This window comes from Hypanus sabinus, chromosome 13 (assembly GCF_030144855.1).
Source record: "Hypanus sabinus isolate sHypSab1 chromosome 13, sHypSab1.hap1, whole genome shotgun sequence".
NCBI classification, from domain to species: Eukaryota; Metazoa; Chordata; class Chondrichthyes; order Myliobatiformes; family Dasyatidae; genus Hypanus; species Hypanus sabinus.
In genome coordinates this window covers 103,538,640-103,682,818 of record NC_082718.1, presented here as the reverse complement: position 1 = coordinate 103,682,818, position 144,179 = coordinate 103,538,640, and the positions used below count along the sequence as shown (strand labels likewise).

Genomic DNA, 144,179 nt, shown 5'->3' with positions numbered 1-144,179 from the left:
ATGAATTCCAGGAATGAAGAGGTTAACATGAGGAGGGTTTGGCAGCTTTGGGCCTGTTACTCACTGGAATTTAGAAGAATGTGTGGGGATCTCATTGAAACTACCGGATGTTGAAATGACTAGATATGGTGGATGTGGAGAATTTGTTTCCTTTGGTTGGGGGTATCCAGAACTAGAGGGTACAGCTTCAAAATTGAGGGATGACCTTTTAGAATAGATGTAAGGAGGAATATTTTTAGTCAAAGAGGGGTGAATCTGTGGAATGCTGTGCCACAGACTGAGCTGGAGGCCAAGTCTGTGGGTATGTATATTCAAAGTGGAAGTTGATAGTTTGCAGATTGGTCGGGGTATCGGGTATGGGGTTGAGTGGGATCCAGGATCAGCCATGATGAAATGACTAGCAGACTCGATGGGCTTAATGGCCTAATTCTGCTCTGCTCCTATGGGCGGGGAACATCATAATGGACCCCTTCCATCCTGCACACGGACTGTTTGAACTGCTTCCGTCTGGTAGGCACTTCAGATCCCTCCAGACTAAGACTAATAGGCACTGGAGAAGTTTTTTCCCTACTGCGGTCACTTTGCTGAACAGTTAACTGTCGGCTAACTATTACTTGGATTGCACTACTTGTATGTATAATCTATATTTTTGGTTATCATTATTATTGTTATAAGCAGAGAGACAACATCTGCCGGAAGTAAATTCCTTGTATGTGCACAGGTACTTGGCAATTAAAGTCTGATTCTGATGTTTTATGGTCTTGCAGTCTAATTAAGGGACCTTTAAAAAATAGAAGGTTGCCTACTCATCAGAGATGAAATTTTTTTTTATTGGGTGCTGAGAAAATGTGAGAAGAATTAATGAGTGCCTTGGTGAGCCAGTTAGAACAGTCTTCTTCCAAAATTGTCAACCTAAGTTGTACACAGTTTTCCCACTGAACCGTATTGACTGCTGGGCATGTGATTGTTTGACTTGACTTTATAAAATTGTAAAGGAAAAAAAAATGTAAAGAAAATCCCCAATTATTTCTTGATGAAACTTAGTTCTGTGAAAAAGACAAAAGCGTACACTTCAAATCCCATTTCCTTTTTCACATTGTTGTCACTGCAGGACTTTTCTTTATTCTGGTTTTTATTTTCAGTGCAGGAAGTGACACATAAGTGGAAATAAAGGTGGGATTTTTCAATAACTGAGTTGTCTGAACTGCTGAGCCCGCTTACTGACTGGTTCCTCCATCCCCAATCTCCAGCTCCCAGCTCAGTACAAAGTTCAGTCGGGTTGACTGTGTGCTTTCCTCTTGGGAGGATAATGTCTTTTGAAAGCAACGTTAAATCCAGGTCCCATCAGCCCTCTGATGGACATAAAAAGAATCTCAGGGCATAAAGACAGCAGCAGATTTCTCCTCGGCATAATTGTTATTATTTAATATCAACTAAAGTAGATAATTTTGTTATTACATTGCTTATGAAAAAATGCTGTGCACAAAATTGCTGTGTCGGAACTGAAAACTGCATTTCAGAAATGTATCACTAGCTCTGAAGTTCTTTGTGGAACACTGAGGTTTCTTTGTCTATATTGAGTTCTGTATTTTACTATTAATTGTGTTACCTTTTCATCCAACTACATGGTGTTGAAATTAAGTGAATCTACAAGTGAGCAGATTTATTTATAAATATTACCAGTTGAAAGTATCTAGATCCATGCACTAAATTCCACTAATAAATCTGCTGGACTTTTAAATCGGTGGAAACCCCTTCCTCTACCTCACAGGGCAAATTCTGCCTGAGGATAACAAGATTAATTTAGCCTGCTTCTGCTGATCTTTAAGTGATTAATCTATATCAGAGATTTATGGTTTTCTGTCAATGTCGTGGAGGAAGTGGTACCCATCTTAAAATAGAGGTCTGAAACGATGCAGTGGTTTCATTTCTGACTATGATAGTAGGGTGCCATGGTAGTGTCACAGTTAGTGGGACTTTATTACAGTCCAGGTGCTGGAGTTAAGAACTTAATTCCAATGTCATCAGTAGTCCTTCCAACGGAATGCGTGGGTTTTCTCTGCTTGCTCAGATTTCCTCCCACAGTCCAAAGATGTACTGGTTAGTAGCTTAAATACTACTCATAAATTGTCCCGTGATTAGGCTAGAGTTAAACTGCGTTTGCTGAGTTATGTGATTCAAAGGGCCAGCAGGGCCTATTCCATGCTGTTTCTCAATGAGTAAATAAACCGTCTTTTCAAAATTTACGTTCTTGACTTTGGCTAAAACATAAGTTGCATGTTAGTTACAATGACTGGTCTTCTCTTTTTCTATGTTACTATCACCTGATTAATTTCTGCGCTTGCCTTTTTATTCGATTATTGCTCGATACTAGATATTTTCTTCCAATTCATTTGCCTTTAGTCCTGCTTGATCTATAGTCAATAATGGGCGAGCTGGAGTAGGTAGATGGTGTCTCTGAGTAATGGTGAAGGGGAAGTTTTATCTATCGGACCCATTGCCTGTACTTGAGATGAGTTTCATGAAGGGGTCTTGAGAAAGGTTTCCCAACAGGGACTATCCAGTTGACACAAAACTGACAAAGTGAAAGTACTTTGGATGTGCAAGGCAACTGTGGGACAAAACTTCAAGGGAGACTTGTAGAATTCAGCAAAACCTTTTTTATAATCTGATAACAGTTTTGCTTTTGATAGGAAACTTCCTCTTCAAATTGTCTAATTACAGGATGCTGACAACATGGTTAATACGTGGAAACTCTAAAGGGGAAGAACATTTGAGTGGACACACTAGTGACGCAAGATGTGGTTTTTTGGGTCAAATTAAAATATTTCTGGAGGAACTCTCACAGGCCAGGCAGCATCTGAGAAGTACAGTGATTGGCTTCCACAGATACTGCCTGACCTGATGAGTTCCTCCAGAGATGTATTTGTTTTTGGTTCTGGGTTGTGATCAAGACTCTATTAAGCTGGTAAATTGAGGTTACTGATGAACACAGTGTAGGTCCTGATGGTCTCCACCATCCTGCTTTCAGCTCTTTGTTTTCTCCTCAAGAATATTTGAATGACTTCTTAAGTCATCAGTAAAATGAAGTGTGAATATGTATGATTCATATTTGTGGCATTTTCTTGTGAATACCAAGGGAACATGGGGCCCCTCTTGATGGACGCTCTGAAGTTCAGTGGAGACATCTTGGCCCAGTTATATGGGAGCCAGATGAGATGATGTCTGCAATGTTGTTCACATCTGGAAGGATGGAGCTGCATACAGCAGTGGTCCATCAGTCTGATTCTAGAGATGGCAGTTTTATTGTATGAAGGGCATGTGGGCTGGGCTTATGATGTGTGTAGAAGATTGAGAGATGGCTGCATTCGAAAGTTCAATATTTTTACAGGGTTTGACTGAGTAGATGCAGGGGGATATTTCCCTTGGGACAGCTGTTTTGAATCAAGGGTCAGGACTGGAATGAAAGTGATTGAACTAGCATTAAGGGCTGAAATGAAAAGACATTCCTTCACAGAAAAATAAGTTGATATTTGGAATTCTCCATCAGTAGAGGTTGAGCAGACTCATTCTCATTATATTCAGGGGAATACCCTGTTTATATATTAAGAGGATCAGGGAATATGGAGTGATTACAGGAAAATGCTGCTACAGTTAAAGGTCAGTCATGATTTTATTGAACAGTAAAACATGCAAGGAGGGCCCATTCCTGCTTCCACTTCTTAGACAATTCATTACTGTTTATTTCATTGAACAAAGAATGGGAATAAAGGGAGCCTTTTCTGGTTGGCCACTGGTGATGTTCCACAGGGGTCCGTGGTGGGACTGCTTCTTTTTACATTGTATGTTAATGATTTGAATGATGGAGTTGATGGCTTTGTGACTACGTTTGCAGATGATACGTAGCTAGGTGGAGGGGTAGGTAACTTTGAGGAAGGAGAGAGGCTACTGAAGACTCAGACTGATTAGGAAAATTGGCAAAGAAGTGGCAGATAGAATACAGTGTCAGGGAATGTATGGTCGTGGACTTTGGTAGAAGAAATAAAAGGGTAGACTATTTTCTAACTGGAGAGAAAATTCAAGAATCTGAAGTGCAAAGGGACTTGGGAATCCTTGTGCAGGGTTCCCTAAAGGTTAATTTGCAGGTTGAGTCTGTGGTGAGGAAGGTGACTGTGATGTTAATATTCATTTCGAGAGGACTGGAATATAAAAGCTAGGATGTAATGTTGAGGCTTTATAAAGCACTGGTGAGACCTCACTTGGAGTATTGTGAGCAGTTTTGGAACCCTTATCTTAGAAAGGATGTGCTGACTTTGGAGAGGCTTCAAAGGAGGTTCAGGAAAATGATTCCAGGATTGAAAGGCTTGTTAAATGAAGAGTGTTTGATGGCTCTGGGCCTGTATTCACTGGAATTCAGAAAAATGAGGGGTGACCGCATTGAAACCTACAAAATGTTGAAAGGCCTTGAGAAAGTGGATGTGGAGAGGATGTTTCCTATGGTAGGGGAACCTCACAGCCTCAGAATAGAGGGGCACTCTTTTAGAACAGAGATGAGGAGGAATTTCATTAGCCAGAGAATGGTGAATCATTGCTACGGGCTGTGGAGGGCAAGTCACTAGTTATTTCTAAGGCAGAGGTTGATAGATTCTTGATTAGTCAGTCCATTAAGGGATACAGGGAGAAAGCAGGAGATTGGGGCTGGATCAGCCATGGTGAAATGAAGGAGCAGACTTGATGGGCCAAAATTGCCTAATTCTACTATCTTATGGACACAACAGATAGATCACTACACCATATGTGATATCTCAAAACGTCCACCCTCATGCTGCCTCTGATAAACAGCAGCAGGGCAGACACCATTAAAATGCTGGGGTTTGACCAGCTCTGCATATAAACCGTGTATGCAGAGCAGGTCAAACCTCAGCAGTTTAATGCTTAGTGTAGTTGAAATCATTGACTGGGTTGCTTTGGGATGAAGTGCAGGATAGGGCTTCTGACTTCTTCTCAACCGCTACCAACATCTCCAGAAGGAACTGTTTCTAGTTCCTCCTTTGGTTTTGTAAGGTCCTTCAGCCTTACTGAGCTCGGAGTTCTTTCTGCATTTCCAAATCTGTCACAGTGCTAGTGGCACAGTGGTGTTGCTCGTTGAGCTACTGCCTGACAGTTTCAATGACCAAAGTTCAAACCTGACTTCTGGGGCTTTCTGTGTGCAGTTTGCATGCTCTCCCTGTAACCACGTCATTTCCCCTTTCCGCCCACATCCCCACAATCTTAAAGATGTACTGGTTGGTAGGTTAATTGGTTGTAAATTGTCCCTCACCTGTGTGTTAGAATCTGTAGAGAGTTGTGAACATGGGGAAAACAACATGGGATAGATGTAAGTGGGAATTAGGTGGACCAAAGGACCCATTTCTACACCACATCATTAATTCTTTGGTGTTATCATATCAGAGGACCTGTCCTAGGACCAGCATGTAGGTGGCATCACAGTTAAGACACAATAGCACCTTGGCTTTCTTGGGGGTTTGCATATATTCGGTATGTCACCTCAAATTTTGACCAGCTTCTAATGATGCACAATAGAGTATCCTAACTGATTGCATCACAGCCTGGTGTGGAAACACGAATGCCTCAGAATGGGAATGCCTCAGAGGGTACAGTCTAGTCCATCACAGCAGAAGCCCTCCCCACCTCTGGGCACATAAATAGAGCACTGCCTAACAAGAAAGCAGCATCCATCATCAAGGAACCCCACTATCCAGCCCATGCTCTCTTCTCGCTTCTACCCTCAGGCAGGAGATACAGGAGCCTTGGGTCCCACACAGCCAGCTTCAAGAACAGTTAATACCCTTCAACCATCAGGCTCCTGAATTGCATGGAGAGAGTCACTCTGAACAGATCCCATAGCCTACAGTCTCACTTTCATGGACATGACAACTCATGGTCTCAATGTGTTTTATTTGCACAGTTTGTCCTCTTTGTCACATTAGTTGACAAAAGTCATAAACAGTTGTTTATGTATAGTTCTCATAAATAATATTTTTAAATCTTCCTGTAAAATATCTGCATAAAAATTAATCTAATTTTTTTAACATCTCTGCAGTCCAAGCATTGTCTGACCAGGAGATTTTTACAGGGTCTGAAAAGTACACAGCACTTTAATTTTAAAATTATATTAACATTAAATAAAAGAAGATTCCAGCTGTGGGAGCATTTAGGTTACTGCATGGCCATACTCTGACACAGCTTAGAGGGAACAGTGATCTCAGGATTATATATGTAAATTAGATAGTACATGCTAACGTATATGTAATTTAATAATACATTTAATTTGACTCTGACTTTAACGCCAGTGTAACTCCTGTTTAAGCAACCCCATCACTGGTGGTTGCATATTTAGGTAGCCAGGTCTAGGCACTCAAATGCCCTCCCTAACCCCCTCTGTCAAAGACAAAGGAGCAGAAGTTGGCCATTCAGCCCATCGAGCCTGCTCTGCCATTTCATCATGAGATGATCTGTTCTCCCATTTAGCCCCACTCACCTGCCTTCTCACCATAACCCTTGATGCCCTGGTTACTCAGATACCTATCAATCTCTGCCTTAAATACACCCAATGAGTTGACCTCCACTGCTTGGCAACAAATTCCACAGATTCTCCACCCTCTGGCTAAAAAAATTTCTTTGCGTCTCTGTTCTGAACGGGCGACCTTCAATTCGTAAGTCATGCCCTCTCGTAGTAGACTCCCCCATCATGGGAAACAACTTTGCCACATCCACTCTGTCCATGCCTTTTAACATTTGAAATGTTTCTATGAGGATCCCCCCCCCCCCCATTCTTCTAAACTCCAAGGAGTACAGTCCAGAGCAGTCAAACGTTCCTCATATGTTAACCCTCTCATTCCCGGAATCATTCTAGTGAATCTTCTCTGAACCCTCTCCAATGTCAGCACATCCTTTCTTAAATAAGGAGCCCAAAACTGCACACACTACTCCAAGTGAGGTCTTACCAGTGCCTTATAAAGCCTCGACAGCACATCCCTGCTCCTATACTCTATTCCTTTAGAAATGAATGCCAAAGGTCTCAAAGGACCCTCTGTAAAATCTCTGGAAATACTTAAACAATCAGCAGATCAGGCGGCATGTGTGGAAAAAGAAGCAGAGGCAATACTTCCGTTCAGTGATCCTTCTAATTTTGTACAATACTCTGGTCAGATTTTGGTTAAAGTTTTGTCAAAGGGCCTTCTACCTCAGGTGTTTACTATCACTCTCTAACTGAAAATGCTACCTGACTTGTTCAGTTTTTCCAGTACTTCAGATTATTCTTGAGATTTCCAGTACCTGCAGTTTTAAAATTTTCATTAAAACACATCCATCTTAATATCTGCTTATGTGACTCTATACATGTTAGCTGTCTTGGTCCACAGAAATTAGTTAACTTTATGAGCATTTCAATGACTGTGGGCCACTTTAGTTTATCTTGTGGTCATGAAAGGCTCTGAGCAAATGTAAATCTGTCTTCCAATTCACAGCCTACGATGAAAGAATATGCAGATTCCATCACATCCAACACCAGCTCAGCTTATTCAGTCACAAGCTGACTGTGCTCTTTACATTCTGCACATTTTCAGCATCTCAGAAGCAGATATCCACCCACCGTGGAGTTAAAATGTGTCATATTTCAACACTTTTGCACCATCCTTGGCATTATCCCTGCTTAAGAATTATTCAATCAATAATAACAAAGAAATCCATAAAGCTGGAAAAGACAATCACGGGATTTGGTCTATTGGTTTCTGGATAAACTTTTGAGAGGTAAGGATATTTTGTGGCACCTTGCTCTGAAGCACAGAGCAGAGGAATATATAAGGTAGGATTCTCTCAAAAGCTCCTATTAAAATTTACATAGTGGTATAAATAGCTATTGATTGAAAAGGAAGCAGCAAGTTCATGGCCAGCGATGGAGTAAAGAGTTAACAGTAACTTTCCATCTAGAAGAAATTTGGAATCATAAAGTTTAGGGTCACATTGACATCAGTCAGCAGCCACTTTTCTGCAAATCAAATATTAGTTTTCTTTTGATGTTCGAGAGAGCTGCGCTACCTCATAAGCAGCAGGGCATCCACTCTCCAAGCAGCAGAGGATTATATAGTGATGTAAGAGGGAATATTACTTAACCCCGCAAGGCAGTGAAATGTCAGTAGTATTTATAGTGATCAAGGGACAGTTGGCCTAAACTGCTTCTTCAGAAAGGGATGCTGTCATAAGTATATTAGTTCCTTTTCCTGACTTCCTGATTTAGATTTCATGCACGTCTGCCCTTACCCCATCTGCCCGCCACCCCACCAGGGATAGGCTTCCTCTTGTCCTCACCTGCCTCAAGTTCCTCCAGCATTTTGTGTGTATTACTTTGATTTCCCGCGTCTGCAGATTTTCTCTTGTTTCTGTTTTTGATTAATTCATTTTAAAATGTCAGCAGGGGGAACTTGGCCTGATCTGTCTCTACTTGTGCTTGCACTGTAGAAAGAGAGGTCTGACTTCCATGTGTCTGTGCTGAGAGCAACAGCAGGAATGATGAGTGAAGACCTAGCGAGCAGTCAGACTTCATACAGGTAGAATTAAAAAAGAGAAATTGACTTCAGGCTGCTCTGGTATTTGTCCAATAGGTCCTAAAGGATTAGGTGAGATAGTTGAATCTATAAATGCAGAGATAGATCGGAGTGTGATTTTAGTTGAAGAATTTAACTTATTGAGATTTAAGGATTAACTTTTATCTGTCACATATAATAGGATCTGTTTCTGCTCCTCGGTGACTCAAGCTCCATCTGCAGATTAAAAGGCACTGAAACGCCAACTCAGAAGAAAGGGACAACATTAAACTGAAAGAAAGAGTGCACAACTGTTTCAAACTATCAGAGATCTTGGCAAGTGTGATAGCTACCACAAAAATAACAATTTAATAAAACTAATGAATTGAAAAAGGGTTTCAGTGTCCTAAACATGTGCTCCATTTAGTGCTGATACCAGATGAGATTCTTTTGCTAAAAACTGGGAAATTGGTAAAAATTCCATTCTAGTTGACTTGATATTTTACATATAGTCATCTGCTAAATTGAGATCTGTGTGGCTTCCAACCTCAACCATATGTAACTTAACTTGTTATTGACACACTGACTGCTAGGAAGCAATTCAACACCTCCCTATGTCAGCCAGAATGCACAGTAGAGCTGAAATGAAGGTGACCTGCATGAGAAATGAGTTGGATCCCCAACAATTTGCCTACTGCCACAACAGGTCAACATCAGACGCCATTTCATTGGCTCTTCACTCAGCTCTGTAACACCTGGACAGTGAAGATACACATTTACATCAAGATGCTCTTCATTGACTGCAGCTCTGTATTCAACAATCATCCCCTGAAAACTAATTAATGCGCTCCCTCAATACCTTGTTGTGCAATTGGATCTGAGATTTCCTCACTTGAGGACACCAGCCAGTTCGCGTTGGCAAAAACATCTCCTCGACAATCACCATCAGCACAAGTCATCACCACAGCAGGAAGTAAGAGAAGTGCTGCCACAAGAAATCAGGATCAATTAACAATGACTCCCACCTCAAACGTAATGCTCTATTCTCAATGCTGCCACCAGGAAGCAAGTACAGGAACCCTAGGTCCCACACCACCAGGTTCAGGAACAGCTGTTATACTTCAACCATCAAGGCCCTGAAGCAGTGTGGAACTCAACACTGAACTGATTCCATGGCAGTATGGACTTACTTTCAAAGTCTCTATGACTCATGTTCTCACTATTCTTCTTTCTTATTTGTTTGTTTATTTATTTATTATCATTATTAGTTTTTCTTTTGCACAGTTTGCTTTTTGTGTATTGGTTGAATGTCTGTCTTTGTATATAGTTTTTCATTGATCCCATTGCAATTCTTTGTATCTACTGTCAATGCCCGCAAGAAAATGAATCTCAGGATAGTATATTGTATCATACAGTTTATGTACTTAAATACTTTGATAATAAATTTATTTTGCACATTGAAGGACATAGGTGAGGTAAAAAACATGATGAAGTGAACTCGTGTGAGTGTGTGCACCCTCCATACCAACACTCCTTCATCCCATTGATTCCTGCTGCTGGAAATGGCCCCAACCCTCTACGAGTTCTGGGTGATGAAAGGGAAAGGTGGCAGTAGCTCATTCACCTCTGCCACCGCCCAATATCTGAAGTGCAACTCAGAATGGAACAGTAACTTAGAATCCGCTGCCTTCAACAGGGGGCCGATGCTTAGATGTTTGGTACTTGAGGCAGAGAATGACAAACATTTGGATGATGGGAAAGCAAGGGGTTAAAGGGCAGATGTTAATGTCAATCCTGCAGTTGAAAGGGAAGGTGCTGAAGAAAATGGTCAGTGGAGATGAATGGTTCACTCCACAACATCTTGGCCCACTCTTCCCTCTCTGTCTACCTTCTGTTATACCCTGGAGTATATTTTGCCAGCTACCCCACTGGCATTTAGGGCAGCAATGAAGGTCTTCCATCTATGGTGGTGTTCAGGGCTTCCTTCATCATGTCAGTAGCTTCCTCTCAGTTTCCACCACTGCCAGTCATGCAATTTCCGAGTGGAGACTCAGGAGTACCTTCGCAATTAGATGTGGAAGGATTCTTCATTCCTGTTTCTGTAACAATATTGTCTTGCCCGTCAAAGTTGTTAATCCTGAGCTGATCCTCTGAACCTAGAGTACTGGTGGACCACTCTTAATCTGGCCTCTACCCTTTGACCTGTTTGTCATGGGTGACCATACAAAGCCCTGCCGCCAGCCAACATAGCTCTCCTGGTCATTGAGGCACACAAGCTTTCAAACCACGACAAGGCTGTGGTCCTCTTGGAGGGTGTCCTGGAGCATGAAGGAGAGTAATGAATAAGAGGTGTTAATGAGTGGAGAATGAGGGCTTGAGTGACTGGCCCTGGTTTCTTTAGGATCAGGAGCCTTTTCTGATTTTCCCATGATGCCTGCTCTCAGATCAGCTTCTCTGTTTCGTTCTGTCCATTCTTCATCCGATTCTGCAGCATCTTGATAACTATTAGGAACAAGCTGATAACCAGTGTCAGTTAACAAATTTTTTTGCTGCCTGTTATCTTTTATGACATCAGGATGCTGTTGATTGAATACATCTCAATATCTAGTACAATTATTCCTACAGTTCTGATCAAAGGGTTCTGATCCAGAGCCTAGTCCTTAGTACCTCCCTCTGCAACTGGATCCTGGACTTCCTAAATGGAAGACCTCAATCTGTGCAGATCGGAAATAACACCTCCACCTCGCTGATGACCAATACTGGCGCACCTCAAGGGTATGTTCTTATCCCACTGTTCTACTCTTTTCTACACCCATGAATGTGTGGCTAGGCACAGGTCAAATGCCATCTATAAATTTGCTGACATTGCAACTATTGTTGCCAGAATTTCAGATGGTGACAAGAGGGCGTACAGGAGCAAGATATACCAGTTAGTTCAGTGATGTCTCAGTAACAAGCTTTCATTAAATGTCAGTAAGATCAAAGAACTGATTGTGGACTTCAGAAAAAGCAAGATGAGGGAACTCACAACAGTCCTCTTGTGGGATCAGAAATGGAAAAATGAGCAATTTCAAGTTCTTGGGTGTCAATATCTTTGAGGATCTATCCTGGACCCAACATATTGATGCAGCTGCAAAAAAGGCGCAACAGCAGCTATATTTCATGCAGGGTTTGAGGAGCTTTGGTACATCACCAAGACACTGGCAAATTTCTACAGATGTACCATGGAGATCATTCTAACTGGATGCATCACTGTCTGTTGTGTGTGTGAGTGTGGGGGGGAAGGGGTCACTGCACAGGATCTAAATAAGCTGCAGCATGTTGTAAACTCAGTCAGCTCCATCATGGGCACTAACCTCCAGGACATCTTCAAGGAGCGATGCCTCAAAAAGGTGACATCCATCATTAAGGACCCCCATCACCCATGTCATGCCTTTTTCTCACTGCTACCATCAGGGAGAAGGTACAGAAGCCTGAAAGCACACACTCAATGATTCTGAAACATCTGTCATCCAATTTCTGAATGAACCCTGAATCCATTAACACTACCTCATTCCTTTTTTTGCACTGCTTATTTAATTTAACTAGTTTATATATATATATATATATTTACTGTAATGAATTTTGTGTGTGTTTTTTTCTAACATTATGTTTTGCATTGTACGGCTGCTGCAAAGACAAGACACTTCATGATACATGCCGGTTATTTTAAACCTGATTCAGAAATCAATAATTCAGATGCAAAAGGACAAATAAATCTTCAAATAATTATGATTTAAATGAAAAAGGAACTGAATTTGGCAGTAAAATTTCAGAAACTGAAACCAAATAGTTCAAGTTCAGGTTTAAGATCAAGTTTATTGTCATTCAGCCAAATAAAACACCCCTCCACATGCACCTCATGTCTCTGGGACCACAGAAATGGCTGTATACTCTCTGTGAATAATCCCATTTTGCCTTCCTAGAAGTGTAGGAAGTGCAGCTGACCTGAAAGCTGTCCTGTCCCCCGATCTGAAGGCTGCATCCCAATCTCTCAGCCATGCCCAGACCTCTACTGTCAATCATGGCTTCGGATTTGCTCTCACATAGGTGTGTTTAATAATGGTGACATTCCTAATGCACAAAAAAATGTAAAGCATTAGATTAAAATTTAATTAAGATGAAGTATTTTTCCATTTGTTTGGCCACTTATCACCTTCCTTCTCTCTGATGGCATGCACAACCAGTAGCAATCAGGGATTTAGCCCTCCAGGAATACCTGTTAAGAACACATGAATGTAATACTGGTTAATGCTCCCTTGTGAAATTAATCACACTTAAATTCCTACACTAGAGCCTATTGTACGTAAACCATCTCACCTAGAAGAGTCTTTTATTTCCTTTGATGAATAACCGGCTTTTCCTGTGGTGTTGGGATGGGCAGTTTAATTCCACTGTAAGAATATTGTGAAATAAATGTCAGAATGCTGTTCATTAACTATAACTCTGTGTTTTACAGCATCATTCCTACAGACCTGATTGATAAGCTACAGAACCTGGGCCTCTGTACTTCCCTCTGCAATTGGATCTTCAGCTTCCAAAATGGAAGACCACATAATATCTATTGTTTGCTGACGATCAACACTGGCATTTCCTCAACTGTATGTGCTGTATTCTTTCTATGTCTATGACTGGGTGGCTAGGTATAGCTCAAACACCACCTGCAAATTTGCTGATGATGAAACCATTGTAGGTAGCATGTCAGATGGAAATGAGAGGGCGTACATGAGTGAGATATACCAGCTAGTTGAGTGGTGTCGCAGCAACAATCTTACACTCAGCATCAGTAAGACAAAAGAACTGATTGTGGACTTCAGAAGGGCTAAGACAAGGGAACATCAACCAATCCTTATAGAGGGATCAGAAGTGGAGAGAATAAGCAGTTTCTGAGAATCTAACCTGGTCCCAACATATCAATGCAGCTATAATGAAGACAAGACAACAGCTATATTTCATTAAGAGTTTGAAGAGATCTGATTTGTCAACTAAATCACTTGAAAACTTCTACAGATGTACTGTGCAGAGCATTCTGTCAGGCTGTATCACTGTCTGGTATGGGGGTGTGACAGCACAGGACCGAAAGAAACTACAGGAAGTTGTAAAATTGGACAGCTCCATCCAGGGTACTAGCCTCCATAGTATCCAAGGCATCTTCAAGGATCGCTGCCTCCGAATGGTGGTATCTATTATTAAAGATGCCCATCATCCAGGACATGTCCTCTTCTCATTGTTATCATCAGGAAAGAGGTATAGAAGCTGAAGACACACACTCAGTGATTCAGGAACAGCCTTTTCCCCTCTGCCATCCGATTCCTAAAAGGACATTGAGCCCATGAACACTACCTCACTTTTTATATTATCTCTATTTTTGCACTAACTTAAATCTATTTAATATACATATATATATTTACTGTATTGATCTACTTATATTTTTTCTTTCTGTATTATCATGTACTGCATTGTACTGCTGCTACTAAATTAACAAATATCACAACACATGCCAGTGATAATTATTCTGATTCTGATAAAAGCAAACAATGCTTGTCAGGCCAGAATTAATGTTTGCAGTGAGGCACTGGCAATGAATGACTTGTAAAGAATGTATGAGGAAGATGAAAAAGGGCAGGAATAGTGTAGAGTTGCAAATGGGTGGCACACATGGTATTATAACGTTACAGAAGGAAAGAGATTACAGCAAAATAATTAGGCAAATGTAGAAATGAAAGATGGTTAAAAGAAGTAAATAGTTACAGTGGATTATAAGTGGGCGAGAAACATGGGAGTAAGAAGCAAGAACAGATGTTCCCATGGCCTGGAGGATGAAAGAAGAAACTCACTAATAAAATCAATAAGATCATTGTTGACAATGTCCAAGAGTGAGAGGTCTCCCTGTTCACTAAGCAATTTGATGCATGCTACTGGTTGAACATTTATTTGGTATGCTTTTGGATGGTTATTAATGTGATAATTACCGCATCAGGCCTTCATTAGGGTGAACTCATGAAAGCATCTGGTCCAGATGGGGTACCTGGCCAAATACTAAAGACCTGTGCTGATCAACAAGTTAGAGTATTCACTGGGATCCTTAACCTCTTGCTTCGGCAGGCTGAGATACCCACCTGCTTCAAGCAGGCCTCAATTACACCAGTGCCTAAGAAGAACACAGTGATCTGCCTCAGTGACTATCATCCAGTAACACTTAATTCCACAGTGATGAAATGTTTTGAGAGCTTGGTGATGAAACCTATTAACTCCTGTCTGAGAAATGACTCGCATCTGCTCCACTTTGCCTATTGGAGCAATAGGTCCATAGCAGATGCCATCTAATTGGTTCTTCACTCAACCCTGGAACATCTGGACAGCAAAGATACATACATCAGGATGCTGTTTATCAACTGCAGCTCACCATTCAATTTATCATCCTCTCACAACTAATCAATAAGCTCCAAGACCTTGGCCTCATTACCTCCTTGTGTAATTGGATTCTTCTTTCCTCACTTGCAGATCCTAGTTGGTTCAGTTTACTGAGGAACAGTAAGGGCAAAAGGACCCAAATGGGTGTTGTCTACAGGCCACCAAACAGTAGCATGGATATTGGGTGCAAGTTGAATAGGGAGTTAACATTGGCATGTGGCAAAGGTAATGTCGCAGTAGTTATGGGGGATTTCAACATGCAGGTGAACTGGGAGAATCAGGTTGGTGCTGGACCACAGGATAGGTAGTTTGCAGAGTGCCTACGAGATGCATTCTTGGAACAGCTTGTACGAGAGCTGACCAGGGACAAGACTATTCTGGATTTAGTGTTATGTAATGAACAGGATTTGAAAAGCGATCTTGCAGTAAAGGAGCCATTAGGAGGTAGTGATCATAATATGATAAGCTTTTATCTGCAATTTGAGAAGGATAAGGGCAGATTGGAGGTGTCAGTGTTGCACATGAACAGGGGCAACTATGGAGCCATGAGGGAGGAGCTGGCCAAAGTTGACTGGACGGATAGCCTAGCAGAAAAGACAGTGGAACAGCAATGGCAGGTATTCTTGGGAATAATGCACAAGGTGCAAAATCAGTTCATCCCCCAGAGAAGGAAGGATTCAAAGGGGGGGGAAGGGGCCACAATGGTTGACAAAAGAAGTCAGAGATTGCATAGTATTAAAAAAAAGGAAATATGACAGAGCTAAGGTGAGTGGGAGGACAGATGATTGGAAAATATTTAAGGAACAACAGAACTTAACTAAAAAAGCAATACGGGGAGAAAAAATGAGGTATGAACGCAAGCTAGCCAGGAATATAAAGGAAGATAGCAAAAGCTTTTTTAGGTATGTGAAGAAAAAGAAGATAGTTAAGAACAATGTTGGGCCCTTGAAGAATGAATTGGGTGAAATTGTTATGGGAAACAGAGAAATGGCAGAAGAATTTAATGAGTATTTTAGATCTGTTTTCACTAAGGAAGACACAAGCAATCTCCCAGATGTATGGATGGGCCAAGGACATAGGGTAACAGAGGAAATGAAACAGATTGACATTCGGAAGGAAACGGTGATGAGAAGACTGATGGGACTGAAGGCTGACAAATCCCCAGGTCCAGATGGTCTGCATCCTAGGGTACTAAAGGAGGTGGCCCTGGAAATTGTGGATGCATTGGTAATCATTTTCCAATGTTCCTTAGATTCAGGATCAGTTCCTGAGGATTGGAGAATGGCTAATGTTATCCCACTTTTTAAGAAAGGAGGGAGGGAGAAAACCGAGAACTATCGACCTGTCAGCCTGACATCGGTGGTGGGAAAGATGCTAGAGTCCATTATTAAGGATGAAATAGTGGCATATCTAGATAACAGTAATAGGATTGGGCCAAGCCAGCATGGATTTACCAAGGGTAAATCATGCTTGACTAATCTGTTGGAGTTTTTCAAGGATGTAACCAGGAAGTTAGATGGGGGAGATCCAGTCGATGTAGTGTACCTCGATTTTCAGAAGGCATTTGATAAGGTCCCACATAGAAGATTGGGGGGTAAAATCAAAGCTCAGGGCATCGGGGGGAAGACATTGACATGGATAGAAAACTGGTTGGCAGATAGAAAGCAAAGGGTAGCGGTGAATGGGTGTTTCTCGGAATGGCAGGTGATGACTAGTGGGGTGCCACAGGGCTTGGTATTGGGACCACAGCTGTTTACAATTTACGTTAACGATTTGGATGAAGGCATAGAGAATAACATCAGCAAATTTGCTGATGATACTAAGCTGGGTGACAGTGTGACATTTGATGAGGATGTTAGGAGAATTCCGGGTGACTTGGATAGGCTGGGTGAGTGGGCAGATACTTGGCAGATGGCGTTTAATGTGAATAAGTGTGAGGTTATCCACTTTGGGAGTAAGAACAGGAAGGCAGATTATTATCTGAACGGTGTAGGGTTGGGTAAGGGAGAAATACAAAGAGATCTCGGAGTCCTTGTTCATCAGTCACTGAAGGTGAATGAACAAGTGCAGCAGGCAGTGAAGAAGGCTAATGGAATGTTGGCCTTTATTACAAAGGGAATTGAGTACAAGAGCAAGGAAATCCTCTTGCATTTGTACAGAGCCCTGGTGAGACCACACCTGGAGTATTGTGTACAGTTTTGGTCTCCAGGGTTAAGGAAGGACATCCTGGCTGTAGAGGAAGTGCAGCGTAGATTCACGAGGTTAATTCCTGGGATGTCTGGACTGTCTTACGCAGGGAGGTTAGAGAGACTGGGCTTGTACACGCTGGAATTAAGGAGATTGAGAGGGGATCTGATTGAAACATATAAGATTATTAAGGGATTGGACAAGATAGAGGCAGGAAATATGTTCCAGATGCTGGGAGAGTCCAGTACCAGAGGGCATGTTTTGAGAATAAGGGGTAGGTAGGTCATTTAGGACAGAGTTAAGGAAAAACTTCTTCTCCCAGAGAGTTATGGGTGTCTGGAATGCACTGCCTCAGAAGGTAGTGGAGGCCAATTTTCTGGATGCTTTCAAGAAGGAGCTAGATAGGTATCTTATGGATAGGGCAATCAAGGGATATGGGGACAAGGCAGGAACCGGGTATTGATGGTAATTGATCAGCCATGATCTCAAAATGGCGGTGCAGGCTCGAAGGGCCAAATGGTCTACTTCTGTACCTATTGTCTATTGTCTATAATATCCCTGAAAAGGTACCAGCTATTGGGACGGCTCAGTTAGAGTTAGAGAAGTTGAGGCTGGACGCGGAACTGTGGAAGAGGGAGCAAGAAATTAGGTTAAAAGGGCTGGAAGCAGCTGAAAAGGAGAAGGAGTTAGAGCTAACAAGGGAGAAGGAAAGAGCTGAAAAGGAGAAGGAGCATGAAAATAGGTTAAAAGAGCTGGAAGCAGCAGAAAAGGAGAAGGAAAGAGCTGAAAAGTAGAGGGAGCATGAAAGAGCTGAAAGTGAGAAGAAGAAACAGAGGCAGCATGAGCTGGACATGGAGAAGTTAAGGCAAGAGCAAAGAGCTCAAGGGCCAGACCGAGAGGAGAGATTTAATGTTAGTAGGGAGTTTACGTTAGCACCTCCGTTCGAGGAGACGGATGTTGATAGTTATTTCTTGCATTTTGAAAAGGTGGCAGTGAATCAGAACTGGCCCAGAGATCAGTGGGTGGCGTTGTTACAAAGTGTGTTAAAAGGGAAGGCACAACGGGCAAATGTGGTGTTGTCTGTGGAGGAGGAGGAGTATGAGAATTACGAGGAAGTAAAACAGGCCATTCTTTGGGCCTACGAATTGGTACCTGAGGCATATAGACAAAACTTCAGAGATTTAAGGAAGTGTGGAATCAGACATATGCAGAGTTTGCCTATGAGAAGGGTGTGGTGTTGGTGTGCGGCAGAAAGGGTGGAAGAGGATTTTCGGCATTTCAGGGAGTTAATTCTGATTGAGGAATTTAAAGGTTGTGTTTCGGATGATATCCAGATGTATTTGAACGAGAAGCTGAATAAGTCCATATCTGAATTTGCCAGGTTTGCAGATGAATATGCCCTAACCCACAAGACAAAGTTTTCCTCAAATAAGAGTTACCAGAAAGACCGTAGGAATGGTAGAGAAAGCACGCCGGCTGAGGCAGAAATTCAGCTGGGAGCTAGTGGTAAAAGTAAGGAGGAAGAAAGGCAGGCGAGCAGGAGGGTTCCTGGCTTGACCTGTTTTAATTGTGGAAAGATGGGTCATATTGCATCTAAGTGCTTTGCTCCGAGGAAGGAGACAGGAAAAGGGAACGCAGCAGTCTCTACAGGGTGTATTGTGTCGATCAGCAAATCGACGAGAAAGCCCCAGGTGGATAAAATACAAGAGGGGCGTGAGAAATTTATTTCAGAAGGGACTGTGTCGGTGAAAGAGGGAGAAACACCAGTTCCAGTGCAGATCTGGAGAGATACTGGAGCTGAGCAGTCATTGATTCTTGGTAAGGTACTAGATTTTGGTCCTGAGACGGGAAAGGTAGTTTTGAGAGGGATAGGAAAAGGGACAGAAGCTGTACCTTTGCATAGGATCATTATAAATTGTGATCTGGTATCTGGACCAGTTGAAATAGGAGTGCGATCAGAATTCCCAAGAGAAGGTGTGGACGTCCTTCTTGGTAACGATTTAGCAGGTGGTGAGGTTTGGTCAGCAATGAAGCTGACGAGCAAGCCTGTAAGTGTTGAGGACCCGCCCCTAGGTTCCAAAGTCTATCCCGCATGCGCAATCACTCACAGCATGTCGAGAAAGGCAGCTGAGAAAGAGACCAGTTTAAATGAGTCCTGTATCAATTTGGCTGAGACGTTTTTACCAACCCTGTACCAAGAGGGGTTAGAGGGTGGTAAAACGGAGAATAGGGAGGTGAAAGAGAGTAAAGGAGAGGAGGTAGACCTACCCTTAGCCAGGCATGGAGTAAAAATGAGAAACAGATAAGGCTGTTAGAAGGTCCAGGGTTGGACATGGATGATCTGTCTGGCTTGACAGAACTGTTTGAATGAGTTGAAGAATTTAAATGTGTTCCCGATAATGAAATAAGGGCATTCCTAGATGGAAAGGATGCCATTACCTTGAAGGAGTCTGCTGGGTTGGCAGATGAGGTTGTTTTAACCCACAGGGTTGAGTTTACTCCTGAAGGGAGTTGCCCAGAGAGTAACTGGGAGGATCAGGGGAACTTGGAATTTGAAAAGGGGATGGGTATTGAAAGCCTGGAAGAGGCAGATGTCCGGTTTGAGTGTGTTCAAGATGTGGATGCACATGGTACTGAACCTAGTAATGAAACTCAGGAAAAGTCTGAGGTATCTGATTCAATTAAAAAGGAATGCAGTCTTTTTGGGTCAGATGGACTTGGTTCAGTGAAGAAAGGGTTAACCTTGGTAGTAGTGGGAAGTGAGAATTCCCAGTTGTTCGTGTTTGAAGGTGTGTTTAAAGTTAGTGAGGAGATAACACAATACTCCAGGTGTGGTCTCACCAGGGCTCTGTACAAATGCAAGAGGATTTCCTTGCTCTTGTACTCAATTCCCTTTGTAATAAAGGCCAACATTCCATTAGCCTTCTTCACTGCCTGCATTCACCTTCAGTGACTGATGAACAAGGACTCCTAGATCTCTTTGTATTTCTCCCTTACCTAACTCCAATACCTCAGCTGAAAACACATTCTTCTCAATATAATACTGAGTTATGGCCCTCCACACCTCCCACTTTTTCATTGACAGCCTCACTTCTGCGAGATTTAGTCCTTTCGCAATATTTACCAAGTCCAACTTTGTGGCCCCATTCTAGCGCCTTCAAAGTCAGGTTTTGTGTAAATTCGTCTATGTCCATCTTTGCTGGTTTCTTGTCTGGTTACCCGCGCAACCAGATCCAAGTCTGGACTTAAAAGCCTGATTTACTGGCCCTCCAATTTGGTATCAAATCCCGGATGAGCCCCCAAGTTGTTACGAACCCCGTAACTGGGTGTCTTACCAGCAAAGATAGGAGTATCCGTTGAAGTCTGATGATACTATTTTAACAGTATTTATTAGTAAAAATACACAAAAATAATATCAACGCAAATAGACAAATAATATACGTCATCAATACTAAACCTAAAAGTGCGGGTATAATAATTATCAATAAGAAATAAGCTCTATTGTTATCTAGGGGATAATGAATTGTCCAATGGAAATATAAAGTTCAGTTCTGTTCATACAGGCTGCAGTCGTTGTTGATCACTGTGTTGCAATTGTTGGGGAGAGAGAGAGAGAGAGAGAGAGAGAGAGAGAGAGAGAGAGAGAGAGAGAGAGAGAGAGAGAGAGAGAGAGAGAGAGAGAGAGAGAGAGAGAGAGAGAGAAACTTGCCGACTTTCCTTTTATGATCTTGATCTGTATCCGTCCTTTAGCTAGACCATTCCATGGAAGACTTGTCATCCAGGCAAGGGTGGACACACACACAAAGCCCCCACCGGTCTCGTAGCATCTCTCCTGGTGCATCTGAGGGGTGTTCCCCAGATCCCTACTTTTATCCCCACTCACAGGGTCTCCGATGTCAATCAGGTTGGGATGATGCAATCCCTCAACCAGACCACTCTGGTTGCCCCCTGAGTGGTTTAAATGAATAGCACAGTACTCAATGCACAATTCCTTCTCCAAGAGACAATAGCAGTAATCTCTCTCTTTGTCAATAGGAGACATTCCACCTTTGTGTATCCCGTGTTGTCTCTCTCTTATTACTGACATGCTGTGTATCTCTCTCATTTCCTGGGTATCAGACCCAAAATAATAGCGAGTTTGCGATTCTCAAAAAGGTGGAGACGGGCATTGGCGATTCTGTACCCTTCTGCCCATTAGAGTTGCTCCTCATTCGTAACCACACAGAGAGTGGTGAATCTGTGGAATTCTCTGCCACAGGAAACAGTTGGGGCCAGTTCATTGGCGATATTTAAGAGGAAGTTAAGTATGGCCCTTGTGGCTAAAGGGATCAGGGGTATGGAGAGAAAGCAGGTACAGGGTTCTGAGATGGATGATAATAATCAGCCATGACCATACTGAATGGCGGTGCAGGCTCAAAGGGCCGAATGGCCTACTCCGGCACCTATTTTCTATGCTTCTATATAGATGATGCCTGGCACAAATCGTCTGCAATTAACATTCCCATTTTGCCACTAATTGTCTCACTCTTCTCTGCAAGTTCCCTGTATTCCCTGCTAGAAACATTTGGATCACCTCAGTATATCTTCCCACCACTCTAGCAATGTGCAAAACCTCCTGAATTTATGCCAGAATTTAATAGGTTGTAATCTTATGACTAATTCTTCAGGTTTGCCTTGACCCAAGGCTGTATTTCTAGTGATTTATTGTGATTTTTTTAAATGATTTATTTAAAAAATTTCCTCTCAGAGTGAGACACTTATTGTATTCTCTTCAATTTTGATTGTATCATTACTGCGCCACCATCACTTTCAATAGAAAGTGCAAAACCTAATTACATTTGCATTTTGTTAAATACGTCATGCAAAATGGCTATGAATGGCTCAAAGTAAACACAAGCCAATCTATTGCCTTTAATGTTCCTAGTGACCCCAGTGCCAGGTCTCCTGATCCTGAATTGCAAGGTTGCGGGCTTAAGTCCTACTTCAGAGGTTCCAGTATACAGTATAACATTGGCTTCCACTCCATCACAGCACTAAGGGAGGACTACACTGTGGTGCTGCTTTTCAGACAACGCAATGCTAAGCCTGCTCTCCCTTGAGAATATAAAAGAACACACAAGCCTGAAGAAGGGCTGAGGTGTTCTCTGCTGTATCCTGGTTTTCAAAGTCAAAGTCGAGTTCATTTTCTTGTGCATGAAAACCTTAGTAACAGGTGCATGAAAACCTTGGTAACAGTTCACAGGCAAACACTGTCTGATGCTCAATATTCACACAAAAAACTTAAATACACATAAATTACATTGGGACAACATTTTTTTCAAAAGTATTGTTTCTTCAGAATTGTTTTTTTGTTTATGATAGACCACTTGAAGCTGAACACATACAATTTCAGACTTCTTCTATCACATAGGAACTTGGAGAAGCAAGATATCGAATTTAATGCATTTAATTGTATAACAGTGCTGACACTTTTCAATAGTTCAACTAAGCTAAAATATTTTGTTGAAGATTTTCAATTGTACTCAGTGTGAGAGGCTTCTCACTTAAGTGTCAAACCATAATCACGTAGCACTGATAGATTCCAGTTGGCGCATGGCCTAGTGGATAAAGCATTGGGTTTAGTGATCTGAAGGTCACTGGTTTGAGCCTCAGCTGAGGCAGCACGTTGTGTCCTTGGGAAAGGCACTTAACAACACATTGCTCTGTGACAACACCAGTGCCAAGCTTGGGTCCTAGTGCCCTTCCCTTGGACAACATCGGTAGCGTGGAGAGGGGAAAGTTTGCATCATGGGCAACCTCCGGTCTCCCATACAACCCTGCCCAGGCCTGCACCCTGGAAACCTTCCAAGGCACAAATCCATGGTTTCATGAGACTAACGGAAGCCAATATAGATAGATTCCAGTTGCTATGATACCATTTCTCTATGGCCACAATGTCCTGCTGAAGCCTTTCAGCATGCTCATCACTGACAGTGCCAAGATTTGCAGGGAAGAAGTCTAAATAGGAATGAAGGAAATGAATCTTTAGTGACATGTTGCTCTTCATGGTTTTGAATGCTAGAAGCATGTTGTCAACCTTTGGTTTGGTGCTCTGTAGTTGCCAAGAAAATTTTCCACAACATCCTTAGTTGATGTCCATGTGATTTTCTCTGGTCCCAGAAGAAGTTCTTCAAATTGCCTGTCATTGGTGACCTGTTCGATCTGTGGACCAACAGAAATGCCTTCCTTAATCTTGCCATCAGTTATTCTGACTTGAATTATGGATGGAAACAACAAATATAGGGAAATTTTGTGGTAATTTTCATGATCATCATCCCAAGATCCACAAAGTACACCCAAATGTATTCAGGAAGCAATATTTTCGTTGCCCAGCATTACCTAAGAAAAAAACACAATTAGAATAAAAAAAGACAAAGTCCATTGCTCAGTCAACATTACAAATACAGATTGTTTAGAGTTTGTTGTATCATAAGTAGCAGGTACGTTTCATAAATTTATAGAAATTTATTGCACGGAAGTAGCCCCTTAAGGTTATCTTGTCCATGCTACCCTCTTCCAAGATTTTGGCCCATATCCTACCATTTCTGACATCATAAAGTCAACTTTTGTTAAGTCAGGAGGATTTAACTGGAGGGAAGAGCCTTAAGGCATCCTGAGGTTATGAGAGACAGAACACAAATACATGGCATTTCTGTCAAACTATTGACATTAGTCAATACTGAGTACAAAATACATCCCAACGGCAGAACCCAATTTTCATATTAAGTCTTCCCTCCCCTATACCAGAGGGCATCAAGGTCACTGGAGCAGTTCTTCATTCCGTAAGCTAAAGTATTGTTTGCACGTTGGTACAGCCACTGCCTTGCAGGACCAGAGACCCAAGTTCAATCCTGAATTTTGCACGTTCTCCCTATGTCCTCATGAGGTTCCTCTGCATGCTCCAGATACTTCCTACATCCCAAAAATATGTGGGTAGCAAAATTAAGTGGCTATGCTAAATTTCCCCTAGTGTGTAGATGAGGGGTGGAATCTGGGGAGTGAAGTGTTGGAGCAAATATAGGGAGAATAAAAAATATGTTGTATAAAGTGGATGATACTGATCAGTACAGACTTAATGGGCCAAAGGGCCTCTTTCTATGCTTTATCTCGCTATAACCCTATCAACTTAGCAACAACTAGGATGTAACTGAGTCGCCTACTTCTTCATGTTGATAACAGAACACGTGATGCCTTTATCAAGCAGGCTTCCATTCTCTTCTGACAGTTTGCTAAAATCGGTAAGGAAGTTCTTTACAGGATGTGGATTTCAACATTTCACATTTACAATGTGGTTACATATCTTAAATTTCAGTGTTCCACCGTTAAAACTTGTGTTGCTTCTCTGTTTATCGGGCCACAAGAAGTCAAAAATTTTGGTTCCTGAATGTGGGTTTTCCAAGACTTTCAGGAAGTGATATCATTACATCAGAATGTTTGCAATTGATGTCTAACAGCAGTAAGTTGAACTTCGATCAACAGTGGGCACTAGGTACGATGGGCTGATGATATGAAATAAACTCTTCCAAAGAACAGCCATGAAATAAGATCATTTAAAGCTATCACGATAACTACACTCATTCTACCTCTGCTGCTCCCGCAACCAAGGGTCTCACTTTAAGGGTTCTTTATCTTGTTGTTTCAGGCTCGTTATTCATTGCTATCTATTTATATCTGCATTTGCACATTGATCCTGTTTACAGTTGCTGTTCTATAGATTTGCTAAGTATGTCTGGGGAAAAAGAATCTCAGGGTTGTATGTAGTGACATGTATGTACTCTGGTAATAAATTTTACTTTGAACTTAGTAATTATGGATGTGGGAATTGAGATGGAGTTTACATCCAATTCAAAGTAAATGTATTATCAAACTATATACATGTTTCCACATACTACATTGAGATTCATTTTCTTGCAGGCATTAATAGGAAGATAAAGAAATACAATAGAATTTATGAAGAACTAAACATAATAAAGACTGATAAATTACCAATTCCCAAGAGTCGATAAATTGTGCCAATAATACAAAAAGTAAATAAATGATACTGAGAACGTGACTTGCAAAGTCCTTGAAAGTGAGTCCATTGGTTATGGAATCAGTTTAACATTGAGGTGAATGATGCTATCCAGGTTCATAAGCCTGATAGTTATAGGGCATTATCTGTTCCTGAACAGCTGGCTGGTGGTGTACATCTGCATCAGACTTCGAGGCCAGTGGTCCTGGGTTTGAATCCATCTGGGTCCTCACACACTTTCCATCCATGCTGGCTTGAGCGTCGAGCTAGCAACTCGGCCTTGTAAAAAACAGCCAAATGCTAGAGAAGCTGCAAGCCTGTCGCCCATTGCACTGCAAGGCGAGGGGCAAAACACCAACAACTGTTCCGGAACCTGGTGGTGCAGGCCCTGATCGTAGCAGTGAGAAAGAGTGTGGCCTGGATGGTAGGTGTCCTTGGTGGTGAATGCTACTTTCTTGCGGCAGTGCTCTTTGTTCAATGGTGGGGATGGCTTTCCCTGTGATGGGCTGAAGCCACCATTCTCTGTTGACTTTTCCATTTCTGGGCATTAATCTTTCCACTTTGGGTCAGGAAACAGGGACAGTTTTCCAAAAGCAATGGGCAATGAACCTCGGTGCAGACTCATTGTCGTGGGCTGCTCTTTCTCGGAATGCAATATGTCATAGGAGGGAAGCAATGTTATGTCCAGCAGCTTCACATTACAAGTCGACAGGGTTTCTCGGAGTCTTTTGCTCTGCACTACATGAAAAACATCTAACAAATAGCTATTGCCATTGCCACAGGATGTTACTGAGCTGCATTTCCTTAGGACGAGGGCACAAGATGGGAGGCCCAATCAAAGCAGTGGAAAGTTGTCATTCATGGTGTCCTTATTGCTCGTGTCAATGCCAAAATGGTAAAAAAAAACTGTGTTTATCCCTGATAACTTATTCATGCCTTTCTGCAGGGCAGGGTGTTCTGCCTAGTTACAATATAGATCAAGGTCAGAAGTGCCGTGCAGCTCGGCACAGTTTTTTGACATGACCTTTCTTCTGGCTTCAAACCATTCCAATCCCGTATGCCCTCTGATTGGCTCTGGCTAATTTGTTTAACAATATGATTCTGATGGAAAGTTTGAGAAATATGACTGAAGTGATATTTGGCACCAGTTCATGTCACAAAGTCAACATGCAGCATCAACTTCGGCCATGGCACCTGCATGAACTCACACGTTGGTTCAAAGTAATACCGAGTTGCTTTCTGCTTTGAAAGTTGTGTGGTTCATTGCCCTTGGTGTCATAGCACTTTTCTGCACGGATGAAGTCAGATGCAGGTTCAATGCACAGTCTGGGCAGAGTTAGCTAACTGTAAGCATATAATACATGATAAATAGGGGAAGTCTGCAGGTGCTGGAATTCCAAAGCAACACACACAAAATACTGGAGGAGCTCAGCAGGTCAGGCAGACCTTTCTTTAGGACTGAGAAGGAAGGGGAAGATGCTAGAATATTAAGGTTGTGGGGGAGAAGGAGGCTCGCTGGAAGATGGTAGCTGAAGCCAGGTGGGTGGGAAAGGTCAAAAGCTGGAAAAGAAGAAATCTGATAGGACAGGAGACTGAACCATAGGAGAAAGGGAAGGAGAATAGTACACAGGGACAAATAATAGGTCGGTGAAAAGAGGTATGAGCTGTTCTATTGATCCTGGAAAGCAGCAAATGTGTTCAAGGGATTCAAAAAACCTGACACTGAGCCTACAAAAAAGTCTCATTTCAATAAGTGGCTTCATCTTTCAATAGCAAATTACCTTTGAATACTACCTTTAATGTGATTGAATGTTTCACCTTCAAAAGACTGTTACATCTTACTTAAAAGAATTAACATACAGGATTATTGGGACAGATAATTTAAGATTTGGTCAAAACATTGAGTTTCAGCAGTGACCTAGATGGCACAGGAGGCATCTCATTGAAACCTACTGAATTTTGAAAAGCCTGGGTAGAATGGCTGTGGAGAGGATGTTTTCAATACTGGAAGTGTCTAGGACCAGAGGGCACAGCCTCAGAATAGAAGAATGTCCCCTTAGAACAAAGCTAAAGAAGAATTATTTTTTCCAGAGGGTGATGAATCTGAGGAATTCATTCCCACAGACTGCCATGAAAGACAAACCATTGGATATATTTAAAGTGGGGGGTTGTTAGGTACTTAATTAGTAAAGGCATCAACGGTTACAGGGAGATTAAAGGAGAATGGGGTTCAAAGGGAAAATAAATCAGCCATGATTGAATGGCAAAGCAGACTAAATGGACTGAATGGCAATAATTCTGTTCCTGTGTCTTATCGTCTTATTCCAGTGCTTCGGGTCATGAGAATTGAAGGTATGGGCACCAATACTGAAAGTCAGGGGTCAAAGAAGCCAGAATCAGAATTAGGTTTAATATTGTCGGCATATCTTGTGAAACTTGCTAACTTTGCAGCAGCAGATTAATGCAATACGTGATAATATAGAAAAAAACTGCATTAAGGTAAGTATATATGTGTATATTAAAAGTTAAGTTAAATAAGTAGTGCGAAAACAAAATAAATAAAAGAAGCAGTGATGTAGTGTTCATGGGCTCAGTGGTCTATTTAGAAATTGGATGGCAGAGAGGAAGAACTGTTCCTGAATCATTGAGTCTGTGCCTCCAGGCTTCTATTCCTCTTTCCTGAAGGTAGCAATGAAAAGAAGGCATGTCCTGGGTGGTGGGGGTCCTTAATGATGGACGGCAACTTTTTAAGGCACCGCTCCTTGAAAATGTCTTGGATACTGTTGAGGCTCGTACCCATGATGGAGCGGACTGATTTTTCCAACTCTCTGCAACTTATTTCGAACCCATGCAGTAGCTACCCCCACCAGCACCCCCATACCAGATGGTGATGCAGCCAGTCAGAAAGCTGTCCATGGTACATTGTCCCACAACTGTGGAAACTGGAAGAATGGGAGGCCTGGGGAAACCACACAGAAAAGAAGGACAGGAAGTAAAAGTAGGTCAGAGTGAAAATTCTAGAAGCTGCTTTTCCTTCAGGCTGAAGGTATATTCTCCATTTTTATCAACATAGTAAATTAAACAGTCTGGAGCCAGGGGTCTTGACACTGACCAAGTTAGAGTAGAAGAGAGTGCTATTTAAATTCTGAAATAAAAATACTGTGTCAGAAGGATGTCCTGTGCTGTGGATGATTGTAGTGCAATATACAGTAATGGGTAATAGAAGTCAAGTACTATGGGTAATAAGAGGCCAGTGCTCGAGCTCTAATAGGAGTCAAGAACAATGGATAGCAGAATATTGTACTGTGGATAACGGGAACACAGGATATTAGAGAATTGGAGTTCACTGTAGTGTATAATAGGAGACCAGTACTATGGACAATAAGAGACCAGTGCTCTAGATAATAGACTACTGCAATACTCTGCATTAATAGGAGACACGCACTGGGGATCATAGATGTCCTGAAGTGAAGATAAAAGCAGTCTGTGCATTGGGCAACTAGAATCAGTTACTGTGGCTTGGAGTGTTAAGTAGTTGGCATTTGTAACCGTGTATTTCTTTAACTTAATTCAGTTAGAGCAGAGGGTTTTGAATGCTTATCAGGTGACACAGTTTGACCAAATACTCACCCACCCATGCAATGCAATATCAAGTTCTCCTTTTCTGCAGAATGTTTTTTTAAAGTGCTGGAGAAGGATGTGCATTATTTATTATACCACGGGCTCCGTGGGATTGCAAGCCCCACTTTAAAAAAATATTGGGTTAGAGATTTCTTACTGTTGCAGTTCTGAATATGTTGTTAAATGAGGCCTTATCTACAGTTTCAAATAAATGCAAATAATCCCACAGAACCCAATCATTCTGGCTTCCTGCCGGGAATTAGTCCTTTGGGCAAAACCTCCAATGCAGTGTATCTCATTCTCTATCACAAACCTGTCAGAGTGAAAACTGGAGATGAAGAGAACGGTGACCATAATTTTATATTTTTCATTGACTGCAAATTGCTTTAGAATATCCGAAGTGTGTGAAAGGCATCATGCAAAATTTAAATGTTTCATTTTTGGGGAATACATAAAATATTCTTGTTTTATGAAATAAAGAGTCCTGATGAAATGTCTGAAATGAAATGAAATGAAACGAAAAGCCTGAAATGCTGACTGTTAGATGCAAAAGCTGATTGTGGACTTCAGGAAGGGTGAGATGAAGGAACACACACCAGTCCTCATAGAGGGATCAGAAATGGAGAGAGTGAGCAGCTTCAAGTTCCTGGGTGTCAAGATCTCTAAGGAGCTAACCTGGTCCCAACATATTGATGCAGCTATAAAGAAGGCAAGACAGTGGCTGTATTTCATTAGGAGTTTGAAGAGATATGGTATGTCAACTAAAACACTTAAAAACTTATATAGATGTACTGTGGAGAGCATTCTGAGAGGCTGCATCACTGTCTGGTATGGGGGGGTGGGGGGGAGGGATGTTACTGCACAGGACCGAAAGAAGCTGCAGAAGGATGTAAATCTAGTCGTCTCCATCTTGGGTACTAGCCTAGAAAGTACCAAGGGCACCTTCAAAGAGCGGTGTCTCAGAAAGGCAGCGTCCATTATTAAGGACCTCCAGCACCCAGGGCATGCCCTTTTCTCACTGTTACCATCAGGTAGGAGGTACAGAAGTCTGAAGGCACACACTCAGTGATTCAGGAACAGCTTCTTCCCCTCTGCCATCCGATTCCTAAATGAACATTGAACCCTTGGGCACTGCCTCACTTTTTTAACATATATTATTTCTGTTTTTGCAGAATTCTTAATCTATTCGATATACATATACTGTAATTGATTTACTTTACTTTTTTTCCTCTACACTATGTATTGCATTGAACTGCTGCTGCTAAATTAACAAATTTCATGACACCTGCTGGTGAGAATAAACTTGATTCTGATTCTGTTTATTCGTCTCCATAGATGTTTGCTGACCTGCTGAATTCCTCCTGCATTTTGTGTGTGTTACTGTGAATTTCCAACTTCTGCAGAATCTCTTTCGTTTAAAATGCTCTTCTTTATTTTTTTTAAAGAATTTAAATTTGTTGATCTGCAGATGTTTTGATTAAGGATTTATCTACAATGCGATCAGTATACTAATCATTTTGGCTCCATCCAAAACTAGATGTTCAAAGTTCAAAGAGGACAACTCTGCTAATCAGATCGTTGTGTAAACAAGAAGGGAGTCACATTTTGTAAGGCATTGAGATGCAGGTGTGATGTGGCTGCCCATATCAGGTAAACTTTCCATTCCAAAATGTTGGTCCATGGCCTTCTGTACTGCCATAATGAGGCCTGTGAAGGAGCAGGATAAGCATAAACCTGGGAGAGCAGGTAAAGGTGAGAAAAAAGGGGTTTTATTTACCCAAAATATTTACAAACTCAGCAGAACTTTTCTGGAGTCCCAACTTGAATCAGCTAAACAGAACAGAACTTCGTTTCTACAACAACATAGTAAATACTCCTCAAGCCAAGTGTCACCACTCATCTCCTGACTGCGGGTTTATATTCATCACCTACAAACAAGCTGAATGAACTCTGCAGGTCAGGCAGCATCCGTTGAAAAATTCATTATATTCAATGCTGGCCAGTCCATAGTAAGTTGCAGGGGAGAGAAAATATTCCTCTCCTTAAAAAGATACGGCATAAATGAAGCAGGTCCAGAGAACACCTCTCTGGCTGTAGCAGAATGGCACTATCCAGCCCCATCTACGGCTGGTGTAATGCAACAGCTCAGTCGTTGGCCAGATTATCAGGAGGATGGTCGGCTACAGGACACTTTAATATGCCCGGTTGATGGTGTGGCTGGTAATTGCAGCCGCCACACATTCCCCTCCTTCTGGTATCACACTCTAAGAGCACGATAAAAAGTCTGAAGTGGTGCTATTTTGCCTGGGAATGTGCTGAATGGTGAAACGATACGGCTGCATTGCCAAATACCAGCAGGTGATACGGCTATTAGCACCCTTCATCCCTTCCATCCACCTCAGGGCTTTATGGTCAGTTTCCAGGATGAACTCTCTTCCCAGGAGACGATACTTGAGGGAGTCCAAAGCCCATTTCACTGCCAAGCATTCTTTCTCCACAGTGGAATAACGAGTCTCCCTCGGGAACAACTTCCTGCTGATGTTAGCTACTGGGTGACGATCATTGGGCTCCCTGCAAAAGCACCGCTCCCAAACCTTGCTCTGAAGTATCCGTCTGCAACACAAAATTTTTAGTAAAGTCAGGACTACACAACACAGAATGGAGGAGTAACATCTCATAATCTGCCTGGGTAGCCTCCTAGACATCAGTTTCTCTACCTTTCAGTAATTTCTCTCCCCCCCCCTTCTCTTTTTTTCATTCCCCATTCTGGATCCTCTCTCATCCCTTCCCTTCTCTTCACCTGCCCTCTTCTTTGGCTGTCCATCGATTTTTGATGACGACTGAGGCCTGGGCAGGGTTGTATGGAAGACCTGCAGTTGCCCAAGCTGCAAGTCTCCCCTCTCCACACCACCGATGTTCCCAAGGGAAGGGCATTAGGACCCATACAGCTTGGCACCGGTGTCGTTGCAGAGCAACGTGTGGTTAAGTGCCTTGCTCAAGTACACAACACGTTGTCTCAGCTAAGGCTTGAACTAGCAACCTTCAGATCACTAGACTGATACCTTGACCACTTGGCCACGTGTTCACCTGGTTTATATTAAACCAGGGCATATTCACCTGGGCATATTAAAGTGTTCACCATCACTGCTCTCTAGTTCTCCTTCTCCTTCCTTGGTCCACTGTTGTTTCCTATCAAATTCTGTCTTCTTCAGCCTTTTAGCTTTTCCACCTATCACCTCCCAGCATCTCATTGCCTGCACCTCTCCAACCCAGTCACCTTCCCACTCACCTGGTCTCACTTATCTCCTGGGTGCTTGTATTCCTTCCCTTCCCCCATCTTCTTCTTCTGTTTTTTTCACCCTCCCCTATCCGGTCCCGATGAAGGGTTTCAGCTCAAAATACTATTTATTTACCTCCATAGATGCTGCCTTACTTGCTGAGTTCCTCCAGCACTTTGTGTTTTGTTCAATGTTTCCAGCATCTGTGGAATCTCTTGTGTTTATGTGAGCCACTAATGTGACCAGATTGCTATGATGATTGGCTCGGGCAATCTGGAGTTAAACAAAGCTGATGTAGCTAAATCCATATTAGCAAAAATGTTTTAGAAAGTCTAGAATTAGCTATCATTCAATGTTCACTCATGCTTCATTACTATGAAATCGGCACTGATTAGAAGCCGCTGGTGAATGTTGTGCACAGAATTGGATGCACGCCACAAAGCTGTTGTTTTTGTTTGAATTTCACATCTTTATCAAAGTCGTTGGATGCCAATTTTAATAAGAAGTGCAAATGAAAGAATAAATAGAGATAGGGAAGAGTGAAGCTGTGCAGATGTACTCACACTAAACTGGGCTTTGACTTTCCCTTTATCACTTTCTTCAGTATATAATGAAAATGACCTTCACTGTGCCATAGCACCAAGGACAATGCAACCATGTGGTGTCTCTAAAGATCAGCTAGAGGGCTGTAGCAAATCTTTCTGAAATTTGGCAGCCTTCAAAGATACATTCCCACTCTACATCTGCCATGATGTGGCATGCAGACTGATTCTAACCAATGGCTCCACCATGGGTTCAATCTAATGTGGACAGGAATTACCATTTCAACATTTTTGTTTCCATGCAATTGCACCACACAACGTAGCCAGCCATGGGATAACTGATCCTAGGGACAAATGGAAATCAATTCAATATTGAAGGCTTCTGCTCCAGAATCAAGGTCTCCTAACATCAGGCATTGAGCTTACCCACATATTCTGAGATCTAGATCTATGCCATCACCTGTTCATTGAAGTTTACCATAGAGTCTTTCTCCAGGCATTTGCAAAATTCCCTATCAAATTGCTGCTGCTGTACAACACTGCCTCACCAAGATAACTGCCCATGATGACCGCGTTGAAAAGATGAACCATTTGAAATAACTTGTGTGTCATCCCTCAGTGGAGGCATCACTGTCAGTGCAGCAACGCGGCCTTTGTCCATCTGTGATCAAGGACGTTTAAAGTTCTCAATGATTCCCACCTTGTATATGCTTCAGAGAACCTAGACTTTCTACAATGAGCTACCAGTGTTGCTGTCTCTGCAAAGACCTGCTGAGTTCCTCCAGGGCATTGTGAGTGTTCCTCAACACCGACTGGTAGGGATAGCAAACCTACACCAACTCTGCTCCCAGGTCCATGTCCCTTGGAAATGGGAATCTTTTTTTTGATTGTTACGGTTTTGCAAATTTTCCCCTCCGGGAATCTAACATATTCCAGAGATTTAACTGGATAGTGTAACTTGAGTAAGTTTCCAGGAAAAGCTAAGGATCAACAATAGCTTCCCCACTCCCATCAGGTTCATCAGCTGATCCAAAAGAACTAACTTTACCTCGGACAGTATTTCTTTTCTCCCTGTCCTTGCACTAACACCATTAAGTTTAGTTTAGTTTAGTTTAGTTTGTTATGTAAGTTATGCCATGTATAATACATGTCTAAGTTATATTAAGTTGTGGGGAGTCAAGGTATCTTACCAGATAGAGTAACACAATTATTGTGTCAGGGTCAATTCCTACCCACTATCTGTAAGGATGTTTGTACATTCTCCCCATGGCCACGTGGGTTTCCTCTAGGTGCTCCAGTTTCCTCACACACTCAAAAGAAGTTGTATGGTTTGGTAGGTTAATTGGTTACATTGATGTAATTGGGTGGCCTGGGCTTTTTGGGATAGATGAGTGCTGGATCTTGAAATAAGATTTAATAAAGTTAAATCTATAACTTATGTTTGCAATGAACTATGCCGATGCTACAAAAAAAATATTTTCATTGCATTTATACCCTGGACATACCTTATATGCCTTTGACAATGAAATTGAACTTGCACTGTACTTCAGCAATCCAAAGTTGCTTATGTTTGATTCCCTTCCCATCCATATTAAGTAAACATGCTGTTTAAAATGGGGGGAAACCTTAAATGCAAGATATTGTTGCAATATTTTGATGCAGAGGCAAGAATGCTCCAACTCAGCTGAATTTGGGAAGCTTCCAGTACCATGATAGATCAGCACACTCTTAATTCCTTTAAGAGGGTATTGGTTCACACCCTAACCAACTGATAACATTCAGGATTTGTATCGCATATACTTTAAATTGTAAATAATTGCCAAGTGGGTGCCTCACACAGAAACCACAAATGCAGTTAAAATTAAAGGCTGGAACACAATCAACAGGATATGCAAAAGTTTATTTAATATGATCATTGCAGTTTATTGCAGAGGCACAGAAAAGCTGGTAGCTTAAAAAGTAGTTAGAATGAAATATGTAAGAGGGAATTAATGTTCCTTAAAGCTCCAGACAATGGCTAGACTGGTTTTAGGCTTTGAGGGTAGTCTCTATGAGAAGTGCTCGTGAGTGCTGTTGAGTGGAATTTTTCATCCATCATTAAGGACCTTCCAAGACACACCTTCCTCCCATTACTGCCATCAGAAAGGAGGAACAGGAGCCTGAAGACACACACTTGATGTCTTATAACTTCTCCCTCTCCCCCATCAGATTTCTGAACATTTAATGAAGCCATGAGCACTAGCTCACTAATTTTACTCTTAATGCACTACTTAATTTTTATATATTTTTTTGATCCAAGATGGCGGCGCGACGCAGCTTGCAGCGGCCACTCCGGAACCGATTATCTGTTATTTGTGAAGTGGGGTGCCGTGCGCAATCATAATCGATTGCAAACCGACGTGGAAGCACAGAGAAACATCGGGAAATTCCAGGAAGACCTTCTTCGTTGCTGCTGCTGCTGTGAAGTCCGGGACTTTGCAGGGAAGAACAGGCCCCCAGTCCTCGGGGTCGCGTTGCCGATGGCCATTGGCGGGGCCGTCTTAATATGCTCGGCAGAGGATGGTGCTCGGAGAAGCTGTGCTGGAGGGGATGGTTGTCGGCTCGGAGGTTCGACGGACTCAGGTCACTTTCGGTGTGTGCTGCGTCTGCGAGGCTGGGTCGGCCGGCACCATGGAAGTCCATAGTGGGGATATTCCATTCTGTTACCAGCATGGGATGGTGAGTCTGTCAGGACCCTGGGGACTTGTGGAAACTGTAATGATTTCTTTTGAACTTACAGTCCTTTAACATCTTGGACTACTTTTACTGTGCCCATGGTCTTTTTTTTAATCAATTATGCTATTGTTTGCACTGTTGTAACTATATGTTGTAACTATGTGGTTTTGTGCAGGTCTTGTAGCTTTAGTTTTTGGTCTTGTTTGTCTGGTGGATTTGGAGCTCCTTTCCGGGGAACGCGCTGGACGGTAGCGTGATATTAATACGTAGCAGCCTCTCCGGACTCTGGATTGGGGATTGCCAAACGTTATGTGGATTTTCTAGTGTAGCCTGTTTTGTCATATGCTGTTGTGATATCATTCTGGGGGAACGTTGTCTCATTTTTTAACTGCATTGTATTTGTGGTTTCTAAATGACAATAAACTGAATCTGTTATATTTTGTTTTGTAATCTATTATATATTGTATATATTGTGCTGAACTGCGGCTACAAAACAACAAGTTTCATGACTTGTGTCAGTGATAATAAACTGGTTCTGGTTTCTATGCACGAGTTCTATCCGTGCTGAGGGACACACTGAATCTCGGCACAGTGACTGCAAAGGTTCTATGGGGAAGCTCCACGTTTTAGGGTTCTGCTGCCTCTGGACAACAAGAGCCCAGGTCCTGTGTAAAGGTCTTTCCTTCCTGGATGCTTTGTTAAAAAGTGCAACATTGGCACATTGTAAGTGATTGTATTCAACTAATGATGCAATGAATCACTACCACTTCCACCAATCATCTCCTTCCACTACAATGAGATGTAATACTTCACCATTTAATTCTTCCTCTCTCACCATCCGGAGAGCAAACAGTCCTTCTGCATGAAACAATAATGCACTTGCACTTCACCCTGTCTAACTACCTGCATTCAGTGCTCCTGGCGTTGTATCCTCTCGTAGAAGCTGACTGCAGATTGGGTGACTCCCACTCTGATTTGGCCTTGCAATGATGCCCCAGTTTCAAGAATAGTACCATGGCTTCCTTCTGGGTACACAAAAGCCCAGAAGACATCACTTAACTCAATTATTTCAAACAACTAAATTTTGTTCTGGAACTGACAAAAGTCAGAAGTGTAGGTTTGGGGCAGTTCTGATGTAGGATATCAACCCAAAATATCAGTCATTAGTTTTCCCTCTTAGATGCTACGCGACCCACTGTGTTCCTCCAGCAGCCTGTTCTTCGCTAAATTCTGTGCTTTCTGTAGATGTTGCTGAATATTTCAGTTTCAATAATTCCTTTCTTTCTTTCTTTCCTCTGTCTCTATTTGGCTATAATTGTCAGCTTTGGCCTCCGCTGTCTCACAGCCATTCCCTCTGTTATCTCCATTTCTTCACCTCTCTGCAACTTCAAACACTGGTCCATGGCCTTCTCTTGTGCCAAGATGAGGCCACTCTCAGGTTGGAGGAGCAATGTTGTGTATTCTGTCTGGGTAGCCTCCAATCTGAAGGCATGAATATCGATTTCTCCTACTGGTAATTTTTATTACCTCTCCCTCCCTCTTCTATTCACCACTCAAGCCTCTTACCTCTTCTCATATGCCTATCACCTTGCCCTGGGTCCACTCCTCCTTCCCTTTCTCCTATGGTCCACTTTCCTCTCCTATCAGATTCCTTCTTCTCCAGCCCTTGACCTTTCCTACTCACCTGGCTTCAACCTATCACCTTCCAGCCAGCCTTCTTCCCCTCCCCCCACTTTTTTATTTAGTGCCCTCCCCCTTCCTTTCCAGTCCTGAAGAACTGTCCTTGCCTGAAAAGTCAACTGTTTATTCCTCTCCATAGATGCTGCCTGACCTGCTGAATTCCTTGGGCATTTTGCGTATATTGCAGATAGCGTAGTATATGCTGCATATTATTACACTCCACCAAATCTTCTATCCTGTGTCTCAGTTGATAGAAAGGTGCAAAAGCACTAAAATCATTCTATGAGAGACCAATAGCATTAAACAACTTGACAAAAATTCTCCATGCTACTTTATCAAAACTCTTCCCATGTTGAAAACAAATAGTCTGTTACCTCCCTTTAAACAGCAACAGGACCAAACATGTTTGAAACTGCATGCTGGTGTTCTGTTGTGTATTTAATACTGTGCTGCTGTGTTGTTTATCAGCTGGAATGGCCTATCATGGTTTCTGCTTTCACAATTTGAGGTGAAATGCCAAGAAGTTCGTTAAGTCACAGCTGCTTATTTGACTCCAGCTGTCCTATTTTAACCCCACTTTCTTCATCTTCGGTCGATCAGTATAGAGGGGGACAGGGAGGGAGGAGGATGTCCTAGTTAACCTGCTCCTGGGGCTGGCTAAAACAGCCAGTTGGGTCCTGGAGACAGGCCGCAGGATGTTCCATCATGGCTGACTGCCTAGCAATGTTAAGGGGGGGGGGTGTCCATGCCCATGTGGCTATGGGTAAAGAACACAAGGCATCTATGGGTAATTTAGAGGTGTTTTGAGACTGTTGGACAACACAGGAGATAAATACCATCCTCGATGAAGATGAGAGTGTGTTAATTTAGTTTGTGTTTGTCAGGATTTGTCTGTTGTTTTACTTGTAACGTGATTGCATAACAGTACGATGGTGGTTTGAATTTATGATGTATATTTGCAAAGAAGTAAAGACTCCAATGTATTGATTGACTTCTTTCTTCCTTTCATCCCTTTTATTGTTTGCTTGGAAGGGTAATGGTGGGAGGAAGATAGGCCCCAATCTCTGACAGAAGAAGCTTGAGTTATACCCGTGAAGAAAAATTCAAAGTCAATATTGGAAAGAAGACAGTAGTCAATAGAGGCAAGAAGGAACAAAGAAAATCTATATACTGTTGAGCTAAATGTCAGGTTTCTTCAGTACAGTATTTACTAGAACATTTACCAAACAGTGGTAAGGATGTGGCCTACAAATTACGATGGGATTTAAAAGTACATGCCGAAAGGGCAATGTTACAATAGTCATGGAGGACTTCATTACGCGGGCAGATTGGGAAGATCAAGTTGGTGCTGAATTACAGGAGCTGGAATTTCTAGAGTGCCTGTGAGATGGCTTTTTAGAGCAGCTTGTAGTCGAGCCCACCAGATGATCAGCTATTCTCGTTTGGGTGCTGTGCAGTGAACCAGAAGGGATTGAAAAGCTTAAGGTAAAAACACCCCAAGGGGAACTGCTGATAGTATGATTAATTCACCCTGAAACTTGAGAAGAAGAAGCTAAAATTAGATGTATCAGCATTACAATGGAGTAAAGGGAATTACAGAGGCATAGGACAGGAATTGGACAGAACTGATTGGAAAGGAACACTGGCAGAGATGGTGGCAGAGCAGCAATAGCTGGAATTTCTGGAACCAATTTGAACTCACAAGATATATATATCCAAAAGAATAAGATGAAGTATTCTAAAGGAAAGACGACACAAACATGGCTGACAAGCGAAGTCAAAGCTAACACAGAAGCCAAAGAGAGGGCATATAACAGAGCAAAGATTAGTAGGAAGGTAGAGGATTGGGAAGCTTTTAAAAACCAACAGAAGGGAACTAAAAGAAGGCCTGAAGTGTGTGAAGTTACCATAACTAGAGAGAAGGCTCTTGAGAAACTGAAAGGTCTGAAGGTAGTTAAGTCACCTAGACCAGATGGTGTACACCCCAGGGTTTTGAAAGAGGCGGCCAAAGAGATCATGGAGGTATTAATAATGATCTTTCAAGAATTACTAGATTCTGGAATGGTTCCTGAACACTGGAAAATTGTGTGTGTCACTCACTCCACTCTTCAGGAAGGGAGAGAGGCAGAAGAAAAGACACTATAAACCAGTTAGTCTGTCCTCAGTGGTTGGGAAGATGGTGGAGTCAATTGTTAATGATGAGGTTTCAAGTACTTGGAGGCACATGATAAAACAGGCAGTAGTCAGCAACGTTTTCTCAAGGGAAAATCTTGCCTGACAAATCTGTTGGAATTCTTCAAAAAAGTAATAAGCAAGATAGACAAAGGAGAAATGATTGATGTTGTGTACTTGGATTTTCAGAAGCCTTTGACAAGGTGCCACACACAAGGCTTCTTAATAAGCTATGAGACTATGGTATTCCAAGAAAGATTCTAGCATGGATAAAAGAGTGGCTGATTGCTAGGAGACAAAGAGTGGGAATAACGGGAACCTTTTTTGACTGGCTGCCAGTGACTAGTGGTGCTCCAAACGGATTTGTATTAGGACCAATTCTTTTTATGTTATATGTTAATGATTTGGATGATGGAATTGATGACTCCATTGCAAAGTTACCAAACGATATGAAGATAGGTGGAGGGACAGGTTGTTTTGAGGAAATAGGCTACAGAAGGACTTTGGCAGATTAGGAGAAAGGGCAAAGAAGTGTTGGGAAGTTTATAGCCATGCACTTTGATAGAAGAAATGAAAAGATTGACTATTTTCTAAATGGAGAGAAAATACTAAAAAACTGGGATGCAAACAGACTTGAGAGTCCTTGTGTAGGATTCCATGAAGGTTAATTTGCAGGTAGAGTCAATGGTGAGGAAGGCAAATGCAATGTTAGCATTCATTTCAAGAGGACTAGAAAGCAAGAGTGTAATGTTATATCTTTATAAGGCACGGTGAGGCCTCACTTGGTGTATTGTGAGCAGGTTTGGGTGCCTTTTCTTAGAAAAGGATGTTTGGAAACTGGAGAGGATTCAAAGGAGCTTCACAAAAGTAATTCCAGGATTGAATGGCTTGTCATATGAAGAGCATTTGATGGCTCTGGGCCTGTATTCACTAGAATTCAGAAGAATGAAGGGGGACCTCATTGAAACCTATTGAACGGTGAAAGACCTAGTTAAAGTGGATGTGGAGAAGGTGGTTTTGATGGTAGAAGAGTCTAAGACCAGAGGACACAGCCTCAGAATAGGGTGGGGGGGCATCCTTTTAGAACAGAGATGAGGAGGAATTTCTTTAGCTGGAGGATGTTGAATCTGTGGAATCCTTTGCCACAGGCAGCTGTGGAGGTCAAGTCTTCATGTATATTTTTAGACAGAGGTTGATAGATTCTTGATTGATCTGGGCATCAAGGGATACAGGGAGAAGGCAGGAGATTTGGGCTGAGAGAAAAATTAGATCAGCCATGATGAAATGGCGGAGCATACTTGATGGGCCAAATGGCCTAATTCTGCTTCTATATCTTATGGTCTTATAACTAGAGTAAGCCGAGGATAATGACATGATACTGACTCACTGACCACTTTATTAGGTACACCTGTATACTGGCTCATTAATGCAAAGAGTTCAATAGTTCCAATTAATATCAGAGAACGTATACAATATATAATCTGAAGTTATTGTTCTTTACAGAGATATATTTAATCAGCCGATCATGTGACAGCAATCAATGCATAAAAGTATGCAGACATGTTTAAGAGGTTCAGTTGTTGTTCAGCCCAAACATCAGAATGGGGAAGAAATGTGATCTAAAGGACTTTGTAGTATGATCATTGATGGCAGATGGCATGATTTGAGTATCTCAGAAACTACTGATCTCCTGAGATTTTCACACACAGCAGTCTCTTGAGTTTATAGGAAATGGTGCAAAAATCAAAAAAAAAATCCAGTGAGTGGCAGTCCAGTGGGCAAAATCGCCTTGTTACTGCGAGAGGTCAGAGGAGAATGGGCAGACTGGTTTAGGCTGATAGGAAGGCGACAGTAACTCGAATAACTGTAGATTATAACATTACAGCAGAAGAGCATCTCAACGCACAACACAGTGAACCTTGAAGTGGATGGGCTACAGCAGCAGAAACCACAAATAACACTCAGTGTCCTCTTTATAAAGTACAGGAGGTACATAATAAAATGGCCACTGTGTGAAAATAATTGTCCGTAAAATTCATCTGCAGTATTGTAGTATATCAAGATGTTCAAGTTTATTGCCATCTGACTGTACATACATATATCACATATAGAACGTAATACACACACACACACACACACACCATAGAAAACAAAATATTACCACAAATAGGTTAACAAAGTGCATGTGAAGTGCGCAGCCCAGGTAAACAGTAAACAATAAACAATTTGTTGCTAAGACCTTAGAGGTGGTAGGGTATTCATTAGTCTCACAGCCTCTGGGAAAGACGTTTCAAATGTACATTTATCGTCAGAGAAATGTATACAATATACATCCTGAAATGCTTTTCTTCGCAACCATCCACAAAAAACAGAGGAGTGTCCCCGCAGAATGAATGACAGTTAGAACACCAAATATCCCCCAGCTTCTCTCCCTCCTGCACGTAAGCGGCAGCAAGCAACGATCCCCCCTTCCCCACAGTGGCAAAAAAAAGCATCGGAACTCGCCACTGAGCACTCAAGCATGAGCAAGCAACAGTCTGGCAGTCCAAGTCCTGAAGCTCCTGTATCTTCTTCCTGATGGTGTGGGTCAAAGAGATTGTTGGATGGGTGGTAGGGATTCTTAACAATGTTTCGGACACTTCTGGTAAATGTCCCAGATAGAGAAAGGGAGACCCTGGTTATCCTCTTGGCAGATTTTACTATCTACTGTAGGGTCTTGTAGTTCGAGGGCTTGCAGCCTCTACACCACAAAATGATGCAACCAGACAGGACACTCTCGACTGAGTTCCTGCAGAAGGTTGTTCGAGTGGAGGTGGGGAGACTTGCACTCCTCAACCTTCTCAGAAAGTGTAGATGCTGCTGTGCCTTCTTGACTAATAAGGAGGTGTGGTGGGTCCTAGTTAGATCGTCCATTATATGCACACTAAAGTAATTCGTGCTCTTGACTCTCTCCATGGCAGAGCCAGTGGACAGTGGTTAATGTGGGCTTACGAAAGGTCCGCGATCATCTCTTTTGTCTTGTCCACATTGAGAAACAATAATTACAAAATATACTGGACAATTGGACAATAGTTATTGACCAGTAAGTTCAACCCCATTTTTTAATGCTTCAAAATTCTTTTGCGTGAAATCAACAAGTTACAATCTGGCGACAACATGAGAAGAACTCAGGATACTATCTATCCACTTGGTGCTAGCAACCAGAGATGAACTTTGAGGCGTATTTGTATTAATTCAGTCTTAGTCATTTAAAGATATGATTGCTGAAAGATTTACCTGCTCACTCTATTGAAGTATCACTATATTTGGCTACATTAAGTACTTTGAAAGCTGAGAGACTCTTCAGTTCCTGAAGAGCCATGATCTACAAATGGTTTGAGTAGTCTAAGAATGAAAGTGTAGAAGAGGCTTCTGATGAATTCTCTGAAAAGAATTTTGTGGTCTGCACCTGATGACTATACTCTCAAGCTGTGAATGTGGCAATAAGCTGAAGTGGGTCTATGTATGTTTGAATAATCTGCCTGGATACATATGGAAATACCTTAGTGGCCTGCTTGAGTGGTTGTACTGAAGGATTCATATCAAAATGAGTGGCCGTTAATACTGTTTGCTCTTCATTACCACTAATTTCTGATGTGGTATAATAGAAGCAGGGCCCACAGAATTAAGCACATGTTTTAATTCTTCGACCACTTGCAACACCCATTAAACTCAGCATTTCATACACTCACAGATTACAGAGGAAACTACAATCACACAATGACAGAGAGAGATGACAGTTTCAATCGGAGAGTGTTTTTTGGTTGTTAGCAGTCTGGTACCAAGAGTATTTCATGTTTCAGAACCTTTCATTCTCATAATTTGATGATAAGAACATCAAAGTATTGCAATATATTTGCATTGCCGCAGAGTCTGTAATATAACACCTGCTGCACTTCTTATTTTACCACAATTAACATTCTGAGTCATAAAGGCACTTAAAGGATAAAGAAGATAACGCTGCTTATTAAGTGAAGTTTAAAACCAGTTGGGCTGAATAACCATTCTCCATTTGGAAGTCTGGTTCATTGCCAAGCTTGGCAAAATGTTTGCAGATGTTTTGGCTCCAATCGAGAAACCATCATCAGTGCGCAGTTGAAACGTCTGCAAACACTTTGCCAAGCTTGGTGAAAAACCAAACTTCCAAAGAGCCAACTCGAGCTACCAATATTCTTCAATATTTCAAACCATTCTTCATGTTGTTGACTCTTATAAAATACATTTTTGTGAGATGTGGACAGTGCAGGCAAGGCAGTCATTTATTTCCCACACCGAATTGTCCTTGGGTGGCGGAGTGAAGATTCTTCCCTAATAAAGGAGGTGTATAGCACTCTTTCCCACTGCTAGCCTGCAGGTCACTTGGGCATGGCATATCACCTGCTTAGCCCCCCGAAACAGGGTCACATGAAGCCACGGGGGCAGGTGGTGGGTGGCCGCTCGATCAGCTGGGTTATATCACAAATACTGGTTATGCGATATTGGACACCAGGCAGACAATCTCTGAAGAGTATTGATAATGGCTGGTGTCACTCATCTTGTTAAGGCACTGCCCAGAAGAAGGCAATGGCAAACTACTTCTGTAGAAAAATTTCCCAAAAACAGTTATGGTCATGGTGTTCTTGGCAAGTAAGACGGCACATAAAGACAATGATGTGTTACCCTGCAAAGGTAATGGGCTGCATTCTTGAATGACCTCTGCTGTATTGAAAAAGTCAACTCCAACACTGTTCAGCAAAGAGTTCCAGGATTTAGATGCAGAATCAACACATTTCAAAATTCAAAGTAAATTTATTATCAAAGTAAATGTCACCATATACTAACTTGAGATTAATTTTCTTGCAGGCATTCACAGCAGAGCAAAGAAGTATAACAGAATCGATGAAAAATTACACACAAAAGCAACCAATGTGCAAAAGATAAACTGTACGATTTAAAGATACATAAATAAATAATGAGATCATGAGTGAAAGAGTCCTTGAAAGTGAGTCAACAGGTTGTGGATTGAGTTTGGAGTTGAGGTGAGTGAAGTTATCCACGCTGGTTCAAGAGCCTGATTGTTGAAGGGTAATAACTGTTCCTGAACCTGGTGGTGTGGGACCCTGGGCCTCCTGCCCAATGTGCATGGCTTGGACAGTGGGTGTCCTTGATGATGAATGCTGCTTTCATGTGGTAACACTCCTTTAGATGTGTGCAGTGGTGGGGAGGGCTATTCCTGCGATGGACTGGGCTGTATCCATTACATTTTATAGACCTTATCATTCTTGGGTGTTAGTGTTTCTGTGACTGCTGCCACTTTACAATGAGTCAGCAATGCCACAGACAACTGAGTTGGACTTTTGTTCGAAGAATTAGAAGTTACTCATTCGATTGCAACAAAAACTGTGGGGGAAGTACAGTGGTGTAGCTGGTAGAACTGCTGCCTTGGAGCTCCTTTGAGGACGTCTGGAACACGATTCCCCGTGACTGCATGGGATTCCCACCTCCTGCTCTGGCTTCCTCCCTCATCCAAAAGATGTGTGGGTTGGTAGTTTAATTGGCCACTATAAACTACCTCTGGTGTTGGTGAGTGGCAGGATCCAGGAGGAGTTGACAGGAACACCCTCTCCTCATGACTACTGCCAGGGAGGAGATGCAGGAGCCTGAAGACCCACCCCTCCACCTCACCAGTTTATCTTCCATCCACTGTTAGATTTCTGAATGGGCCATGAGTCTCAAGAGCACAATCTTGCTATGCCTCTTTTGCACTATTTCTGTGTAAATTATAGTAATTTTTATGTCTTCCACTACACAGTTGCCATAAAGCGATAATTTTAATGATGAAAATCAGTGATGATAAATCTGATTCTGCATTGATAGCAAGAAGAGGGTTGTGCAGTGTCAATGGGTGACTGATGGTTAGCACAGACTAAATAGTCCCAAGGGCCTGTTTCCAGGCTGCATGTCTCGAAATGCACTGTGATGCTAAATGGAAATACGTTGAATACTGTATATTTAATAGGCTGAATGGCTTCGTTCTGTTTTGTAAATTTTTAGGCTTCTCAAGGGTGCAATATTAGGATAATTAGGCTTGAATGAAACAATTGCATTTACAAAGGACTCAGTGGTCATACTACTGGAACCCGGTGTGGTTTTCTGCTGCTGTAGCCCATCCACCTCAAACTTTGGTATGTTGTCAGTTCAGGGATACTCTTCTGCACACCACAGATGAAACGTGTGGTTATTTGAGTTACTGTTGCCTTCCTGTCAGCTTGAATCAGTCTTGCCATTCTCCTCTGACCTCACTCACTAACAAGGCATTTTCACCCGCAGAATTGTTGTTCACTGGATTTTTTTTATTTGTGCACCCTTCTCTAAACTCCACAGACTGTTGTGCCTGAAAATCACACGTCATCAGTCGCTGAGATACTCAAGCTACCCTGTCTGGCACCAACAATCATTCCATGGTTCAAGTTACTTAGATCATGATTTTTCCCCATTCTGATGTTTGGTGTGAACTACAACTGAACTTCTTGACCATGTCTGCATGCTTTTATGCAGTGAGTTGCTGCCACATGAGTGGCTGATTAGATATTTGCATTAACAAGGTGGTATGGGGGTACCTAATAAAGCAGCCAGCACAGTTTTTCTGCCTACATCCCTGCTTGTTGTGTTGATTGCTGAGAGGTTCTGAAATTCCAATACCACAGCACAGTGACAGTGCTTAGTGTCAGCTCTTAACTGTGTTAGCAGATTATTACAAAAGACTTGGGAGGATGGGAACTCCCTACCAGATATCCCCATAGCTAAACTCAGCTGTAATTTCTCAACTTTTCCCCTTTTCCCAAAGGTTTCACAAATGAGCCCACAGCCCACTAATGACAGAAGAGACATTTCAAGCTTTGTGATTTCATTATGTGTACCACAGTCTTGGAATTTCCAGGTGAATCCTGATCCTTGTTCCCGTTAATGCAAGCAATTAAAGTTGCTGAACCGAGCAGCAACTACGGATTTCCCAAGGACCGTGCAATTCAAACAGGACAAACCAATAAACAGGGATACATAGACTGAGTTTCCAGTCCTTGAGGGTTGGCCACAAGTAACTGTGAACCTCCATGTGGCCTGCAGAGTAATTTATTAGCTTATACATCTGCTGGCTGAGCAGAAATATTTAAAAGTGTTTTAAAACTGAATACCTAGCACTATATTGCTTCTATTGCAAGAAACTGCATATTAAATGTGATTACATTCAGCCGTGTAAAACTGATTTGTCAGCAATATGACATTTCAGGGAAAATGTCACCTCATTAGTAGCACCATGTCTCAGCACATCACAGAAACCAGTCTCCCCTCTATGGACACGGCTGACACTTCTTGCTGCCTCAGTAACACAGCCAGCAGAATCAAAGATCCCCATCTACCATGAACATCTTCTCTTATCCCTAAGGACAGTTTTTACCCTGCCATTATAACTGAATGGTTCCCTACACTGCACTTTCTCTGTAGCCGTTACACTTTAATTCTGCGTTGTTATTGTTTTACCATTTTCTTCCTCAGTGCACAGTGTAATGATCTGATCTGTATGAACAGTATGCAAGACAAGCTTTTCACTGTATCTCAGTACATGTGACAGTAATTCAAATTCTCATTCCAAAATGACTGCATTCCTCGAATTCATTTCCAGATTGTATCACCAGAGAGGGATTAATTTCCAGAATGCCGGTCAGCAGAAGTTGCAGCTACAATCGCAAAAAGGGTGAGGTCATTGGATACAAGGCTTTTGGATGATATGCAAAGCTCACATAACAGATCTGGCAAATGCGTTATGAAATAAAACAGAAAGTGCTGGATGTACTCAGTAGGTCAGGCAGCATCTGTGGAGACAGGGACAGAATCAATATTGCAAGTTAAATCCCTTCATCATAATCTTTTATTTTGGAATTTCAGATCTCCAGTGACAGCAGCATTTTGCTTTCTCTTCGAAATGGAGGCAACCAGAATGGTAATAGAACAACCTTTCACCTTACTAGTTTATGTACAGCTCTTACTCGGAGTAACTGGAGAGAGGGAGGGATAAGGAAGTGAGGTAGATGAAAGAGAAAGTGTGTGTGTGTGTGTGTGAGAGAGAGAGAGAGAGGGAGAGAGTGCAAGGTGGGGATAGGAAAATCTGAGGTGTGAATTGCCCAATTTATTTACTTTTAAGTTTCTTTGGTTAAAATTTAAGGAACAATGTCATAATTAATTCTGATACCATCTGTAATGAGTCTGCATGTCCTTCCTGTGAGTCTGTGGGTTTCCTCTGGGTGCTCCAGTTTCCACCCACATTCCACATTGCCGTTGTAAACCATCCTATGATTGGTTAGGGTTGACTAGGTCGGTTGCTGGGTGGTACGGCTCATTGGACTGAAAGCACCTGTTCTGTGCTGTGTCACACGACTTTGTACGGAGCAAGCTGTGACTTACTAACTTGATTGATATCTTTGACAAGGTGATGAGAGTGATTGATGAAGATAGAGCTGTGGATATTGCCTACACAGACTTTAGTGATGTTTTGTAGAGGTCCCTCATGGGAGGCTAAGGTGCATGGGATCCATGGCGAATTGTCCATTTAGATTCTGAACTGGATTGCCCAAGGAAGACAGGCGGTGGTGGTCGAAGGGACTGATTCTAGCTGGAGGTCTGTGATTAGTGGTGTTCCATAGGGATCTGTACTGGAATCTCTGCTGCTTGTGATGTGTATAAATAAACAGGATGAAAATGTACGTGGGTGAGTTTATAAGTTTGTAGATGGCACAAAGATTGGTGATGTTGTGAATAGCATAGAAGACTGACAAAGAATACAGTGTGATATAGATCAGTTGCAAATATGAAGGAGGAATGGCAGATAAGAGTTTAACCCGGCCAATGTGAAGTGTAGGTCAAATCAAAAGCAACCCTTAACAGTTTTTATGAGCAGTGGGACCTCAGGGTCCAAGTTCTTAGCTCCCTGAACGTGTCTACACAGGTTGATAGGGTTGTTCAGAATGCATATGGCATGCTTGCCTTCATTAGACAAGGCACTGAGTTCAAAAGTCAGGAAGTTACGTTGGAGCTTTGTAAAACTCTCATCAGGCTGCATCTGGAATTGTGCGTACAGTTTTGGTCGCCCCATTATAGGATGGTTATGGAAACTTCATAGAGGCTGCAGAAGAGCTTTACCAGGGGGGCTGCCTGGATTAGAGAGCATGCACTATAACGAGAGGGTGGGCACAGCTGTGTTGCTTTCTGTGGAGGCGGAGGCTGAGGGGAGATGTGATCGAGGTCGATGAGATTACGAGAAGCATAGATAGAGTGGACAGTTAAAATGGGTTAAAATGTCACATGCCAGAGGTGAAGGGGGGTAATTTCAAAGGAGATATGAGGGGCAAGTATTTTACAGAGAGAATGGTGGGTGCCTGGGATGCATTCCCCGGGTGGTGGTAGAGGCAGATACATCTGGGATTTTGAAGCATCATTTGGATAAGCACATGAATGTGAGAAAAATGGAAGGATGTGTACATTGTGTAGGCAGAAGAGATGAATTTAGTCGGCCATTTGATGACTAATTTAAATGCTGCAGCACAGCATTGTGCTCTGAAGGGCTTGTTCCTGAGCTGTACCATTCTATGTTCTGTACTCTATCCGTCAGGAATAACTAACAGTGGAAAGTTTGCTTACTTAACCATGGCTGTCATTAACTGCAAGAAAGCCATGTGTTAAATTCTGGTCAGTCCACTGAGTGACAACAGCATGACCAAAGGCTAATCAGTAATAGCTGAAAACCCATTAATTTTGGACCCTCAATTACCAGTAGATACTTCCCAGAAAACAAGAAATAATGTCTTGAACACAGAGGTCAACAGAAATCATGTTGATTAATTGCAGGATTAATGTCAAGTGAGATGGTAGTAGTCAAGGAGAGTTTAAAGCTTTCTTAAAAATGAGATTAGCTCTGTTTGCCACTCATACGTCGAAACATACAATGAAATGCGGTGTTTATGTCAAATCTAATCAGTGAGGATGTGCTGGGGGCAGCCCGCTAATGATGCCATGTTTCTGACATCATCATAGCATGTCCATAACTCACCGATCCCTATAGCCCATATGTCTTTAGAATGTGGGAGGGAATTGGAGCAACCCCCCCACCCCCCCCGGAGGACCCCATGCAGTCACAGGAGGAACATATAAACTCCTTACTGTCAGTCGAACCCCGATCTTACGGATGGCTGCTGTAAACTGCAGCACTACTGTGCTGTTCGCTTATCTACGGCTCACATTATATTGGTCCACGGACCCCAGGCTTAATGGTATTGGTCCATGGCGTATAACCCCTTGCATTATATCAATGATACTACAGCAGCACTGGATGGCAGAACTGATGATTTTTCACTGGTGCAAATTCTAATGGGTTGCTAATTGCCCTTCCTTTGAGATTCTTTCTCCTTGTAAACAGGTTCTGGCTAGGAGTGTCAAGAAATCCTGCTCCTTCAGTTCAAGTATTTAAAGTTTGGAAAAGTGTGCTTGTTAGTGCTTGGTGTTCAGAATGAGCAGGAGAGTCGCTAAGAGAATCAGTGCACGAAGCCGTACCCTTAAAACAGAAAACAAGAAAAGAAAAAGATGGAGAGAGGCACCAAGAAAGCTACAACAAATATCCAACAGTTTAGGTTGATGTGGTAACTCATGAATGATATTCATTTAGAGTTAAGAACAAAATTTGGAAAAGGAAGTATCATTTCCATTGGTCTATAAATGGAAAGAATCACTTGTCAAAATAACAGGAGCATCTATTACCATTTTAACTCCTTAGTTTAATCCATGGTCAGTTTATTATTAGAAAACTATTTATATAATGTGGGCAGAATTACATGAGATTACAAGGCTAAAGAGGACCTGTTTTGCATTGCATTACAGTACAGCTGGCCAGCTTACGAGACTCTTTGAAACAGCAGATATTGACATCCTATTTGTGTTCTTTAACATCATACTCAGTGATGTCAGTTCATTTATAATTGAAGAAAAAGATACGGAACACTTCCAGAAGTGTTTTTCCAAACTTCCTCCTTCTGTGATCTTCACCTCATGGGTGGAGCACTCTGTATCCTCTGGGGCATTTTCAATTTCAACTGGAGCCAGCCGTCATAGTCCTCCATGGGCATCCGAATCACTTCGTCTCGCAAGAACTGTGAAGAAAATGGTCAGGATTTGATGGATGGGTTTCAGATTGAGCCCAGCAACAGAAAACAGAGACTGATGGAAATAGTCAACATGTTAGGCAGCATTCAGGGAAAAATTCAGCAGAGTCAACGCTTCTCCAATGATGGAAGGTCATTGATATGAAGTGTTAACTCTGTTTCTTGCTCTGCAGGTGCTATCTGACCTGAAGAGTATTTCTGACATTCTGATGTTTCAGGTTTCCAGTAGTATTTTGAGTCTGGAATGTTCTACATACACACAGAGGTACAGTAAACTCCCTCTGATGGTTGGTCTTAATGTAAATAATTATTCTGTGCACCAGTTTTTAATCACTAAGATCGGTATAGAATGTTTAATTTCATGAAACATTTAAGTATTGCATTAAAATAAAAATAGGTCATTGGTATTTTAACACGTCTTTGTACTTTTAATAAAATGTAGAAATTCTTCACTTTTGTTCATATTCATACTTGCATCTTTCAGTTCAATTTGATAGGAATAAAGGACCTAATCTGATTTGAGAGGACTGTAGCAATTAAAATAGAAAATGTTGGCATCGAGGGACAGAGAAACAGGGCGGCACAGTAACCTCGGGGTAGTGTAACCTAGTGTAACACAAGTACAGTGCCAGTGACCTGGGTTCAATTCCACCACTGTCTAGAAAGTACGTTCTCCCAGCGACCGCGTGGATTTCCTCTGGGTGCTCCGGCTTCCTCCCGAATTCCAGACACGTGCAGGTTAGTAGGTTAATTGGTCACATGGGTATACTTGGATGGCATGCAAAAGAGCCTGTTACCGTGATGTATCTCTAAATAAATAGAAATAAATAGAAACAGAGTCAACTTGGTGACCTTCCACTGGCTCAACACTGTGAAGTTCTCAGCAGATGGCAAGAGTTGCAGCAGACACCTCAGTACCATTGTATCCAGGCAAGGAAGCAGCAGCAATAGATAATACCTGGTCAGTGTGACCCCATCACAGAACATACACCTGAGTCTCTCCCTTCTTCAACAGTGCAAGAAAGTTCAAAGTCCTTTTCTGCAGAAACACTTCCCCTCCACGTAATCCCCGGCTTTGAACAATTCCATTAATGGCCTCACCTCAACTGCTGCGCTTACGTCCGGAGAGCAAAGCTCCCAATTCCGTAATCCATGAAGCACCTTGAGGAAGTGCTGTGGCCGAATCCTGAAGTTCTGTTGTACTCCAAACTTTTCCAGTCTCCTCAGAGCTCGGTTGATCTTCTGATTCCGTTGTACTGCCTCGGGAACTCTGGACAACAAGCGGGAATACCTGAAATACAAGGGAAGGCAGAAGTTCTCAGCACATCATCAGGAACAACACTGAATGTAGAAACCATTCAAACAGGATGATTCTCAACATTTCTCCACCGCTGGTTCTTGTTTCACAATCAGGAGCTTCATGAAACACTTATTGTGAATGTCTCAGTGAGGATGGTGCCAGAACGTTCAGCTATGGTGGAACAAGGTTCTCAGCCTTTGCAGCATCAACAATATTAACTAAATGACTATTTTAATTCATTCATTCAGTTGTATCGGTCCACTTGTTGCCCAGTTGAGGGAAGCTACCGTGGCACTGAGTGGGGTCAAATCTGCTATGTATGTTCAATTGCTTCAATTCAAGAATGGGGCACTTCAGCACTAGGGATTGAAGTAACAAAGAATGTTTTGAAATATCTAGCTACCTCACCTATCCGGATCATATTCCTTGTTCCCATTTTCCACTTATACTTTCCCAGAGTATTTCAAGGATGCAGAAGAGATCTACCAGATGTTGCCTGGATTGTCATGAGCCCTGCGACTTGTATAAAGTGTTGAGCTTCCAGGGTTTTTGAGAACCTGTATTTGACAATCAATATCTTAACTAGAGTTGTTAAGCCCTTGTGTTTTTGGTTTAATCTTATCCAGTTAATTGTGGTCGGTACATGTTACATGTATTCTACGATTATTTAAGAGGATTCTCATTCAACGTCTTGGGGGGAGTTGTCTTGTGGTGTCAGTCTGAAGCTCTGTTGGTATTTTGACATCTAACCTCTTCTTTCTATTTCTTCCTGGGGATCCTGCCTTTCTTCTGCATCTGGGTCCAGTCCTTTGAGAGCGAACCATATTAGAATTGCCCCCTCACCACCACCCCTATGGACCCAGTGGAGGCACTGAGTCTATTTTCAAGATTTTTTCCAAGGTTTTCTGGGTCAACAAGGTCCGTAAGGTCGCCCATGTTATGCTATGTTTCCAAGTCATGTGCTATGTTTCTGAGCTTACAGATATTCCGGCACTGCCTCCCAGGTCCAGATCTGCCTCGGGACTATCAGAACTGCTCTGGATTTCCCAGTGTTCTCTCAAGCTCCAGGACTGCTTAGAGTACTTTCAGACCTGTCTTGAGAGCTCCCTGTACTTTCCGCTGCTAGCCTTAGGTGGGGAGGTACTGTCACAAGCCCTGTGGCTTGTCATAGAGCGTTGAGTTTCGAGGGCTTTTGAGCACCTGTATTTGCTAATCAATTCACACAGATACAATTGTATTTCTGTACTATATTGACTGCCCTGTTGTACATAATGTTTATTACAAATTACTCTAAATAGCAGATTTCACATTTAAATGGAGATGTAAAGATTTTTACTTCTAATGTATGTGAAAAATGTAAGTAGTAAAGTTAATTCAATTCAATTCACTATCTTAAGTAGAGTTGTTAAGCCCTTGTGTTTTTGGTTTAATCTTGTCAAATTAATTGTGACTGCCACTTGTTTCCCACACTCCTTGATTATTTGAGGAGGACTCTCATTCTGTGCCTTGATGGAGGTGGGAGCATTGTGTTGGAGAGAGTAAGTTGGCTTGTGATGTTGCTTGGTTGCTCTGTTAGTACACTGGTAGCTAACCTCTTGTTTCTGTCTCTTCCTGGGGATCCTGCCATTCCTCGGCTCCTGGGTCCATTCTTTTGAGAGCATGCCAAGCACGGATTAGATGGTATGTTTTATTTTAAAGACTGGGGGAGTTAGGGCTTTTGCCTGTTGAGCAAAGGAGGATGAGGAGCAACTTAATAGAGGTGCATAAGATAATAAGAGGTGTAGATACAGATAGCACCTTCTTCCCAGTGCAGCAATGCTTAATACAAGAGGAGGGCATAATTTTAAGGTGATTGGATTGGAGGAAAGTATAGGGGGGATGACAGAAGTAGTTTTGATTACACAGAGAATAGTGATGTGGGGGTAGAGGCAGATATAGCAGGGACATTTAAGAGATTCTTAGATATTGGGTAATGTGAAAAGAAGGGCTAGATTGACTTTGGAATAGGTTGAAAGGTTTGCACAACATTTGGGCTGAAGGGCCTGTACTGTGTAGCGCTGCAGTGGGAAAGATATTGTGGAGAGCAGCTGACACTCACCAGGTCTCTGCTGTCCCTTCTGTTTTATTGCCTCTGGATTCCTGAAGAGACCGCTGCAGGTCCTCACTGAATGTATAGAAGCTGGTAATGTTTTCCAGTGCACAGAATTTCTGCTTGTTGGTGTCCCACCGGTTCCTGTAATTTCCAGTTGCAGAGGTAATCAGGAATGAGCCAACCATCTCCTCATCACCTTTAGCCACCTCATTTGCCTCTTCACCCCATCACCATACCCTACCAAAGACAGCAAACATACTTTGGTATGTCACCAAATTTCTACTGATGTACTGTGGAGAGCATTCTAACTGCATCACAGTCTGGTGTGTGTGGGGCACTGCACAGGATTGAAATAAGCTGGAGATTGTTGTAAACCCAGTCAGCTCCACCATGGAGCTAGTCTCCCCAGCATCCTAGATATCTTCAAGGAGTGATGCCTCAGAAAGGCAGCATACATCATTAAGGACTCCCATACCCAGGTCATGCCCTTCTCAATGCTACCATCAGGGAGGAGCTACAGGAGCCTGAAGGCACAAGTTCAGGCCAAGAGCCTGATTGCTTTATGGCACCAATGCTCCACTCAGTGGCCACTATATTAGGTACTCCCATACATCTGCTCATTAATACAAATATCTAAACAGCCAATCGTGTGGCAGCAACTCAATGCATAAGAGCATGCAGACATGGTCAAGAGGTTCAGTTGTTCTGACCAAACATCAGGACAGGGAAGAAATGTGACCTAAGTGACTTTAACCATGATTATTGAATTATTGTTGGTGCCAGACGGGGTGGTTTGAGTATCTCAGACACTGCTGATCTCCTGGGACTTTCACTCACAACAGTCTCGAGTTTACAGAGGATTGTGTAAAAAGCAAAAAAAAAAAATCCAGTGAGCTGCAGTTCTGTGGGTGAAGATACCTTGTTAATGAGAGAGGTCAGAGGAGAATGGCCAGAGTGGATCAAGTTGACAGGAAGGTGACAGTAACTCAAATAACCACAAGTTACAACAGTGGTGTGTAGAATAGCATCTCTGAATGCACAATACATCAAACCTTGAAGTGAGTGGGGTACAGTTGCATAGACCATGAACACACAGGAATACATTCTGTGGCCTTCTGTACCTAATAAATTGGCCTCTGAGCATATTTCTTCATTGGAGACATAAAAGACTGCAGCTGATGGAATCTGGAGTAACACTCAAGATGCTGGAGGCAATGGGTGAGGCAACGTTGATGGAGGGAATTGGGCAGTCGATATTTTGGGTCTAGACTATTTCTCTAATTCTCTGTTGGAGAGAATAAGGCTTTTTGGTTTTGCCTCTCTCCATTTTGGGAGATTTTCCAAAGCCAAGGTTAAAAGGTGAGTCCAGAATTGTGGAGACACTCTAGTGTCTCCCCTGGACTTGCCGGTACATGTACTGTAGCCAGCTTCTGACACTGTTAGTTGAGCCAATAACCTTGTGTTAATGAAAAAAGAAAGACAACAGATCAAAATATTAGATCATTTAGAAATTTCCAAGCACCTCATTCACAATCCAAACTACAATGAACAAAGGCGGTGCCAAGTTCACAGCTACCTTGTACTGTTAATATTTAAAATAAAAATCCCAACAAGGATTTAAACTGACATATCAAATTCAAAACTACATTAAAAAAAATTGCAGTTCGACATTGAAATAGAGAAGAAATTATCTGCCCACTTTTCCAAGGCTTCTAGGTTGTCATGGAGACACAAGGCTGCTTCCTCCGTTATCTCAATGAATTTCGACTGCATCTCCAGAGGGAGGGAGGATTTGCTGGCAGAAAACAGGCTGCTTTTTGAAATGGGGCTGGAGGGGGAACTGCATGTGAGAAAGGAAAGAATGTTAATATCATTTCATTCAGTCCAGATGCATGGCACTTTATCACTCAAAATGGCATTCTCAGTCAGCCACACCTGGTAACAGTACACAGACACATACACAGCTGTATTAAGCTCTGTGCTGAAGTATGTATGACAAAAGATATAGAAAGATAAGTCAAAAACTGTTCATAGCATTAATCCAGCTCTCTGTCTGCAAAAGCCAGCTGGAAATTTAATTTTTGCTCATTTAGCTCTGTCACTGTTCTACAAATCTGACTACTTTTAGATGCTGAAAATAATTTTCCACCATTGCATTGTCAGCAGAAGAAATTCAGTCTGAACTTCTGCTGATCTTTCAGTATCCGAAGTTACTTTCTGCAAAACTAACCTGATGCTCTGAGCTTTATTCCCAGTATTCCACCTGCTCACTGTCACTTTGCTAGCCTTCTGATTTGCTACCGAGGATGTGATAGACCCGACTTTGTCAAGAGTGTTCTGATGCAAACTCAGGCAAAATGATAAGCTTTATGCAAATGGCTCTATCATATAATTGCTATGGTGAAACTGGGGTGCAATTGCTTGGTAAAGATGTATCAGATTCCATTCTTTAGCAATGAAGTTGAGGCTTCTTCAGTCATTCACCCTTCCCTGAAGCCCCAGATATACAAAGGGAAGGAGGTGCAGGGAAAATGCTAAGCCAGTCTGGCAAGGGCAGCAACTGGAATACAATTGAGAGGTATTCATACCATGAGAGAGCACCATACACGAGTTTTATTGACCATAGAAGTGCACTCATACCTGCTCTTCAAATATGTGAACAGTGGATCTCTGTGATTTCCCTTCTTCATGACTTTAAACCAAGTTTAAGTGCATTGGGAAGGATAAAGGCTGTGATTAATGTGGTGTTGTGCGTGAATGAGCCCTTTGTTCCAGAAGCCGTTTTCTACACATGTACATGGGCACTGAAAATGAGCCATGATGCTGAGTGTTAAAGAAAGTCAAGTCTGCTTCTGTCCTCGCCTGATGTCCACAATGACGTTAGTGTCTGTCATTAGGTACGGAAACTGAGAAAAGACACATTCCTTTTTCTGATGGCACAGCCACCCATGACCACCAGTGACTGCGGATTAGGCTTCAGGCTTACGGTTTAGCTTCACACAGTCTGCACTTGAGGGCAGATCTACTGGAAATGTGTAGAGTTGTGAGGGGGAGGAAGCTCGGGAAACTAGATAATTATTCCCTTGTTCAACTCCCAGGTTATCACCACGTGTGGGTTTCACCTTCTCAAAATCTCTGCGACTGACAACCTGTTCAGTCTGCAGCAGGCTCTTACCAACCTAAAATGAGCAAATGCCCTAACAACACAGCTCCCTGGAAATTCCTCCATTCTGCCACATCTTATGTCATTAGTCTTCTTAAACTAACTTGTCGTCAATACCAAGAATTCTCTCCCTGAACATTTGTACCTCTTTCCTTCTAAATAGTCCTTGGATTAAATATAATTCCATGTAATGTTTTTCTTTCTGATTTGTATCCATGTTTTCTATGTGAAATGCTTTCTTATACTAATGACCATGCATTTAAACTATTGTCAGCAAATCAAGAGAATACTCAGTCATTTATTACAGATAGAGTTAAATTACTCGAAAGTTCAAATTAAATCTATTATCAAGATACATATATGTCACCATATACAACCCTGAGATTCGTTTTCTTGTGTGCATACATAGTACATCCAAGAAACACAATAGAGCTGCACCCAACAGGACAAATGTTTTTACAGTTTGTGCTAAGGGCAACAAACTGTCAAAATTAAAAAAAAAGTACTGAGAACATGAGATGAAAAGTCCTTGAAAGTGAATCAGTAGATTGTGGGAACAGTTCATTGATTGGGCAAATGAAGTTGAGTGAAGCTATCCCTTCTGGTTCGAGAGACCTGATGTTTGAGGGGTAATAGCTGTTCCTGAAGCTGGTGGTGGGGGTCCTGAGTCCCCCATACATATCTTCTTCCTGACAGCAACACCTATGGCCTGGGTGTTGGGGGTCCTTAATGATGGATGCTGCTTTTCTATGGCAGTGCTCTGTGTAGATGTGGTCAATTGGTGGAGAGGGCATTATCCGTGATGGACAGAGCCGTACCCACTACTTCTTTAGAGGTTTGTCAAAGTTTTCCATATCATGTGAATCTTCACAAACTTCTAAGGCAATGATGGTGCTGCCATGCTTTCTTTGTAATTGCACTTGTCTGCTGGGATCAGGACAGGTTTTTCTGAGATGTTAACTCCGAGGAATTTAAAGTTGCTGACCCTCTCCACCCCTGATCCCCTGGTTCCTTCCTCCTGAACTCAATAATCAGCTCCTTGGTCTTGCTGACATTGAGTGAGAGGTTGTTGTTGTGGTACCACATAGCCAGATTTTCAGTCTCCCTACTATATAGTGATTCATCACCACCTTTGATTTGGGCAACGACAGTGGTATCGTCACCCAACTTCAATCTGGCAATGGAGTGGTGTTAACCTCACAGCGATAAGTATAAAGTGAGTAGAGCAGGGGGCTATGCACACAGACCTGTCATGTGATAGACATTGTGGAGGAGATGTCTTTTGTCAATCTGAACTGACAGGGGTCTACAAATGAGGAAATTGAGGATCCAATTGCACAAGGAGGTATTGAAGACAAGGTCTTGAAGCTTATTGATACATTTTGAGGGTACTAGTGTTGAATACTGAGCTATAGACGATAAGAAAACTTCCTGATGTATACATTTTTGCTGTCCAGATGTTCCAGGGTTGAGATGAAGAGCCATGAGAAGGCACCTGCGGAGGTGCCTTTTGCCAGTGAGCAAATTGGAATGGAACAAGTCACTTCTCAGTGGAACAAGTCACTTCTCAGGCAGGAGTTGATACATTTCATCACCAACTTCAAAGCACTTCATCACAGTGAACATATGTGCTACTGGATGATAGTCATTGAGGCAGGTTATTGTGGTTGGTTGAAGCCTGCTTGAAGCTCAGGCTGCCGGAGTGAGAGGTTTAAGATAACGGTGAATCCTCCAGGCAGATGATCAGCACAGGTCTTTAGTGCTCAGCCAGGATTCACTCTCCTGAAGGATACTTCCAGGTCAGCCTCAGAGACTGAAACCACAGGGTCATCGGGGTCTGTGGGGGTTAGTGAAGGTTCCTCCGTGTTTTGAGGGTGAACGCGAGCCTAAAAGGCATCGAGCTCATTGGGGAGCAAAATCCTGTTGTGACAGATGCCGTCTGGTTTCACTTTGTGAGAGGTAATAGCATTCAAGCCCTGCCACAGCTATTCAACATCCCCCAGTGACTCAGGTTTGGCCCAGAATTGCCATATCACACGTCAGGTGACTTTCTGGAGATTGCGCCTGGACCTGAATGCCTCTGATCTGGTCCTCAGCACAGTGTAGATCTCATGGTTTATCCAGCACTACTGGTTGGGGAGGACTCTGAATGATTTTGTAGGGACACTCTCATCTACGACTGTTTTAATAAAGTCCATGACAACAGTAGTTTATCCACAGGTACTCATATCCATGGATTCAGATCCTCTGATGAGTCCTTGAACCCGGCCCAGTCCACCCAATCAAAGCAATCCATGGGCGCTCCTCTGCCTCACACCACCACATCTTTGTTGTCCTTAACTCTGGAGCCTTGATCTTTAGCCTCTGCCTACATGCAGGTTGGAGAAGGGCAGCAAGTGATCAGACTTCCAGAAATGCAGTCCAGGCATGGAATGGTAGGCATTCCTACTGATAGTATAGCAGTGCTCTAGTATGTTGGGACCCCTGGTGCTGCAGCTTATATGCTGATGATAATTTGGCAGTGATTTCTTTAAACAAGCCTGATTGAAGTCTCCGACTATGACTTAAAACGTGCTGGGGTGGGCAGTTTCTTGTTTGATGGCAGCATTCAATGTCTCGAGTTCAACTTCCAATGCTATGTAAACTGCAGTCAGGATCATGGAGGAGAACCCTCTTGATAAGCAGAACCATCTGCAAATAATCATTAGATGTCCTAGGTCAGGGAGCAAAGGCGCAACACAAGACCAAGACCACTGCATCCGAGCACCTCAGAGAGGTTATAAGGAAACACAAACCCCCACATTTTGCCTTCTCCAAATCAGCAGTTCGGCCCATTCTGTGTATCAAGAAGCACTCAGGTCTGATCATTGATTCCAATGTGTTTGGAGTGAGCCAAGTCTCCATGAAACACAGAATGCAGCAATTCCTTATTTCCTTCCAATACAGCAATCTTGCCCTTGGGTCCTCAATCGTGTTCGCCAGCTACTGTATATTTGCTAATACGATGCAGGATCGAGGAACTTCCATTGCTTGGCGATTCAGTCTGGCTTGGAGTCTTCCCCTCTTCCCTTTCTTCTGGCTATGTTGACGTACATTCATCCGCTTAAAGGTGCCATACCTGCATGCTTGAGATTTACATCTTCAGAATTTTGTGAAATTGCTAGTTCATTAAGCCAGTTCAAATGTATCTTGCTTAAAGGGAAATGACAGACTGCAGATTGCAGTGAGCGTAATTCAGTACAGGAATACTTACAAGTTTTGTAAGCAGCCCACAACACGATACCCTGGTTCACTAGTGCCATTTTTGGAAAAACACTTAATTACTTAATTATTTATAGAAACAAAGCCAGAGACCATTCAACCCATCAGGTCCAAGCTAGCACCCAAATGAGACATCCCACCAGTCTCACTCACTCTGAGATATCCCTGTATCCCAGCAACTCATTTTCATTCACTGTATGCTCCCAATTTCCTCCAAATAATTTCATTTTGGAATGCACTATAAAGTCATAGGATCGTGCAGCATTACAGCACAGAAACAGGCCCTTTGGTCCATTTAGTCCATGCTGACCCAGTTTTCTGCCTAGTCCCATCTATCTGCACCCATACCCCTCTCATCCATGTACCTATCCAAACTTCTCTAAAATGTTGCAATTGAACCTGCCCCTTGTTCTGCACTCGCATTAGAATCAGAGTGAAGAAGCTCCCCCTCGCATTCTATTCAAATGTTTAACCTTTCACCCTAAACCTATGGCCCAATAATTCCAGTTTCACGCAGTCTGAGGGGAAAGGAAGCCTTTATAACTCATACGTGATGGGGATGTGAAGCTCAGAACGCTGAGACTAGTTCATATTCGAGAAGATTTAAGTACTACTCTTATACCAAATGACAATGATGGTTAATTATAGAGACTTTGTGATCCATCTTGTCACCAAACAAACTTAGGTTGCAGACAAATTTACCAGATGCCAACTTTAATTTGGAAAGTACCTTTTTGGTCTCTGCTGTAATTTATTCACATCAGCTGGTGGCTCTGTGCTGTGACTGGCCCGTGGGTTCATTTTTCCATTACTCATGACAGCTGTTGAACTGCAGGAAACGAGTCTTCATTACAAACCGTTAACATTATTGATCGATGTATCAAAATAGCACACAAAATGTAATCCAAAGCACATCATTCTTTCGAAGAACACGCCGCAAGAATGGTGAGGGATACAGAGTCCTATACAGAGCAGGGAGGCTGAAGTGAGACAAGAGTCTGCAGCATAAAACGTGCAGCTGGAAGAACTCAGCAAGCCAGTTCTTCAGCTCTTGTAGAGGGAAAAGGACTGTTGAGATCCTTTGTCTGGACTGATTTTGTCTCCCACTCTCATTGTTGCAGTAGCAATCTCTCTCTCTCTCTCCCTCTCTAGTGAGAGAAAGCCTGTCTGAGATACCAAAATGAGGTAACGGACCATAGTTTTTGATGGACTCTACATCAAGGTCTCATTGGGGGCTGGTGTGGTGGGGGGAGGGTTGATGTTTCTGTCGCTGCTTGTGCGTGGGAGGTGGTAGGGCTTGCTTTGGGATTCTGACGTTTCTGTCATTCATTCTTTGGAGTGTTTGGTTTTGTTGATGTCTGTGCAGATTAAGAATTTCTGGTTGTACACTGAATACACTCTCTGATATCAAACGGAGCTATATGACGGAGGGGTAGCATCCAATATAAAGAGGTGAGGGAGAGGGAGAAGGTGGATCCAGGTGAGTCTAAGTGAAATGAGGAAATAGCAACAGAGGCTGGGAGTTAACTGGCTAACTGTTGAAGACATCAAAGGTCATAACCTGAGAAATGCAGCCAATTCCAGTCATCACATTTTAGGAAGAGAGTGAAGGTGCCATATTTCAAGGTGACGGTTTTTAGTTTATGGTTGTAAACTGCGACTGGGGTTGTCATTCTTGGAGCAAAGGAAGTGGGGGGGGGGGATTTGGCATTAATGTAAGAGATCATGATAGGTTTAGATACAGCGCCTATATAAAAAAAAATTTACCCGGCCCCCCCAAGGAAGTTTTCATGTTTTATTGTTTTACAGCATTGAATCAGAGTGGATTTAATTTGATTTTTTTGACACTGATCAGCAGAAATATACTATTTTGTGTCAAAATGATAACAAGTGATCTAAATTATTTACAAATATAAAAATCAAAATAATTGATTGCATAAGTATTCACCCCCTTTAATATGACACACCAAAACAACACTGGTGCAGCCAATTGGTTTTAGAAGTCAGATAATTGGTTAAGGTGTCCTAGCTATATATAAACCTGTGTAGTCAAGGTGCTGTAATTGATTATAGTAAAATACATAGGTATCTGGCAGGTTCAACTGCTGGTGAGTCAGTATCCTGGCAAAAACTACACCATGAAGAACATACCCAGCAATTCCATGAGAAGGTTATTGAAAAGTACAAGTCAAGAGATGGATACAAGACAATTTCCAGGTCACTGAATATCCCTTGGAGTATAGTTAAGTCAATCTTCAAGAAATGGAAAAGTAAAATGGCACAGCTGTAAATCTGCCTAGAGCAGGCCATCTTCAAAAACTGAGTGACGGTGGAAGAAGGGGACGAGTGCGGGGGAGGGGAGGGGTGGCACCAAGAGACCTATAACAACTCTGGAGGAGTTACAAGGTCCAGTGGCTGATATGGGAGAGACTGCACAGACGACAACTATGGCCCAGGTTCTTCACCATTGCAGCTTTATGGGAGAGTGGCAAAGAGAAAGCTACAGTTGATAAAAACTCACATGAAATCTCAGCTAGAGTTTGCTAGAAGACGTGGGAGACTCTGAAGTCAACTGGAAGAAGGTTCTATGGTTTGATGAAACCAATATTTAGCGTTATGGCCATAAGACTAAAAGTTATGTTTGGCGTAAGCTGAACATCGCATATCATCAAAATCACATCAACCCTACCGTGGAACATGGTGGTGGCAGGATCAGGCTTCACTGCAGCAGGCCCTGGAAGGCTTGTGAAGGCAGAGGATAAAATGAATGCAGCAAAATACAGGGAAACCCTGGAGGAAAACCTGATGCAATCTACAAGGGAAATGTGACTGGGGAGAAGATTTGTTTTCCAGCAAGACAATGACCCCAAACATAAAGCCACAGCTACACAGGAGCAGCCAAGTCAGAGTCCAGACCTCAATCCAATTGAAAATTTGTGGCTGGACTTGAAAAGGGCTGACACTCATGATTCCCATGCAATCTGACAGAGCTTGAGGAATTTTGTAAAGAAGAATGGGTAAAAATTGCAGTTCCAGATGTGCAAAGCTGATAGAGACCCACACAGACTCAAGTCTGTAATTGCTGCCAAAGGTACATCTACTAAATACTGACTTGAGGTTGATGATTAATTATGCAATTAATTATTTGATGTTTAATTCTTGTAATAAATTTAGACCAATTTGTAGAAATTTGTTTTCACTTTGACTCGAAAGAGTCCTTTCTGTCTTCCTTCTCTTAGAGATCTGCGATCACTTCATAGGCCCTGCTGTCAGGCCTGGGTTTGGCTCTTCCTTCTCTTAGTGATCTGTCATCACCTTGTAGGCCACGATATCTGTCCTAGATTTGCAGCTGATGATTCTCCTTTTTATAGTTGATGAGAATGCAAACAATATTGAGATGTATGGTGAATAAAACTGGATTAGCATCGGGTTCGTACAAAGAGTACTGACGATCAGCACACTCGGCTGAAGGCCCTGCTTCATTGCTCCATGACTTTATTTTCAGCTTTTGAGTTCTTAACGTCCATTAAATTCTGGGGATTTGTCGCCTCGGGATGCTCCATTGAACACAGAAACAAAAATATAACTTGCTATAGATCTCACACTGAGAAAGTAATAAGCTGGATGCGATGTCTGCTTTTGGACTGCTGCTCCAGATAGAAAGTGGGTTTAACACTTGGGCTCTAGTGCTGGCAACAGGACACATTAATGGAAGCATCATGGTTAACAAATAAATGATTCCAGTTACAAAACTAAATATTAAAGAGGACCTCATTAACTCAATACAAGAGTTTCTATTTCCTCAAGTATCTGTCAAAATAAATATTTGTAAAAAAAAATCTGCAAGTTCACATGCATTGAGACTTCTAGATACTGGCGGAGAGAATCAAAATCAGTACGCAGCTAAGGGTTACCAATTTTGACTTTGTACAAGTAGTTTCAGGTGCAGGATTAAGGAACATTAAGTACAATAAAAATCAGTGTTAAATATTTCATTTAAGAAAAAAATATATTGTTTTTCTGATGTTACAAAGTATGCTGTCAGAAATCTTAGGGACTGTCTCATTTAGAACTGTGTGACAGTTACTGTGGGCATCTAGATAATGAAAAAATTTCCAATGTGATTTATTTTATAAGCTTAGGTAAATGACCTACTTGCATTTGGCTAACTATCCATCTACTATCAAATTAGATGAGCTTTATTTGAAACATGTACATTGAAATATAAAGTACACCATTTGTGTCAATAACCAATGCAGCCCACATATGCGATGGGGGCAGCCTGCAAGCGTTGCCATGGTTCCAATACCAACATTACATGCCTACAACTTACTAACCTTTACTAATCTGTATGCGTTTGGAAAGTGGAAGAAACCAGAGCACCCGGAGGAAAGCACGTGATGACAAGGAGAATGTACAAGAGGCACCCTGATTGCCAGAGATGTAAAGCTTCACGCTCAGTGCAATGTTACAAATATAGCTGAAGGAACCAATAAGTATTCTTCGTCTCTTTTTGTAAGACTGCTGCGTCAAAAGGACACAGAGAATCACAAGTAACATTTCTCCATGACAAATTCCTCCCCAAACTGTCAACCTTTCCCCTTCCCCACAGGTGGTGCCAGTCAGAAGGGGCTTGTGGGGTCCAATTGCTCTGCACTTGGATCAGGGCTCTGTTTGACAGAAGGGCAAAGATCAACACGGAGTGGATGAAATCAAATTTGAGAAGAATTCTCCACAGCCTTTCTCTGTTGACAGTCAAAGGGACTTGGGAGGCCAAAAGCACAAGCTGATACCCAACCTGCTCAAGCTAAACATAGCTAGGAAAAGAGGACACATGCAAGTTTTGAAGAATTGATGTATGAAGAAAGGTTGACAACATTGGGCCTATACACACTGGAATTTAGAAGAATGAGAGGGATTTATTACTGAAAGATATAATGGATTGAGACAAAAGATGTTCCTTGGAAAGGATTTCAGAAATTTCAGCATTCCAAACTCTGACACCTTAAGCTGTAATAGTGTCGCTGTGCATCTATTTATTCAGTATTCTATTTGCAGGTTGTATTTTGCATGTTCGTTGTTTGTCACTCTTAGCTTGTGCGTAGTTTTTCATTAACTCTATTGTATTTCTCAGAGGATGAGAAGTGACCTGATAGAGGTGTATAACATGATGAGAGGCATTGATCATGTGGATAGTCAGAGACTTTTTCCCAGGGCTGAAGTGGCTAGCACAAGAGGGCAGAGTTTTAAAGTGCTTGGGAGTAGGTACAGAGGAGATATCGGGGTAAGTTTTTTACTCAGAGAGTGGTGAGTGCGTGGAATGGGCTGCCGGTGACAGTGGTGGAGGCAGATAAGATAGGGTCCTTTAAGAGACTCCTGGACAGGTACACAGAGCTCAGAAAAATAGAGGGCTATGGGTAACCCTGGGTGATTTCTAAGTTAAGGACATGTTTGACACAGCTTTGTTGTGCTGAAGGTTTTCTATGTTTCTTTGTTCTACAGTGAATGACTGCAAAAAGAAATCTTAAGGTAACGTTTGGTGACCTGCAGTAGTGTGCAGAGGTCTTAGGCACATATACATAGCTAGGGTGCGTAAGACTTTTGCACAGTATTGTAGTAAAATTATTTATTGCACTGTACCTGCTGCTGCTGAAAAAACAAATGCCATGACATATGTGAGTGATGATAAACCTGATTCGGATATGGGTCTCCACTGCGGACTGAGAGCATGACGGGGGTAGAGAAAGGGCAATCACAGCTGTGAAAAGGGGGAGGGAGAAGAGAGGGAGCGGAAAGCACCAGAAAGACATTCTGTAATGATCAATAAGCCACTTGTTTGGAATCAAATTGCCTTGCCTGGTGTCTCGGGGCTGCATGTGTCTACAATCCTGGCATTCCTTCTTTGTCACCTGTCCCACACCCCTCCTGTAGCACTCCACACTCACCATTCCAAACATCCTTTGCTCCTGCCGGATTTGCAGCCTCGTTTTCCGCTCCATGTTGACAAATAAACTACCGTGCAAAAGTCTTTGGCACCTGAGCTACACATACATGTGCCTAAGGTTTTGACGAAGTACTATAAACCGACTTTGATAATAAACTTACTTTGGATTTTGAATCATTTGTAGTGTTTCGACCCCACGGAGGACCCCAAGACTTCCCATGGTGGGAAGTCATCCTTGACCTGAGGGGCTGAATTAAAAGATCCTTCCATATCATTGCCCCTCCCTATATATCATCCCGCTGTCCCTGTCTCTTTCCATTGGATATTGCTCAAACTTCACATCTTCCCTTCCCTTGATGCAGGCACCAGCATGAGTACTTCAATCACCTCGGCACTGCACGACACCTAGGACAATTTATCACAGGGCAAAGTTGCTTTTTAAGGGAAGCACATATATAATCACACCAGTGTTATGAATCATTTCAAAGGTAGTGGCAGAGGTTCCTAACAAAACGTGAAACAACTTGTACCTTTTCTCATTGTCTCTTGGATCTTTCTGTTCTCCATGAAGCTCTGTGTTTATGCTCTGGTGTACAGAATCAAGTAGTTTCTGGAGATCTGTTGGAAAAGCACAATGGTGAAATTCAGAGCACACTTTCAGATTTTGCTCCTCATCATCAAGTTTCAAGTTCTTGGGTGTCAAGATCTCTGAGGATCTAATTTGGTCCCAACTTATCGATGTAGTTATGAAGAAGGCAAAGCAGTGGCTATACTTCATCAGGAGTTTGAAGAGATTTGGCATGTCAACAAATACTGTACACTCAAAAACTTTTGTAGAAATACAGTGGAGAGCGTTCTGACAGGCTGCATCACTGTCTGGTGTGGGAGGGTGGGGGCTACTGCACAGGACCAAAAGAAGCTGCAGAGGGTTGTAAATCTAGTCATCTCCATCTTGGGTTCTAGCCTACAATGTTCCCAGGACATCTTCAGGGCACAGTGTCTCGGAAAGGCATTGTCCATTATTAAAGACCTCCAGCACCCAGGGCATGTCCTTTTCTCACTGTTACCATCAGCTAGGAGGTACAGAAGCCTAAAGGCACACACTCAGTGATTCAGGAACAGCTTCTTTCCCTCTGCCATCTGATTCCTAAATGAACATTGAACCCTTGTACACTACTTCACTTATTTTAATGTACAGTATTTCTGTTTGTTTGCTCGTTTTTTAAACTATTCAATATATGTATACTGCAATTTATTTATTTATTTTTCTTCTTCTATATTATGCATTGCATTGAGCTGCTGCTGTTAACAAATTTCACGTCACATGCCGATGATAATAAACCTGATTCTGATTGTGATTCAACCCTGCTACGATGAGATGTGTGGTCTACCTGGTCAATGCGTGTACAAATGGGGAAACGGCACTCCTCCCCAGGCTGATTTCTGGTAGCAGGTAAGCAATTTAGCAGAATTTTTCTCAGACAGGAAAGAGCACTGCTGGCCCAGGCATCAAACAATGGAATTGGAACTGGTTTTCTGTGGCCACAGGGAGAGCGGTTGCCACACCAAGACATGATGCATTCAGATAGGATGCTTTCTACGGTGCTTTGAAGAAGTGTCTCTGCAGTGACTCTCAACGAAGACCCTCTCTTTGATGCAAGTATATATTATCTAATCTACAGCGTATGATCTGATACCACAAATCAGCAAGGCCACTGCCAGCTGAGGAACTGTGCAGGTCTGCAGAAGGTGATATTACTACTGCAGTTCTAGAATTTGGCCAAAAGGAGCCTCCAAAGTTAACTTATAGCTTCACCCTCTTCACATTGGCAGAGGAACCACAGAGAACCTGTAATCATGACCATTGAAATCCAACTCTCGTTACTTCAGATGGGCCTCTCTGCCGAGGGGTAGAGGGACAGTCTTTGCCAATAAATTCATAATTTGCTCCTTCAGTTAATTGCTGTCCACTGACAGACGTGTTTGATGTGCAACAACTTCAAGACAAATGTCGAGAGTAGCAGCAGCCAAATGGTCTTATTCAACCTTAATAAAGCCTTCAACTACGTCAGCCAAGAAGGAGAGAGGAAATCCCTCTCAATACTGCTTTCATCTGCTTCATCTCGAACAAGCGAAGCACACCTGATGTCTCAGAGATGCTGTAATTGACTTTTGAAATGCAATACATAAGCAAGACTAATATATGGTACACTTTTGGAGGCTTGACCACCATTGACTTATTCACTAAGTCATATGGCAGATTGGGTCTTACATCAAACATAAGCAAAACAAAGGTACTCCAGCATCTAGCTCCCATTCTACAACACCATCCCTTGTCATTAAGTGTCCAAGATGAAATCCTGGAGAACATGGTCCACTTCCCATACCTTGGAAGCCTCCTCTGAATGGAGGAAGATAAATCTATTGAATTCCCTGCCTCTTCCAATGTTATACCAATAACCTTTGGCCACCTGAAGGAAACAGTACTTGAAGAATATGATCTCTAACCCACCAATAGTTCATGGTTCAAGTGTGACCTCTTCAAATCCGTATGCTTCAGAGATGTCGACAATCTACTGGGGGCAACCCGAAGTTCAAAGTCCCACAAAATGCTATCTTGAGATTCATTTTCTTTACAGGAGAAAGGAAATGCAATTAAATTTTATGAAAAACTATCCATAAACTGTTAAAGACTGACAAACGTTAATGTACAAAAGACAAACTGTGCAAATAAAAATAAGACGGAGAACACGAGTTGTAAAGAATCCTTGAAAGCGTAGGTCATAGATTCGGTTCAGAGTAGTGGTGAATGAAATTATCCACGCTGGTTTAGGAGCTGGATGGTTGCAGGATAATAACTGTTCCTGAACATGGTGAAATGTCTATTGTCTATTAGGGACTGGGTATTGATAGTGAATGATTAGCCATGATCTCAGAATGGCGGTGCAGATTCGAGGGGCCGAATGGTCTACTTCTGCACCTATTGTCTATTGTCTGTCTATTGTCTAAATGGGACCTGGGGCTTCTCTGCCTCCTGCCCAATGGTAGTAGTGAGAAGAGAGCATTGTTTGGATGGGGGTGTGGGGTCTTTGATGATGGATCCTGCTTTTTAGAACTCAAAGCAATGGAAAAGTACCACCAACAAACCTCAAATCCTTCAAATACAAAAGCAGGAGGAACAAATTAAAACATAAAATACAGAACAGTGCAGCTCTGTATAGGCTCTTGGTGATGTTATGCCGACCTTTTAGCCTACTCCATGATCAATCTAACCCTTTACTCTTACAGAACCCATAACCTTCCATTTTTTTACACCTCTGATACAGCACACCTCTATCACCTCTCATCCTCCTTCCCTCCAAAGAGAAAACCCCTAGCTAAATTAATGTCGATTTCCTCCACTAAGCCGACGTACCCAGTATCAACGCTGTAATCACATAGCCACTCCAATGGGTAGACATTCCTGGGATGTCTGGACTGTCTTACGCAGAGAGGTTAGAGAGACTGGGCTTGTACACGCTGGAATTAAGGAGATTGAGAGGGGATCTGATTGCAACATATAAGATTATTAAGGGATTGGACAAGATAGAGGCAGGAAATATGTTCCAGATGCTGGGAGAGTCCAGTACCAGAGGGCATGGTTTGAGAATAAGGGGTAGGTAATTTAGGACAGAGTTAAGGAAAGACTTCTTCTCCCAGAGAGTTGTGGGGGTCTGGAATGCACTGCCTCGGAAGGCAGTGGAGGCCATTTCTCTGGATGCTTTCAAGAAGGAGCTAGATAGGTATCTTATGGATAGGGGAATCAAGGGATATGGGGACAAGGCAGGATCCAGGTATTGATAGTAGATGATCAGCCATGATCTCAAAATGGCAGTGCAGGCTTGAAGGGCCGAACGGTCTATTTCTGCACCTATTGTCTATTGTCTCCATGCCTGACACTATATAGTGCTTACAAGCTCACTGGTGGGACCCAATCAAGGCAAGCAATTCCTCTCTACCTTCTCAAAACCTCGTTGAAGAATCTAACATTTCATTAACTTACGAGAGAGTCTGTCCTGAGGGGAAATATTCAGGGAGATACCAAGAACCTCTGGCCTCTGCCACAGTAGAATGGAAGTTCAGTGAAAACGGGCCCTATATTCACCTCATCAGCAGAAGCAAGTCAACCTCAACTAGAGGTGATTCTTTTTGAAGAAGCTCTCAAAAATAGATTCCTGACTCTATCGACACATTTAACCCATATGACCAAAAAACACACACGTTTTGATTCTTCTTTATAAAACATAGAACAGTACGACACAGTACAACACCTTTGGCTGACGACATTACGTCGACCCTTTAAACTAGCCCAAGATCAGTTTAACCCTTCCCACCCCAATAGCCCTCTGTGTTTATTAATATCTTCAGATTTCGACACGTAGAAATCTTCAGAGCTCATCAACTCAAAATGTTTAGTATTCAATGACTTTAAATTTTTACAATCACAAGTAATTATGATAGTCAGGAATTGAAGAATAAATAAATGTAGAGTTTTGGGTTCAGTTTTAGCTGCCAGGAAGCCAAACTTTATTTTAAGAGGATTATATGAACAGCATCAATTATTTTTAAAATGCTAGTACTTTTCAATGCTCCTTAAAAAGAATGATATTCATAATATTCATGTTTGCGCACGCAACGCACACACACATCAACAAACTTCAGCAGTAACTATGGAGAAAATTGCGTAAATGCCTATTTGCACCTCTTTCTCCAGCTTTTCCTGGGTAAACTCGGCAGAATTCTTATCACCGTCCTATGATCTCACCCTCATGGGGTTACAGCTCTCCACTTTAGCTGTGGTGCAGGCTCTGTTTTCTGTGTTACTGCACTGGGGGATTGGGAGTGCTGAGCTGGGAGACTGGGATTACTGAGCTCGGAGGATGAATACCATGGATGGCAGTCCGCAGAGATCATCTCATCTCATACAGGCCTGCTTCTGACAGAGTGAACTTAAAAAAAAATAGTCTTCAGAGATGTTATCAGGGTTATGTTTCCTTGTGTGCCATGACTTTGGATTGATCCCAGCAACCTGCTGCTTTTAGATCTAAGGAAATTTTCCAATAACGTAATACATACTTCAGGGTTAAGTTTCTCAATGTACAGGCTTTACAATGCTTAATGTTAGCAATAAGTTGCAAACGAGGTCCCAAGCATGAAACACAGCTCACCTGACAGCTATCCAAGGGAGAGAAGGAAATAGAGGAGGATGCAGATATATTTTTGAGAGATCAGGATATTGAGGGCTATGAGGAACTTGGGGGATGACATCTAGGCAGATTTGCCAGGATGGGCTTGGTGGGCCAAAGAGCTTGTTTCTGAGCTGTACAGAAACTGTACTTTGGGACACTATAGTCATTTTGAAGTGGGTAGGTCAATGTGAGGGGCCGAGTGGCCTACTTCTGATCCTGTTTTCCGATTTTGCCACATTCAGTTGACTGGGGTACAATTTCAGGCTTCCTGGTGGTAACTGTGCTTTCCATTGTGACTGAGTTCAAACATTTCAATTAAATGAAGGAAAAGCTTCTTTGGTTTCTTATAACAAAAAAATGCCAGAGGCGCAGGTTTGGCAACTATATTATATATATAATTGCAATACCAGGAATACTTCTTAATGTCTAGTTGCTAATTAATCAGGAAAACAGTGTTTTGTAATTTTATTAAAAATTTTTTGTGTTTCTTCAACCAAGCCTAAAAATTCTAATATTAGTGAACTGTCTGTGGGTTAAATATCTTACATCTGTTATTAAAGACTTGAGTGTTCATCAAATTGCCTGCATCACTATTGGAAAAACTGTACTGTTTCTTTTTAACAAACTCTGGGGATGGCCAAGTTTCACAGTCAATTTCAGTGAGCATTTACAACTTCACACTGTGAAAAGCATCCTGAACTGGCTGTTACACTGCAGTGAACAGCCTAGACAGAGTGGATGTGGAGAGAATGGGGGAGTCAAGGACCAGAGAGCACAGTTGCAGAATAGAGCAGAGATGAGGAGGAATTTCTTTCGCCAGAGAGTGGTGAATCCATGGAACTCATTGTCACAGACAGCTGAGGAGGTACATTTGAAGTGGAGGTTGTTAGATGGTAAAGGCATCAATGGTTCGGGAGAAGGCAGGGGAATGGGTTTGAGAGGGGTATTAAGTCATCCCTGATTGAACGGTGGAGTAGATTCAATGGGACAAATGGTCTCATTCTGCTCCTGTGTTTATGCTCTTATAGTTCTGCTACTCAGTTCGTAAAACCTCGTCTGCCCAACACACTGCTTGGGAGCCCAAGCAGAATTTTGCACTGCTGATCCCCTGGGACATTTTTAGGGTTTAGAGCTTATAGGGAATAGTGTGATAATCAAAAACACAGTCCTGTGGGTGAAAATGCCTTGTTCGTGGGAGAGGTCAGAGGAAAATGGCCAGACTGGTTCAAGCTTACAGGATGGTGCACACACACACACATGCAAACACTATCATAAGCAGTCACATCTCTCTCTCTTACACATAACAGTGACACATACATTTACAAACACTGGACACGGTCACACACATACACTGTACTTCTCACTCACAGTCCCACAGACCCACATGCAGACACAATCACACACAACACTTCTCTAACAAACTTGCACACACACAATATGACTGTTCATCTATTTCCATTCTCTGAAATGCCTGAGGTTTGGAGACAAAGCACTCAAGTATAATCGAGTGGAAAGACAGTACAAGGACTAGTGTTAAAATAGCAGAAACATCAATGACTGAGGAACATAATTTGAGCAATCTGGCAGTGAAGATTTTAAAACAGGGATGGCTTGCAAAACAGGCGATGATCTCTGCCACAGTACTGACATCCTGCAATATTACTTTGCATGGAGATAAAATGAGAAGTTAAGCAGCAGCGCCCTTCACTGGCTGCTGGTGGCATTACACCTGCTGTATGCCAGCTGAGGAATGGCAAAGTGATGCAATTCTTTGATTTCACCTTTCGTGCCTGGCAATGATTCACCCTAACCCTAACCCTAATGTCGTGAAGTCTGATGGCAGCACTGCACAACATATAAAAAATTACTGTACATTATGATGATATTTAAAAATAAGTAAGTTGTACAAAAAGTGAGGTAGTGTTCATGGTCCATTCCGACGGAAAGAAGGTGTTTCTAAATCATTGAGTGTGTGTCTTCGGACTCCTGCAACTCCTTACTGATGATAGCAATGAGAAGAGGGCATATCCTAGGTGGTGGGGGTTCTTAATGTTGGATGCTGCTTTGTTGAGGCAATGTCTATTGAAAATATCTTTGATGGGGGGACATGCTCGCATGAGAAATCCCTTGTAGTCTTACCTTTCTTTGAGCAGTTTGCTGCTGAAATGTTCCACTTAGTTTGGAAATGCATTTTCAACCCACCCCACAAAGATTTCCTGTCATTACTGAAGCGGCATCATTGATTTTGTGCTCTAACATGTCTCTGACATGTAGGTACAAGGGGAATGTCAGAGGTATGTTTTTCACAGAGTGGTGGGTGCATGGAATGCACTGCCTGCGATGGTGGTAGAGACGGATCCAATTGGGTCTTTAAAAGAGACTCTTAGATTGGTACGTGGAGCTGAGAAAAATAGAGGGCTATGTGGTAGGGACATTCTAGGCAGTTTCCAGAGTAGGTTTCATAATTGGCATAACATTGTGGGGTGAAAGGCCTGTAACGTGTGGTGTCAATTTCTATGTACATTGATGATTTGTGTTGCTACAAAACATTTGCTATGGCAACGAATTCAACAGATTCACCACCCTCTGGCTAAAGAAATAACTCCTCATCTCAGTTTGGAGGAATGCCCCTTTATTCTAAGGTAGTTCCCTCAGATCCTAGGTGCTTCTACTAATGGAAGCCTCCTCCTCATGTGTGCTCCATCCAGCACTTTCAATATCCAGTTGGTTTCAATGAGATCTCCTCTGGTCTTTCTGAACTCCATCATGTACAAGCCCTGAGTCACAAATTGCTCCTTTTAGGTTAAGCCTTCCTTGGGACCATTCTTGCAAACCTCCTTGGCACCCTCTCCATGGCAGCACCACTTTCCTGAGATTCAGGGTACAAAGCAGATCAGAATGAACAATGCCATCAGTGAATACTGCCAACTGAGGCATTACAAGCTGCAGGAATACGTGCTGAGGTATGCAATGAAGCTTGGTGCAGCCAGCGCAGTCTTTGTAGGGAAAGGCTGCAGTCTAGGATCCTTCTGCTCTTGGACACGGTGGGAAACCCCTTCAAACAAAAGGGCCTATCATCCAGAGAGCCAAGAAGTGGCAATGGTGCCCTGTAAATAAAAAAGCATGCACTAACATGACTCATGTTGGCCAAATGCCACCAAGAATATAAAGAGTGTTGAACTGTGTCTGTTCTCTCTATATACACACGCAAACACACGCACGCACGCGCACACACACGGACGCACACGTACACGCACACGCACGCACACGCACACTTTATTTTTGAAACTTAAAGAACTGTTCAATTTGGCACCAAAATGCACACTTGTCAATTTACCAAGTCACATCAGTCGCGGATGAGCACAAAACTTCCATTGACAAATACTTCAATGGCAAGATAAAATATATGGTTTGCCTAAGAACTGCCTATTAGTGCCATAATACTCACCCTCAATTTAGATTGCGAGACAGCTCAGTCAAATACATTTCCTCTTCACATTTGCTCTAAGTAATGATTTACAACTCAGTTGCTGCTTCAGTGATGTGTTAATACAGCTGACATTAAGGAGACTGTTAATTGCTGTGGTTGTGAGCTTGTTGCTTGGAAATTCAGCAGCAACTGAGGCTCATGCTTTAACTGTATTTTTGCACTGTTACGGCCTTTCATTTGTACCAGGTGTAGATCATACAAAAGTATTCACCTATGTCTAGAGCAGGGCTTCCCAACCTGGGGTCCATGGACCCCTTAGTTAATGGCAAGGGTATGTGGCAAACCCTGGCCCCAGCTTCCTGCAGGGAAGAGGCAGGGGTGGCTAAGAAGGTGGAACAGTGATGAGGGTCAGTTGCTGACAATCAGTGATTGAGAGGAATGGCAGTGGAGGGAATTCAGCTGGGGCGAGGGCATTTGTGTCATTTGTGCTTGGGACAAATTTGTTGGGCTGTTGATGCCAGTGTTGGTCACCAAGTGGGTGCATTGGCATGAGCCAGTACCATTGGGTGTGGGGCCAGTAAATAACTATCTTCAAGGCCTTCACCATCCAGGACATGCCCTCTTCACATCACTATCATCAGGGAGGAGGTGCAGGAGCCTGAAGACCCAAACTCAACATATTAAGAACAGCTTCTTCCCCTCTGCCATTAGATTTTCAAACAGTCCATAAACCTATGAACACTCTCATTATTTGTCTTTCACACCATTTAGTCCTTTTTGCAACTTTTAGAAATATTTATGTTCTGCACTGTAGTCCTGCCACAAAACAACAAATTTCACAACACATGTTAGTGATAATAAATCTGATTGGGATAGAATCAGAAACTAGCAAAACTTTACTCAATGTTCTGGATTGGTCAAACCTAACCTCCCATTTACAAATCTATGCTGGCTCTCCTTAAATAATGCAGACTTTCTACTGGGTTTCTTTTTATCGTGACTAACTGTAAGGTGATGAATCTCGATGTTGTGTATAGTATACATACTTTGATAATAAATGTACTTTGAACTTTGACATGCACCCTACACCCTCCTATTATGTTTCATTCCATTCACAGCATCTCTTCATCCAATAGATACTGACTTTGGCAACGGTTTCCTCTTGTGGAAATATATCAATCAACCTGTTCCTGAAACCTCTCCTCCTTAAGAACCTCCTATTTTTATGTTGCAGGTTTGCCTGTCAATCTTTGTTTCCATTTTTCATGCAGACAGTTGCAGATATAATTTAACACAGAGAGGTGTTTTCTGTAAAAGGAATGTGCAGGAACAAAATACAGTAAAGCCCTGATCATGCAATATCTTTGGATGGTTTTAGATGATAGATATTGTGCCTTTTGATACTCTGACACAGTTTTAATGTTAAATAAACTCTCAAATGACCCTCTTGTGTTTAAATGGGGGTGTGGGAAACATGGTCCTGGTGAGTTTAAACAGGTTGTTGTCATTGTGCTAAGTTTAAAGGAGAAGCTCAAATTGGTTATTGGCATTGTGGTAAGTTCAAAGGAGAAGTTTAAGTTGATTATTGGCATTGTGGTAAGTTTAAAGGAGAAGTGGGGGTTGGCATGGTAACATACCAGTTAGCACAACCCCTTACAGTGCCAGTTGTAAGATTGAACGTCGATTCCCACCGTTGCCTGTATGGGAGTTGTACGTTTTGCCTGTGACTGCGTGGGATTCCTTTCAGATGCTCTGCTTTCCTCCCATGTTCCAATGAAGTATGGTCAGGGTTAGTGAAATGTGTGCACGCTACGTTGGTGCCAGGGGTCTGGTGGCACTTGTGGGCTGCCCTGCGCTATCCTCACTGATTTGATTTGATGTAAGTGACGCATTTCACTGAATGTTTTGATGCAGAGAGTAAAGGTGCTCTTTAATCTTTAAAATTTGGGCCCCAAAGTGTATAAGGGGACTTGGGCCTCAGTGAGTTTAAAGGGAGCACTGTAAACAGCATCCAGAGATATGGACGTTGGTCTACTGAGATTTCCAAACTGATCAGATTGTGGATTATTGGACTTTTACTGTGGCATATTGCCACAGTCCTGCTGCATCTGCAGGAAACAAATTATCTTTGGGTGAGGGGGGGTGAAATTGAAGTGCAAAGATTTTTGAAGGTGGTTTGAGTTCTGAGATAGCAGAAACTCGATCCCAACTGTGTCCTCTTCCAGTTTGGACGTCCTCCATTAATGGCTCCTTGATCCTCTCCATCTCTAGTCTTACAACATAATGATCATTCTGAGCTAAGCGTTTCACTGACTGACACTTTGTCCTCCAGGACCAAGTCACTGTCCAGAATGCATCAACCCCTAATGCATCAATGGTTCCTTCCAAGTTGGTCTGAGGATCTGTTGGTCCTGTGCTCTCCACCTGTTACACAATAGTTGAAAATCATGAAAACCATGCGAGTCATGAATGTGAAATGTGTGCGATGTAATCTAATTTCTAGATTAAAAAAAAGATTAAAACTTTCGGTTTAAGATGACGCTACCAAAGATGTGTGACAGCTTACTGATAATTGAAAAACAAAGGAATTCTATTAAAAACATTATTAATCACATTTTTTGAAGAAAGTTGTGGTAAACTATCACTGCAAACAATGACAAGGCGAGTGAGGTCTAAGCAAACTCGAGGGACGCGCCCTGCTGGTGCACAGCAAAATCAACGCACTTGCAGTTGGAGCTGTGCTGGTTAGAGTGGACGACTCAGAGAGAAGTTCCGATTCCCGTCCAGCTGGCCCAGGTGTGAGGGTGGATCGCACCAAGCACTGAGCTGATTTGGAGAGGTCAAGAACAGCTTGTTCGGCAGTGAAATCCTGCTCTGAAGCGATTCACTGGGCAGCGAAGCCTGGGCCCAGAGCGATTCTCCACAGCGAAGCCTGGGTCCCAATGCAAAGTACAAAAAGCTGTTTGGACAATCTAAACGCCGGCGCAGTTAGACTGGATGGCTGGGTGTTGGGCGAGGTTGGGTAGCTCTGGGTACCGAGCCAATTTGGAGAGGGTGAGAATAGTTTCTCTGGCAGTAAACTCTAGTTTCAGAATGATTTGTCCCGGTGGAGCCGGGTCCCTGAGCTAGCTTTGAACAATTTAAACACTGACCTAGATAGACTGGGGGCTTTCCTCTCTCCACAACTCTGAGGCTGTGTGAATGCCCCGGCTACTGTGCCTCGTGTCTGTGACCCTTGCGGCGATTTGCCCCGCTAATATGATGACTGAATACTGAGTCTTTGGGTCGACTCTGAGCTGCTCTGGGATCTAAGGACTCAGTTTGGTTTGGGATGCTGCTGCAGTTGCTCGGTTCTATTGTTTACATGATTTGTTTTTCTCTCTCTTTCCCTGTGGGGACTGGGTTTCGTCTTACTGTTTTAAAATTTGGGTTCCTTGCTTTGCGACCGCATGTAAGCAAACAAATCTCAGGGTTGTATATGTAGGGCTCTCAGATTATTAACTGTATGTTAACTGCATATATAAAATGGCTTCTCTGTAGAGTTATAATGAAATGGCTTCTTTGTGGGTAACTGATGAGGTAATGCTCTGTTTAGTTGGAATGTTTGGGTTATAAGTATTGATAACGGAGAAACTAACCAATGGTAGCGATGTTGTTCTATCTGTATGTGTGGGAACCTGGAGTGAGTGCGCGGGTTTTCAGGGAGGAGAACCGAAGAAGGAGGACGTGCTGGACGCGCTCTGGTCGACCACCGAGGTTGGTTCCCGGCGGCGGGTCGAGGAGATCAGAGAAGATCGAGTAGTGGACCGAAGATTTCAATAATTGAGCTCCAACGGTTGAGCACGAATTGACTGAACTCCGATAAGTTTTAGTGCCTTTTCTTTTTTATATATTGTATCACTATTAATTACCTAGTTCTAGCAAGATTTATAAAGTGTACTGTGTAAACATACATGGTGTGCTGTCTGATATTGTGTGTGCGAGTTTGTACCCATGTGCATTTCACAGCATCTATGTATATGGGAGACACAGCTTGGCGGGTGGACAGATTTTCCCCTAGACATACTGACAGCGTGAGTGTTACATATAATTTATACATTCTTCGATAATAAATGCACTTTGAATTTGAATTTGAACTTTGATTAATAAAATAACATGTAAAAAGCAAGCTCATGCAGCAGCTGAAGTTATTATTAAATGTGTTTTTCATTATATAAATGCAACAAGCACACTATAGAAAATATTAGCAAGAGAAAATTTAAACTAGATTAATATAACGCAAGTTATATTAATGGGTTTATTCCCAGTTGCCAATACACAAGTCAAATTTTTGCTCCTCTGTTCTTGCCTCACAATGGCCTGCAGGTAATGCTCTATCAGTGTCAAAGAACAGCACAAGTTAATTAGCAAATTAAAAAAAAGAGGCAACTGAGACTGTGTAGCAGCAACCTCAGAGGAAATACTTCCATTGTTTCAGCATTGTATTTCCATCACCTACAAGTGCCTCTATTATGCAGTTGTCATCTACAGGTTAAATGCACTCAGTGCACTATGAATTCAGAGTAACGTATTCACTGTGTTACAATTTTATTAAATTAACAAAGTCATTAACCCAAGGTAAATTAGCACAAGCAACGGACAGAACATTATACAAATTGCTGTATATTGTATTAATAACTCATCAAGGACATTGAACCTATTATTGTGAATAAGTGCTTAGCTAAGGCTTGTGGATTGTTATAGTGAATTAGTTCTCAGCTAAAGACGTACATTTTCATTAGGGTTCATTGTTCTCATTGTTACCATCAGGAAGGAGGTTTAACAGTGTGAAAGCACACACTCAACGATTCAGGAACAGCTTATTCCCTTCTGCCATCCGGTTTCTGAATGGATATTTGAAACCATGAAGAGTACCTTGCTATTTTTTATATTTCTACTTTTGCACTACTTATTTAACTATTTAGTATGTATATATACTTACTGTAATCACCATCTTTTCTTTATTATTATGCATTGCCTTGTACTGCTGCCACAAAAACAACAAACTTCACACCATATGCCGGTGATATTAAAACTGATTTTGATTCCTTACTGCTGCAGAGAGGAAGTACTCATTTCATTAAACCCTGCAACCATCAGGCTCCTGAACTGGTGTGAATAACTTCACTCACAATTCTGAACTGACTGCACAACCTATGGACTCACTTTCAAGGACTCTACAATCCATGTTCTCAGTATTATTTATTTTTTATTTACACAATTTGACTTTTTTGTACGCGGCTGTTTGTCAGTCTTTAGTTACGTACAGTTTTTCATAAATTCTATTGTATTTTATTTTCCGAGAAACTCCTGCAAGAAAATGCACCTCAGGGCAGTATATGGTAAGGTACATATACTTCGATAATAAATTTACGTTGACCTTGAAACAACAAAAACTTAACTGCAACTTGCAGATGGAAGGGTGTCTTTGGATAGAACCATTTAAAGGCAGTTTTTGACAATTTTTGCATTATTAGCCACTCTATATGTAACAAACAAAAGATCAATCACACTTACAGTCAGATATTGGCTCCTCTTCTTGATCCTGTTTGTTTTGGGTGCAAAGGCTGCTTACTGTTGAGTCGTCATCTGGAATCTCAAAAACGGACTCCAGCACAGGTGCTGGAGACCCCATTCCTACATCTTCAGAGATGGTGACCTCTGAGGCAGCGCTGTCAAACACTGGGGTCATAACAGAGGAGGAAACATTGGCAGGTGAAGCAACTGATAAAGAGGCTCTTCTGGGCCGCATTGTTGTCTTTTGCAGAACCCTTAGAGTGGACCTTTTGAACTAGAAAACAAACATTTCAGGGAGATAGTTTGCATCTGCAGATAGACAAAAATAAATATATACAAGACCATACAAGCTAATTAGGTGCTAACTGAGAAAAAGTTTTAATTCTACTAACATGGTCCTGATTCAAATATAATTAACTCTTTGAGGTTAACGGACTGCACTTGGGTCAGATCTGAGCATGCACTGCTAACCTATCAGGCATTATAGTTCAGTGGAACTATAATGGCAGAACATGTGCCACTAAATTCTGCACACTAGTAAAAAAATAATGATTTTTTAAAGATTAAAGATTAGCTTTATTTGTCATATGTACATTGAAACATCATAATAGCATACAGTGAAATGTGTCATTTGAGTCAATGACCAATACAGTCTGTGGATTCTGTTGCGGGCAGCCCATAAGTGTCACACACTTCCAGAGCCAACATAGCATGCCCACAACTCACCAATCCTAACTGTATGTCTCAGGGATGTGGGAGGAATCCGGAGGAAGCCCTCACAGTCATGAGGAGAAAGTACAAGCTCCTTACAGACAGCGGCAGGAATCCCGATCGGTAATCGCTGGCGCTGTAGTGATCGCGTTAACTGCCACGCTACTGAGCCGTCCACATTGAAATAAAATTGACATTAAAAATGTTTAGCAACAATTTCTGCTCCATTTCTTTTTGTAGGCCGCTGAGCTTCATGGTAAGTACGACATAGAAGTTCGCTAAATGATTCAACGTTTTCTGGTGTCTATATTCCACCAAACCCTCACTGTGAATGGGACATTTGAAATGTTTCCTTAATGCTGGATTGAAAGTTTGCTTTAAATATATTTGCACAAGTTCTATTATGAACCTTAAATTAGACCCTAAAGGCAAAGTATTATTGCTGAGAAAAGCTAGCATTTAAGTATAAAGTACTGCAAAAGATCTCAGCTGTATAACTCTGTAATTTTATACATGACAGTAAAATAGTGGTTGTCAAAAACAGGCAGTCCATTGCCAATTGAGACAGCTTAGTGTCTACTGGAAACAGAAAGAAGGAAATTCATCCAACATGACATCCACTTTCTACTGTGCCTTAAGGAGTTTCTGGTCACTTTACCTTGGGTTGTGATGTGAATTGCTCCCACTTGGCTTCTATAGATTTATCTTTACTGATTTTCCTGGATACATTTTTCATTCCACCAGAATCCCTGAGCAGAGAAAAGGAGAAAGTGTGAGTTTCCCAGGAGGTTGAGAGAGCTCTGAATGAGGCATTCTATTCAACCAGCTCGCAGTTCACCAATAGAACAGTTCCTGTGTATATAAAAAAAACTTTTAAAAAATAGTTTTTATGGTCGCTCTCATGATTGTATCAAAGAGGTTGCAACTGCCAGGTGGACGTGGAGTTTTACATTAAGGTAAAACTTCTGGTTTAAGATGATGCTGGTGATGCCCAGCGACTAATTATCAGTGGCAAAAAACAAAAGGAAAACTACTAAGTACCTCACTAATTACACTTAACGATAACAATCGATGGTAACAATGGAGAGGTGAGCGGTGACAGAAGTGAGCAGGCAGGCAGGGCAGACATGGTCAAGGAAAGTAGAGGTGAACAGAGGCCCAGGCACAGAGAAGACATGGCTGAGGCAAGCGGAAGTCAAGGCGGGGTCTGAGGCAGAGTCGTGGCATCCACGAGAGCGTGGAAGGTCCCGATGTCTTAAGTGCCAGGCTGAATTGAAGAGGTCAGGTATGGTCTGAATCATAGCGGCACGGTTCAGACTCCAGAGCGGTCCGAGAGCGAGGAACAACCCAACCTTCAGACAATGTAAGTGCCGGGTCAGATTGAAATGGTCAGGGTGTCGGGACCGTAGGTGAAGCGAGGGTCAGCCCTGCTCGCCACACTGCGACGTTTTCTAGGCTCTGCACTTAACTGAGGCTGTGGCCTGCTCTGGCTGCAGTGATGCCTGGCTTCATGTCTGTGGTCTTATAATGTTTACTTGGCTTTGTGATGAACTGAGGCTGTGGCCTGCACCAGCTGCATACACTGGGCTTCGTGTCTTTCGTAAAAACTCAGTGCTGTGGCTATTTGCTTACTTTTATTATTTGCACAATTTGTTTTTTTTTGTCTCTCTGTGCATTGGGTGCCTGATGGTCATCGTCTTTTTAAGTGGGTTCTTTGGAGGTTTCTTTGTTTAGTGGCTGCCTGTGAGGAGACGAATCTCAAGGCTGTATAACGTGTACGTACTTTTTGATATGACCTTTGAACTTTGAAGTCTGTATTTTGAACTCTGTTGCACAAGATTCTTTCAAACAGATTATTGGCTCTGAATAGAATTTGTGTGTGTGTGTTTATTTGTGGAGGGTGGCAAGGGTGATTATACCTGTTTCTCCCACTCAAATGTAAACAGTTTTCAAGTTCCAGCTAAGTTGGAAGATTGGAGCTTTATAAATTACTTAGCCATCCCCTGTACCCTTGAGCAACTGAGAATGGTTGGAAATGTCTTTCTCGTCAATTTCCAGTCAATTAGTAATGGACTTAGAATCTAGTCTGTAAAAGGGATTCCAGAATGTGATCTTTTTATGATTCTGTAGAAAAGCCTGTGCTTTGACACTTAAAATAGACATCAGCACAGCGACCTCATACCTGTGCACAGCATTTACAGCATAGAGACTAGTTAGCAAACTCATCTAGTCACATTAGTGTTCATAATCTGCACCAATTGCTGATCATCTCCCTTCTTTAAAATCTACCAGCCATAACTTTCCATTTCCTTGGTCTGAAGTACACATTTATCCAGATTTCCTTAAATTTAATTGCCTGTACTACTCTTTGGATTTTGATTTCCATATTCGAACCATCGTGAGTAAAGGGGCATCAAGTACAAACTCTTCCAAGATTTGTTGAAGACTATTTAATATATTTAGCCCCCGTCTGGATTCCCTCACCGGAGTAGACAGCGTCTTCACCTCCACTGTGTTGTTACCCCGAGGATCTCCAATGGCTGCCCCCTTTTGTCCTTCCGAGAGGAAAGAGCTGTCATCTGATCAGCCCTTTTCGCTGGATACAAATTTTCCTTTTGTTTCTAAAGAGATGCATAAGAGGATGTGAAGGCACTATATAAATGTGACCCTTTTCATTCGCCTAGACTGCTAATTAGCTGTGACCAATGACTGGCTAGGTTAGTGAGTGGATTTCACGCCCCCCACGGAGGACAAAGGTGGCCTGCCCAGGGGTTAGAGGACGGTGCGTGTGCGTGGCTCGTTGGAACGGTGCTTGTTTTGCTGTTTCCTTGTCACTTGTGTTCTGTGTTGTTCTGCCGAGTATTGTGGGCTTGCTATTTCAGCACCGGAAAGTGTGGCTGCCATGAGTTACATCATTAGGTTATGTTGTTTGTTAACGCCAACAGTGCTCTTCATTGTATGTTTAAATTGTAAATGCAATAAATAAATGAATTTGAATCCCAATCTATAAAGTGAAAAGCACAGGGTTAAATTACTGGACTAGCAGCTCCTTGTAAGCTGTATAGTTAATCTTATAATGATATAGTTAAAATTTAATTGTCATTCAACCATACAAGAATACCCATGAATATAGAAAACCAGGTCCATGTGAGCTCCCAGAGGAACATTTCCATTAGTCCCATTGCCTCTCTCCTTGTTCCTCTATCAAGTTCAAGGTCAAGTTTAATTATCATTCAGCCCTACACCAGTATAGCCAAACAAATCAGTGATCCCCTGGGGCCAAGGTGCAAAACACAAACCTAACAGTCCCACACAGCACACAGTACATATAACACATATGATAGCAGAAAAACATACAAATACAAAAAATAATAATATAGCCCCAGTCCCTACGTGCCAAGGATTGTAGATTGATGGAGTATGGATGTTGTTCTTCTGCAAGAACGGCTGGCAGCAATTCTAATGGCATGAAGTGCAGCCACAGATGAATACAATCCAGCTGGTCTCCCACTAGAGGGCAGCACTGACAGGAAGGACCAGTGTCCAACCTAATGTGGGATCCAGCAGCACACAGCCAGCTCCAGCGTCCTCCACCTCAGCGGCCACAACAGGCGATTGAGGCACGAATGAAACTCCGATCCCCACTTCAACCAAGGCCAAGCAACTCCTCCCCCGCCATCGGTCTCGCCAATGGACCAGAGAATCGGACTTGCAGTATTCTACATCACAATTATCCAACAGGGTCTTGCAACCACAACAAAACCGTCCAAGACAATCATCTGCTCCATCCATTGGATCGCGCACTGACTTTGATGCCTACTTCCCTGGGTGGCGGAAACAGGTTGCAAGCAATTCACAACGAGTCCAGTTCCACCATCATCCACTAACTCACTGGTGAGGTAGACCTGCTGTCCTCTATGTTCTGAATAACCAGCAGTGTCATGTGACCATGAAAAAGACGTAAAGAATGACCAATCACACCTTTGGTTAGACCCAGAAAAGCTGCAGCATTCAAACGCACCACCATCTCACCGCTCTGCTTAACTGGTATCATTTATTTGTTATTATACATGCCCAACAACTCCCCTTTGACTCATTTTACCTTTAGCCTGGAGGTCATTTACAGTAGTCAATTAACCTATTACGCCAATTTATGTCATCTAATTATCCAATTCTGGATTTCTTTTAAAACATAGAGTTACAGGGTTTTCCTAAAAGCCCAAATGGTTCACTAATATCTTCAAGGAAGGAAATCTGCTATTGGGAAACAACTAGGAATGGACACTTAATGGAAGTGAGGTCCACACTGTATTAACATAAAACAAGTTGCATGAATTCTGAAGAGTCTTCAAGCTAAACCGGTAACTGTTTCTCTTTCCACAGATGCTGTCTAACCTGCTAAGTATTTCCAGCATCTTATGTTTTTGTATCAGCGTTCCAACATCTACAATTTTCAGATGTGTCTGGCATATCATTTAGAAAAATAGCATCACAGTTACATAGCAAAGGATGAAGATACAAGAGAGCACAGATGCTGGAATATGGAGCACAAAACCATCTGCTGGATGAACTCAGTGAGCCAAGCAACATCCAAGGTGGAAGAAGGGTGGTTGACATTTCAGTTGGAGATACTGTGTGAGAGCTGAGAGTATAGATGGAGCAGAGCCAGCATATGGAGACCAGAGGGACAACTGAGACAGGTGCTGGTAAGTGACAGGAGAAACGAGCTGGGGATGGGGGTGGAGGTGGAGAAGGTAAGGGAGATGGAGCCAGGTGAGGGAGGGGAGGGAAAAGGTAGAGACAAAGGCTGGAAGATAACGAATAAACTCTTCTCGGGCTTCCAGCTGGGTGTAGGTATCAATTTTAACTGATGTTTCAATGACAACACTGAAACCTTCATCGAGGATGATGCCTTGGCATGTATAGTCCTGTGGTATATAATACACCTGTCATCTGTCCCTCCTGATTGGTTAGTCCTCAACCAGTTAGGTTTCTGCTGTCCCTCCTTGTTTACAATCGAACTCCAGGTCTTGCCTGGAGCAAGACCTTTGTCTTTGTTAATATTCTTTTTCTTAAGATTTACTTCAATGGCTTCCTTCATCAAGTGGTCTGTTACGAATGTGCCACAACTCTGAGGGGCCGAAGAGTACAAAGTCGCCCCCTCCTTTTTGAGAATCGCAAGATCACTATTAATTCGGGTCTGGGACCCAGGAAATGAGAGAGATACACATCATGGCAATAATAAGAGACAGCGAGACGCCGGATCACAGCCCTAGCAGTTGCCATAGACAACGCAGAATACACAAGGTAGGGGGAATGCCTCCTAACAAAAGCGGGATGGAACCACTGATTACTGCCATTATCTCTTGGAGATGGAATTGTGTATTGAGTACTGTACTATTCATTGAAGCCCTCAGGGGATGACCAGAGTGGGCTGGTTGAGGGATTGCATCATCCCAACCTGATTGACATCTGAGACCCCATGAGTAAGGATAAAAGAGGGTCTGGGGAACAACCCCTTCAGACACACCAGGAGAAACGTATGAGACCGGTGGGGGCTTGTGTGTGTGTCCATCCTTGCCTGGGTGGCGAGTCCTCCATGGAATGGCCTCGCTAAAGGACGAATACGGATAAAGATTGTAACAAGGAAAGCTGGCAAGTTTTTCTATTTCTCTCTGTCTCCAACCATCTCACCAGCGATCGACAAAAGGCTGTAGCCCGTGTGAACTGAAACAAACTTTATATTTCCATCGGACAATTCATTATCCCCTAGACAACGATAGAGTTTATTTCTTATTGATTATTATTATACCCGCACTTTTAGATTTAGTATTGATGACGTATAATATCTGTATGTTTGCATTGATATTATTTTTGTGTCTATTTACTAATAAATACTGTTAAAAATAGTATCATCAGACTTCAACGGACGTCCCTATCTTTGCTGGTAAGCGGCCCAGTTACGGGGTTCAGAACAGGTCCTAAAAGACATTGGCACAGGACAGTAGTTTCATGCTGTCAAAGTCAATCCTATGGCCATTGCAGATACTGGCCAGATGGGGTGCAAGCTGCAGACTCCCATCAAAGAGCACAGGAGGTGTACCCGTTTGGGTTATCCAGAGATATCGGTGATGGCAGAACATTGCATTCACAACGGCCATGGGTTTGACTTTGACAGCACAAAATTAATGTGCCATGCCATTGTTACCACTTGGTGAAGAAAGCTGGGCGTGGGGCAGGGGCATGGGAGGAGATGGGAAAGGTGAACCAAGGAAAAGAAATCCAGGTTGGATAAGTTTGTAGGTGATGGGCAGATAGAACCAGGTGTAGGAGGGGAATGAGCCTTGGAAACGAGAGGGAAGTGGGTGAGAACAGGTGCAAATGATGAACAAAAGGGAGAGAGAAATGGGCTGAACAATGATCTCAGAATAATCCTAAGGAATTCTAGTTCCCATGTAATAAAATGGAATTTAATTGTTCACAGCTCATATTCTACATTCCAGACTACTAATATTCTAGTAAGTGGTTCCTTTAGCTACTGATCATCCAGCTCTGCTTCCATCATTGTAACTAATTAGAAACATATCTACCTTTGCATTTCTTTAAATATCATTTAAAGTAAATTGAAAAGAAATGTCTGATAAATAATTTTCCACTCCAACCCCTCAGGTGCACTGGAACAATTAACAAGAATTCTTCAAGTGACCGCATTACGTTTAATTTCCACATGTTTATGTGATACTGACAAATGACTTCCTTCCACAGAACAGTACTGAAGTTTACAACCAATACTTGATACTGGCTTCAGTATTACTTATTGACAGTCATTTTACATTTGAAGGAAGCAATTTGTTCACAGGACCTCCCAAAGCACTTAGCATCTAACAAAGTGCTTTTGATGTAGTCTCTGTTGTAATTTATTCATCACAGCAGTCAGCTCCTCTGCAGAACCTTCCAACTTTCTGTAATGTAATAATGACCAGCTAATTTGTTACAGCCAAGACAGAAAGGACAGCAGCATCTGGAGCAACAAACAATTTGCTGGAAGAACCAGGGGAATCAAGCCATTATCTGTGTGAGGAAAGGAATGGTCAAAGCTTTGGGTCGGAGAAACAATACAAGCTCATTTCAGACAGTGGCGATTGCTGATGCTGCAATAGCATTACATTAATTGCTACACTACCGACCTGCCCAGAATAACGTCGATTGAGGAACATGGTGCTCGACTCCAGATCCCATTCAGCTGCTTAGGTTCAAAACACCAGCCTTCAAGAGTACAGGTATGCATCTCAGTTTTACTTGTCATTGGAAAGATGGTATCTAGAATGGTGCAACATTCCCTTGGTAGTGAACAAGACGCTCACCACAGTTTTTGTGCTCAAGGCCCTGAAGAAATATGTAAGTATGTGACCTGCTTCAGAGATGATAGAGCCACCAGATGAGCCACAACTGTACTGTTACTCCAGGGATAGGGTGGGGAGGGGGCAGGATGTTGGGGACATGGGGGAGTTTGCACTGAATGCAGGAAATCTCCACTCAGAAAATGCTATTTACGTGAAACAAAGTTGTAACTTTGAATTGAGACTTCTCATCTGGGCTATTTCTTTCCAAAACCTGATTCCTTCCTCATTCGACACCTCCACAAATATACCTTGTAGAAGCATGCAATGGATAAATGACCAGGAAGAAGATATTAGTTGGCTTGGAGGTAAGTACTTGGAAGTAGGGCAGCTACAGTGTATGCAGCGATTCACCTGGGGGACTAGATGAGAAATCTTCAGCCATGTGGGTGTTTCATAAGACAACTGCACCACTCCAAAGAGCGATATATGAGGTCATGCTTACCCTCAGCCATTAGGCTCTATAATGAATCAAGCTATAGTAGGGCAAGTGATAACTCCCTCCTGTTAGGCTGTGGCAACCTATTTTTATTCTCTCTACTTGTCTTCTAATATTTGTATCTGTGCACTTGTAATGCTACTGTGACAATGTAATTTTCTTTGGGATCAATAAAGTATCTATCTATCTAGTTACAGGTGCCTCCCCCTTTACAAAGGTAGAGCGTTCCTACGAAACATTTCTTAAGCCGAAATGGCATAAAACGAAGAACCATTAACTTGCATGGGAAAAATTTTCGTAAAAGCGAAAATCCTCTTTGTAATGCGAAAACAGGTTACTAATGTAGGTCTTTTGTTAAAGCAAAGTGGCATAAAGCGAACATTTGTAAAGTGGGGGACACCTGTATCTATCTATAAAACTCTAGTCCAAATCAGTGTCACAAAAACAAACAGACAGGAGAATCCATCAATAGTGGGAAGTGTTACCTGGCACTCCAACAGCTTGAAACAGGGCCTACTGTGCTGGGTGGTTCTGCAGCCACAGCCTCCAATAGCCAGTTCAAGGCACAGAGCTGTCGATGAAGTGGTTCTCTGTTTGAAGGCAAGTGCAAAAACAAAATGGAAGACATTGATTGCATTTATATAAGTCCACCACACCGTCCAAATCCCATACATGACACACAAGAAACCGATTTCCCTCAAGAACAGTAAAGTAGAAATAATGAAATAGTAGGTGTTTGTTAAGGGATAAATATTGGATAGGCCAATGGGATTACTCAACTACTCCTCTTCAAAACAGCATCAACTGGAAAAGCACATCATGCAGAATAGTAGCTCCAAAGAGTGGAGTGAGTTGTCATCATAAGCAGGGCATGCAAATTCAACTGAAACATTTAAGAGAAGGTTAGATAGGTGAAGATAAGAGGGGTATGGAAGGTGACGATCCGAGTGCAGGTAGATGTGACGAGGCAGGAAACCAGGTCAGCATATGATAGATGGGCCAAAGGGCCTGTTTCTGTGCTGTAGTACTCTATGACTCTAAACATGCAGAGCTCCCTCACTGCGGGAAAGGGAACGTATTGTCAGCCCGGATCCTTGGTGTCTGGAGCTTCATGAAAACATTACACAACAGATGGGAAAAGGTGCAGCTAAAATACACTGAGGGGACCTCTGGTGGTCTGGGTTGACCATGAACATTGCAGCCTAGTTGTCTATGTTAATATGCAAATAGTATACAGTCCAGGGCAGTACGATATGGAGAGCAAGCTGCTACCCACGCAGCTGATGAATGCGAAGAAACGGCTGATACCAATACTGTGTAGTGCCAGCAGCATCCCAGGAGCTTCCAGTCATCATTGAATTCAAACTGAGCCTGGTCTAAAGTAGTTCCACACCTCAGAGCATTAAACCACAACGAACAGCAGCCCAGAGCATGAACTTAAGAAAACAAAGCTGGAGTAAACTACTGGGTCATCTTGCCTTTTTCTTACTCAATAGTTGCCTGTTTACCTCAATGCCAATTTCCTGCACTACCCATTTCTTGATTCCCTCTATATCCAAAAATCTATCAATTTCTGTACCAAATAGCTCAAATGCCATCTATGAATTTGCTGATGATTTAACTACTGTTGGCAGAATTTCAGATGGTGAAGAGAGGGCAGACAAGAGCAAGACATATCAGCTAGTTGAGTGGTGCCACAGCAACAACCTTTCACTCAATGTCAGTAAGACCAATGAACAGATCGTGGGCTTCAGAAAGGGTAAGATGAGGGAACACAAACCAGTCCTCACAGAGGAATCAGAAATGGAAAGTGTAGGCAGTTTCTGGATCTCGGCATCTCTAAGGATATAACCTGGACCCAACGTATCGATGCAATTGCAATGAAGTCACGACAGCAGCTATCTTTCATGAGGAAGTTGAGGAGATTTGGTATGTCACTAAAGGCACTCACAAATTTCTACAGATGTATTTTGGAAAGCATTCTAACTGGCTGCAGCACTTTGCATTCATCATCTGGTATAGGGAGGGGAGGTGCTACTGCACAGGATCGAAGCAAGCTGCAGAGAATTGTAAAATTAGTCAGCTCCATCATGGGTACGAGCCTCAACAGTATCCAAGACATTTTCAAGGAGCGGTGCCTAAAAAAAGTTGCCGTCCATCATTAAGAACCCCCACCACCCAGGACATGCCTTCTTTTCATTGCTACCTTCAGGAAGGAGGAATAGAAGCCTGGAGGCACAAAATCAACAATTCAGGAACAGCTTCTTCCTCTCTGCCATCTGATTTCTGAATGGACATTGAACCCATAAACACCACCTTTTTATTCCTATTTTTGCACTACTTTTATTTAATTTTATTAAATTGAAATAGTCATTTGCAAAGTCTTCACTACCCCTCTTGGATAGAGAATTCTGAAGATGGACTGGGTGTAGGAATGTTCAGAACTGGGAGTCCCTATTATTAAGGCAGTGGGATATTTAGGATCTGGGCCCCTACTGGAATGTTCCATTGTGCACAGGTTCCGAGGTGCTACACACAGCAGAGGAGGCCAGCCAAATCCACATGTAGTGGTTTCTCATAGCAGTACTCTCCCTGTGGGGTAATCGAAGAATCTCGGGTGGTGGCTGGTTTACTGGGTGAGGGACGTGTCAGCCAAAGTTCAAAGTAAATTTAGTATCAAATTACACACAGTTCACCATTTACAACCCCAACATTCATTTTCCCGTAGGCATATACACTAAATCCAAGAAACACAACAGAGTCAATTAGTCCTTTCCCACTAGGACAGACAAACAACCAATGTGCAAAAGACAACAAACTGTGCAAATACAAAACAAAAATACTAATAATAAACAAATAAGCAAGAAGTATTGAGAACATGAGATGAAGAATCCTTGAAAATGAGACCAAAGGTTGTGGGAAGGGTTTAGTAATGGGGACAGTGAAGCTGAGTAAAATTATTTCCCTAGGTTCAATGGCCTGATGGTTGAGGGGTAATAACTGTTCCTGAACCTGATAGTGTGGTTCCTGGGGCTCCTGTACCTTCTTCCTGATGGCAACAGCGAGTACAGGGCATGGCCTGGACTGTCTTGATGTGCGCTGGCAATATCAGAATCAAAGTGCAGAGGAACAGCAGACTCCAATATAGGGACACCAAGGAGAGTTTATTTCATGATAATTCCAATAGGACATTAGTGGCTCAGCAGAGCAACACCACGAGAAGTAACATTTTCAAAACTAGGACCCAGCGATTAGCTCCAATCAGGTGTCCATTTAAATAATATGAGTAACATAGGAATCTTCAAGCCTATCAAAATAAAGTCCACAAACTTAAATAGAAAACACCAGAAGAGTGAGGCACTCCAGAAATACTCTAGTAAATGATTAACGACTCCTGTTAATCAACAACTGATCAATTCAGGTGCTCTAAAAAACTAGGCGCCTAATGCTAACTAGTGCCCCCCACAGGCCCAAAGCGCTCATGACGTGGATGGTGGGGCCCTAGATGATGGACGCTGCATTCCTTCGACAGTGCTCCATGTAGATGTGCTCAATAGTGGGGAGGGCTTTTCCCATGATGGACTGGGCCATATCCACTACTTTTTGTAGGATTTTCCATTTAGAAGCATTGGTGTTTCCCTATCAGGCTGTCATGTAGCCAGTCAAATTCTCTCCAATGAACATCTGTCGAAGTTTGTCAAAGTTTTGGACATCATGCAGAATCTTTGCGAACTTCTAAGGAAGTAGAGATGCTGCCATACTTTCTTCATAATTACACTTATGTGCTGGGCCCAGTACAGGTCCTCTGAAATAATAACACCAAGGAATTTAAAGTTGCTGACCCTCTCTACCTCTTCTTCCCCCCCCCCCCCCCCCCCCGATGAGGTCTGGCTCATGGACTTCCAGTTTCCTCCTCCTGGTCAATAATCAGCTCCTCGGTTTTGCTAACATTAAGTGAGAGGTTGTTGTTGTGGCACCACTCAGACAGATTTTCAATCTCTCTCCTATAGACCGATTCATCATTATTCTTGATTTGGCCAATGACAGTGGTGTTGTCAGCAAACTGAAATATGGCTTTGGAGTTGTGCTTAGCCTCACAGTCATAAGTGAGTAGAGCAGGGGGCGAAGCACACAGCCTTGTGCTGATGGAGATTGCGGAGGAGATGCTTTTGTCAATCCAAACTGACTGGGTTCTACAAGGGAGGAAATCGAGGATCCAATTGCCCAAGGAGGTATTGAGGCCAAGGTTTTGAAGCTTATTTGATTAGTTTTGAGGGGCGATAGTATTGAATGTCAAACTGTATTCAATGAAGAGCATTCTTATGTATGCAGCTTTGCTCTCCAGTTGTCCCAGGGTTGAGAGAAGAGCCAATGAAATGGCGTCTGCTGTGGACCTGTCACGTTGTTAAGCAAATTGGAATGGATCCAAGTTGCTACTCAGGCAGGAGTTGATATGTTTTATCACCAGCCTGTCAGAACACTTCATCACTGTGGATATAAGTGCTACTGGTCGATAGTCATTGAGGCAAGGTACCACATACTTCATTGGCACCAGTATATTTGAAGCTTGCCAATTGATCAGCACAGGTCTTTAGTACTCAGCCAGGTATCCACCTAGGCTGCATGTTTTCTGTGGGTTCACTCTCCTGAAAGATGCTCTCATGTTGGCAACAGAGATTGAAATCACAGAGTCATCCAAGTCAGGGTGAGGGGAAACAGGTGCCTTGAAGAAAGGGTCAGGGTTTTGTCATCTGTGTTGCAACTAACTCCAGGATCAGTTGAGGTGCGTAGTTGGACCAGTCTGTAGTGATAGAGGACCTAAACAATGTGAGATAAGAAGGTATGAGGGATGATAGGCAGGGGAGGTGCTGGGAGCAGTTGCATCGGGGAATGAAAATCTTAAAGGGGACCTGCTTATTCTGTATGAGTAATCTGTGCTGTGTGCAGGCCACGTAAGTGCAGACTTATCTTAAATGCACAACAAATAAATATCCGCTGGGCATCAATAGCTCGGGTCACAGAGGACGCAATACCAGCCTGACCTTTGAGAACCATGGTCTGGTTTTGATTGAATTCTCTTGTGAAGCACCCAAAAGCATTGTACCACCTGGTGATTTTCAACTTTAAAGTCTTCAAATTTTGTTTTATTCTCTGCATAAGATTATATCTCAGAAGTAGAGAATTTGACTTCCAGGTTATCCATCAGTGAGAATTCTTCAGCTCGACTGGCAGTTCAGCCTGTTTGATGATATCACAGATACTGGATTCCAGGCATTCCCCCAGTTGGCAGTGGAATGAAGTCAACATAGGGATTGGGAAATTGACACAACATCTTTGTGAATAACTTTCTTCCAGAACTTTGGTGAGCAGTCACTTACCGTCTGATTGCCAATTTGGGCTCATCAGAGGTTCTGGCCTGAAAATTCTATCAGAATCAGAATCAGGTTTATTAACACTGGCATATCTTGTGAAAGTTATTGTTTTGTGGCAACTGTACAGTGCAAGACACAAAAAGTTACGATAAGTTACAAAATAAGAGTACAAGACATTGGAGCAGAATTAGGCCATTTGGCCCATTGAGTCTGTTCCACCACTTCATCATGGCTGATTTATTATCCCCCTCAACCCCGCTTCCCCGCCTTCTCCCTGTGACCTTTGACATCCTAACTAATCAAGAACCTATCAAGAGTGCAGAAGAGGAATAGTGAAATGGTGTTTATGGGTTCAGGGACCATTAAAAAATCTGATGGCAGTGGGGAAGAAGCGGGTACAGGTCCACAATCCCTTATCCAAAATCCTTGGGGCCAGTTGCATTTCAGAATTCAGAATTTTTCGGATTTCAGAATCCCTCCTTATTGGTTCCGGGACCCCCCGCGGATACCAAAAAACATGTATGCTCAAGTCCCTTATTTAACCTGGATCAGTGAGGGTGGACTTTAGGACCAGGTGGAGCTCCAGACGTACGTATATCCTCCCGTACGCACATCTAGATTACTTATACTACCTAATACAATGTAAATGCTATGTAAATAGTTGTTACACTGTATTGTTTAGAGAATAATGACAAGAAGAATATTTTATTTCCAACTGAAACATTCAATAAAACATAAAAATATACAGCTTCAAACGAACCGAATCAAACACATGGTAAATACCTATTGGAATATATGTAGAATGTCACTGTCACTACAAAACTACAGTAACTTGTCTTTCTGTTTCCTTAAATCATATACAGTGGTAGTTCCGACTCCATATTCTTCAGTAAGATGCTGTACAGACACACCATGATCAAGCTTCTGCAATAACTCCACTTTCTGTGTTATTGATAATATAGATGCTTCCTTCTCTTTTTCTCATTGTTACCCATAGGGGTATCTGCAGCTCTTTTGACATTTTCACAGTGAAATTAAACACAAAGTCTACAGTGAACACAAAATGTCAGCATGTGTAACCAGTACGAGCGCTGAGCCACAACTGACATCTGGCTAGTGCTGCCACGTCACACCTGAGTGACCTCAGCTGTTGGCGAAAAAAACTTTGGTTTTCGGAGCTGTTTAGTTTTCAGAATTTTGGACTTGGGATTGTGGACCTGTACTTCATCCCCAATGGTATTAAGTGGCACTGAGCTAGTTCTGGCATCTTTGGCTGTGTGGTTCAGACAGCTAACCAGGTAAACTGGAGATTGGGAAGAGATTATTTCTGATTTAGAAGACTCAGGTAAATTTTTTTATGGTACAACTGTCGCTACCAACTTGAATGTAGTGTTTTTTTAAGGATTTAAATACTAAACATATTTTCATCTGTGCTGCTCATATCTTTCCCAGCATATATTTATTAGAGCAGTCTATGGCTTATCACCCACAGGTGCTTGAAGGATTGGTCTGATTCCTCCCATTCTCTGCCTGTCTGTACATTTCCATTTCCTTGCAAGACCGCTCTGACTCACGGCACAGTTAAGATGTTCTGGGTACTGAATGCTTTTTAATCCCTGTTATATACTGACATGGCACAGAATTAGTACTTGGTACAAAGGCAGAGGGTGGTGGGAAATTAGGTAGGGATACACCGGCCTAGAACTAGGTCAAACTCAAAACAGCCATTATAACTAACCCTCCACTAAATTCCCATTAACATTCACATTCTCAGAAGGTTTAAATGGAGAATTCCATCTGTAAGGACTACCCAAAGATATCCACTCCTGTATGGAGTTTGCACGTTCTCCCCGTGGCCATGTGGAGCTTTCCTGTATGGTCTGCTTTCTTCCCACTTCCAGAGATATATGGGTTGAAGGAGTTGATGCAAATCTGGGGAAAATGAAGTTGGGGATCATACAAGGTAATATAAATGTTTGGTAGTAGGCGTGGACTCAGCGGACTGAAGGGCACTTTTCTGTGCTGCATGGGTCTATAACTCTACTGAATTTAAAACTTTAACCACTGCCTTACCTCACATGAGCTATACACTCAGTCGTCATTTTATTAGGTACACCTGCTCACTGATGCAAATATCTAATCAGCCAATCATATGAAAGCACCTCAGTGCATAAAACCATGTAGACACGGTCAAAAGGTCCAGTTGCTGATCAACCATACATCAGAATGGGGGAATGTGATCTAAGTGCTTTTGACCATGGAGTGATTGTTGGTGCCAGATGGGGTGGCTTGAGTATCTCAGAAACTGGGATTCTTCATGCACAACAGTCTCTAGAGTTTACAGAGAATGGTGAAAGAAACAAAAAACATTGAGTGAGCAGCTGTTCTGCGGATGAGAATGCCTTGTTAAGGAGTGAGGTCAGAGGAGAATGGCCAGACTGATTCAAGCTGACAGGAAGGCAACAGTAACTCAGATAACCATGCGTTACAACAGTAGTGTGCAGAAGAGCATCTCTAAATGTACAACATGCTCAACCTTGAAGTGTTTGGGGCACAGCAGCAGAACATACAGGTGGTACCTAAAAAAGTGGCACTGAGAGTACATTTGAGAGCATGGTCTACTAATTAAAAGAGCTGACTACTGGCAGGATCAGTTAGTATGTGCCCAGATAAAATCATAAATCAGTTCTCTCTGAGGTTGTCATTGCGATCACATACTTCAAACATAAAGATGCAAAATTATTTCATTCTCAAATAACAATGGTAAAAAGGGCAATTAATGACAAACCAGCATAATTATGAAAACAGACCAGCGAGATGATTAGAGCTGATTGTTCAAAAGGCAGAACCTCCAGTGTAATTAAAGCACTGATGAAGGACTTGCCAGATAAATAATGATACAGAGATTCAGCAAAACAGGCAAGCCTCATTTTGTTTTCAAAACTGTCATCATAACAAAATACACTAGGAAAGTTTAATGTTACAGTTTGGAAATTTACGTCCTATCATGAAAGATGTAACAGGTGGAGAAAGATTCTTATACAGTACAAGTTCTGCATTTGAAAAGGTTTTTCAGTGTTTAAAAATATAAATGAGACAGAAAGATTTTTGTTATTATTTGCAAGATTTACTCATTATGTGCTTTAATAATCTTGGTACCTGTACTGTACAAAAGAAGTTTTTCCACCATTAAAATTTCAGCTGGATCAAATATGGTAAGATAGGAGCATTACACGCATCGAACAACACACACAAAATGCTGGTGGAACGCAGCAGGCCAGGCAGCATCTATAAGGAGAAGCACTGTCGACGTTTTGGGCCAAGACCCTTCGTCAGGACAACTGAAAGGAAAGATAGTAAGAGATTTGAAAGTAGGAAGGGGAGGAGGAAATGTGAAATGATAGGAGTAGACCGGAGGGGGTAGGGTGAAGCTGAGAGCTGGAAAGGTGATTAGCAAAAGGGATACAGAGCTGGAGAAGGGAAAGGATCATGGGACAGGAGGCCTAAGGAGAAAGAAAGGGGGAGTGGAGCACCAGAGGGAGATGGAGAACAGGCAGAGTGATGGGCAGAGAGAGAAAAGAAAAAAAAAGAGAGGACAGGAGAAAAAAATCTAAATATATCAAGGATGGAGTAAGAAAGGGAGGAGGGGCACTAACAGAAGTTAGAGAAGTCAATGTTTATGCCATCAGGTTGTAAGCTACCCAGATGGTATATAAGGTATTGTTCCTCCAACCTGAGTGTGGCTTCATCTTGACAGTAGAAGAGGCCATGGACAGACATATCAGAATGGGAATGGGGCGTGGAAAACATGTGTGGCCACTGGGAGATCCTGCTTTCTCTGGCAGACAGAGCATAGGTGTTCACAAAACGGTCTCCAGCATTATACATATACTGCGCAATGCACGTTGAGCTTGTTTTGAATCGAGTGACAATTGTTTATTGCCATATTTTTGTAAGTGAAACGTGTCAGATTGTTATTATTCTTTTCTAAAATCGTATTTTATTAAATATAATTTGGGACACACAGTGAATGTACAGCTGAGGGCAATAACTTACAGAGCAACAGACGGAGAAGCAGAGTTCAAAAAGGAATAGTGAAATCATCTACTTGCATCCAAAAAAGGTAAATGGGAAACATTTTCTTAACAGCAAAAGACTAGAAATTTTGGAGGATAAGGAAATTTGAAGTCTAGGTACACATATGACTAAAGTATGATTTACATTCTCTGAAAGAATGAACACCAGTAATAGTGTGGGAAAGAAGGTGTACAACATTGTAGTCCTCATCTGTTAGGACATCGATTATAAGAGTCAAAAAGTCATTTTGCAGTGGTACAAAACTTTGCTTAGACTGCATTTAGAGTATTGAGCTTGGTTCCAGTTGCCCCATTACGGGCAGAATGTGTTGGTGGTGAAAAGGAGCAATGGATGTTATCTACATTAGGGAGTATTAGCTGTAGGGTGAGGTTGGACAAAGCTGGATTGTTTACTCCGGAGCACAAAAGGCCGATTGACATTTATGAAAGTACGATGGGCACAGATAAGGTAAGTAGTCTGAATATTTTCCACAGGTTAGGAATGTCAACTACTACTGAGCCCATGTTTGCCGTGACAGGGGGAAAGTGTATAGAAGGTAAGCAGAGCAGATTTTTGCTGTGAGAGGGGGAAAGTGTATAGGAGGTAAGCAGAGCAGGTTTTTGCTGTGAGAGGGGGAAAGTGTATAGGAGATAAGCAGAGCAGGTTTTTGCTGTGAGAGGGGGAAAGTGTATAGGAGATAAGCAGAGCAGGTTTTTGCTGTGAGAGGGGGAAAGTGCATAGGAGGTAAGCAGAGCAGGTTTTTGCTGTGAGAGGGGGGAAAGTGTATAGGAGGTAAGCAGAGCAGGTTTTTGCCGTGAGAGGGGGAAAGTGTATAGGAGGTAAGCAGAGCAGGTTTTTGCCGTGAGAGGGGGGAAAGTGTATAGGAGGTAAGCAGAGCAGGTTTTTGCCGTGAGAGGGGGAAAGTGTATAGGAGGTAAGCAGAGCAGGTTTTTGCCGTGAGAGGGGGAAAGTGTATAGGAGGTAAGCAGAGCAGGTTTTTGCCGTGAGAGGGGGAAAGTGTATAGGAGGTAAGCAGAGCAGGTTTTTGCTGTGAGAGGGGAAAGTGTATAGAAGGTAAGCAGAGCAGGTTTTTGCTGTGAGAGGGGAAAGTGTATAGAAGGTAAGCAGAGCAGGTTTTTGCCGTGAGAGGGGCAAGTGTATAGAAGGTAAGCAGAGCAGGTTTTTGCCGTGAGAGGGGGAAAGTGTATAGGAGGTAAGCAGAGCAGGTTTTTGCCGTGAGAGGGGAAAGTGTATAGAAGGTAAGCAGAGCAGGTTTTTGCCGTGAGAGGGGCGTGTATAGGGGGTAAGCAGAGCAAGGTTTTGCTGTGAGAGGGGGGAAAATGTATAGGAGGTAAGCAGAGCAGGTTTTTGCTGTGAGAGGGGGGAAAGTGTATAGAAGGTAAGCAGAGCAGGTTTTTGCTGTGAGAGGGGGAAAGTGTATAGGAGGTAAGCAGAGCAGGTTTTTGCTGTGAGAGGGGGAAAGTGTATAGGAGGTAAGCAGAGCAGGTTTTTTTTACATGGATGGTAGTATGTGACTGGAATGTTTGGTGAAGGAGGAAAGTGGAGTTTGAGGCAGACATGCAGAGAATGGAGTGATATGGATGGTGTGAAGGCAGAAGGGGTTAGTTTAGTTTGGCAACATAGATGGCACTGGCATTTTGTACTACACTATTGCATGTTCTATGAATACACAAAACTTAAAGCCCTAAAGTACAGTAGGTGTTCAACTCAAGGGAAAACACTTCCACTATGTTAGATGTATTGACTGGTTCAGCATGTAGAGATTAGTTAAGTAGCTTTGTTACATAATGCACATGGTCACAACTGTATTATTCAGAGTTTTACTCACATATCTTCTTCTGTAAATCTGGTTGATATCAAACTACAATGTACCGGAGTGTAGGGTCGGGCAGTAACATTCTTTCCTTTTCTAGATGCCTTTTGGGAGTGGCGCTGAACTGTTTTCAAGTGCACTGACAGGACTGGTTCGGTTTTGAAATACCTGCACAAAACACCAACATGTAAAAATAAGAGCACAGGCTACTATCACCAGAATGCAGATCTGACCTGTAGATTGGTAGGAATAGGTCACAGACTTCAAGGTTAACTCTGCTTTTCTTTTCACAGATGCCACCTGATTTGCTGAATATTTCTAAAATTTTTCATTTCCGATAGAATGACTGGTTTTCATCGATGCACCATCAAAAGGTTCCTATCTGGATACATCAAAGCTTATTATGGCAACTGCTGTACCCCTCACCACAAGAAAATGCCGAGAGTTGAGAGCTGCAGCTCAGTAAGTACATCATGAAAACAAGCCTTCCTTTCATGGAATTCTCACAGACTCTGTAAAACAGCCAGAATCAAAGAATCCATCCATGCTGGACATTCTGTCTTCTCCTTCCTCCCATTGGACAGAAGACACAAAGCCTGAAACTGCTATCATTAGGCTCAAGGACGGCTTCTTTCCCGCTTGCTATGAATATTGAATGGCTTCCAATAAAACAAGATGGCGTCTTGACTTCAGAAAATATATCATTGTGATCTTGTACTTCATTGTCTACCTGCACCGTACTTTCTCTGTATTGTAACACTTTATTCTGCACTCTATTATTGTTTAACCTTTTATGTTTAATACTCTGCTTTGATAAATGTGACTATAATAGCTAACTTACCAACTTATTGCAGCCAGAATGGTTGATAGACAGATAGATACCTTATTGATCCCAAAGGAAGTGACATTGACACAGTATTATTACAAGTTCAAGTATTCATTCAGCATTAATAATACCAAGAAAGTTTGTGGATGCTGTGTTTGAATTCACTCCGGTGATGATAATGCTGGTTTCCCATTTTCAGTAGTCACTATTTGCTAGTTGATGGACAGGTACTGTAGAAATGCTGCCACCATTTTCTCATAAATCTCAATGCATGTGATAACACGACTAAAGTTTCTGAGATTTTCAGGAGTGCGAAGAGCTGAAAGACAGCTCTGTGTATGGATTGGAAAGATGACACAAGGCTAGATCTCAGATTTTCAAAGGATGGCCGTTGATGGACTAACAACTTCTTATTCCACATTTGCCAGCAGTCTTACTGAATCACCTCACTCAAGTAATGCATTTAGTAACTTGTTTCACACAGAACAACTTAACATAAAAGTATTTTACACAAAATGGTGGAGGAACTCAGCAGGTCAGGCAACGGGAGGAATAAACAGACAACCTTTTGGGCCAAGACTCCCCATCAGGAACACTGAGTCTGGATAATTGGGATCATGGACAGCAAGGGGAATTGAATCCTGACCACTGATTACTGACCGTTAGCACTGTTGTAGCATTATGCTAATCACTACACTATTGTGCCAGAACAGAAGGTCTAACAGTATCTATAGAGGGAAATAAACAGTGGGCATTATGGGCCGAGACCCTTCATCAGGATGGGAAACGAAGGTGGCAGAAGCCAGTATAAGAAGATGGGGGCAGGGGGAGGACAGCTTTAATTTGTTCGATTGAGTTGATGGAAAGAACACACGACTAAAGTCTTTACATACATCTGGAATGTCAATGACATTGAGTAACTTTAACTCAACAGACCGAGCTATAAGTATCCCTGCTTTCAGCCAGGAGAAGATGGCATTGGCAAAGGGCCTGGGTCCAGATGAAAAGCATTTATTTTAATATATCCACACAATTGACAAGGTGCAGCTCCACAAGCTTACTGTGGACATAGTTGAAACTTTATTAGCTTGAGGAAAGAACAACATATCTTCATTCAATACACACAAGGTGCTGGAGGAGCTCAGCAGGTCATAGATGCTCAGCAGCATCTATAGAAAAGAGTAAGCAATCAACGTTTCAGTCCAAGACCCTTCTTCAGGCCTGAGAGGGAGGGGATGCTTCAATTAAGACCCAAAATGTCGACTGTACTCTTTTCCATTGATGCTACCTGACTGCTGAGTTCCTTCAGCACTTTGTGTGTGTTGCTTTGGATTTCCAGCACTTGCAGATTTTTTCCCATTTGCATCTTCAGTCAAGGCCTGTTACAGCCCTCAATTCAATACCTACAGTACTTAATAGTCTTTCCTATTTCCAGTCACCCACCTCCAGAACTAACTTTTTTTTTCTCCACAGATGCTGCCTGACCTGCTGGGTTTTTCCAGCATTCTCCATTTGCAGCAACTGCAGTATTTTGCTTCTTTCAAATCGGAACATGAGAACACTTATTTATCTGGAGCCAAAAGAGGCTGCAGCTGGAATCTGGCACAGAAAGAAGCGAGGATCATGCAGCAGGCCACGGGCAACTGTTGCCATGCCTCTAGTGCCAACATAGCTTGCCCACAATCCTAACCCGGACACGTGGAAGGAAACCAGAGCACCCGGAGGAATCCCATGCGGTCACCAAGAGAACGTCCAAACTCCTTACAGGCAGAAGTGGGAATCAAACCCCAATCAGTGATCATAGACACTGTAAAAGGATTGTGCTAACTGCTGCAGCACTGCGCCTCTATCCCACTCCTCTATGTATAGGGTGGGATACAGGATCTTAGGTGATAGTTGGGACCAGATGAAGGGGGAATGATGGGAAAAGGTATAAAAGGGTTGGGAAAGGTGAACAAAGATAGACGAAAAGAAGGCAGATGTATGTGGGAGGAGGACATAGAAAGTGTGAGGCCCCTCCCTATCTGCCTGCTGAGAGCAATAATGTTATACGGCCAAGGTCTCCACCCCATCACAGACATTTCCATTCCATCTCTTTCCCCTCTGCAGCTTAAAATACACTTCCATTCTTACTTTTCCAATTCTGTTGAAGGGCTACCAGCTCTCAGGGTTGACTCTGCTTCTTCCCCTTACAGACGCTGTCCGGCATGCCCCAGTAAGTGCAGCGTTTTCTGTATATGCTGAAGAAGAGGCGGCGCGTTTTAGAACCCATCACCAGCTCCCGTACTAAGGAGAAGTTAGGCTAACAAGGGCACTTACAAGCACTGGTGTTAAGTATCTCCACTGCCCACTTGAAATGGTAAAGTTCTGAGGTCACAGCACCAGACTGTTGCCACTGGAAAAGAATTATTTTCAACTAAAGGTACAGGGAGAGGTTACACTTATAGGTACATTTGTCCAGTGAGGATTGCATTCTTGTACTCTTCTGCAATTTATTTAAATAATTTCTGCATGTTGGTTTTAATTGAATTTCAGCACCAACCAAGAAAAGGCGGCTTACCACAATAATGACCTGGGCTGGTCCCCAAGATCCAGTAAGATTTGCTTTTTCTCTGGCCCTGGTTTCTTCACGTTAAACAGCCTGAGTCCTTTTTAATCTATTTGGCACCTTCACCTCAATGCAAACCATTTCGTAAGCATTGAAAAAATGTTCAGACTTCTGTGTACTGCACATAATAAATGGCCATCATGAGGAATAAGGCTATCACAGAGGTGCTTAGTGAAAACTAAAACTGCTGCTCAACATCATTTGTGGGATTAAAGGGTTTAGTCAAATGATTTAGAAAGCCTTTGGTATTTCAGTGTTTGGTGGGTAATCCTGATCTCTGGTGTAGGTCCACACTGAGTGCAGTGTGGGAGAAAAGTATAATATCAATTTCCTAAAAGATCCATGGTGTCTCTCTCTGAGGCTTAGCTAACATCATTCACTTCAAGTTCACATTAAGCTGAGGCTTTACAGATTAAAAGGCAGCAATCAGTTGTATCGAAGAGTTACTGCAGGTTGGGAGAGAATTGCGGTAAGTCTTGAATTTAAATCAAGAGGTTCGTAAAACAGGCAATAGCAACTAATGGTGTGCCTGAATTTACAGGATAAATTATCACTCTGTACAAGGCAGCATGGGCTTTGCTTTAGTAAAATGGGAGGCAGGTGGGGTGGTGGTAAAGGACAAAATAAAACCAGAGGAGGAGGGTAAGTAAAATGTAGACACACGAGACTGCGGATGCAGCAAACCTGTGCTAAAGTCTCAGGCACATACAGTATATATAGCCAGACTTTTACACAGTATTTTTATGTATTGAACTGTACTGTTGCCACACAAAAAAAATCATGACAGCTGTGAGCGGCGTAAACCTGACACCCGACCTGGGTCTCTATTGTGGACAGAGATTGGGAAGGGGGCAGGGAGAGGGGAATCATGGTTGGGAAAAGGGGAAGGGGGAGGGGAAGGAGCGGGAAGCCCGAAGAGACATTCTGTAATGGTCAATAAACTGATTGTTTGGAATGAAATGACCTTGCCTGGTGTCTCAGGGCTGGGTGTGTCCGCATCTGGGCCAAACCACCTCCCCCGCCCACCACCGTCCTTGGCACTTCTTCTCTGCCACGTGTCCCACACCCTTCCAGCAGCGGCCCACCCTCACCATTCCCAACATCCTTTGTTCCTGCTGGATCTTCGGCACCCTAGCAATATATATTTACACCTAAGATTTCTGCACAGGACTGTAAATGGCATTGGAGGAACTCAGCAGCGAACTAGAGGGAAAAAGACAGATGAGACCTTTCATCAGCATGTTCTTCACGCTTCTAAAGCCAGTGGACTAACAATGAAGGGTGCTCATTGTTAAGTTACAGCAATTGAAACAATTTGTTTTCTCAGTTATGATAATTTTTTGTTAAAGCTATAGGTACTGCCGTTGGTAAGTGACCAATATTGACAGAAAAGTGGGAAACTAACAGAGACTATGTGCTGTAGGAGTAAAGGCCTCCAAGTGGCACAGTATGTAATGAACATATCGTCATGAACAACTGGTCCCTGCACAGCAAACCATAAGCTGCTCCCAAAGTCTAAACCTCACAGCCTGGTTTTTATCACCCCAGTGTAACAAGAAGGCAACCAGGAGATTTAGACCACTGGAATCATTTACTTCTGTCCAGCGCCGGTAAAGCATCAGTTTTGTGAAAGTTGTCGGCTTGTACAGTGCAGATCACCCTTCCCGTGACTGCGCAGTTACGCCTTGGCTCGAAGCAACTTGGTGACTCAGAGGAAGAGTGTGCTCACCAAACCAGTAATTAAGTGTGGTGCTAAAATAATACTAATTGCTGATCTGAAGGATAATGAAGCACCATCTGTGCAGGATATGCCTGGAAGACAAACAAGAATCTCGAAAAGTTTGGCACTAACATCCCAACCTCAATGTGATTAAGCAACACACAGGATCCAAATTCCATCACACGATATTATGAACAGTTAAGTGTGAATTGTTAGCATCTTATTAAAGTATAAGGTACTACTATGTGGGAAGATGAAGGAAATATTTAACCCTTGCAGTATGTATTGCTCATTTTTATTTGTCTGGCCAGCTTCTTGACCTGCTGCTGATTATCTGGTGAAGGGGTTTCCACACTACTGAAGGGGAGTGATTGGAGGATTTACACCCGGTTACAATGAAAGACTGGCAATGTATCTCTAAGTCAGGATGTGTGGGAATTGGAGGCGTCCACACCCACAGAGAGCATTCTAACTGGTTGCAGCACTGCCTGGTATGGAGGGGCCACTATGCAGGATTGGGAAAAAAAGCTGCAGAACGTTGTAAACTCAACTAGCTCCATTATGGGCACTAGCCTCCCCATCATTGAGGACACCTTTAAAAGACAAATACCTCAAAAAGGTGGCTTCCTTCACGAGGAATCCCCATCACCAAGGACATACCTTCTTCTTATTATTACCATCAAGGACAAGGTACTTGATAGGAGCCTGGAGACACACACTTAACACCTCAGGAACAGCTTTTTCCCCTCCACCATCAATTTCTGAATAGACAATGAACCCATGAACATCACCTCACTACTTTCCCCTCTCTTTTGCACTACTTAATTTATTTTTCATTATATATACTTAATGTAATTTATAGTATGTATTGCAGGGTACTGCTGCCACAGAACAACAAATTTCATGACATGTGCCAGTGATACAAAATATGATTCTGATTTTGATTCTGAGCTGATCCCTCTTGTTGGCAGAGATTGCAAGTTTATGATGAGCTATGGAACAAGCCCCAGTGAGTTACCATAGAACATTTTGTACCTGACACATACTGCAGCCAAGGTTTCGGGTTTGATATATTATCATTGTCATTTGTACCAAGGTAGAGTGGAAAAATTATCTTGCATACAGTTCTTAGAGATTAACTCATTACATGGTGAATTGGGCTAGAATAAGGTAAAATAGTAACAAAAAAGTGCAATGCAGGTAAGCAATGAAGTGCAAGATCATGACAATGTCAAGAGTCCATGTTATTGTACAAGAGTTCTGTTCAGGAGTCTAATAACAGTGGGATATAAGCTGTCCTTGAGCCTGAAAGTACATATTTTCATGCTTTTGTATCCTCTGCCTCAATGGGAGGGGGAAAAGAGAGAATGTTTGGGGGTGGGAGGTTGGTGAAGTCTTTAATTCTGCGGATTGTTTTGTGAGGCAGTGGAAGTGTGGGCAGACTCCATAGAGGGGAGGCTGGCCTCTGTGATTTACCGAGATGTCTCCACAACCCTCTGCAGTTTCTTGTGGTTTCTGCAATGCAAGCTGCGATGCCTGCAGAAAGAAAGTTTTCGATGAAACAGAAATAAAAGTTGGTAAAAGTCAACAGGAACATGCCGAATTTCTTTAGCCTCCCGAGGACATAGTGGGGTTGGTGAGTGCTTGTGGTCATGTAGTTGGACCAGGACAGCTGTGTTGGTGGTAGAACACATGAATCTCAGAGAGGTGGACAGGGTACCAATCAAGCTGTTTACCTTGTCAGGTTTCCTGGGTGTTGGCAGAGCTGCACTTTTCTAAACCAGTGGAGACTGTTCTCTGCAAATACTCAGGAAACTTCACAGCATCCAGGACAAAACAACTCCCAATCCTGGTGAGCTTTGTGGAAAGTTTTGGGAGTCAGACAATGGAGTCTGGTACACAGCCACTGACCAAATCCTGCAGGTCACAGTGGCAATATGACCTGTCCGGTTACAGTACATCTTTGGTCAACAGTGAAACCCCAACTCCCAAAATTTTACCCAGGAGTTTAAAAATGGAAGACCTATCATTTCACCCAGACACTCAGAATGAAGAAAACAATTAATGTGGAAACTGTGCTCCAAACCACTGAAGGCAAACATTCACTTGCCTTAGCTAACCCAGTCTTTGACATTTTTCAAACTTTTGCATGGCTCATTGTGGGATAATGAAACACAATGTGCAGAAGACACAAAATAAACACAGTATATTACCACATCTATGTGCTTACGTTCTACGAAGAAGGAGAAAGAAGGGAGTGCACTTTTTTATAGATCATCTTTAGAACAAAAAAGATCCTAAATTTATTTCAGTTGAAAAACATGCATATGCAGGTAAACTTCATTTCTGTCACTATAAGCATTGAAGCTGACAACCTTTCTGCCAGATTCCAATCAATATTCCTCATAAAGTTTATACTCAGTGGCCAATATAACAGTTCCACCAGTACACCTGCTCGTTAATGCAAATCAGCCAATCAGGTGGCAGCAACTCAATGTGTAAAAGCGTGCAGCCATAGTCAAGGCGTTCAATAGTCTGACCAAACATCAGAACAGGGAAGAAATGTAATCTAAGCCTCTTTGACCATGGAAAGATTGTTGGTGTCAGATGGAGGGGTTTGAGTATCTTAGAAACTGCTGATCTCCTGGGAATTTTATGCACAGCAGTCTCTAGAGTTTATGGGGAAATAGTGTGAAAAACTAAAAAATACATCCGGTGAGAGGCAGTTCTGTGGGCAAAAATGCTTTGTTAATGAGGGGGGTCAGAGGAGAATGGTCAGACCGGTTCAAAGTGATGGGAAGGCAACAACAACGTAAATAAGCATGTGTTACAACAGTGGTATGCAGAAGAGCATCTCTGAATGCACGGCAGAAGAGCATGAACATACACTCATTGGCAACTTTATGAGGTACAGGAGGTACCTAATAATGTAGTCACTGAGTGTATAATGGCAAAGAAAGGATGTACAATAATGAAATTTCCATAGTGATGGAATCTATCAAAATAGCCTCAGGGAGCTTAAAGTTTGCAAACACCAACCTTTTCTCTACATCCTGCTCTTCCTCAGAGTCCTCATCTGAAGAGAACTTTGGAGGCTGCCATGCGGTTTTGCGTTTCTCTATCCGTTTCCTCTGTTCCCTCAGTTGTGCAGTTTCTTTCTCCTTCTCCTCTCTCTTCAGTCTCCTGAAGAAACCTTGCCCTTGTTTCGCCGTGTTGACCAACTGCCTGACAAATAAGAGCGTGGTGTATCAGGATTACGTTTAGAATCTCTCTGCACACCTCACTGAACCGAAACCCACCAAGCAGCCAAATATTGTGCATAAATTACCCTCCAGGAAGAATGCCTTTGTTTCCACAATAAATGCCATTATAGTTCTATATTGTGTTCCTGTTTTATTTTTACACATAAACACAAGAGATTCTGTAGATGTTGGAAATCCAGAGCAACACACACAAAATGCTGGAGAACTCAGCAGGCCAGACAGCGTCCATGGAGAGGAATAAAGAGTTAACATTTTGGGCTGAATAAAAAGGTGCAGGGGTGGGGGTGGAGAGGGAAAGGAGCACATGATAAGCTGCAACTGCAATAAATGACATCTGAAAAAGTCATACCAATACAGGCATTGTATTGCGAGACCCCTAAGAACTGAATGACGTTGGCAACCTGCACATTTGTAACTTTCAATAATGACTTCTCTTGAAATATTTAGACTAAGTACATGAGCAAAATGAGGTTTGATACCTGTCTGCATTTTGAAGCAGCCCAGAACCTAACCCCTGCAGCACTGCAATTTCAGGGGATTTAGTGCGAGGAGACTTGAATCACTTCTCTTTTTCCCTGATACACTGATAATCACATTAAAACAATCAAAGTAAAATCTTAGGGATTCTTCATCATCAAAGGCATTCAGAAAGCCAGTGTGAATTAGATGGAAAATAAGTCAAATCAGGAGTTTTCTCTCTCCATCCACTGCAAAGGGGTTTGCAGAAAACACTCTGCTGGAGGATCAGCAGGATGAGCTGCAGAATTGTTGGTGTTTGGTTTGAGACCCTGCATCAGGATTGACATTGGAGAGGGAAGGTAGAATGAGGAGAGAGGGAGAGGTGAGTAATTGCTGATGTGTCATGCACTTGTATCTAATGGTGGAATTCCTCACCAATTTTTTTTCCCCAAACCCTGTTCTAAGATGACTAAATATTTGCCACTCTCTTCTGCATGTAGATGTTCACTCTTTCAACTAACAGAGATCCTACTTCTGTGAAAGAACTGATCTAAGTAAGCTATTGTCCCAGCTCAGACTTGACTTAATTGGTGACAACCTTTGATATGGTCCTGTAATCCTCAATCTGACAGTAATATGGGTCATCCAATTTTGATTTCATCCGTCTCCCTCTTCTACGAGTAGTTGAGCGTGTAGATGCCCCTCCTTATAGATCCTGCCTTGCTGCCTGCTAGATGTACGGTAGACTTCCAGCAGGTCTAGGATAATCAAATCCCACACAGCCTGTGGAGCATCACCTTCAGAAGCTTTATTCACCTTGAAGGAACAGATAGACAATGTCAACGTTCAGGGTTATATGTTGCTTAGTCTCCTACCTGCTTACGTCGGGGATGGAGGACAGGAGTTCTGGGAGACGGAGCTGTCTCTGGCCTTCAAAGCAAAAAAGCTTGAAGCCTAACATGTTTGGTTGTAAGGTCATGAACGAGTCATCCTCTTCCTTAAAGTCACAGAAAACATGTGTGTCTGACAGTCAAACAAGAAGCCCGCTCCAGGACAGCACTGAGTAGCTGCTCTTGACCAGGTATATTGTCACAGCACTCCATCTGAAGGGTTGCAACGACGTGGCATGGCATGGTATCTGTTCCTGTTTTAATGCTGACTCTGGAGGTGGCGCAAACAGATCTGCTTGGTAGTATCCAGCCGTAGCCTCAGATACTGCTTTGGGCAATTGGCTGGAAAGCCACCAGCAGCAGTGAAAGATGGACCGTAGTTACCAAAACTGAAGCACAACCAAAGACAGATCTGTCAACTCTTAAAAACTTTACAAACCTTCTGACCCTGTGTGAACAACTCCAGTTGTTTTCATCTACACTGTTTTCAACAGTCAATGCATTTCAGCAAAGTGTCCAATGTACAATGGACAGAAGGAACAGAAAACACAAGAAAATAGGCCTTCCACTTGGCCCTGCAAGCCCTTCACCATTAACTATGATCATAGCTAATCTATCCCATGCCTCAGGTGTACCAGATTCCCATAGCTCTCAAACCCTTGCCCTTTCAAACATGTATCTAGCTCCATTTTAAACACTGCTAATGAGCAACCCTTCACAACTCTCTAGGGCAGAGATTCAACAGCTTCTGCAAAGAGAGATTTCTGTATACCCTGGTCTTGAAACTTCTCATCTGAGAATCTTCCACTAGTGAAAACATCTCACCATTTATCCTGTCAGTTCCCCCCTGGGATCTTATATATTTCAGTAAAATCATTGGTCATTCTTCTAAGTTCCAAAAATTACCAGTCAAACCAGTTTAGTCTTTTTTGACGGAACAGCTCTGTCATTCCAGAAATTACCCCAATGAATCTCCTTTGTACTGCTTCCAATGCTGTCATATCCCTTCTTAAGCAAAACAACCTGAAACCTTGCACAGTAGTCTAATACAACTTTCATATTTCTACCTACAATCATTTGGCAATTACAGCCAGTGTACCATTTGCCATCTCAACTACCTGCTGCAACTACCAGCTAAACATTTGTCCTTGGATAATGTATGTGTTTTTATTAAGGCAGCTCCAAATACGATTATGGGATAAGGTGCATTACTCAGACATCCTGTTTGCATACGTAAATAACACAAATGTAATCCAATACTTACTTATTAATCAGTCACCATAACAACTACAAATGTCGAAGTGTTGATACCATTACATGTTACCCAACGATTTTCTAAATGACGAATTATTTGCAGCATTTCTAGTTCCACCAGAGCTCTGATAAAGCAGTTGTTTGCATAGAGCTACTATCTTTTATTTGTGTCTCAACAGCATGTCAAGGAATCTCAACAGCATTATTAAGAAAATTAACATGCTATTCACAGTGAAAGCAGAGCCTTAATTAATGCTGACTGTTCACATGGAAAAAGAAAATCCAGTCAATTATTTTCCTTGATACATGTATTATAGAAGCAGTGTGTACAACACAAAGCTGATGCTTACACTGGGAACATAATCGCTGGAGTTGAATAAATGAGTATTGACTTCAGGATTCTCTTCTGAGCTTTCATCTTCCACAGCTAATCAAGGCCATAAGAGAAGAAAAGGGTACAAGCAGAGAGAAGTAAATGGAGAGCTCCACGGTGGCTGGTGATTGCCAAACTCAGAGTCAGAGAAAAGTTATTATCCTGGTGTGCATATGTGACTATATGTTGCCTTGAAATTCATTTTCTTGCAGTCACCAGAGTCTCTGAAGCTTGTGGATATAGAAGTGTTTTATTCAACAAAAATGAGCACCAGGCATCATACTGAGATGCTCTTGGAGGGAGAGGTCTCCCAGCCTAATATTACTGTACATGATATTTTTAAATGTTAAAGATCAAGGGTAACAGCAGGACAATTCTACAATTACAATGAATCTCCAATGCCTCCTTTGAATTACATGTAGTTTTCACACACCTCCTTCTTCATACCCACATTAAACACTCAAAATGAATGTTACTCAGCATTGTCTGGTTTACAATCAACTCCAGGGTACAGTTCCAAGAAAACTATTGTTCAGGGCAGCATTTTATGTCCAACATACAATCCACATTCATGTCTGACAATTGGTCGCAGGTGCTATATACCCTAACTCCAGAATATACCCTAACAAAGGCATTTACAGAAAAATAAAGAAACACAATAGAATTCATGAAAAACTATACATAAAAAGACTGCCTAATGCAGAAAAAGAATAAATAAACCTGAGAACATCAGCTGTCGAGTCATTGAAAGTGAGCCTGTAAGTTATGGAATCAATTCAGAGCTGAGGTGAGTCGTTATCCACAATGGTATGGGAGCCTGATGGTTGTAGAGTAATAACTACTCCTGAACCTAGTGGTGGAGGTTCCTCGTGCTGGCAGCAGTGGGAAGAGAGCATGGCTTGGATGCTACGGGACGATGATAATAGATGCTGCTTTCTTGTGATGGCATTCCTTGTACACATATGCTCAATGGTGGTGTAGTCAAGGGGTGCATAATTGAAGGAAGGGTGAGGTTGTAGTAGTGCAGCACGTGCTAGTTCAGTGAGGGGTGAGGGGTGAGGAGGGTATTATTGGTGATAGATAAAGATTCCATGAAGAGGTCAGAGACTGGGGAGAAGCTAATGAGAGAAACATCATTAGTCTGCAGTGCTGAGGAGAGTGGTGCAGCTGCTCTGGACTTATGCTCTGCATCTTACCCGGTTTAACTTGCTGTGTTTCCTCATTCACAGGGAATCCTTAAAGACCAGCCGGCCTGAGACCCAGGTCATCTTTGACCCGCATAAGCTGTGATTTGAGCTTCCTGACGGGTTTGTGGATGGTATTAATCTGGCATCTCTTCAAGATCCTGGTGATCCTTCCAGAAACTGTGTGAATATAGTGAAGACTGTCAGTAGCAACGGGTTCCTCCTTGTTGTTAGATTTCCTGATTTTTCCATCATTGGCCCTTACAAGGGCCCGATTGACTTCCTTCACCTTGTTGCTATTCTGTAGAAACATCACACATAATCGCCTTAGTTCCTCGAGGAGATTCTCTGGGTCTGAAGTAGTTCAAGTCACAGCTTATGCAGGTCAAAGATGACCTGGGACTCAGGTCGGCTGGTAGATACAGGATTCCCTGTGAATGCAGAGCAGCATATATCGGCCAGATGGGATGCTCGGTGGAAACCCGCATTAAGGAGCACAGGAGGTTTATCCACTTGGGTCACCAGGAGAAATCAGCAGCAGCAGAATATTGAATTTGACAGCGCAAAACCACTATGCTGCTCCAATAGTTTTTTTGGGTCTGCCTAGTAAAGGAAGCCATTGAAATAAAACTAGAGGAAACTTATTTTAACAAAGACGAGGGTCTCGCTCTAAGTTAGAACTGGTATTTGATGGTAAACAAGGTGGGACAGTCCCTGATGAAGATGTCAGAGCTTGTCATCAAAATGTTGGTCATAATTGATGCTGTTCCTCGCTAGCCCAAGAAGAGTTTATTAATCATCAGAATGTTGCCTGGACAGAATGTTTTAACTATGAGGAAAAAAAATGGATAAGCTGGGGGTGTTTTCCTTGGAGTGGTGGAAGCTCAGTGGTTCTGATCAAGGTATACAGGATGAAGGTAGATGATCAGAAACATTTTCCCATGTCAAAGGTGCCTAGGATCAGAAGGCATTGGCCTATGTTAAGGAAAGGTGTTTGAAAGGAAGGAATTTTCCAAAACAGAGAATGTTTCAGATCTAGAAAGCATTGCCCAAAACCATGATGGAGGAAGGTATTTTCGACTTAAAAAGTATTTAGATAAGCACTTGATTTTCAATAGGAGGCTATGAACCAAATGTTGGTAAATGGAATTAATATCGATAGCTGCCTGACGTGGTGAGCTAAACGTTGTGTTTCTGTGATGTATATTTTTGACTTTCCTTTGAAAGAAATAATACAAGAAAATATGAAATAAAAACTGCAAATTCACTGTCATTCAAACCAGTGATCCAAATTTAAACTACCATATTTAAGCTATCTTTCAGTTTGCTGTGTATTTCCATTGCTAACTGTGGATAGTTTGTAGGACAAATGGACAAATGTATTTTCAGCCCTGGAGAATCAGAATCAGGTTTATTATCACCGGCCTGTGACGTGAAATTTGCTAACTTAGCAGCAGCAGATCAATGCAAAATGTAATATAGAAGAGAAAAAGCAAATAATAATAATGAATAAATAAGTAAATCAATTATATTATACATATATTGAATAGATTTAAAAACATGCAAAAGTCAGAAATACTGTATATTTAAAAAAAGAGTGAGGTAGTGTCCAAGGGTTCAATGTCCATTTGGGAATTGGATGGCAGAGGGGAAGAAGCTGTTCCTGAATCGCTGAGTGTGTGCCTTCAGGCTTCTGTACCTACTACCTGATGGTAACAGTGAGAAAAGGGCATGCCCTTCATGCAGGAGGTCCTTAATAATGGACACTACCTTTCTGAGACACCGTTCCCTAAAGATGTCCTGGGTACTTTGTAGGCTGGTACCCAAGATGGAGCTGACTAGTTGTACAATCGTCTGCAACTTCTTTCAGTCCTGTGCAGTAGCACCTCCCCACCCCCCACTAGCCCACTAGACAGTGATGCAGCCTGTCAGAATGCTCCCCACGGTACAACTATAGAAGTTTTTGAGTGTATTTGTTGACATGCTAAATCTCTTCAAACTCCTAATGAAATATAGCCACTGTCTTGCTTTCTTTATAACTACATCGATATGCTGAGACCAGGTATATTGGAATCAAATACTGCAATTCCAACCCTTCATTTAGGTGGATCAGAATATCACTCATAAGCACTTAATATCAGTTCATTTAAACTTTTATTCATTTTATACCTTACAACCTTACCTTGCACCTCCCATTTCTACCTCCTAACTAAGATCCATAAACCTGCCTGTCCAGGTTTTCCCATTGTTTCTGCTTGTTCCTGCCCCATCAAACATATATCTGGATATGTTGACTGTTTTATCCCTCAGGTTTTGACCCTTCCTATCTACATTAACTTTGTCTCCAACTTCCAAACTGCCCTCAAAGTTACTTAGTCCATTTCCAACACCTCCCTCCCCTTTTTCTATCTCTGTCTCCATCTCCGAAGACTGTCTATCTACTGATATATTTTATTAACCCACCGACTCTCACAGCTATCTGGACAATACCTTTTCCCACCCTATACTTGACAAATACGACCACTTTCTCTCAGTTCCTGTCTCTGCCATATCTGCTCTCAGGATGAGGGTTTTTTTCCCAGAACTACTGAGATGTCCTCCTTCTATAAAGAAAGGGGCTTCCCTTCCTCCAACATCAACATTGTCCTCACCATACCTCTTCCATTTTGAGCACATCCTCCTGCCACCACACCTGGGATAGGGTTCCTCTTGCCCTCATCTACCACTCCACTAGCCTCCGCGTCTAGCACAGAATTCTCCATAACTTCCACCACCTCCAACAGGATCCCACTGCCAAGCACCTCTTTCCTCCCCATCACTTTCCACAGGGATGGCTCCCTAGGCGACTCCCCTGTTCATTTGTCCCTCCCCATTGACCTCCCTCCTGGTGCTTATCAGCAAGCAGAACAAGTGCCACACCTGCCCCTACACCTCCTCCCTCACTACTATTCAGGGTCCCAAACAGTCCTTCCATTTGAGGTGGCACTTCACCTGTGTGTCTGTTGGAGTCATCTACAGTATCCGGAACTCCTGATGTGGCTTCCTGTATGTCGGTGAGACCGACTTCGATTGGGAGACACTTCGCCCAGCACCTATGATCTGTCTTCCATAAAAAGCGGGATTTCCTGGTAGCCCCCAATTTCAATTCTACTTCCCATTCCCATTCCAACACGTCAGTCCACGGCCTCCTCTGCTGCTGCTTCTCCCACCCCTCATCCTCACCACTTTCTTCAGAGGATGTATCGAGAGCATCCTGAGCAGCTGCATCACTGCCTGGTTCGGGAATTGTACCGTCTCGGATCGCAAGAATCTGCAGCGAATAGTGAGGTCAGCTGAGAAGATTCTCGGGGTCTCTCTTTTCCCGCCATTGCAGATATTTACACTACACGCTGCATCTGCAAAGCAAACAGCATTGTGAAGGACCCCACGCACCCCTCATACAAACTCTTCTCCCTCCTGCCATCTGGCAAAAGGTACCGAAGCATTTGGGCTCTCACGACCAGACTGTGCAACAGTTTCTTCCCTCAAGCCATCGGACTCCTCAATACTCAGAGTCTAGACTGACATCTACATCATTTATTATTATATTGAAATTTGTCCTCTACTGCACCTATTGTCTTGTTTATTATTTATTTATGTATTAATTATTGTACTGCCCTGCATTGTTTTGTGCACTTTATATAGTCCTGTGTAGGTCTGGAGTCTAGTGTAGTTTTTTTGTTGTTTTACATAGTCTAGTGTAGCCTTGAGTTGTCTCACATAGTCTAGTGTAGTTTTGTGTTGCTTCATGTAGCACCTTGGTCCTGGAGGAACATTGTTTCATATTTACTGTGTACTGTACCAGCAGTTTATGGACTCCTTCCATCCTGCGCACGGACTGTTTGAACTGCTTCCGTCTGGTAGGCGCTTCAGATCCCTCCAGACTAAGACTAATAGGCACTGGAGAAGTTTTTTCCCTACTGCGGTCACTTTGCTGAACAGTTAACTGCCGGCTAACTATTACTTGGATTGCATTACTTGTATGTATAATCTATATTTTCATTTATATTTATCATTATTATTGTTATGAGCAGAGAGACAACATCTGCCGAAGTAAATTCCTTGTATGTGTACAGGTACTTGGCGATTAAAGTCTGATTCTGATTCTGATTCTGAAATGACAATAAAAAGTGACTTGACTTAACTTGAAACCACACTCAGGTTGGAGGGACAACACCTTATATTCCATCTGGGTAGCCTCCAACCTGACGGCATGAACATCGACTTCTCGAACTTCCAGTAATTGTCCCCACTCCTCTCCTTCACCATTCCCCATTCCCAGCTTCCCTCTCTCATCTCATCTCCTTAGCTGCTGCTCCTCTGCCTTCCCTTTCTTCCATGGTCTTCTGCCCTCTCCTCTCAGGTTCTCCCTTCTCCTGCTTATCTCTTTCACCAATCAACTTCCCAGCTCTTTACTTCACCCCCCCCCCACTCTCCCAATTTCACCTACCACCTTGTACTTCTTCCTCCCCTCCTTTCCTCTTCTTAATCTGACTCCTCATCTTTTACTTCCAGTCCTGATGAACAGTCTCAGCCAGAAATGTCAACTGTTTACCCTTTTCCATAGATGCTGCCCGGCCTGCTGAGTTCCTCCAGCATTTTGTGTGTGTTGCTTAATCTTATACTTTCTGACCAGGCTGTTAAACTCATCTAACTACAATTCTGTTTGTAGGCAACAAAGTATTTAACAGCAACTCAGAATGTCTGTATTTAACTACAGTGTCTTGCGTGTGTGTTGTTCCTGTACACTTTTAACCTTTTGCCTGTTTTATATGTTGTTGTAGAGTCACCTGGGAAACTAATTACAAGGCCTCTTGTAGCCAAGGCAAAGTATTGAATAACAATGGTTTCTAAGCAACTAACAGCACTGGCTCTGAACTTTACTGTGAGCATAAACCAGTACTGCACCAACAACACCTATACACGATTTTACTTCCTCTGATTATGGTATTTTAACTCTGTAGTTTATCATATCTCCATTCATATCCCTATGATTTAGGATGCCATTTCTTCCCTTCCCCTTCTCCCCGTTTCACCTATCACCTGCCACCTTGCAGTTCTTCCTAATCTTCCACCTCCGCACCTTACTCCGACTTCTCATCTGGAAATTACCAGGTGAGTCAAATGCCAACATCTAATTATTTCAAAATAAACAAATAGTGGATTATAAAGCTTTGCTACTGGACCCACATACTCCTATCATCCAAATAGGCAAACATGATTTTGCACAATGCCACTAAACTTCTCTACTGCCAGGAAATACATTCTGGTCCAAGCTGGGGAAGATCCAGCCCAAATAATTTGTGCTCTATTTAATGGTCTGTTCAGATTATTGGTTGCATTATAGTTTGATTTTAGTGCACAATAAAACTTAATGGAAAGTAGAGAGACTTATAATAAGCCACACACTTTGTGATTTTCTTCTGTGCCTTCCATAAATCTGCCATGATAAATCATAAAGGAGTCTGAAAACACACAATGATAATGCAATCATGTTTTAACCAACACACTGGAAGTTGCTGCCTCAGTGCATATTTCAAACACCCTACAGCAGTCATAATATCAACTTTAAGTGGATTGGAATGGTCTTTAGTCTTTAAATTGTGCTTTTGATTTTTTGTCACTGGAGCGGTTATTGAAAACAAACCAAGACTGAGTACGGGGGTTGGCACTGTATGATTGTAGGCAGCCATTGATCCCAGGCTTTGTGCCTCTGGTGGACTGTGTCCACTCCAGGGCGCAAGCCTGGGCAGGAAGATTTGAAGAACCGGCTGCTGCCCGTGCAGTGGGCTCCCCCTCTCCACGTCACTGATGTAGTCCAAGGGAAGGGCAAGCGCCCATACAGCTTGGCACCAGTGCCGACTCAGAGGCTGCCAGAGTGAAGTTGTAAACAACATCAAACTGCCTCAGGGACCCCAGCTCCGGATTTCTTCCTCGGGGTTTACTCCCGAAGCCTTTCCCATGGGTGGGTATGGCCGCAAGGCAGCGTCGGTTTAAAATCAGAGTTTTTCTTCTCCCAGGCGGGCTACCGTCCAAGGCTGACGAGCCCCACCCACCTGCTGTGCTTCCAAAGTAACAGATTTCCAAATCGAGAACGGAACGTTCGATCCTTTATTGCAGAACCAGCAAAGGTGAACAATCTTGTAGCGACAAAAAAAAGCTAACAAAACTAAAACTAGTGATATAGTGAAATTAACGTCCCAATTAGCATAACTTAGCAGTCAAACTAAATTTAGCGTAATGGAGAAATTAACGATAAACAAAAGAAAATTGCCCCCAGCTCAATCTCTGGCTCTAATTAGACTAAACTGAATTAAGCATGAATATGAAACTATAGTCTTTTGCTTCTACCACACCCCAACCCTTGTGAGAGGTTACCATTTATAAATGCGCAACACAAAATACGGTACAGACAAATAGAAAGTAGATACATGGCTCCTACAGGCACTGAGGAAGGAGAATTTGTGTAAAAATGGGGAGTTTGTTATTGAAGTATCTATTAAGTTTGCTATTTAAGGATCTGGGTCTAAAATCGCAGCTTATCAAGTGTGCAGTGTCTGACTCCCAACTTGAGAGCAAAACAAGAACAGACCTGTCCAACGAAATCTATATCAAGTACAAGCACATTAACACCGAAGTGTTTCTGAGGCCAACAAAGCACAAGAATGGGGTAAAAGTATTTGTTGCACAGTGACAGAGGCAAGAATGCCTAAAAATTAAAAGGTGCCCTAAATAATTGTTTCAGAGCAAGTGAACAAATGTGTGTGTGAATGGAAACTTACAACCTGCCAGTGGATGTCTATGCATGTGGTCAGGCTCTGCCTTGCATCATTGTGTCAGATACATGAAAGAACCAAAATAAAAGGTGCAACTCTAATGTAACTCTAATGTAGCCCGACTTTCCCACTAAGTTTTACTTTGCACTGAGATTAAATCACAATAACTGTGGCCATGAAACGTATCATGATAGGACAGATAACTTTGCTAATAAAGTTTGACACCCGACTAGTTCCCCAACCATTCCCCACTAAATGCATCGTGTTCTAGAGAGAGAAAAAATTTTTTTTTGCAAGTTTCATTTTCAATTGTCCCTCTTATGACAAATATACCTCTGGGGCCCACCACTTCTGTCAGAAATTGCCCTTCACTATGCAGGTAAGTGATTGAAGTTGATCATTTACGGCAAGTCTGTGGAGTAATTGGCTGCCAGCGCATTATGAGCCATTACCTTCATGGAGAAAATGGACAAAGTCTGGGAAAGGAGCCAAGACAGTTGCGTGTGTAGATCTGTGTGGAGTGGCTTGAGAGACAGGTGGTTTTGCTCACAAATTAATTCAGTCTCTTTGTATTTAAAAACAGATCAATACCAATGGAATGAAGTATAGTCCGTGACCGAACAGCTGTCACTTACCTTGTTCTTTAAACGCTTCAATTTGACAATTTTTCAGGCACATGACTGTCATTTTGTTGATGTAGACTTGTTTTTCACTTTATTAAGAAGTTTTCCTGATCTGGATGATAAGTCTGAGCTACAGCCAGTGTTTACATAGACAGCTGAAAATACTGACAAGTGTACATCGAAGAGAACAGGCTGTTCGACTCACAATGTTGTGCCAACACTTCAGCATACCCTAAGATCAAAGTACCCTTCCCCCACATAGTCAGATAGTGCAGAGGGTTCAAGAAAGTGAACCCTCAGAGGCTGACATGCTCCGATGGAGTACCTGGTAGGTTCTGAAAACCTGCGTCAACCAACTGGCGAGTGTGTTCAAAGGTATTTTCAATCTTTCATTGCTGCAGTCGGAAGTTCCCACCTGCTTCAAATGGGCTAAAATGATAGCAGTGCCCAAGAAGAGAAAGGTGAAGTGTCTTAACAACTATCATCCAGCAGTATTCACATCTACATTGATGAAGTGCATTGAGAATTGGTTTTGGTTAGAATTAACTCCTGTCTCCGTAAGGACCTGGACCCACTGCAATTTACATATCTCCACAATAGGTCTAGAGCAGATGTGATCTCATTGGCTCTTCCTGCAGCCTTGGATCACCTGGGAAATACTGGTACTTAGTGCAGACTGCTATTTATTAACTACAGCTATTTATTTACCACAATCGTTCCTACAAATCTGATCGAGAAGCTCCAAAACCTGGTCCTCTGTACCTCCCTCTGCAACTGGATCCTGGACCACCAGAAGACCACAATTTGTACAGATCAGAAATAACACCTCCACCTCACTGATAATTGACACTGGTGCAACTCACGGATGTGTGCTTAGGCTACTGCTCTGCTCTCTCTACACCCTGTGTGACTGTGTGGTTAGGCACAATTCAATTGCCATCTATAAACTTACTGATGATAGCAGTAAATTCTGCTACCATTGTAGCAGAATTCCTAGATGATAACAAGATAACATACAGGAGTGAGGTATATCAGCTAGTTGAGTGGTTTTGCATTAACAGCCTTGTACTCAATGTCAGTAGAACCGAAGAATAGATTGTGGACTTCAGAAAGGGTAAGATGAGGGAATACACACTGGTCCACATTGCGGGATCAGAAGCGGAAAGGGTGAGCTATTTCGAGTTCCTGTGTGTCAACATCTCTGAGGATCTATCCTGGGCCCAACATATTGATGCAGTTACACAGAAGACATGGCAGAGGCTATATTTCATGAGGAGTTTAAGGAGATTTTGTTTGTCACACTTGCAAATTTCTACAGATGTACCATGGAGAGCATTCTAACTGGCTGCATCATTGTCTGGTATGGGGGACGGTGGCAAGTGGGGCGGGGCTACTGCACTGTATCGAAGTAAGTTGCAGAAAGTTGTAAACTCAGTCAGGTCCATCATGGGCACTAGCCTCCCCAGCATCCAGGCCACTTTCAAATAGCAATGCCTCAAAAAGGCAGCATCCATCATTAAGGGCTCCCATAACCCAGGGTATGCCCTTTTCTCAATGCTACCATCAGGGAGGAGGTACTGGAGCCTGAAGGCACACACTCAATGATTCAAGAACAGCTTCTTCCCTCTGCCATCAGATTTCTGAATGGACATTGAACCCATTAACACTACCTCACTACTGTTTTGCACTAATTATTGAATTTAACTTTTATATGTATTTCCTGTAACTCACAGTTTTCATTAAGTATTGCAATCTACTGCTGCCACAAAACAATACATTTCACAACATACTCCAGTGATATTAAATCTCATTCTGATTTCATTTCATCCACGTGCCTATCTAAAAGTCTCTTAAATGTCCCTAATGTACCTGCCTCAACCACCACCACTAGAAGTGCACTACTCTCTGTGTCAAAAAAATACTTCTGACATCCCTCTATACTTGCTTCAAACACTTTAAAATTATGACCTCTTGTATTAGCCATTGCTGTTCTGAGGCAAAAAATGTTCTGGTGTCCACTCTACCTATGCCTCTTACCATCTTATACATCTCCGTCAAGTACCTCTCATCCTCCTTCACTCCAAAGAAAAAAAGCCCTACCTTGCTCAATTTTTCCTCATAATACATGCTCTCCAATCCAGGCAGATAAATCTCCTCTGCGCGCTCTCTAGTTTCCATATCCTTCCTACAATGAGGCATTCAGAAGCTGACACAACACTCCAGGTGTGGTCTAACACTTTCATAGAGCTCATTATCCTGTGGATCTTGAACTTAATTTGCCAAGGTAGCATTTCACACCTTTCACATAAGGACTGGACACAAGCAAAGCATGTAGCCTCATGCTGAAGATACATGAATTAGCACCTAATTGAACTCTAGGTAGCAAAACAGAGTGCATGACTCAATCTGGACCCTCGCTTCACCTGTTCTCTCACAATCTGAATATAACAGCTATTTAAAGGGTCTTTCTCAGGCAGGATTATTGCATGAGATTGAGAATACCACAAAGTGAAGCCACTTTTTAAAATCACAGCTTCAGCTTACATCCACAGTGATGAAGTGTTTTGACAGGTTGCTGATGAAGCAAATCAACCCTTGCCTGAGAAGCGACTTGGATCTACTTCAGTTTGTCTACTGGCACAACTGGTCAGAGCAGATGCCATTTCATTGACTCTTCACTCAACCCTAGAACATCTGGACAGCAGAGATGCGCACACCACGATGCTCCTTATTGACTACAAGCTAGGCATTCAATAATATCATACCCTCAAAACTAACCAATATGCTTCAACACCCTGGACTCAATACCTCCTTTTGCAATTGGATCCTCAATTTCCTCTCTTGTTGACCCCAGTCAGTTCAGAGTAGCAACGTCTCCTCCACAATCACCATCAGCACAAGTGTACCACAAAGCTGTGTGCTCAGCCCCTTGCTTAACTCAACCAACTCAACTTACACTTACGTTTGCGTGGCTAAGCACAGCTCCAATGCCATTTTTAAGTTTTACCTCACCACTGTTGTAAGCCGAATCAAAGGTGGTGATGAATCAGCATATATGATGGAGGTTGAAAATCTAGCTGAGCGGTGCCACAGCAACAACCTTCTATTCAATATCAGCAAGACGAAGGAGCTGATTATCGATTTCGGCAGGCGGAATCTGGACAGCCATGAGCCCCGCCTCATCAGGGGATCAGAGGTAGAGAGGGTCAGCCACTTTAAATTCCTCTGCGTTGCCATTACAGAGTACCTGTCCTGGGCCAACCACTCAAGTGCAATTATGAAGAAAGCACAGCATTGCTTCTACTTCTTCAGATGTTGCAAAGATTCAGCATGACATCTATAACTTTGACAAACTTCAACAGATATGTAGTGGGAGAGTATATTGACCAGCTGCATCACAGCCTGGTATGCAGACACAAATGCTCTTCAATGGAAAATCTTACAAAAAGTAGATGCGGTAGATGCGGTAAAGCCCTCCTCACCATTGAGCACAGGAAGGCAGCATCCATCATCAAGGACCCCCACCACCCAGATCATGCTTTCTTCTGTCTGCTGCCATCAGAAAGAGATTCGAGACCCTCAGGATTCACACCACCAGATCCAGGAACAGTTACTCCCCCTCAACTATCAGGCTCTTGAACCAGAGGAGATAACTTCACTTGCCCATCACTAAACCGTTCCTACAAACTATAGACACACTTTCAAGGACTCTTCAATTCCTGTTCACTGTATTTATTGCTTATTTATTATTATCATTTCTTTTTTTATTGTATTTGCACAGATTGTTGTCTTTTGCACACTGGTTATCTGCCCTGTCGGTGTGGTCTGTCATTGATTCTGTTATGGTAATTGGATTTGTTGAGCATGCCTGCAAGAAAATGAATCTCAGGATTGTATATGGTGACATATATGTACTTGATAATACATTACTTTGAATTTTGAACTTTGAGCTCCTTCAATTTCTTTATAGGTTTGTGACATGGATTTTAACAGCCACAACTGGGCACATGACAAGTGGTGGAGGTTAAAGGCTGTAGGGGTCATGGCACTGATGGCAATGCTTGAGGGGTAGTTACAAAGTAATCACCACCTAGGCAATCTTCTGGCGTCCAACCCTCCCCACTTCCCCTACAATCAATCAGCCTCTGCTGGTGCGTTTGATTTAAACTTAACAAACTACAGAGGCCTCAGAAATTTGGTTTACACTTACTTGGTACCAAATAATTGCTTAGAAGCTAAACTGTATATAATGCTTTTTAAGAACTTGTGCAATAAAGTCAGTATACTGCTCAGGCATGGACCTACGTGGCAAGTGTTTCATTTGAACAGCTGAATAGGGGACAGATAGAGCTGCAAGGGTCACTGTGGTGAACTACATATACCTGTCTGGACACGCCCCCCTCCCCCCCCCCCCCCCCGCTGACTGCTCCTGTGGCCCCTCCCACTGACCATGGCTCCTCCCACAGACCCCAGTATAGTTGAGATAACCACTGTGGTGAACTACATATACCTGTCTGGACACGCCCCCTGCTGACTGCTCCTGTGGCTCCTTCCACAGACCCCTGTGGACACGCCCCCTGCTGACTGCTCCTGTGGCTCCTTCCACAGACCCTGGTATAAAGGCGATTGAGGTCTGAGTCCGGCCTCTCAGTCTCCAGGAAGTAGTATGGTGGTCACTCACTGCTTGTTCCTTCTTCCAGTCAATAAAAGCCGATATCTTGCCTTATGTCTCAGAGTGAGCTATTGATGGTGCATCAGTCACTCAGAATGTTAGATGGGCATTTGCTGTTTTGAGTTATCTGAGATCACTGCCTGTGCTTTGTTCCTCCTGAAGTCATGCAGGAGGGGGACAAGAACCACAACAGACTGAGGCATTTGTCATTTGGCATTCCTTGAACCACAGTACCATATAACTGGATGGCCCAGCTGGGAAACCTGAAGCTAAGTGAAAATTCTTGTTTACATCCTTGATCATCCACCCTTACATTAAGACAACTCCCACACAAACCTCAACCTTCACTTACCTCCTTGATCACACAATAATGAGCGGTCTTTGACCTCTCCTGATTTCCCCCTCTATACCTCAATAGCCTGTCCATAAACCCTTTCTTCTACACATGATGGCAGGTTCCCAATTCCTCCTCTCTCCCCCACATAGGAGCAACTGGTCTCAATCACCATCTTCCCCTAGAATAATGACCTGGTTCCAACCCCAGACACAGAGCTCCTGGGGCTGACCTCCCAAGGCCAACTCAGGACTGGGCAGCATGCTTCTGCCTACAGATTTGTGCCGCACCCACTCAATTTCACCTAAGGTCCAATAACCGAATGACTGCTAGTTTACTCCAGCGGTGCTATTCTATTACATCCAAGAAATACACTAGAATTTTTGGAGTTGCTACTTTCTTTTCATGTGCTTTGGTTTCAGCACAGGAGTCCTGGAGCTGCTAAGGCTACTCACATCCTAAAGCTGAACAAAATAAATATTTAGTTTTTAAAACTTGAAGAAGCTAACATTCTGGCCTTCTAGATTCATTGTTGAATTTGGAGAAACTAGGAACTCTAACTTTTCTTTCTGTCTGTACCAGAACTGGACATTCAGGCCTCTTGTAAACAGAAGAGATTCTGCAGATGCTGAAAATCTTGAGGAATACACACAATATGCTGGAGAAACTCGGCAAGTCAGGAAGCATCCATGGAGAGGAATAAACAGGCTATGTCTTGGGCCGAGACCCTTCATCAGGATTGGAGAGGAAGGGGAGGGAGGGGAAAGAAACCAGAATAAGAAGCTGGGATGAGAGAAGGAGTACAGTCTGGCAGGTGATAGGTGAAGTCAGGTCAGGGGTAAGCTGGGTTGGTGGGAAGAGGGGTATGAAGCTAGGAAGTGTTTAGTGGAAGAGGTGAAGAGCTAATGAAGAAGTGATGGTCATATAATAGAGCTACAACCAGAGAACTCTGGCATATGAATCTGTTCACAGGTGTACAGGGGAAACGCCTTGGCATTTGAGATATTACAGCAGAAGCCAATGCTGAGAGAAAGAGATCTAAAATATTGGACATTCGGTAGGTAAATTTCAGCTACATAGAGTCTAACAGAAAGCAGAATTAATCTTTGAGAATAGCAGCAGATCTACTCATTGGATAGACACATGGTAAGAAAAGTTTTGGAGGGATGTGGGCCAAACAGATGTAAATGGCACTGGTTTAGATAGACAACTTAATTGGCCTGGGTTAGTTAGGCCCAAAGGCCTGATTCTGTGCTATACATCTCTATGACTCCACTGTCAACTAATATGCATTACAGCAAAAGAAAATACATCTGGTACTCCAGAAAGACCATGCACACAGGTCTTCTCTTCCTCATTACAAAACGGACCATTGCTGAGAAGTGCGCTTCCTGGTCTACATGGTGTTATATTCATTCACGGCAGATCTGAACAATTAATTGCTCAGCCCTTCTAAACGACCATTGAAATTTCATATCAAGTATGTTAAATCCTTTAATCTTGATTAATACTTCCACTTCTAAATTCCCCATATGGTAATCTGTCCTAGTTGATCTTCCATTTATTAAATTCTTATGAATTCCTGATTTATTCAATCTTGCTTAAACAGTTCAGTGATTACAGTTAATGCACTTTAGAAAAGTATCTTAATTAACATCCATTTCTTAATGTGCATCATTAATTAAGAGGCTGAAGTGATGACAGACAGACCTCTTCATTGTCAATGAATGAACATATTAAGTCCTGACCTAAAGCAAATAAAATTCTCATCTCCTCCCCTATTTTTCAACACCTGCTCTCCTGAAGAGCCAACTTGCTCTTCAACAACCTGCTCAAGTTACTGGATTGCTTGTGCCTTCCCTAGTCATGTGAATGGTTAGATCATAATGGGAACACTGTGTACAGTTTGGGCTACAATTATATTAAAAAGACATCCAGGTATCAGGGATAATGGGGAGAAGAGAGCAGTTGGCAATATGGTTTGCATGGTTGATCAAAGAAGACTGAGGTTCTACCTCTAGTGATCAACATGTGTTTCCTTTCTTTTGTAAACAGAAAACTGAGAGATGATTCATCAAGGTTAATTAAAATTCTGAACAGTTTTCATAGAGAAGAGGCAATAAATGTTCATGTAGAAGTCCAAGGGAAATCTTTGAAACCTTTGCTTAGTGGATATGGAGATTGTGAAACTTACCAGCATGAAGAGTCACTGGAACAACTTATTCAAATTTTAAAGTAAATTTATTATTGAAGGACATACATATCACTATATACAACCCTGAGATTCATGTTTTTGTTGATAAACTCAAGAAATCCAATAATCATAGTGGAATCAATGACAGACCACACCAATGGGGTGGACAACCAAAAGACAACAAACTGTGCAAATACAAAGAAAAAAAGAAATAATAATAATAAATAAATAAGCAATAAGTATCAAGAACATGAGTTGAAGAGTCCTTGAAGTGTCCATAGGTTGTGGGAACAGTTCAGTGATAGGCATGTGAAGTTGAATCCCCTTTGGTTCAAGAGCCTGATGGTTGAGGGGTAATAACTGTTCCTGAACCTGGTGCTGTGAATGTTGAGGCTCTTGTAACTTCTTCCTGATAGAAACAATGAGAAGAGAGCATGACTTGGGTATTGGGGGTCCTTGATGATGGATGCTACTTTCCTATGACAACACTCGATGCTCAATGGCTTTACTTGCGATGGACTGTGTCATATCCACTACTTTTTGTAGGATTTTCCGTTCAAGGGTATTGGCGTTTCCATATGAGGCTGTGATGCAGCCAGGTAAATTCTCTCCACCATCTATAGAAATTTGTCAAAAGTCTTGGACATCATGCCAAAACTTTGCTAACCCCAAAGGAAGTAGAGGCGCTGCTGTACTTTCCTCATAATTGCTCTTATGTGCTGGGCCCAAGACAGGTCCTCTGAAATGTTAACACCTAGGAAGTTAAAGCTGCTGACTCCTCCACCTTTGATTCCCCCAATGGGGAATGGCTCATGGACCACCAGTTTCCTCTTCCTGAAGTCAATGATTAAGTTGACCTTTTTGACATTGAGTATGAGGTTGTTGTTATGGCACCACTCAGTCAGATTTTCAATCTCCCTCCTGTATGCTGATTCATCACCACCTTTGATTCAGCCTTTGACAGTGGTGCCATCATCAAACTTAAATATTGCATTGGAGTTATGTTTAGTCATATTGTCATAAGTGTAAAGTGAGTGGAGCAGGAAAGTAAGCACACAGCCTTGTGGTGCTCCTGTGCTGATGAAGATTGTGGAGGAGATGATGTTGCTAATCTGATCTGACTGGGGTCATTTTTATGGATGTACTTGAGGAAAAAAACCAGATAAACAAATGAAAGAGGATTCTATAGAAGGTTATGCTGACAGAAAAAGATGTAGAAGGATTGGAGGTGGCTCAGGTGAAGGAAAACCATTAATGTTCTAGTAATCAAATAAATATTAGAAAGCTATTCCATCAACAAGACATCATAGGTGACTTAGCTTAATCCTGTTGACATCCATTGACCTCAATGGGTCTGGATTACAATGGGCAGGCAGTTATATTGATTGATTTGTTTTTATTTGTACAGTAAGCCCAACAGTTGATCCAACTTCACTCCCTCATTAGAGATCAGGTGGAATGAGGAAATGAATCTAACATCTTCCCACCCTTTGTCTACTAAGCCACTTGCCCATTTAGGGGCATTTGAGGGAGGTGTTATTTTCTTCTTTTTCACATGGCCGTTTCATTGGAAGGGAAACAGCAGTAAAATTAAGCAACAAATTCTTCGAAATCTATCAACTTAAGATAACAGAACTCAAGTGACTGAAATAAAAACTGCCGGAGGGAGTCAGTGTGTCAGACAGCAAAGGGACTGTGGACCTTTCAGGCCCTGCATCAGAACTGAGTAAAACACGGATGCTCGTGATCTAGTTATGAAGCACTTGGAAAATATCAGAACTTAGCAGGTCATTTTAACTTTGGATGAAGCAATGGAGACAAGTCATTGTTATCTTTTTATTTTGTATTCTACACTTCCTCTCCTCTGTCTCAAGATTCATTTATTTATCACACATACTGTACACAGAAACATACAGTGTAATATGTCATCTGCGTTGGCAACTAACGCACCCAAGGGTGTTCTGGTGGCAGCCCACAAGTGTCAGCAAATTTTCTGGCTCCGACATAGCAAGTCTGTCCTTCACGCTGCCCAGTAAGGCAGACAGCATAATCATAGACCCCACCCAGCACAGACATTCTCACTTATACCCTCTCCCATCTGGCAGAAGATAAGAAAGACTGAAAGTACGTACTACCAGGCTTAAGGACAACTTTAACATCACTGTTATAAGACTATTGAACAGTTCCCTAGGACAATAAGATTGACTCTTGACCTCATTATGATCTTGCTCCTTATTTACCTGCACTACACCTTCTCTATAGCCGTTACACTTTATCCTGCATTATTTTATTGTTTTACCTTGTATTGCCTCAATGTACCGTGTACTGAATTGTTCTGTATGCAAGACAGACTTTTCACTGTACCTCGATACATGTTGCATTAAACCAAACCAAACCTTTCCTGATGGCACTGGACTCCCTGCTGTGAACATGATTCTACCAATATTCATAAGCATGTACTATCAGGATGTACTATTTATAATTATGAGTAAACCTGGTCATATTCTACTCTCCATCCCAGCCCTGGTGGTATTGGGAGCAAATACAGCACCAAAACCTCAGTCCTGGCTTGACCTGAATTAATTCAAACTTGCCATCGTCCTGGGCATCACCTGCACAAAGAATCACTATTAAAGTTTCAGTCAATGACCTTCCATTATAATGGGTTCCAACTGACCACAAATATTAACCCTATTTGTTTCTTTGTCACCAGCTCGACCTCTTGAAAACCTCATTTTCTGTTTTTATTTCAGATTTCCAGCATATGTGGTATTTTCGTCTTTCGAACGTTCAAGCCTCGAGAGTTCAATTGCTCGCTGTGATGCTTTACTCTTACCTGATGTGCAACAGATCCTTACTGATAGTTTTCAGGTCTTTGTCTTTGTGCTTCAGATGTATATGATTTTCAGCAGGCATCTAGGGAATTAGAGCAGCATTAAAAACATACTGAGCCTTTACCGCAAGCTCGGAATCAGCCCAAAACATAGACATACCAAGAAGGAGCTTTACCATTTTTAAGTTGATTTGAACAAAATACCAAAAAAATAATAGTGGAAACTCAAGTAATTTCTTGCTGTTTTCAGGAGACTGATGACTCAGAAGGACTATTACCTTTGTGTATATGACGGTCATTATATCAAGTGATGTGAGCCAATGACAGTTGAGGTATGAATCTTGTAAATCGAAGATCCACACAAAGGATGTACCTTAGTAATACTTACACTGTTACTGAGATCCAGACTCAGAGCTTTAAATGATCTTTATGATTATTCAGGCAATTTTAACTTTTTAAAAGTGTTCCAAACTGGAGACCAAGGAAATAGCACTATATGCCCATACCAAATCCAGTAATTATTGGGTTCACTGATGCTGCATCAGTTGAGTTAGCAGGCTTATAATGGACGTGCTTGGACTAATAACCCAGCAAGACTAAGAAGCTGATTATAGACTTCAGGAGAGGGAAACCAGAGGTATATGAGGACCAAAGGGTCAGCAGCTTTAAATTCCTAGATGTTATTATTTTGGAGAATCTGTCCAGGGCCCAGCACATAAGTACAATTACAAAGAAAGCATGGCAGTGCCTCTACTTCCTTAGGAGTTTATGGAGATTTGGAATGACATCTAAAACTTAGACAAACTTTTATTGATATGCAGTGGAGAGTATATTGACTAGCTGCATCACACCCTGCTATGGAAACACCAGTGCCCTTGAATGGAAAGATCTCCAGAAAGTAGTGGATACGGCCTAGTCCATCACGGGTAAAGTTCGCCCAACCATTTAGCATATCTAAATGAAACATTCCTACAGGAAAGCAGCATCCATCATCAGGGTCACCCACCACCTAGGACATGCTCTCTCCTTGCTCCTTCTATCAGGAAGAAAGCCTTAGGACTCACGCTACCAGGTTCAGGAACAGTTACTGCCCCTCATCCATTAGGATTTTGAATCAAAGAGATAATTTTACTCAACTTCACTTGCCCTATCTTTGAAATACCCCCAAAACAATGGACTCTTCATCTCATGTTCTCGATACGTATTGCTTATTTATTTACGGTTATTATTTTGTCTTTTTGTATTTGCACAGTTTGTTGTCTTCTGCACTCTGGTTGAACATCCTAGTTGGGTGATCTTTCATTGATTTTGTTATGGTTACTATTCTATAGGTTATTGAGAATGCCCATAAGAAAATGAATCTTAGGGTTATATATGGTGTCATTGATAATAAAATTCACTTTGAACTTTGAACTCATTGAACTTAAATTAAGTTTATAAAAGCAGATGTGTCTAACCCCATAACAGAGGTGTCTAAAGTTAGGGGCCATAGGTTTAGGATGAGGTCAAGAGGTTTAGTGGTTATCTGAGTAAGAACTTTTTTGCCACTTGGTTAAAATCAGGAATATACTTCTTGAGCTGGTAAAGGCAAGTATTCTGATATAACGTGCTGTAATAGCTGTTCTGTAATGTTTCACTGCTAAGGCTAATGAAATGGCTTCTCCGTAATGTTTCACTGCTGAGGTAATGGTTTTTCTGTAGCAGCAATGTTTGGGTTATGGCTGGAGATAACTGGATATCATATGCACCTCAGCCAATCAGGATTTTGTTGCCCTGTCTTGTGAATCTGGAAGGAGACTTTTTCGCAGGCTTTTGCCGGGGAGAGATGAGGAGAGAAGACACGAATGGAGAGATTTGGTAGACCGCCGGACGGGGTGGAGTCAGAGCGAGGGTCCAAAGGGCAGCAACGATCGGAAGAGGTCGATAGTGAACGATCAACTTATCAGTGAGCTCCAACTTGGGCTATTTTTTTTCTTTTTTTCATTTCTTTACTAACCATATAGTCAACGTAAGAATTATAAAGCTTAATCTTTTAATTGCATATTGTGTACTGTTTGTTATTTTGGGGTACTGACTTGTAACAGGGGATGCATCGTGCAGCACCCACCCAAATGAGATTTCTTAAGTCTGGCCGGGCCGGGCATTATCACCCTGCTTGCCGAAGCGAGAGTTACACTTACAACAGTTACAACTTTTTTATTGAGCACTCAAATTGCCAAGGCATTTAATAGTATGGAACAAGTCCTAAAAGATGGGATGAGTACAGATGAACATTTGACACAGTAGGCTAAAGGGCTTGTCTTTGTACAACGTGACTCTATGGCTCTCATTTGGGAAAAAGGACACTTGTCAAAGTAACAATAGCAGAAAACGTTTTCCTTCAGAATGTCATAAAAGCAGACTGGGGAGGAAAATCCACTTTCTGCACCTGTCTGACCTACCTCTCTATATGGCTCCAGATCAACCCCTTGTGTTGGTTCTTAACCACACTCTAAAATGGTCCAGCAGCCAATTCTATATTGTGCGACGATTTCTATATTGAAACAGAAGAATAAACCTGACAGACCACCTGGTATCAATCTAGGCAAACTAGGCTGTTAGCGCGATATTTTTTTGTGCAGGGGATTTATGTTTTCTTTGAACAGATTCCATGGTTTTCTGTGATCTGTGAAGAAGATGAATCTTAGGGTTGTATACTGCATAGGTAATTTGTTAATAAATAAATGTACTTTTTATGAAGTCACCAAGGGCCAGTACAGTAGGAAGCATGTATCACCACCGTGACAATAATTTTACTTACATTTCCAAAACACAAGAAATTCTGCAGATGCTGGAAATCTAGAGGAATACACACAAAATGCTGTATTTGGCAGGTCAGCTGCCATTTATGGCATGGAATAAAAGATTTGACATTTCAGGCGAAGACACTTCATCAGGACTCATGAAAGGTCATAACGTGTCCAACGAAAGGCTTGGCCTGAAACATCAACACTCTATTCCTTCCCACAGATGCTGCCTGACCTGCTGAGTTTCTCCAGAACTTTGTGTATGGTGCTTAAGTTTCTATTGAGTTTAAACTTCAAAATGAATTATCTGAGAATTGCTGAAAAAAAATTACAGAGGAATTTAGGCCAGGTTTACAAAATAAAATATTAGTTTTGGGTAACACCATCATATTAAGCTGCAATTTGTGGAATTCCCAAGTTAACAGTATACATTCATGCACAGCAAATGGATGGAGTTATCTACTGAATGCATTTGTTAAAGTCTAATGGGAAACTGGAACACAATCAGTCCCCAGTTAGCAATAGAAATAAATTCTTTGGAAAGATAATTGTATTAAAGGGTTTATCATCATTCACAGAAATGTACAGTAGTTAGCAATCAAAATTGTGTCAAAAAATTAACTAGTGAACGCTGACTAGAATTTTAATTTGAGACAAAATTACAGAAAAAGGGCAGGGCTGGTGACATCAAACATGCTCTTTTTCCGCAATTGTCTCTTAAATTAAAATTCTAGTCAGGGTTTATTAGGTAATTTTTTGAAACAATTTTGATTAGTAACTACTTCCTGCAGCCCATTCCAACCTCTTCTATCTGAACACATTATGATGAAGGTTTTGTCTTTTATGGCTATAGGCACTATTTACAGTCACTTGTAAATTTCTATTGAACCAGCCAGTTCCCCTCCACCATGGCCCCAAACAGTCCTTCCAGATGAGGCAAACTGCAGATCTGATGGGGTTGTCTATAGTGTCCAGTTCTCTCAATGCTGTCTTCTCTATGTTGGTGAGACCCGTCGTTAATTGGAGGACTGCTTCATTGAGCACCTCTGCCCCATCCGCCAAAAGAAGTGTTTCCTGTTGGCCAAGCATTTTAATTCCGTTCCCCACTTCTGTTCCAACAGGTCAGTCCATCGCCTCCCCGTGCCACAATGAGGGCACCCTCAGGTTGAGGAGCAACACCTTATATTCCGTCTGGGTAGCCTCCAACCTGATGGTATGAATATCAATTTCTCCTTCTGGTAAAAAAAACCTTTCCATTCCCCATTCTGGTCTTCTAGTTTTTCTTGCCTGCCTATCACTTCCCCCGGTGCCCCCTCTCCCTCCCTTTCTCCAGTGTCCACTCTCCTCTCCTCTCAGATTTTTTCATCTTCAGTCCTTTGCCTTCCTACCCACCTGGCTTCGTTTAAAACCTTCTAGCTATCCTTCTTCCCCTCCCCTATCTTTTTATTCTGGGGTCTTCCCCCTTCATTTCCAGTCCTCAAGGAGGGTCTTGGCTTGAACTGTTGACCGTAGGTTCATTTCCATGGATGCTGGCTGACCTGCTGAGTTCCTCCAGCATTTTGTGTGTGTGCACTGCTTTGGACTTCCAGCATCAGCAGAATTTCTCGTGTTTACGACATGCAATCACTTTATGTATAAGTGTATTGTAGCAGACTTACAGCAGTGTAACAGCCCAAGGGTAAGAAGGGTTAGGAGATAGATCCCTGTCCTCATCAGAGGATTTCTGAGGTACGAGTTGAACATGCTGCATGGCAACCAACAACATTCAATTCTAGCACGGTGCTTCTAAGTTTGAAGTCCTCGGTACATAATTCTCTTCTTGATTCCCTTCATGACTATATGGGAGGGATGGAACAGCACTTTACAATGCAAAAACTGCAGACAATAGGAATCCAAATGTTGTGTTTACTGCTGGGATGTGCAGGGAATAATGAAACAAGTCTACAAACATACACTCAGTGCATGGTCATTTGAGCTACTGTTGCCTTCCTGTCAGCTTGAACCCGTTCAACCATTCGGCCCTGACCTCTCTCATTAAATAAATTAAAAAAAATAAAATTTACAAAGCACTTGTTCCCACAAGACTGCCATTCACTGGATTTTTTTTTTGTTTTTCATACCATTTTCTCTAAACTACTATGCGTGAAAATCCCAAGAAATCAGCAGTTTCTGAAATACTCAAACAACCCTGTCTGGCACCAACAATCATTCCACAGTTAAAGACATTTAGATCACATTTCTTCCCCCATTCTTTTGTTTAGTCTGAACAACAACAGAACCTCTTAACCATGCTTGCATGCATTTATGCAGTATGATGCTGTCACACAATTAGCTGATTAGATACTTGCATTAAAAAGATGTACCTAAAGAGGTGTACCTAATAAAGTGGCCAGTGAGTGCATCTGACCACCCTTGTCCTCTGTGAAATCAAAGCCTTATTACTGGGAAAAAAGCCTACAGCACACAGCCACTTTAAACTGCTAGTTACCCTCTAACCTGGCACTTAGCCATGTGGTACTTAAAGTGCCAGGTTAGAGGGTAACTGGCAGTTTAAATCCTACTGTTTATTCCAGTTTCCATTTTCAACCTCTTGTTAAACTTTGACCCTCTGATTTACTCATTGGGAAATGAATACCCTATACATTCCTGGTCAGTCCACACCCTCACATCCTGTGGTCCTGAAATTACGCTTGTGGAAACAGCTGATTTGAATGTCTCTATTGGCCAAAATCGTCAGGGACTCCATTTATTGTTTTCTCTTCAAGCTTCATTTTCATTGAGCTATAGAACAAATAACAGTACAGCATAGAGAGGCACTTTGATTCACAAAGTTATTCTGACCCATATAAGCATACTCCATTACCAGCCCAACCCTTCCCTTCTATATAATGCATAACCTTTGATTTTTCTGTATCAATGTTCCCATCCAAGAATCTTTAAAATGTTCCTATTATGTACAGCATGGAAACAAGTCCTTCAGTCCATCTAGTCTGGGCTAAACTAATAATCTGACTAGTCCCATTGACCTGCACCTGGACCATAGCCTTTCATACCCTTCCCATCCACACAACTGTCCAAATTTCTCTTAAATGTTGAAATTGAACCTGCAGCCACCACTTCCACTGGAAGCTCATTCCACACCTTCTCCACCCTCTGGGAGAAAAAGTTCCTCCTTAAACATTTCATCTTTCACCCTTACCCCATGACCTCTGTTCTACTTTCACCCCACCTCAGTGGAAAACCTTATCTGTGCCCCTCATAATCTTGTATACCTCTATCAAATCTCCGCTCGTTCTCCTACACTCCAGGGAATAAAGTACTAACCCATTCAATCTTCCCCTCAAGTTCTCAAGTCCTGGCAACATCCTTGTATATTTTCTTTCCATTCCTTTAATCTTATTGATATCTCTCCTGTGGTTAGGTGACCAGAACTGCACACAATACCCCTAAATTAGGCAGCAGCATGTTATACAATTTCAACATAACTTTGGTTTCAGATGATGGTACAAAGACTGGAATCTGCTCCTCATCATACCGCATTATAGGGTTGTGCACTATTTTGAAAAGAAGAGACTCCAGAACTTCCTCTCAGAGTCTATCTGCAAAGCACTTGGATTTCCCAGGACAAAGAAACAATAAGGAATACTGAAGCGTCAAAAATAACACGATACGGCTGTGGAGGTTACCCATTCAGATCATCAAATGCCACAGGACAGACTCAAAACACTTCTGCTCAGCTGCCCAGCACACCATCAGCACTGCCAGCCAGCAGTAGCTAGCTCTTTCCAATATGCTACCGTTAAAAGTTCGACCGGAGGAAAGAGGGTTCCACATTAACTACTTTATATGAGGACCTGTGAGATGGGGATATGAGGGATCTGTACCATCTGCCTTGGTTGCACAAGGAACTCAGTGGTCCAAGCAGCATCTGTCGAAGTTTGGGTCAAGACCCTTAACCCGGACTGAAAGGGCAGAGGGGAGATAGTCCGTATAAAGAGCTGAGGTGGAGTAAGAGCAACCAAATGGTAGTTGGATCCATTTGAGTGGTGTGATTGCCAGTTGGGCTCAGAAGGGGAGGGAAGCACTGAAACAGCAACAGAGGCTGAGAGGTGATAGCTGGAGGCAAAATGCTGCAGGTGGTGCTTCTGATGGAAAGGGACAGTGGCGCTTTCAGAAGCAGGTGGGCAATGGTGAACATTTGAGTAACAGCACTTGAAACAAAGGCTGGTGATTAATTATGTGCCGCAAAGTTAGTGTTGGGACCCTTGTTATTCATTTTATATATATATACACACACACATTACTTGGAAGCAAGTCATATTTGCAAATGTCTTGAAATGAGGTGTCGTTGCTAATGAAGAAGGGATTATAGACTACATGGGGATCTTGATTAGTTAGGGAAGTGGGTTGAGGAGTTGCAAATAGATATCAGTACGGATAAGTGTGAGGTGATGAACCTTGGAAAATCAACGCAGCCTAGGAGTTACACTGTGAATTATAGGGCTCTAGGAAGTGTAATGGAACAGAGAGACCTAGGAGTTGAAAGGCATAGCTCATCGAATGCAGCATCACAGGCAGACAGGGTGGTGAAAAAAGCATTTAGCATGCTGGTTTTCATTGGTCAAGGCACTGGCTATAGGAGTTGAGACAGTATGTTGCAATTGTTTTTGGTGAGGCCATGCGTGGAGTACTGTGATGAGAAAATCTGCAGATGCTGGAAATCCAAGCAACACACAAAAAATGCTGGAGGAATTCAGCAAGTTAGGCAGCAGCTATGGAAAAGAGTAAACAGTCGACGTTTTGGGTCAAGACCCTTCATGAGGGCTCATGTCCTGATGACAGGTCTCAGCCCAAAACTTTGACAGTTTACTCTTTTTCATAGATGTTGGCGTACTGCGTGTTGTTTTCGTCAGTTTGAGGCCTGCAGCTTACTCTAGATAGTGCAGGAGAAATCAGCGATTCCTTCAAGTATATGAGCAAAGAGTGCTGGAAACCCTCAGCAAGTCAGACAGCATCTGTGGAAAGATAAACAGAATTAATGTTTCAGGTCCTGGACCCTTCATCAGAATCTGCAGTTCATTTTTTTTCCCATTTCCATTTATTGTCGAATTTTTTTTCCAGTTCTGATGAAGGATCTTTGACTTCAAACATCAAGTCTGTTTCTCGCTTCACAGACACTGCTAGGAGTTCCCAGCATTTTCTGTTTTAACTTCATGTTTTCAGGAGTTTTTTCACATTTTCCTCAATGTCACCTTGTTCTCCTTTGCCACAGTCGTTGAGCTCAAGCGTTTGGCTTCTTCTGGGCATTCCTCCATGCTACTGAAGGTCTCATCAATCATGGTCTGGAAAAAGATAAAATGAAACAAAACCACTCAAGTACTGTAGTGAGATTATCATCACATCAGTTCTAACTGTTACTTCTAGCAGTGAGGGGATTAGTGAGGGGATTGATTTCCCTTGAGATTCATAAACCAAATAATCAGGTAAAGAAATTATTCACTTAAGTGCCTTATATCTTCTCAAAACAAAGACATTCATCACTCATTTCACATGGCACAACATGCGAGAATGGGCTTTACAGAAAAGCAGAAAGTTTTATAATAATGGTGCAAAACCTCAGCATAAACTTAGTTTTGATCATGTCAAAACTTAAATAACCCTTTTTTATTATGCATGGTCTAAACACAAGTGAGTACTTGCTAATTAAGAATGTTGCAACTGGTGACTATTAGAACTTCCAAATGGACTGATACACGGTGTATCAGTTACTCAGACTGCAAAGTAGTGCACAATGCTGGTTCATAGTTTTCCTCTAATGATGCCCCTTCTGAGCAATGTGGGTTTTAACGTTGCAAAATAAAGAAAACGGACAAGACCTAAGCACCCACTCTATCTGGATCTTAGTCTGGTTACACGGATTCAAAAACACAGACTGATGTACACAGATACAAAACACAAGTAGGGATGAATCAGCATATAACAGGGAGATTGAAAATTTGTCTGAGTGGTGCCACAACAACTTCTCACTCAATGTCAGCAAGATTGAGGAACTGAGTATTAACTTCAGGAGGAAACTGGAGATCCACACACCAGTTCTCATCAGGGAATCAGAGGCTGCGAGGGTCAACAACTTTATCGTTTCAGAGGGTCTGTCCTGGGTCCTGCATGAAGAAAGCACAGCAGAGCCTGTTCTTTGCTAGAAGTTGGCAAAGATTCATCACATCATCTAAAGCTCTGACAGATGTCAATAGATATGCGATGGAGAGTACATTGACTGGTTGCACCATGGACTGGTATGGAAACATCAAGGCTCTTGAATGGAAATGCCTACGAGAAGTAGTGGACACAGCCCAGTCTACAGTGGGTGAAGCCCTCCCCAGCATAGAGCACATCTACACCGAGCACTATTGCAGGAAAGTAGCATCCATCATCACAAACTCCACCAAATAGGCCATGCACTCTTCTCACTGCCATCAGATGTTCAAAGGGGGAAGGGGAAAGCACAGAAGTAATGTGGGAGAAGTTTAGGGACCAATTGAGCTGGGTTCAGGATAGGTTTGTCCCACTGAGGCAAGGAAAAAATGGTAGGAAAAGGGAACCGTGGCTGATGAAACATGTGTGGCAACTCGTCAAGAGGAAAAAGGAAGCATATGTTAGATATAAGAAGCAGGAAGTAGGAGGGGCTTATGAGAAATATAGGGTAGCCAGGAAGGAGCTAAAGAAAGGACTTAGGAGAAGGGGGCATGAGAAGTGCTGGATCTTCTTAAAAACATTAAGATTGATAAATCCGCAGGACTGGATATGATACACCCCAGGTTGTTGTGGGAATTTGGAGAATAGATCGCAGGAGCATTAGCCATGACCTTTGAATCCTCTTTGGCTGCAGGGGAAGTGCCGGAGGACTGGAGAATGGCAAATGTAGTTCCCTTGTTTAAAAATGTAATATGGAGAAACGTGGGAAATATAGACCGGTGAGTCTTACGTCAGTGGTATGCAAACTACTGGAAAGGATTCTTAAGGGTATGATCTATGAGCATTTGGAGAAGTGCAGTCTACTCATGGATAGTCTACATAGCTTTGTGAAGGGAAGATCGTGCCTCACGAGCCTGATTGAGTTTTTTGAAGAGGTAACAAAAGAAATTGATGAGGGTAGGGCAGTGGATGTGGTCTACATGGACTTTAGCAAAGCATTTGAGAAGGTCCCTCATGACAGACTCATCCAGAAAGTCATAAGACATGGGATAAGTGGTTTGGATAAAACCAAACCACTTGGTTTTATCCACTTGGATAAAACCTTGGCTGTTTGGATAAAAAATTGGGTTAAAGGAAGAAAGCAGAGGGTAGTTGTGGAAGGAAAGTATTCTGCCTGGAGGCTGGTGACTAGTGGAGTGCCGCAGGGATCTGTTCTGGGACCGCTGCTATTTGTGATTTTTTATAAATGACCTGGATGTAGAGGTGGAAGGATGGGTGAGTAAGTTTGTGGATGACACGAAGATCAGAGAAGTTGTGGATGGATCTATATGTGGTCAAAAGTTACAACAGGATATAGACAGGCTGCAGAGTTGGGCAGAAAAATGGCAGATGGAGTTCAATCTGGACAAGTGTGAGGTGATGCATTTTGGAAGGACAAACCAGAAGACTGAGTACAGGATTAATGGTTGGTTAATTAAGAGTGTGGATGAACAAAGGGACTTTGGGGTTCAAATCCATACATCCCTCAAAGTCGCTGCACAGGTTGATAGAGTAGTTAAGAAAGCCTATGGGATGCTAGGCTTCATTAACAAGGGGATTGAGTTCAGGAGTAGAGAGGTCATGTTGCAACTCTACAAATCTCTGGTGAGACTGCACTTAAGAGTATTGTGTTCAGTTCTGGTCACCTCATTATAGGAGGGGTGTGGAAGCTATGGAGAGAATGCAGAGGAGATTTGCCAGGATGTTGCCTGGATTGGAGAACAAGTCATATGAAGCAAGGTTAGCAGAGCTGGGACTTTTCTCTTTGGAGCGTAGAAGAATGACTTGATAGAGGTCTACAAGATTATGAGAGGCATAGCTAGGGTGGATAGTCAGTATCAGTTTCCCAGGGCACCAATAGCAAACACCAGAGGGCATATGTACAAAATTAAGGGAGGGAAGTTTAGGGGAGACATCAGGGGTAAGTTTTTTTTTACACAGAGGGTTGTGAGTGCCTGGAATGACTTGCCAGGAATGGTGGTGGAGGCTAAAACATTAGGGGTATTTAAGAGCCTCTTGGACAGGCACATGGATGAAAGAAAAATGGAGGGTTATGGGGTAGTGTGGGTTTAGTACATTTTTTAACGATTATATGGATCAGCACAACATGGAGGGCTGAAGGGCCTGTACTGTGCTGTAGTGTTCTATGATTCTATGGTACAGTTTCCTCAGGGCCCACGACACCAGGTTCAGAAAGTTATTATCCCTCAACTATCAGGCTCTTGAACCAGAGGTGATAACTTCACTCAACTTCCCTCACCCTGTCACTGAACTGTTCACACAGCTTATGGACTCACCTCATTTTCTCGATATTAATTATTATTACTATTATTGTTATTTCTTTTTTCCTCTTCCTTTTTATACTTAGAGAGATTATTGTTTTCTTTTCACCTCAGTTGTTGACTGTCCTGTTAGGTGCTGTCAATCAGCGATTCATTGTGTTTCTTATATTCACTTTGTCCACAGTAAAGAAGCTCAGAGTTGTATATGGTGACATTTATGTACTTTGATAACGAAAAATTACCCTGAACTTTGAACATACACAGGCAACACACAGATGTACCTACATATGAATAGACAACATACCAACAAACAACATACACAAAACAAACACTGAATAATAATTTGTGTGTTGTCTGTGCATCAGTGTGTTGTGTGTGCCTTGTGTCGGCATATGTGTACAGTATGTTATCATCTTTAGTGAGGGGTCGTTGTCTGTGTGTGATACACGTTGTCATGTTTAGTGTGAGGGACATCGCCGTGCTGACCTGATCCAGCTGCCCCAGCGAGTGGAGTATGAGCCCCCTCTGTCCAAGGTGCAGCGGCTGCCCGATCGCCTCGTACGGTTTCCAGATCGCCGAGCGGTAGCCCTGCTGGCTCAGCTGCTTCTGCCTGCGGCGGTAACTCTCGCGGAACAGCTGCTCCCTGCTGGGCTCGCAGGGTCTGCAGACGGTCAGACTTCTCGCCTGCACCTTCAGCCCCTCGGCAGGAGAGAAGGGAAGGGGCTTTATCGCCACGAAAGACCGCGGGTCCAACACTTTGCCGCCGGCGGGCATGACTGGGAAGAGAAAAAGAAATGCAGTTCATAAAGTTATTACGAGTTTCCATAAAGATTAATTTTGTAAATTGTCAAGTCAACTTTTAAAAATAGATCTCAAGCCTACCGGCAACCTTTGCGAAGCAGTTTAAGAGCCGAAAGTTCGCTGAGAACCGTGCCCCAAGTTTGTTTAGTTTCCCGGGTGACGGAGACTGCGCTGGGTCCACGTGAACAGGGTGGACTCTCTCCGCCGCATCAGCCTTTCCATTCCGCACGGTATTTCAGTGGGATAGAAATGTTACCAAGCTCCCTTCAGTTAAACCAAAATGGCAAGTATTTGCTTAACCTCTCCACGAAGTGTGTTTAAACTCTCGGCAGAGAAGCGTGGGTGTTTGTGTGCGCTGAAGAGCGGCAGTGGTATTCGTACAAATGGACAAAAAATGACAGCAACGCATATAAATATCCGTGGCACCCTGACAGCGGACATTTGCGCGCACACACACACACAAAATGTACAGGCAGAGGGAATTCATCCCCTAAGATGTTTTTGATTGCTGTAATTCAGTCGGGGTGGAGGGGCAGTTTTAGGAGTCCCTAGCGTGCCTCACATATGCTGGCCTTCATTCTGCCATTGCCCCTCAGAACATACCATAAGCAGTTCGGTTGCATGCGTTGAATACGTTTGTACAAGTGTGCTTGGGTGTAGATTATGGGCATCATTGTTCTGTTTCATAGAAACATAGAAAACCTACAGCACAATACAGGCCCTTCGGCCCACAAAGTTGTGCAGAATATGTCCCTACCTTAGAAATTACTCGGCTTACCTTTAGCCCTCTATTTTACTAAGCTCCATGTACCTATCCAAAAGTCTCTTATAAGACCCTATCCTATCCACCTCCACCACCGTTGCCGGCAGCCCATTCCACGCACTCACCACTTGGAGTAAAAAACTTACTCCTGACATCTCCTCTGTACCTACTCCCCAGCACCTTAAACCTGTGTCCTCTTGTGGCAACCATTTCAGCCCTGGGAAAAAGCCTCTGTCTACCCACATGATCAATGCCTCTCATCATCTTGTACATTTTTTTTTTTCTTTTTTTTTCTCCCCAGTAATAACAGGGACATTGAGGAGCAATGCATGTGCGGGCCTATGTGTGCTGTACCTGCATTTGCACACGAATAGGTTGCACAAGTGGGATGTGAATGTTGCAGTTCTGTGCAACTGTGCACGAGTGTTTGGCATGTGGATGCGGGTGGTGCATATTTACTTCCAGGTTGTGGTTTTTTCTATTTTATTTGTACATAAAATTCAAAGTTTCGAAGTACAATTATTACCAAAGTACAATACAAGCATGAGATTCATATTCCCCACAGACAGCCACAAAACAGAGAAAAACATGGAAACTGTTCAAAATGTCAAACCACCCCCACACACACAAATCACACAAACCACAAAAAAGAGCAAAAAACAGGATATATAACACAAAATCGAAAGAGTCCAGATGCATTTCAGTTCAGCTCAGAATTTATTTGCCCAAAATAGCAACAAAAAGAAGCAAACAGAAGCTAGAAACACCTCATGAAGTAGAGTCCAATCCACAAACTGCGTCAATTAAACATTGCCCTAGAGCTCTGATGCTGTCTTCCGACAGCGTAGGAGGAGAGAGAGGACGTTCGAATGCAAGAACCTTCCCTCGGGAGCAGCGAGCGAGAGGGAGAGTAAGAGAGACCACCACGCCCAGAAACTCTCCTCTGGCAGCTG

At 42.4% G+C, this 144,179-nt stretch overlaps 1 protein-coding gene across 2 annotated transcripts; it reads right to left on the bottom strand.

Annotated features, from left to right (window-relative positions):
- Positions 1-43,943: 43,943 nt before the first annotated feature.
- Positions 43,944-142,751, bottom strand: LOC132404221 (coiled-coil domain-containing protein 60-like). Of its 2 annotated transcripts, XM_059988310.1 has the most exons (15): positions 142,545-142,751; positions 142,149-142,438; positions 138,402-138,491; positions 130,367-130,446; positions 108,509-108,694; positions 100,331-100,483; positions 89,518-89,622; positions 81,852-81,942; positions 80,483-80,756; positions 66,799-66,886; positions 61,055-61,153; positions 55,600-55,740; positions 53,907-54,041; positions 51,610-51,799; positions 43,944-50,496 (listed from the first exon to the last, which is right to left on the bottom strand). In XM_059988310.1, exons 2-15 carry the CDS (start codon positions 142,434-142,436, stop codon positions 50,389-50,391), a joined length of 2,028 nt encoding a protein of 675 aa, XP_059844293.1. In that variant the 5' UTR covers positions 142,437-142,438; positions 142,545-142,751; the 3' UTR covers positions 43,944-50,388. The 2 variants fall into 2 exon arrangements, with proteins under 2 accessions (XP_059844293.1, XP_059844294.1); XM_059988311.1 differs by lacking the exons at positions 138,402-138,491; positions 142,149-142,438; positions 142,545-142,751 and adding an exon at positions 132,805-134,444.
- Positions 142,752-144,179: the final 1,428 nt, after the last annotated feature.

Coding starts and splice junctions, on each gene's coding strand:
- LOC132404221 (XM_059988310.1), bottom strand. CDS start 142,436: ATGCCCGCCGGCGGCAAAGTGTTGGACCCGCGGTCTTTCGTGGCGATA. Junction 100,484..108,508: donor GAGCAGGATGTAGAGAAAAG/GTTGGTGTTTGC, acceptor TGTTTTGTGCAG/GTATTTCAAAACCGAACCAG. Junction 51,800..53,906: donor GAAGGGACAGCAGAGACCTG/GTGAGTGTCAGC, acceptor CTTGTATTTCAG/GTATTCCCGCTTGTTGTCCA.